This window comes from Vicugna pacos, chromosome 11 (assembly GCF_048564905.1).
Source record: "Vicugna pacos chromosome 11, VicPac4, whole genome shotgun sequence".
Lineage (NCBI taxonomy): Eukaryota > Metazoa > Chordata > Mammalia > Artiodactyla > Camelidae > Vicugna > Vicugna pacos.
The window spans coordinates 94104152-94246762 of NC_132997.1; the positions used below are offsets into that span (position 1 = coordinate 94104152).

Sequence of the window (142611 nt, forward strand, 5' to 3'; positions counted from 1 at the left end):
AAGGTAAGTCTAGTAGAAAATTCTTTAATTGCATTAAAAATATACTGTCATGAAACATAACTTGTGATTGGTAACCACCACATAAAAAGGTACAACCAATACATGAGTGACAGGCCAAATTTACAGAATGCTGACATTACAATTTTATTTTAATCTACTCTCCACTTTTTCCACAAGGTGGGGTGCACAGAAAGGGACAGAGAGGCATCATCTACCTCCCGATCCCGCGGGGCATCTAGAAACTCCCAACGGCTCCCACTTCTCCGACTCACAGGGCAAAGGACCTTCCAGTCCAGCTCAGCTTCTACTTCAGCAAAGACCCAAGGCCAAACTCATACAGCTCTTCCCGGCGCAGGAGGGCAGACCCGGCACAGCGCACTCCCCCTCGGGCCCAGGTCCCTTTCCACCTTCCAGCCAGCGCGGCGGCCCCGGGACTGCGGCCTGGGCGCCCGAGCTCGCCGGTCCCCGCCGCGCAGCCCGGCGGCAGCTGAGAGGGGACGTCACGGGCACCCACAGCTTCCCGGACACCTCCCGCCACCGCCCCATGGCCGCTCGGGGACACCGTCCGAACCCCTTCCTGGGGAAGCCTAACTGCCGGCATCCACCCGACACCCTCCGAGGAGGGAACGTGAGAGGCGAGCGGGGTGAGGAGTCAAAAGAGAAGCGGACTCCACCGCAGGCCGCCGCCGCGTCCAGAGCCCCGCGAACTCCAGAGGCAGCGAGGGTCAAAGGAGGCCCTTCAGGTCGCGTGGGTCACGACACCACACCTACATCACGACCGACTGCCCTCATTGGACCAACATTCCGGATCCGCCTGGCAACGGGCATCCACACCACCTGCTACTTCTCTGCTGCCAACCCCGAAAAAGCACCGGATTCCGCGCGCACCGACTGCTCCTGCGCACAGCCGACCGGCTGGACGAGGTGCTGTCAGTGCGCATGCTCCGGCCTTGAGCTCTTCCCCTCAGGTTTTGAACCTTTTTAACCACTCAGGCCGCACGCGCGTGCGTGTCTACAGTAGCAAGAAGAGGCAAGAAGCCGTAGGTTTGGAGCCCGGGAAGGCGGAAGTCGCTCTACTCCTTCACCTTCCCTCTGTCTGGCGGAAACTCAAACACTGGAAGAGGGGTTCCGGGCCTGGCCTGCTCTGGAGGTGGCCGAATGGAGACCGGGACCGTGGACTGGCCGCTGACCCGCCGCCCGTCGCTGGCCTCTTCCTGGGATGCCGCCTGCGGAGCCCTGGCCCAGAGGCTCCATCTCACCCGGGCTGATCTCGGCGCCCGGGACGCCCACTGGGAGGAGCTGCTGGCGCCGCCTGACACGAGGTGCGCCGGGCCCTCGGGACTGGGGTTGTGCTCTGCGACAGCCCCGCTGCTGGGGGAGCCGGGAGCGGATCGGGGGTCGGGGGGGGACACGGTCTGGGCCCGGGTCCGGGAGCCCAGCTGGCGACGGGTCCGGGCGTGCGGCGAGGGCCACTGGGCAGGGCCCGAGTGTCCGAGGGCGGGGGCGGGACCGCGGGAACCGGCGGCGACTCCAGTCAGTGTCGGATGCTGGGTTCTCGGGGCAGGTGACCAGGGAACTGGGCCTTTCACACACATCCCCTTGTGCCCGTCACGTCGGCTTCTGACGCCCTTGTCAGAAGCGGAATCGTCTATCTGGAAACACAGAAACCTCCTATCTACCAAAATAGGCTTTTAAAAAAAATTGTCGAACGTCTTCATCAGCTTAATCTTGAAAAGGACACACTTTTGGCCTTTATTCCATTCTGCACGCCCCCACCCTCCCATTCTGAACTATTTTGTTATTCACACTAGCTGCTTAGTAAATTTATTTACCTGGAGAGGCAATTACAGAGAGTTCTTAGAATGGAGAAGTCAAGGGGAAAATAGAATGGAGAGCCCTGATGTCTAAAACATCGTTTCTTTAGGAATTCTGTATTGAGCATTTGTTCAATGCGTTGCAAGGCGCTTGGACTCCGAATGCACATGTAAATGAATTGGATAAAATGGCAAGCCCTGGGGCCCAATAGGTGGGTTAGGAAGAGTGTTCAGCGAACTGTGCGGTGTAATAGTCTTCATTTTCTTTACAGCCAGGACCTGGTGGTTTTGCAAAGGAACCTGAACAGCCAAGATGAAAACCCCTGCTTCCTTTACCTGAGATGTGACCCTGGTGGAGGTGAAGAAATCGTTTCTATTGGCATTTTAAGTTCAGCAAGAAATATGGAAGTCTACTTAGGAGAGGAGTACTGTGGAACCAGTAGGGGCAAGAATGTTTGTAATGTTCTGGACGACAGGTTTGTGACCTACGCATGTGCAGGTGTTCTTGTGAAGTACTGTTTTGTTTTCTTCAGCTTTTGCATATTTATTGATTCCCTAATATTAGCGTCAGACACAAGGGGAGAGTAGATAAAAACATACCAACGGACATAGAGGTTTAGACCTTTAGGAATCTTAAAGACAGTCTGGATGAGCCTGGTTGTTTTTATAAATATAGAAATTGAGAGCTAATGGAAGAGAGAAAAGTTGGTAGACGGTCATACCTAGTTAGTGGAAGAGTTTTGCTGGTATAAAGTGCTGATAAATGTTTCTAGTCTGTTTTGTTTAACTCACAGGGATCTGTTTTCCAAAAATGAATTTGTCAGTCAGTCTGGAACTTTGAACATTTTCTTGTAGGAAACCCATACAAATACCGCATGAGCCCAGACTGCACCATACAGGCACATTTAACCCATTATTAGACTTTCTGATTTTTTTTTCTGATTTCTTGCGATGATTCTGTCTTAATCTTTTTTTAATATGAATCAAAATATGAACTGTTTCATAGCCTGTGCATGTTGAATATAACAGACAAGTTACTGAGCTTTGAAACATGCTCTGTGCTACGTGATTATACATTTGATATCTAATTTAATTCTCCTTTATAGCTAGTAAGTGGCAGATGCCATCTTTATACTGAGTGCAATTCGGAAGGAAGCCCCAACTCTTTTTGCCTCACCAGGAAGACTGAATCTAAGGAGCTGAATGTTGCCCTGGAAAGCTTTATTTTTAAATGTAACTGTTTAAAGTGATAATTATGAAATTTTTAATAAATTAACTCTTTTATTTTTAGTGAACATGAAAAGATTACTTTGTACAAAAATTACCTAAAATTGGAGTCTTCCACACATGCTTGTAAACTAAAGGTAAGTCGTTCCCACATTTTAACTGAGTTGAAAACTACAATTGCTCTTCTACTCTATGTACTTCTTTTCTGTTTGTTTGGTAATGTACTTAGTCCCGTTTAGTCCCTGGTTTTAGTTCAGAAATACTTAGGAAACATGTTAAAAAAAGCTCTATTCTAAAAACTTATCAACATTCTTCTGTTAAAATTTGACCATTTATTAGCCATGATCATGTCATGTCCTATTGTTAATAGAGCAGTATTGAACTTTTCAGCCTCGAGAAACTGAATTAAAAACTTTTTTTTCTCTTTATAGAAAAGTAAAGTGGCAAGAAAACCACAAGCAGTTTTGGTCCCCAAATATCTAAATAGATAAAGAGATAGAACACAATTAGAGACGTTTCAGACAAGGGCACCACAAAGTGAAAGGGATCTGGACTGGTGTCTTCAGCATGAAAAGTATCGTTAAGGTGAACTTCAGTGATGTCGTCAGGGTCTAGGGAAAGGGTGCTGAGCTGGAAGTCACAAGCCCTGACTACTAAATGTGCTCTCTTGCTGACGAGCAGAGGAACCCTGGGCAAGTTTCTTCACCTGTTTGGACCTACTTCATGGGTAATACTAGGGGATGGAAGAAAATAAATCCTTGGATTGATTATTTTTATGTCTACAATTCTGTGCTGATTATTGTTTACAGAAGACCACAGAACTGATTGTCTCAAGATGTTGTTTTAGGTGGATATAGTAATAGCTTCCAAAGCCACTTAAATAAAGTGACTCGTTATCCAAGAAACATTTGAGTGCCTGTTGATGCCAGATACTGTTCTGAGCACTTAGGGATTGGCATTTATGAAATAAATTGGAATGAAGGCCTCAACGTTGAGAGTATTACAGTGGTCAAGACACATGATAAGTCAATTCAGTGTGAATAATAGGTGCCACGTTCCCTAGTGAGAAAGGCTTTCAGGTTAAAAAGCAGAAGAGGGACAACGTGGAGGTTGGAATGTGGGTGTATGCATTTCATGCGCTATTTCCTTCCGTGTTGCTGAGTCACGTCTTTGGGGCCGTGCTGAGTTTTTACTTCATGGGTCTGTATTCACCTGCGTCTGTGTGATTTATGGGTTTGCTGTGTCTCTGAAGCTGAATGGTGTGTGTAACTGTGCTGTGGGAGAGCCAGGCCGGGCACAGAGTGTTTCATTTAGGGAATCCTTGGGTCTGTGAGGGCTTCAGCTGGGGCAGCAGTGTGTGAAAGTTACAAGTAATGGTTACTGCTGCATAGCTTTGAGCATTTACTCAATGATATATACTGGAAATTTTAACACATAATGCTTAAAACAACCACGTGAAATCATTTTACTCCTGACTCTGGTTGACATTTACCCAGCGGCATCCAGGCAGAGTCATCACTGAACTCAGGCCTGTCTGCTTCTCAGTCCTGCTTTCTATCCACTCTGCTCCTTTGCTCTCCCACACCACACATGAAATGTCTTGGTTTAGAAGCGTGGACAAGACGAGGCAGCATAAAGCATTGGAAAAGTTCCTGGGATAGAAGCCAGGAAAACAAGGCTCAAAGCCTGACCTTCATTTAATCTTTTGAAAAGTTAGAAAATCATGCTGAATTCATCATTTCTAAGGGTAAACTGTTGAGCTCTATTCTGTTATCTTGACTTTTCCTTATGGTTCTAAATTCTAAAATTCTGACTTATATTTAGTATTTCAGCAAACACTTTGCATGAGATTCTGGACAGCCTTACATTAAATAATGCTATAGCAAGTTTCAGTATGTTAAGGTCTCAGATTGGTATAGTTTATCTTTAATTCCTTTACACATAATACTTTATTTTATAAGGACTTTTAAAACATTACATTATTCTTTGAGTCTTTTTCTGACTGTGAATATTCTAGAGAAAACCTAAAAATGTTCTTGAAGTTAATTTTTAGATTCTTGAATGATTCACTCTTCAGGATTAACAAGAAGTGGCCTTAAATGATGATTGTTTTTAATATCATTATTAATTTTGCTGCGCTTTTGTATTATAACAGTTGCTCTCCTTTGGGGAAAGGCAGTGTGTGTTCATCAGTAAAATGGTGGTACACGTGAGGCCAGTTTCCACAAATTCCTCCGCAAGCTCTCCTGCTCTAGGATCAAGGATAGACCTGGAGAGGGTCCAAACCATCATGGAGTCCATGGGGTCAAAGTTATCACCTGGAGCTCAGCAGTTGATGAATATGGTTAGATTTCAGCAGCAGGTGAGTAGAAATGGATTTCTTTTCTGATGCCATTAACAGTTTTAAATGATGGCTTTTTGAAAGGACATGTGCTGACTTACATTTTTTTCTTTCAACTTTTATTGCTGATTTGAGTGTTACCCTTACGGACTTATGTAAAAACAGCATTTTGTGGACCTACTGTCTTTCAGAAGCGGTATGTTTGTTACAGTCTCCACAGTGTGCCATGAATTCTCTTGCTCATTCATTCAGCAAGTGTTTTTTAAGCACCTTCTGAGAGAATAAAGCACTGTTTTGGTTCCTTTAGGAGGCTCAAAGGTCAGTCTGCAGTCTGTCCCTAAGGAGCTTGATGGTGTTGTTGGGTGAGGTAGGGCATCTAAGTGGGGGATGACGAGGGGGACTGGGAAAGCTCATTACAGGAAGTAGCGTTTTATCTAGACCTTGAAAGAAGAAGGGAGGGATTGGGCAGGTAGGTTTGCAGGATACTCCTGGACAGGTAGAAAACAGCATGGATGAAATCTTCAGTGCTGGAAGGAATGGAATGTAGGTAGGAAATGAATAGAAGTTCGTTTTTCTGGAGTGAAGAAGGGACGGGGACTGGGGTGGGATCACAGAGGATTTTGAATGCTGTTTGAACGTTTGTAGGCATTTTCAACCTAGGTCTGAATAAATTCTAATCCGTTGTTATGCACAGGATGAATCAGTAGGAAAGATGAGTCAGTAGAAGTGGAGGCCACATGAAGGAAAGCAGCCCTCTGTTATTTCCCTCGTCCAGATGAGGGTTAATAAGCCTAGAGTTGGACGGAGTAACCTGATGCTGGATTGTGAGATGCGAAAACAGTGGGGCCATTGGGACTTGACAACTTAATATTGGTATTGTTGGAGAAAAACAGACTCAAACGTGAAGCTAAGGTTTTGAAAGTGGCGATGCCAGTAATATGCCAAGGAGGGACCAAGAGAGGAGGTGGCTTTGGGAGGAAAAGGAGTGTAATTTGGGGAGTACTGAGTTTTAGATGTGAATAAAAACCTTCCCTGGGATGCTGCTGGGAGCATTTGGAAACACAGGTCTGGGTGGTAGAGGTTTGGGAAGAGCACCCCTCGTGGGTGACAGGCAGGTGGTGAAGGGAGAGACTGGAGCAAAGACCCTAGAGAGTAGATACGTTTGGTAAGCATACAGGGAGAGGGAACGAACCAGAGGAGCAGAGACAGCAGTGAATAGAGATTCTCCTTGTTTCCAATCTAAATGATAATACTGCTCATATCACAGGATGAATGTGAAAGTTTAAAACAAGTAGTACAAATGAAAACCTCATGTGACTTTTGTGAGATTTGCCAATATTAATTCAGTACAAGTGTCGTTGGAGCAGTGGGCAGACATAGGAGACCCAGGAGAGGTGATGATGATTGTGGAAACCGTGGAAAGGAGAGTTTCAGAAAGGACAGGGTCCATGCTTTCCTTTCTCTGCTGCCATCATCTCACCTCCTTACCTCAGGCGGGTCCTAGCTGGTCCTCGTGCTCCACCGCGGTCCGTCTCCGCAGTGCACCCAGAATGATCTGACAGGGTAAATTGGACTCTTCCTTCCCCTGTGTAAACCCCCTGGCTGCTTCCATCACACTCAGGATTAAGCCAGATCCTTACCCTGTCATCTGAGACCTGGGCCCTCCTTGCCCCCTCAGCCTCATCTCCTGCCACGGAGACGCCTTGCTCTAGGCATTCTGATGTGTGTGTTCCGCAGACAGCCAGATGTGCTCCTTCCTGGGGGCCTGTGCACTCTTACTGTTCTCTTTGGCCAGAAACCTCTCCTCCTGCTCTTAGTGAGTCTGCCTTTTTCTTGTTACTCCAGTCTCATCTTAAATATTCCCTTTTGAATGAGACCTTCCCCAACCACCCAGTTTAAAATATTCACATTTCTGTATCATATTTTCATCTGTATCATATTTTCATCATCAATATCTGTATCATATTTTCATCATCACTTTCTTCACTATTTTTGTTGTTGTTTATATAGTATTCTGTTTATCTTACTAAAATATAAGCTTTGTGGGAGCAGGAACCTGTCTGTCTTGTGTATGGCTCCTAATAAATATACAGTATATATGCTCTTTGAATTATCAACCAAGTATTCCTTGGAGATCTTTAGGGGATCAGTTTGAATAGTGGTGAGATGGAAACCAGATCTGAGGGATTAGGTAGTAAGGGGGTAGTTGCAATATGGAGGCAGGCAGAATGACAGAGATAAGGAGGCTGCCCTTAGTAGAATCCTTTAGAATGTTTATCAAGTAGAGAATACTGGTCCTCACCAATGAGTTGAAATCCAGAGGGCAAGATCCAGGAATCAGTTATTATAAACAGGCAATGTAAGGTGAGTCTTATGCATAGTGTATTTTAAGAACAGGTGTTTGAGGGGAAGGATCCAGTGAAGACAGATTGAAAACATAAAAACAAGAAAAAAATTTATTGTGTATTACAAGATTTTGGAGACATTAAAGGGGGTTAATGAAAATAAAATCAGTGCATGGACTGATTTTTATGTTTTAAAAACTTGACTTTGGAAAAAAATGGTATGGATAGTAGTTTGCTTGTTGCTGCTCTTGTTGTTTTGGTCAGGTCTTTAAGGATTTTTTGTTTCCCAAAATAATACTCTTTCTTTGCCATGGATTTCAGTCAGTTCAGAAGTGCATTGGGTAAATCATAAGAGTGCTTTCCCAGCTCTCATTCTGTTCCCCAGCTTGGTGTGTACCTTCTGGCACTTTCTGTCATGTAGAAACACAAGCCCTCCCACCCAGCAGATGTGTTGTAACCTGTTCCCCACCCCGACCTGTGCTAAATCATTACATGTAGGGACACTTGGGGAGCACCTGAGAAACAGATGATCCAGTTAAATCTCCTTTTAAACATGCTAATAAAGGACCTCTTTCTAGTGGGGAGGCTGTATTTATAGAACGATTCTTACAGGAGATACCTGGCTCTTTAGGACTGATTATTGTTAACAAACCTGGAAGCCACGGAATGTCTTTCTGGAAAGGGTCATGTGAGCCCTGTAACCTTCCGTCGAGTATAAAGTAGGGATGTTTTGTGGTGAGAACTGGCGGGGGTGGTGAGCGCACACTCACACTGTGGAGCCTTCGTGTGTCCCTCGGGGCAGGGCCTGTCCTGAAGGGGAAGGAGAGGACCTGGGAGCAGCTTCCTGGGCCCTCCCTGCTTCTCCTGTCCCTTGTGGCTCCTTGTTCTCTGGAAAGTTTTATTTAAGTGATTTCCTTATTTACTTGTATTTGAAGTTCAAGTGTGCTAATTGATTTGTTTTTGCTTGAGCAATTGAGAGTAATTGAATAGGAATTCTGTATCAGAGGGCCTAGCAGTGTAGTTGTCATTTAATGTTACCTGAAGGAACGACGTGCCCCATTTTCTCAAAGAAAATATATTTAGTTATTCAAGATTTACACTGTTTATTTTTCACCTTTGAAATAGAAATATCTTTTTCTCCATGCTTTCTCCAGGTGATATTTGTTTGAATTCTTATTAAAAAAGCTAAACATAATCTTTTCAGAAATCTTACAAGATGATCAGAGATAAATACTTAATGTTTCAGAAATCTGAGGGTACATATTCAAGTTATTATTTGTTTTGTTCACTGTCTTATTTCCAGTGCCTGAAACAGAACCTAACACAGGGTAGATTTCTGGTAAATATTTGATAAATGAATGACTTTGTGGGTAGCTTATCCAGTAATTATTTTTTATAATATTTATAAAATATATGGAGTGAGTGTCTTTAGCTATTGAATAATATTTCGTCAGACTCTTTCACCAGGTACTGAGCAACAATGAGAATAAGATGCTGTCCCCTGGTAAGTCTCTCTAGCAGAGCTCTGTGTTCAGAATTGCTAACGGCTGTCTAGGCTGGGGGCAGATTCGCTTTTCTCCTCTCGAAATACTGGACAGCATAGCAAGAACATGCCCTGTAGAGGAGACATGTGACCTCCTCTCAGAGGTGAGCCAGGGCTTCTCAGGAAGTCACGTAGCACAGCTGGCTGGGCTGAGGCCACAACATAGTGGATTATCCTTACAAATTATTAAATCTGACACAGACAATAGGTGGCTCATTTTAGTCACTGAAAAATGTCACAAGTGTACCCATAGATCATCAGACTCTAAGTATGTAACTAGCTAGTGTAACTTCCACGAAAAATGAGTTGCAAAAGATATCCTTAGGTTGGCTTACCACATGTGAAAGTGGACAGGTGACTTTTAATTGTATGAAAGGGATCAGTTATCGTGACTCAGTTGAGAATACTGCATTTTATTACCGTAAATTAAGGAGGCCTTTGGTGGAAACATTAAAATATGCCCGTGCAACTTTACGAGGAGTGATATTTATTTCAGTATTTTCCTTAGCAAAACTTCAGTGAAACGATTAAAAGTCCTGGCTCTAGAGGTAGGCGGCCTGGGGTCCTGGTCCCGGTCCTGCCACTGACTGGTTGTGTACCTTGGCCAAGTCACCTTTAGTCTCGGTCTCCGCAACTTAACAGTGCGACGGTGACGGTGGCCGACTCCGTCTGGATATACTAGGGATCGAGTGAAGGAAGGCGCAGTGCCTGACTGTCAGCCACTCTGGAAGGAGCTGCCCTCATGATTAGTGTTAATATTTCCATATTTCTCTTGCTTAGCATTGCGTTCCCATTGGAGAGCAGCTTCAGTCGGTTTTGGGAAATTCCGGATACAAGCATATGATTGGACTACACTCCTCGTCTACCTCAGGAGCCTTCGCCAAGTTATCCTCCACACCTTTTCCTTTCAGAACTGGATTGACATCCGAAAACGTGACTGAAGACTTCAAAGCTTCCGTTGATAAAAGTGTGCAGCCAGCTGGTGGAGGAGCCATCACAAACTTCCAGGAGTGTAAAATTGTGCCACAAAACCATTCTCTTCTTGAGAATGATCTTAAGAAAGCAGTATCTTCTTTCTTACCAAAGAAGGCGAGTGACAGCTCACATGTACCCAACTCCGAGCTGCTGCCTCTCTTGCAGAATTTATGCAGCCAAGTGAGCCATCTCCGTGTGGGGCCTACCAGCAAGTGGCAGGAAGGCATCACCGCGCCCACTGAAGGCACTGTTGGTGTCACGTAAGTGCTCAGGGCAAGTGGGGCTTAGCTTTGCTGGGTGGGAGAGGCAGCTGGAGGAGAACAGGTTTTTTCAGAAACTACTGCCTACAAATGTTTCCAGAGTAATTTTAGGAGGTTTTACATTTTACCATTAAGACACTTAGAGGAAAGTTCTGCAGAGTAGAATATGGAGGAGGTGTGTAAAACTGGAGGCGTGGAGGTGTGGAGCACATCTCAGGCATTTTGTGGAAGGAGAGTGAGCATCAGGTAAGGGCTGGAGTAGAGTTACGTGTGTGGATGGAGAGGAGCTTTGTAACCATATGTCCATGTTCGCCTAATTGTATGAAGTGAGCCTTGTATCAGTGTTTGTAGATATTGTGTGACATAGGCCGATTTTGGAGGCATCTACACATTTTTGAGCTCTGAGTTATTTATAGCGTATAGGCCCTTACCCTCTGATCACGTAACTTCAGTGTTTTGCCCGCCTGCTTTGAGTGAGGTGTGCCTAAGTGTTAGCATGTTCCCCGTCCTTATGTAGATGTACTGTGTCCAAACGTTGCACTCGACTTGGAATTCAGGACTCTGTTCATAGTTCTGGATTAACTCTTTTTTTCTTACTGTTTAAATCTTTAGGCTTAGTTTTTTTCACATGTAAAATGAGGTAGTTGTATTGGTTGAAATTTTCTGAATGTCTCCAACAGCATTGAAATTTGAGGAGTTTAGTACATAATTGGAAAAAATGGTTCTTATTCAGCATGGAAATGGAAAGGCAGCAGTAGTCTTCAACTGTTCATAGTCTTTATCAGTGTTAACTAACGGCTTTAGGATATGGAAACAAACAAAGAAAAACTAAAACAGATTTTAAAACTTCTTCTGGGTCTAGCTGAAGTGGAATGTCCCTGTTCTGAAAATCCCTGGACATATTGCAGCAAACATACAGTGATTCCAAAAGGTGGAAAGAAGTCAGATTGCTTAGGGACTGTGGGGCTTAGCGTTCCTTAGTTTCTAGTTATCTGAGAGTGTCTTTTGTCATAGATGAGTACAGGATTTTGTCAAATATTTTTTCTTTGGCAATTAATATGAACATATGCATTTTATCCTATAGTCTGTTGATATAGTGAATTATATTAATTTCAAAAATTGAACCCACCTTGTATACCTAGAATAAATCCCACTTATTCATGGGCTATAATTCTTTTTTATACAATGCTGAATTTGACTTAACATTTTGCTGAATATTTTTGCATCTAATTTATTAGGGATACTCGTCAGTATTTTCCTTACATTGTCTTTGGTTTTCTATTAGGGTAATATTGGCCTCATAAAACGAGTTCTACATCTTAGAAGAGATTGTGTATATTTTATGTTAACTCTTCTTAAAATGTTTGGTAGAATTCTCCAATGAAACCAGCTGGGCCATGATATTTTTTTCCTGGGAAGTTTTTTTTTAATGGTGTTATTATTTTTTTAACTAGGGGTTTTTTTTGGTTTTTTGGGGGGGGTTGGGGGGATGGTAACTAGGTTTATTTATTCATTTGTTGATTTACTTATTTTTTAAATGGAGGTAGTGGGGATTGAAAGGAGGACCTCATGCACTCTACCAGTAAGCTATAACCTCCCACTTCTTTCCTGGGAACTTGTAAATTACAAATTCAGTTTCTAACACAGTAAAGTTGTCAGTTCTCCCCCATGGATATGCAGGCTTAAAGTAATGCATATTATATCCCAGCACAATACTTTGTAGACATAGACAAGGTTATTTTTAAAAATTATATGAAAGGCAAAAGAGGTAGAATCGCTAAAGCAACCTTTGGAAAAGAGGAATGAAATGGGAGGAATCGCTCTTCCCAATGTCAAGTCTTACACAGGGAGAGTATTCAAGACTGTGTAGTGTGGGCAGAGGGACAGACTCATAGGTCAACGGAACATAATAAAGGGCCCAGAAATAGACCCACACGAATCTACTCAACTGATTTTGACAAAGATGCAACAGCGATTCAATAAAAGAATAGTCTTTAACACATGGTGCTGGGGCAACTGGATATCCACTGGGTGAAAAGTAAAACATGACCTAAACTTCATTCCTTATACAAAAATTAACTAAAAATGGATCACGGACTAAAATGTAAAACATAAAGCTATAAAACTTTTCTAATAATAAATAGGAGACAATCTTGGAGACCTAAAGACTTCTGAGATATGACACCAAAAGCAGGATAGTTGAAAACTTGATATATTGGATGCCATGAAAATGTTAATCTTCTGCCCTGTGAAAGACTCTCTTAAGGGAATAGAATACAAGTTACAAAGTGGGACAGAATATTTGCAAATTACAAATGCAACAAATGGCTTATATCTAAAATATAAAGAGAACTGTCAAAACTCAACATTTTAAAAATCCAGTTAGGACATGGGGAAAAGACATAAAGAGACGTTTTACCCGAGAGGATGTACCGATAGCAAATCAGCACGTGAAAAGATGATCAACATTGGTCTTGTGGCTGTTAAGGAAACACGTATTAAACCCACAAGATACCACTTTACATTTATTCAAATGGCTAAAGTAAAAGTTTAAAAAATGGTAGGAATACCAGATACTGATCAGGATGCGGAGAAACTGGATCTTTCATACATCACTGGTGGGGACTAAAAATGGTACAGTCCCTCTAAAATGTATTTTGGCCGTTTCTAATAGCTAAGATACAGTTACCATGTGAGTCAGCAATTGTATTCCTGGGCATTTATCCCAGAGAAATGAAAACTTCTGTCCACACTAAAACCTAAACACAGTTGTTCAGTGGAGGTTCCAGTAATTTGATAAGGTTGTGTGAATGAAAAAAGAGAAAAACTATTTAAATTGTATGGTTGCTTGGGGAATTACTTGGAAGACAGACATGGAAACCTTAAAAAAAAAAAATCAGCATGATCATTCTTGATTTTGAGCTCAGAATCAAAAAGAACTTTTCTAAAGACTTGCTTTTCTTTGAGGCTAGAAATTCTGTCATCTTCATTTTTATATTCTCATTTCAGTTGAATGCTTAAGTAAAGAATTGAAGAAATGCGAATACTTTGGGCATTCAAGATTGTGGTCGTCTGTTGTGTATGTGTTTTAGAACCTGAAACATGTTGTAAGGAGACCAAGCACAGTGTAGAGACAAATTTCAGCAATTTACGTTGGCTGCTGCTTGTACTGTAGTTTGGTTGTTTTTGTTACAATATTAGGGATAATTTTATATTATTTTTTTTAATTTACTTATAGAGTGGAAGAGCAACCTGTTTGTTTCTACTTAGAAAAGATCCTTTCTAAAAATATGGAACTGATGGAAAAGAAGCTTACGGACTACATTGATCAGCGAATATATAAACTCCAGGAGCACATTGATAATAAGATTGCTTTGTTAATGGACTTGCTGCAACACCCCAACTCCCCACCCTCTGGGATGCCTCTAAGACATTATGACTCTGGAGAAAGACTTTCAAATGGAGAAAGATAAGCACTCAGCACGTACTATGTACTACAGATATTTATTACATATTTATTATAAAGTCAAAACCCCCCAAAAACTTTATAAAAATCAAGTATTTGATGTTCTTTGAAAAATCACCATTTTTTTTCAAAAAGTGACCTCAGTGTTCATTTTTACTGCACTCATAAATCCAGTACTGTATCATGATAGGGTAATAAGTTATTTTTGTTTGCAATATTTTTCACTTACAGAAATTTATGTATACTTCTGGGCTAAGCGTTTAAGATTTTATGAATTTCTAATGCAGTTCATTAGTTTGTGTTGTATGTGTATTTCATAGAAGTACATTTTTTATTTATACAAAGGCTTTAGTCTTATAAGTATAAAAAATAATGCTTAGAATATTTGATAATTTTTCTTTTTCTAATTGCTTGTTTTTGGAGAATTGGATATTTAAGACTTAGAGCCTTTAATTCAAATCAGTGATTTACATTTTGTATTATTTGTCCCAGATGATGAAGAAGATGCTATATTTGGCACATGTAAAATTAGTTTACACTGGGGTTTTTAATATTATTTTTCCAGTATAGTGTAGCAGTAGGTAGAGAAGTAAAAAATCAGAACCAGCCTATCCCTTGTTAGAATAATTATTTTAGATTTAGTGACAATATAAAATGAGAGAAGTCATCTTGTTTTATCTCAGTCAACCCAGAAAGTATCAGGTTCTCTCTTCCTTTCTGACTTGATACAGGTCCCTCTTTTCAGAGCCCTTTTCTGCATGTTTACATTGTAAAATGCTGTGGTTCTGCATTGAAGGGTTAAGGCATATGAATTAAGGAGATTGTAGTTCTCTCTGGCAGACTTATTTTTAGAAATTTGAGAAATTATAACTGTTGTGTGTGTGTAGAAGGGTAATGTATTTGTATTTAAAAAAATAAGTATATCCACTCTGGTAACTACTTGTCAAAGTAAATAGAAATTTTTTATTTTCAACTAATCTTTGCTTAACATGTTTTATTTTATGAGAAGAGGAGTTTCACACTCATTCACTATTTTGGTCAATTCTTTAAAATGAGGGCTAATTTATATACTTTTTGTTCATTTGTATCATACTTCAAAGGTGACACAGTAAATGGAACATACTTCACTATAGCCATTTGAGAATTTGCCTATTTTTCTAGTCTTTTCTAATTTATGGGACATTCACAACATCCATAGCTATAAGATATTATTTCCTTTGTCATTCAGGAGAAATGTGTCTCACTGCAAGCTGAACCCTTTGTTTTTACAGCTCCTAGTAGTTGTAGTATGTTGATTTACAGAATACCTCCTTACAGGATTCATCTTACAAGGCTCATCTTGATTACATCTGAAACAGAAATATGGTCACATCAAAACAATGTATAAAGGTTCAGTGTTGAAAGGAGATGACAAAATATTCTTGAACTGAATTGTCCAGTTTGTAGATGGTAAAATCTCTCTACAGAGATAAAGTCTTTAGTTCAGACTAATATGAAATAAGACTTTTTGACCTATTACAAGAGAGCAAAATTCTGTTAACCTAAATTTCTGAGTTCACATATTAATTAATTAAAAGACTGAAACCTATATATTAGAATTTAAATACTTTTCCTTATTTGCTTGCCATTATTAATGTGTCAGTATGGTAGTACAGTTAAAATCCATTGGTTTAAGAAACAATGAAACTTAGTGCTTTAAAAGAAATATTCTCCCTTCCTTTCTTTTAAGAATGCCGTATATATTTTGTAGATTACATTCTGTTTATTATCAAATAGAGCACAAATGAATTAACTTTCCAGGTTTCTGTTGAAAACAATGAAAATGTTTTTTAAAAAGTAAACCAGAAAACAAATAGTCTTCTTTATAAAAATTAATTTAAGTACACTTTAAAATCCTACTGAGTAGGGCTATAGTTATAGAAATGTTTTATCATAATGAGTGCACATGTTTCATAAAATAATAAAAGTAACATTCTATGATTATAGTACTAGAAATAATTCAGATGAACATTAATTTCTCACTTTCATCTTTTTAATCTTTCCAACTTCTGCTTCTGAAGATCTAAGTTACATTATATCTGCCTCTTTATCTACCATGTGCCTGTCAACCTGTGTGTGTGTGTGTGTTGGAAAAGACTTGATGGCAGATATACTAAACTAACATCGTTAAATAATTGTCTTAAGAGATATTCAAAGAATTAAAGGACAATGTGGACAAAGTGAAGAAAATGACGTATAAACAAAATGGAAATATCAAAAAGATAGAAAACCTAAAATTGAACCAAAAAAATTCTGGAGCTAAAAAGTACAATAACAAATGAAAAATTCACTAGAGGAATTCAAACACAGATTCAAACAGGAAGAAGAAAGAATTAATGAACTTGAAGATAGGACAAGGGAAATTATTCTGTTTGAAAAAAAGTGAATGGAGCCTAAGGGACCTGTGAGATACCATGAAACAGACCAAAAAATACATCATGGGAATCCCAGAAGAAGAGAGAGACAAAGGGCCAGAGAGAATAACTGAAGAATTAATGGCTCTAGACTTCTCACATTTGATGAAAGGCATGAATTTAGACATCCAAGAAGCTTAACAGACTGCAAATAAGCTGAAATTAAAGAGACCCACGCAAAGATGCATTATAATTACACTTTCAAAAACCAAAGATAGAATCTTCAGAGCAGAAAAAAAAAAAAAGTCATCACATATAGGGGACAATCAGTAAGATTCTTAGAATATTTCTCATCAGAAGCTTTGGAGGCCTGAAAACAAGAAATATATTCAAAATACTAAAAACAAAAGCAACTTAACAACCAAGAATCCTATTTCCAGCCAAGCTGTCCTTTAGAAGTGAGGAAGAAATTGTCACATTTCCAGATAAACAAAAGCTGAGGGAGTTTCTTACTACTACACCTGCCCTGCAATGCTCAGGAAAGTTCTGCAAAGTGAAATAAAAGGACAGTATACAGTAACTTGAAGCCATCTGGATAAATAGAGACCTCAATAAAGGTAAATACATAGACAATTATAAAAGCTGATGTTATTGTAAAATATTGTAAAAATGGTTTGTAATTGCACTGTTTGTTTTATACATGATTTAAGAGACTAATATGCTTAAAGGGAAAAAAACAATTATTCTAATAAACAGTATTATCATAAACTTGGCCTGGAACTCCAGATCTTGTTTTATACATAATTTAAGAGACTAATGCATTTAAAAGAATTATTAATTTGTGTATTGGGGCACATAATTTATAGAGATAAAATTTTGTAACATCAAAAACCAAAAGGGGTGGGGATGAAGCTGTAAAGGAGCAAAGTTTTTGTATGTTATTGAAGTTAAACTGGTGTAAACACAAAATTAGGGTGTTACAACTTTAGTATTATAAATCCCCATAGTAACCACAAAGAAAAGAGCTAGAGAATATACATAATGGAAATGAGAAAGAAATTTAAACATTTCAGTACAAAAAATTGAACACAAAAGACAATAATGCAGGAAATAAGGGATAAAAAAGTTGAAAGAATTATAGAAAATAACTATCAAAATGACAGAGGTGCTTCCTTATCAGTAGTTACTCTATGAAACCAGAAGTTGGTTCTTCAAAAAGATCAACAAAATTGGAAACCTTTAGCTAGACTAAGAAAAAAAAGAAGACTCAAGTTACTAAAATCAGAAATGAAAGTAGGGATATTGCTACTGGTGGTACAGAAATAAAAATTACAAGAGAGTGCTGTGAACGATTATAGGACAAAAATATTGGATAATCTAGAAGAAGTGGGCAAATTCCTAGAAACACAAAAATCTACCAAGACTAAATTACAGAGAAATAGAAAATCTGAATAGACATATAATTAGTGGGATGATTAAATCAGTAATTTAAACCATCCCAACAAAAAGCCTTGGACCTGATGACTTCACTGATGAATTCTACCAAACATTTAAAGAACTAATACCAATCTTCCTTGAACTTGTTGACAAACTTGAAGAGGAGAGAACATTTCCTAACTCGTTCTATGCGGCCAGGATTACCCTGATTCCAAAGCCAGACAAAGACCCAACCAGAAAATGACAGACCAACCTCCCTTACAAACATTGATGCAGACGTCCTTAACAAATAGCAGAATGAATTCAGCAGCATACTGATAGGATTAAATGCTATAGCAAGTGTCATTTATTTCTATTCAAAATAGAACTGGGAATTGTAGCCTGAGCAATTAGGCAAGAAAAAGACATAAAAGGCATCCAAACTGGATGTCAAACCACGCAACATCTATTCACCATCTATTCACTCTAGAGAAGCAGCAACAGACTCGAGGAGCTTTACTGCTCTGCCAACCACTCTATCAGATAAGCGGGGAGGATGGGCCTGGAGTCCAGGACTCTTGTCCTTCTCCTTGTTTCCATCTTTCTGTTCCCTGTGCCCATGTGGAATTTGGTAGAGAACCTGCTTCTTTAGAACTGATCGCCTTTGACATTTGAAATCCAAGGCTGCTGAAAGGTGAAGCAACTCCTCTTCCATGGCCACCTCTCCCTAGTGAAGGCAGATCTTCCTAGCTGCCCCTTCCTTTCCTTACATCACTAGGTCCTCACTCTTAAGGACAGTCTCATGCCCTGTATAGGACAGCAGCCCAAAATTTTAGTTTTCTACCATTTTGACATTTTTCTCTCCAAGTGCTGTCCGAGAATACATTACCGACTATTTCAAAAAAAAAAAAAGCACAAGGAAATAGCACAAGGAAAAAGCACAAGGACAGAAAAACCTGAATTCTCCTTCCATCCCAGTTATTCCTACTGTATAACTGGATGAGTGGCTCTTATCTTTCTTGCCTCAGTTTTCTCATCTCTACAATTGGAAATATCACAGTCTATTTCATTTTCTTACATGAAGTTTATAGTAGTTGCCTCACACAGGCCTGGTATATGGAGATGTCCAGTAAATGTTAAATTTTTCTCTCTTTCTCCTCTATCTTCTTAAATAGCAAGAGTGACATATGTGTTTCTTAACATCATTACTATTCTAGTACAGCTGAAAGTCCCTCTTCTGTATCCTTTTGTAGGTGCTATAGGGAAGTCACATGCAAAGTCAATTATATCGAGCAGTGGTTCTTTTTTTTATTGTTATTATTAAGGTATAGTCAATTTACAGTGTTGTGTTAATTTCTGGTGTGCAGCATAGTGATTCAAATATATATGTGATATACATATATATACATATATACAGATATACAGATATACTTATGTATATATGTGTGAATATATATGTATATTCTGTCATATTCTTTTGCATTATAGGCTATTACAAGGTATTGAATATAGTTCCCTGTGCTATACAGTAGGACCTTGTTGTTTATCTATTTTATATATAGTAGTTAGTATCTGCAAATCCCAAGCTCCCAATTTATCCCTCCCCATCCCCTTTCTCCTTGGTAACCATAAGTTTGGTTTCTATGTCTGTGAGTCTGTCTCTGTTTTGTAAATAAGTTCACTTGTGTCCTTTTTTAAAGATTCCACGTATCAGTGATATCATATGGCATTTTTATTTCTCTTTCTGGCTTACTTCACTTAGTATGATGATCTTCAGGTCCATCCATATTGCTGAAAATGGTATTGCTTTATTCTTTTTTAATGGCTGAGTAGTATTCCAGTGTGTGTGTGTGTGTTTGTGTGTATGTGTGTGTGTGTTTCTGTTAATGTACTTTTTAGTTGTATAATTTCTATTTGGTTCTTTTGTTATAACTTCCATTTCTTTACTGACATTTCTATATTTTCATTATTTCGAGAAGATTTCTTATTGATTGCTGAAGCCTTTTTAGGATGGTTGCTTTAAATGCTTTTTGGATAATTCCAACATTTCATTCATCTTGCTGTTAGCATCAATTCATCGTCTTTTCTCATTCAGGTATTACTTCTCTAGTTCTTGGTCTGACAGGTGATTTTCCATTGAATCCTGGATATTTTTGCTATTATGTTAGAGACTAGGTCTTTGAAAAATCTTTAATTTTATCAGATAGTCACCCTGCTTAGGTTTGAATGCAAGTCCTGGCCTACTTTTGTGGGATAAGGTTCCAATGACAATTTAATATTCAGAGGCTTTACTGTGCTATTTTGATCTGTTTAGTTTCTCTGGTGCCACTGGGGCTCCTAGGCCCCCAACCATGCTGCCTGATGGAGCAGAAGGCGATTCCCCAGGCTAGAGCCACCTGCTACATCTATGTGGGAGAAGGGAACCTCTGGCCAATGAGGACAAAGATACTTGATATGGTGGGATCCCCTTTGGGCTGCCAACTGGCCACCCCACTGCCTCTCAGTGGAGGGGAGGAGTGTCAGGACCAGCGAGGGGGAAGAGCACGCCCCCTTGCTGCTTCCTGTCAGGAGGCTCCCACACTGGCCTCCTTGCCACCAGTGCTGGGCTAGCCTGGGCTTATAAATCCAGGGGAAATGAGCCCCCTAGAGCCACCTTCGTTTGCTAGATTCAGAGTTGGAAAACACCAGGACCAGGCCCCCTGCTTCTGTCCTGATGCTGTATTGCTTATCCAGGCCTAGGGTCCCTAAACAGTCTGCTTTCCTGTCCAACTTTCAGAATTCTGCTTTGTTTGACCTTTGTTCCCTCCTCCCCCCGAAAGGTGATGAAGTTACTCTTTGCAGGAAGAGCAGGGAGGAGTGGATCTAAGCCGTTTTGTCCACATCCGGAGCTTCCTCATCTCATGTTCCTAGACTGGCTGGGTCTGAGTGCCTTAAATCATACACACCTGACTTAGAACAGGTATCCTATTCAACTTTCATGTTTGTAATCCTTTTATCTAACTATAAAGTGTGAAAATCTTCTGGTGAGCATGTGCTTGAATCCTAGTAAATGACTCCATATTATTTCACTGTGTAGCTAAGACAAAGTCTAACCAGTCTTCTATAACTGAACCATTAAATGTTAGAGTGTTTTTAACCTCCCCACGCTTCTGTCTTTTTTTCTTATTTTTTATTTGAAGTTTTAAACCTTCTTTTGATTGACAATCAAATCCTGAAACTTAATGTGAGGGAAATAAAACTTGAAAAGGTTAAGACTTAGAATTAAGTGATCCATATAGTATTTCTATTTCATGGGGCCTAAAATATACCTACACGTGGAACAGAATTCAGAACTCCATAAAAGAGCCAGTGTCCAGAGAGTTGATGTCACAATGCCTGTGGCCTGATAGTGTAGCAGTTGGAGCTGGACAGTGGCTGTGCTGCTGAAGTGAGCTCTTCAATCTTGAATCTTAACTCCTCCTAACCTCCTAACAGGGGTGATTCCATCCCTCTTTCTCAACTTACAGGTTTGATGAAATATCCTGTTCCCTAAAGTTTTGGGTTTTTAAAAAAAATTTTTTTCCAGGTGGCCTTCATCCAGATCTGGATGGTTTAACTGTAATAAGTATGCTCAGCAGTAGAATTGTTTAAGCTTCTCTCTTGGCTCACTGTTCCCCAATTTCATTGTGTTAGATTAAGCAAACGGCTGATTCCAAATGAACTGGATTTCCTGGGAAGATTTAGGAGGAAAAGGGGCAGAAAGGCCTCGGGTCTCCTAGAGAAACAGAATGAGGAACAAGGGATCCTAGAATCTCCTTAAACCAGGAGATGGCATGACAGTTGTCAGTGGGAGAATTAAAAACTTTTTTCCCTTAAAACGTAATCACTTACAAAATGGGTTTGTGTAGTCTGCGTATTACACAGCATATTTTGAAAAAAAAATCATTCCCTTAATCATTCCCACAAAATAATATTTTTAAACTTGATATACAACAAGGGGTCAATCCTGACTCTGTTAGTATAATATTTCAGGAAGACCCAGGTGTTTGGGAATAAAACCATTTGCTCAAGTGCAGGCTGGTTTGTTATTTACAGCTGCACATTACTGCATGTGAAAGGGAGGGAAAAAAATTCTTCCCACTTTCTTTCCTTCCTTCTCTCTGGATTTTGCATTTCAGTCCCATCTCATAAATAAACCCTTTTCTCTATCTCTGGGACAGCTTAGAGTGCCCCGCTCCCCGCCGAGAAAGACTCATTTGTGTTTTACACGCATGAGGATCTGTGGTTTGGGTTCATTTCTCCTCCACTGAAGGAAGCACATCAAGGTTGCTAAGTGGCTGTGTGGGGAGGGGAGCCACATTCACTGCTTGCCTGCACCTCTCTGCCCAGGTGTGTGTGCGATGTTTGACCTCAAGATTATGAATGCCATTGGTGGCGGCTTACTGACTGCCGCAATTGTGCTGATGGCTGTTGTCGTCTGTCTTTACTACAAAGTAGCCAGCGCATTAAAGTGAGTGATGTGGGTCAGAGTGGCTCACACTCTCTAAGTGGGACACTGGGGCTCTGTGTTGAGCAGGGTCAGTCCTTGCCCTGGGGGAGGTGAGGAACTGGTTTGCAAAGACAAAGGCAGTGAGGGTAGAATCCTGGCTTCTTCCCCTCCTGGTTTGGGGCTGCGAGCTCGCAAGTGGAATGTTCTCAGCCGAGTGGCTCTGTGCTGCTTTGCTGTCGCCTGACCTCACTGAGTTTACCCTCAGCTGGTGATTGCACAGCGCTGCAGAATGCAGACTGCAGACTGTATGCGTGTCTCTGCCTCTGGGCACTCAGAGGATGGGCTGAGTTGACGTTCTTAAGAGCCCCGAAGCCCCCATTGCTGTGGCCATACCCAGTAGTAATCGAGACAAGGTCACCAGGGCTACAACCTCCACCACTGTGTCTTATCCCAGCCTCCAGCGCTGTGAAGAATGTAGCCTGCCTGCCGGCTTTCATCCCCCGCCGCCGTGCTTCTGTGACATCAGCAAGGTTCGCTGACTACAGAATGAGCAGTAGGAGGTAGTTATAAACACCAGCTGCTACCATGCAGCCAGTTACAGAAACAAGGACTTTGTCATGAATATTTCCTCCTTATTTTTTACGAATAACATTGTGTGTATTTACATATACTCAGCAAATTTCTTCTCTTTTCTGTTTTCTTTCCTCTCTTATTCCCGTAAGATGTATTGACTATATATCAGCATTTAGTATTTAATTTTACATCGTAGTATTTAAGTTACAGGATATCAGGAAAATAGTAAACATCACTCAAGGACTTACCTCCTCTTCAGGAGAAGGAACTACTGTGTTTTTGGTTGTAAGCAGAATAGTTATCATGTTAGGTGTAATTATGACCTTATTACTGTCTTTATCTGGAGTTTAAGTATGGTTCAAGAAGATGCGTATGGGTGCCAAGTTGACAAAGGGTGGACTTTGATGGTTACTTTTATGGGTCAACTTTACTGAGCTAAGTAAGGGATGCCCAGATAGCTGGCAAACCATTATTTCTGGGTGTTTCTGTGAGGGTGTTTCCAGAAGAGATTAGCATTTGAATCAACAGAGTGAGTGAAGTTCTGTCCTTACCAATGTATGTGGGCATCGTCCAGTCCATTGAGGAACTGAATAGAACAAAAAGACAGAGGAAGAGCAAATTTAGTGTCTCTATTCTTGAGCTGGGACATCAATCTTCTGCCCTCAGACACCAGAGATCCTGTTTCTTGGGCTTTTGGACTCTGGGACTTACACTAGTACCCCCGCCACCTCATACCCCCTCCCCTGGTTCTTAGACCTTTGGCCTCAGACTGGGAGTTACAGTACTGGTTCCCCTGGTTCTCAGGTCTTCAGACTTGGACTAAATCATATCCTACAGGCTTTCCTGGTTCTCCAGCTTGCAGGAGGTGTATCGTGACATATCTCAGCCTCTATAATTGTGTGAGCCAATTCCCATAATAAATCTCCTCTTATATATCTGTGTATATCTTACTGGCTCTGCTTCTCTGGAGAACCCTGCCTAACAGGGCTGGATCGGATGTGAAAAGCACTTGCAAACTAAAGCATGTTTAGGACTATGAAAGTGAACCGACAAAGTCCACTTAAATCATCTCAGTGTAGATTCACCTGAGCACCTCCTGGGTCTAAAATGATGGGCTCAGCGAGGGAGGGTACAGACACAGAAGCTTTGGTTCCTAAACTCAAGTACCTGTTAAGGGAGCGAAATCATACCCCGGAAACCTATAGGTCAAACAAAGTTCAGGTTTCATTGGAAGCAGGAGCAAAGGGCATGGAGACACAGCAGAAGGAGTAATTAATGTAGGGGGGGTGGAGTGAGAGGCTCAGGGGAGGCTTCCTGAAGAGGAGGCAATAGGGCTTCATTTGAGCAGGTAGAAGAGGAGGAGGAGGGGAGGCCCAGCAGCCAAAGGCAGAGGGAGGTGAAGCCGGAAAAGTAAACTCCGCTGAGAGAGAGGCCACGCTAAGGGATGTGACCTTCACCCTGCCCTGTGGAGCTCCAGCTTAAAGCTCCTGGGGGTCCCCACTAGACTGAGGGTGGATCCGACCCTCCTACATGAACACCCCCTCGTCTGAATCTCCTGCGGCTCTGAGCCAGCAAGTCTGGATCTGACACCACCTCAGTTAACCTGGTGTGTGGCACCTAACTCCTCCAAGCCCCCGTTTCCTTGTCTGTGAAACAGGCAGTAGGACCCACTGGATAGGGTTATTTTGAAGATTCAGTGGGATGTCGAAGAGGAAAGATCTTAATTTATAGACAAATAAGGTAAAAATATGTTTCTCCTGAGAGGACGATGGGTCGCTTCCAAGCAATGCAGTGCGTACTGGTAAGACAGAAGTTGTAATAATTAAAAGAGTTCACTAGTAACAAGTGGTTACTTACTAAAAAGGGGTAAAAAAGATAAATAGGAAATGAAGGAAACGGCTACTCCCTCCGGGATGAGAAGCAGCGAACAAACACAGAACTAAGCATCTAACAAAGACATCAGTTTTCAGCTGATGAAAGAAACTGAAGACATAAATAAATGGAAGATATTCCCATGTTCACAGACTGGAAGAATTAATGATGTTAAAATGTCTGTACTATCCCCAAGCAATATACAGATTCAATTCAAGCCCTATTAAAATTCTAACAGCATTTTTCACAAAAATGGAAAACAATTCTAAAATCTGTATGGAACCCCAAAAGACCCCAAAACCCAAACTAATCTTGAGAAAGAACAAAGCTGGAGGCATCACACTTCCTGATTTCAAATTATATTACAAAGCTGTTGTAATCAAAACAGTAACGTGTTAGCATAAAAACCAAAGAAACTAATAGCCCAGACAGAAACATATGTATTTTTTTTCAATTAATTTTTGACAAAAGAGGCTAGATTAAACAATGGAGAATGTATAGTCTCTTCAAAAAATGGTTTTGGGAAAACTGGATATCTACTTGCTAAAGAATGAAACTGGACCCTTACCTTACAACATACACAGAAATCAACTCAAAATGGATTAATGAGTTGAATGTAAGACCTGGAACTATAAAGGCCTAGAAGAAAACACGGGGTAAGTTCCTTGGCATTTGTCTTGACATTTTTTGGATTTGACACCCAAAGCAAAGGTTAAAAAAAAAAAGCAAAGTAAACAATAGGACTGCATCAGACTAAAAAAATTATTCACATAAAGTAAAACAAACCAAAATTAAAAGGCAACCTATGAAATGGGAGAAAAATATTTGCAAACTACACACTCTGTAAGGGATCAATATTCAAAATATACAAGAAACTCATACAATTTAATAGCAAAAAACCCTCAGTAACCCAATCAAAAAATGGGCAAAGGACCTGAATAGACATGTTCCTAAATACTACATACAAATGGCTAACAGTTACATGAAAGGGTGCTCAACATTATTCATCATCAGAGAATTGCAAATCAAAGCCACCATGGGACATTACCTCACACCTGTTAGTGCTGCTATTATCAGAAAATCAAAAGATAACAAGCATTGGCCAAACTATGGAAAACAAGGGACTCTTGTACAATGTTGGTAGGAATGTAAATTGGTACAACCATTACGGAAAACTGTCTACATGTTCCTCAAAAAATTAAAAATAGAACTACCATATGATACACCAATCCCACTATGGGTGTATATCCAAAGAAAATAAAATCTTGAAGAAGTATCTGCATTGTCAAGTTCATTCCAGCATTATTCAAAGTAGTCAAGATATGGAAACAACCTATGTGTCTGTCAACAGATGAATGGATAAAATAATGTGATATATATTATATATATAATAGATTGTATATAAAAGAATATATAATATGGAATATATACATAATATGGAATATTATTCACCCTTAAACAGGAAGGAAATCCTGCCATTTGTGACCTGGATAAATTTGGATAACATTATACTAAATGAAATAAACCAGACACAATGACAAATACTGGATAATCTCACTTATATGTAGAAACCAAAAAAGTCAAATTTATTGTTAACAGAGAGTTAGAACAGTGACTACCAGGGAAATGGGGAGACGTCAGCCAAAGGGTACAAATGCTCAGTTACAAGGTGAAAAAGTTCTGGAGACCTGATGTATAGCATGGTGACTGCAGTTAATAGTAATGCATATTGTATACTTGAATTTTGCCAAGTGAGTAGATCTCGTGTTCTCACTACACACACACACAAACGGTAGGTATGTGAGTGGCAGATACATTAGTCAGCTTGATTTTGGTAATCATTTCACAATGCATACTTATATTAAAACATCATGTTGTATAAACTTACATATATACAATTTTTGCCAATCACATCTCAAGTGACTAAAATAACACAGGTGTTATTTCTGTTAAAAACCTATAAAATGCTATTTTTGTAGGGACATCACTCATCAGCCACAGAGAAGAAAGAAAAATAGAAGGTTTGTACCTCTACAAGTGGAGTTACTAACCATTGGATTGCATTGTGAAGTATGTTTGTTCACATTCAATTAGTTTCTTTTTTAAAACCATCGTTCTTCAGGCCCTAAGACGTTTTTACCCTTTATGAACTCTGTGTAGGGAAAACGTACATATTTTTCTCCCTAGAACTTCACACTGGGGAAATAAATTCCTGGTGGCTTACTCTGTGATGAGCTAAATACAGTTTACTTTTAGCTGCGTGGCCGTGGGGATCTCACGTGGGAAACAGAGACCCACAAAGCCCTGATCCTGACACTCAGTCCCAGTGAGGACTGCACCCGGATACTGAAAGACAAGAAGGAAAAGTATCAGGAGCCATCTTTTCTCACCTTCAGTAAGCAGAGACTTTGGTCTCCTAACAAGGGTGGTTGAAGTCCCTGGCCGACCTGAAACACCTCCGTTGGAAAGAGGTCAGCAGCTTCTGGGTGACAACAGTGAGGTGATGGCTGACAGTCACTGACTGAGGACTGTGAGCCCTGGCACACAGCGAGGCTGAGAGCTCTCTCAGGTCGTAGTTTGTAAATGGAATGGCCACAGTTAGTACCCAGCTAGTCTAGTTCCACATTCTAGGCCCTAAAACACTAAACTTCATACTCGAAGGGGAGGCAACGTGGAAATTAAAATACATAACCTGTATCTTGATTTAATGTTCTGATCACCCACACACCCCTTGCAGCCACCTCAAAATGCAGTGGTCACTTGACCCCTCTGAAGGTGCATCTGGCCACCCCCATTTCCCAGACTTGACTTCCTGGGTGTGCCACATACACGCAGATGAAAGTTACAAAACAAAAAAGATTTAATAGAGATTTTGTACATCCTCAGGTCTGCTTCTCCTGTTTGAGCAAATTCAGCCAGCATTTTCTTAAGAAATAAAAATCTTTAAAAAGCAATTATATATATATGTATAGCAATTTATAAATATAAGAGCAATACCTGTGAATCTCTAACATATAAAATATAACTTAGGTCTTTATTAATGTGGAAAAATTAAGAAATGGAAGATCAAGAATTAAAGCCTATCTGAATTATTTCTACTACTATAATCATGACTATTTACTGTAATCAATTAATAAAACATAGCTTAGGTGTTCTAGTTATAACTGTATTAAGGCAGTTTGTGAATCAAGAACAGACCACAACCATCAAAAGCTGTATATTTATTAACGAAAGTGTTCGGCTTTAAGTGAGACACATTTCTCCTGAGTGCTTAAACAAATGCTACCTCTAATGGCTATGTATATTAGCAACAGATTAGGAGAAGACTGATTAAAGTGATACACAGGTCCTCGTGTCACTGAGGTCAGAGTGATTCATAAATAAGCAAATGTTATACTAGTTCTCACTTTGAAGAACTGAATTCATCAAAATATTAAATGAGTGTAAACCATCCTTTTTCATCTTAAACAAGTATGAGATGAAAAGAAAATATTTTTATTCATTTAAGACAAGTAGTTTCCAGAGTGGATGTGAGGTCGGCTGGGACCTGGGACCCTTTACAAGACTGCTTCCAACTGGACAAACGTCTCCTGCCTCCTCGAGCAACAGAATACAAACTATGAGTGACTGAAAATAGCTGCACGCATGCCCAGTTGGGGCAAGGATGAACCATAGGATACAAAATGACTGCCACTTCTGAGGTGCCTGGAGTAAAAGCAGGGAGCTGCTCCTGATCCCAGCACACAGCACCACCAAGAGGGTGGGCAGACCACCTAAGCCACGCCTCCCACCCAACCCATGACCTGCCCCTGCTGTTACCTTTTAAGGACCCAAGCAGCTCCTCTGCAGGAGCGAACAAGGGTACCGCTTTCTTGTTTCTGTTCCCTTGTGCCGCAGCATGAGCCCCAATAAAGCCTTGCCTGAAATTCTCTTCTACCCTCTTACCAATCTCTTGATTAAAGAGTCCAAGGGCCCGGGTCAGTAACAGGTGCATTTATTTTTTAGTGCAAATGTATCACCATACAACACATATACAATAGGTATAAATTCTGAAAATTAAGTCTGCCAGGGAGACCTGCAGTCTCCTTGATTCATATGCCTTAACCCTTCAGTGCAGAACCCAGCATTTCACACTTTAAGGACAAAGAAACGGGCTCTGGAGAGAAGAACCTGTATCGGCTTAGAAAAGGAGAGAGTTCCTTGTACTTTCTGGGTTGACTGGGATAAAACAAGGTGACTTCTCTCATTTTACATCAACCACTAAATCTTAAGTAATAATCCTAAGAAAGAATAGGTCAGTTCTGATTTTCACTTTTCTATCCACAGCTACCACGTAAAAGAACATAAAATTCATGGCCACACTGTAAACCAGTTTTAAACATGCCAAACATCACGTCTGATTTCTTACCTGAAATAAACAATTAAAAATGTAATGTGACCTGACATTAAAGACTGCAAGTCAATTACAAACAATCAATTAGAAAAAGAAACAATACCAATAAAATACTCTAAACATCTTTATACCCCCAAACATGAGGTCTTTTCATTAAGAGTACTTCGGTCAAACACACATGTAATAATACAAATAAACTGCATCAGGCCCTTAAAAATCCAGAACACTTAAGCAACCCAGAAGTGTATGTGAATTTCTTATAAAAGGGAAAAAATATGCAAAGAAAAATAACTTATGACCCTATCATGTTAATTCTTAGTGTACAGTACTGGATTTACAACAAATATAGTTAATGAACGCTGAGGTCACTTTATGTAAGTAAATGTTAATCCTCAAATGATAGTAAAAAGTTGCTTCAATTTTTGGGGGAGTTTTGGCTTTGTAATAAATATGTAATAAATATCTGTAGTACATAGTATGTGTTGAGTGCTTATCTTTCTCCATTTGAAAGTCTTTCTCCAGAGTCATAATGTCTTAGAGGCATCCCAGAGGGTGGGGAGTTGGGGTGTTGCAGCAAGTCCATTAACAAAGCAATCTTATTATCTATGTGCTCCTGGAGTTTACATATGCGCTGATCAATGTAGTCTGCAAGTTTCTTTTCCATCAGTTCCATATTTTTAAAAAGAATCTTTTCCAAGTGTGGACAAATGGATTGCTCTTCCACTCTAAAAGTAAATTTAAAAAACAGCAATATAACAATTATCCCTAATATTATAACAAAAACCACCAAACTATAGTACAAGCAGCAGCCAACATAAATTGCTGAAATTGTCCCACATTGTGGGTCTTCTAACAACATGTTTGTAGGTTCTAAAACACATACACAACAGACGACCACAATCCTGAATGCCCAAAGTATTCGTATTTCTTCAATTCTTTAAGTATTTAAGCATTCAATTGAAATGAGAATATAAAATTGAAGATGAAAGAATTCCTAGCCTCAAAGACCAAGTCTTTAGAAAAGGTCTTTTTGATTCTGAGCTCAAAATCAAGAATGATCATGCTGATTTTTTTTTAAGTTCTCCATGTATGTCTTCCATGTACTTCCCAAAACACTGTGCAATTTAAAGTTTTTTTTCATTCACACAACCTTACCAAATTACTGGAACCTCCTCTGAAAAACTGTGCTCAGGTTTTAGAGTGGACAGAAGTTTTCATTTCTCTGGGATAAATGCCCAGGAATACAATTGCTGACTCACATGGTAACTGTATCTTAGCTATTAGAAACGGCCAAAATACATTTTAGAGGGACTGTACCATTTTTAGTCCCCACCAGTGATGTATGAAAGATCCAGTTTCTCCGCATCCTGATCAGTATCTGGTATTCCTACCATTTTTTAAACTGTTACTTTAGCCATTTGAATAAATGTAAAGTGGTATCTTGTGGGTTTAATACGTGTTTCCTTAACAGCCACGAGACCAATGTTGATCATCTTTTCACGTGCTGATTTGCTATCGGTACATCCTCTCGGGTAAAACGTCTCTTTATGTCTTTTCCCCATGTCCTAACTGGATTTCTAAAATGTTGAGTTTTGACAGTTCTCTTTATATTTAAGATATAAGCCATTTGTTGCATTTGTAATTTGCAAATATTCTGTCCCACTTTGTAACTTGTATTTTATTCCCTTAAGAGAGTCTTTCACAGGGCAGAAGATTAACATTTTCATGGCATCCAATATATCAAGTTTTCAACTATCCTGCTTTTGGTGTCATATCTCAGAAGTCTTTAGGTCTCCAAGATTGTCTCCTATTTATTATTAGAAAAGTTTTATAGCTTTATGTTTTACATTTAAGTCCGTGATCCATTTTTAGTTAATTTTTGTATAAGGAATGAAGTTTAGGTCATGTTTTACTTTTCACCCAGTGGATATCCAGTTGCCCCAGCACCATGTGTTAAAGACTATTCTTTTATTGAATCGCTGTTGCATCTTTGTCAAAATCAGTTGAGTAGATTCGTGTGGGTCTATTTCTGGGCCCTTTATTATGTTCCGTTGACCTATGAGTCTGTCCCTCTGCCCACACTACACAGTCTTGAATACTCTCCCTGTGTAAGACCTGACATTGGGAAGAGCGATTCCTCCCATTTCATTCCTCTTTTCCAAAGGTTGCTTTAGCGATTCTACCTCTTTTGCCTTTCATATAATTTTTAAAAATAACCTTGTCTATGTCTACAAAGTATTGTGCTGGGATATAATATGCATTACTTTAAGCCTGCATATCCATGGGGGAGAACTGACAACTTTACTGTGTTAGAAACTGAATTTGTAATTTACAAGTTCCCAGGAAAGAAGTGGGAGGTTATAGCTTACTGGTAGAGTGCATGAGGTCCTCCTTTCAATCCCCACTACCTCCATTTAAAAAATAAGTAAATCAACAAATGAATAAATAAACCTAGTTACCATCCCCCCAACCCCCCCCAAAAAACAAAAAAAACCCCTAGTTAAAAAAATAATAACACCATTAAAAAAAAACTTCCCAGGAAAAAAATATCATGGCCCAGCTGGTTTCATTGGAGAATTCTACCAAACATTTTAAGAAGAGTTAACATAAAATATACACAATCTCTTCTAAGATGTAGAACTCGTTTTATGAGGCCAGTATTACCCTAATAGAAAACCAAAGACAATGTAAGGAAAATACTGACGAGTATCCCTAATAAATTAGATGCAAAAATATTCAACAAAATGTTAAGTCAAATTCAGCATTGTATAAAAAAGAATTATAGCCCATGAATAAGTGGGATTTATTCTAGGTATACAAGGTGGGTTCAATTTTTGAAATTAATATAATTCACTATATCAACAGACTATAGGATAAAATGCATATGTTCATATTAATTGCCAAAGAAAAAATATTTGACAAAATCCTGTACTCATCTATGACAAAAGACACTCTCAGATAACTAGAAACTAAGGAACGCTAAGCCCCACAGTCCCTAAGCAATCTGACTTCTTTCCACCTTTTGGAATCACTGTATGTTTGCTGCAATATGTCCAGGGATTTTCAGAACAGGGACATTCCACTTCAGCTAGACCCAGAAGAAGTTTTAAAATCTGTTTTAGTTTTTCTTTGTTTGTTTCCATATCCTAAAGCCGTTAGTTAACACTGATAAAGACTATGAACAGTTGAAGACTACTGCTGCCTTTCCATTTCCATGCTGAATAAGAACCATTTTTTCCAATTATGTACTAAACTCCTCAAATTTCAATGCTGTTGGAGACATTCAGAAAATTTCAACCAATACAACTACCTCATTTTACATGTGAAAAAAACTAAGCCTAAAGATTTAAACAGTAAGAAAAAAGAGTTAATCCAGAACTATGAACAGAGTCCTGAATTCCAAGTCGAGTGCAACGTTTGGACACAGTACATCTACATAAGGACGGGGAACATGCTAACACTTAGGCACACCTCACTCAAAGCAGGCGGGCAAAACACTGAAGTTACGTGATCAGAGGGTAAGGGCCTATACGCTATAAATAACTCAGAGCTCAAAAATATGTAGATGCCTCCAAAATCGGCCTACGTCACACAGTATCTACAAAGAAACACTGATACAAGGCTCACTTCGTACAATTAGGCGAACATGGACATATGGTTACAAAGCTCCTCTCCATCCACACACGTTAACACTCTACTCCAGCCCTTACCTGATGCTCACTCTCCTTCCACAAAATGCCTGAGACATGCTCCACACCTACACGCCTCCAGTTTTACACACCTCCTCCATATTCTACTCTGCAGAACTTTCCTCTAAGTGTCTTAATGGTAAAATGTAAAACCTCCTAAAATTACTCTGGAAACATCTGTAGGCAGTAGTTTCTGAAAAAACCTGTTCTCCTCCAGCTGCCTCTCCCACCCAGCAAAGCTAAGCCCCAAATGCCCTGAGTACTTACGTGACACCAACAGTGCCTTCAGCGGGCGCGGTGATGCCTTCCTGCCACTTGCTGGTAGGCCCCACACGGAGATGGCTCACTTGGCCGCATAAATTCTGCAAGAGAGGCAGCAGCTCGGAGTTGGGTACATGTGAGCTGTCACTCGCCTTCTTTGGTAAGAAAGAAGATACTGCTTTCTTAAGATCATTCTCAAGAAGAGAATGGTTTTGTGGCACAATTTTACACTCCTGGAAGTTTGTGATGGCTCCTCCACCAGCTGGCTGCACACTTTTATCAACGGAAGCTTTGAAGTCTTCAGTCACGTTTTCGGATGTCAATCCAGTTCTGAAAGGAAAAGGTGTGGAGGATAACTTGGCGAAGGCTCCTGAGGTAGACGAGGAGTGTAGTCCAATCATATGCTTGTATCCGGAATTTCCCAAAACCGACTGAAGCTGCTCTCCAATGGGAACGCAATGCTAAGCAAGAGAAATATGGAAATATTAACACTAATCATGAGGGCAGCTCCTTCCAGAGTGGCTGACAGTCAGGCACTGCGCCTTCCTTCACTCGATCCCTAGTATATCCAGACGGAGTCGGCCACCGTCACCGTCGCACTGTTAAGTTGCGGAGACCGAGACTAAAGGTGACTTGGCCAAGGTACACAACCAGTCAGTGGCAGGACCGGGACCAGGACCCCAGGCCGCCTACCTCTAGAGCCAGGACTTTTAATCGTTTCACTGAAGTTTTGCTAAGGAAAATACTGAAATAAATATCACTCCTCGTAAAGTTGCACGGGCATATTTTAATGTTTCCACCAAAGGCCTCCTTAATTTACGGTAATAAAATGCAGTATTCTCAACTGAGTCACGATAACTGATCCCTTTCATACAATTAAAAGTCACCTGTCCACTTTCACATGTGGTAAGCCAACCTAAGGATATCTTTTGCAACTCATTTTTCGTGGAAGTTACACTAGCTAGTTACATACTTAGAGTCTGATGATCTATGGGTACACTTGAGACATTTTTCAGTGACTAAAATGAGCCACCTATTGTCTGTGTCAGATTTAATAATTTGTAAGGATAATCCATTATGTTCTGTGGCCTCAGCCCAGCCGGCTGTGCTACGTGACTTCCTGAGAAGCACTGGCTCACCTCTGAGAGGAGGTCACATGTCTCCTCTACAGGGCATGTTCTTGCTGTGCTGTCCAGTATTTCGAGAGGAGAAAAGCGAATCTGCCCCCAGCCTAGACAGCCGTTACCAATTCTGAACACAGAGCTCTGCTAGAGAGACTTACCAGGGGACAGCATCTCACTGTTGCTCAGTACCTGGTGAGAGAGGCTGACGAAAGTATTATTCAAAATTAGCTGAAGATGGTTCACAAGTTTTCTAGATATTCTGAAAAATTATTCTTGGATTAAACCAGCCCAAAACTCATTCATTTATCAAATATTTACCATAAATCTACTCTGTGTTAGGTACTATTTCCGATACTAAAATAAGACAGTGAACGAAACAAATGAAAATTGCTGATCGCTGATCTGTGGATACTATAATCTAGAGAGCAGGGAGAGACAGAAAACAAAGACCGACAATGCATCACACAGATGGAGACAGTGATAAACACTTCAGGGAAAATACAGCAGGAAAGGGAATAGTGAGAGCCAGGGAGGTTGGCGGGGCGGGACAGGAGAGCCACCATGCAACTTCTCCCACTGGACTGCACTTTGGAGAAACTCTCTTTATAAGGAAATCTATCGTCTATTAAATGCAATTTTTAAATAAACTTTAAATTACTCCTAAGAGAACATCACTATGTATAATTATATTTACAAAATTTGAAAGTTAGAAAACTCTCCTTTGGTGGAAAGGAGCTTTACTCAATCATTAAGGTAAAACTCAATTATTTTTGGTAGTGGTGTAATTTTAGTACTCCAAAAAAACTTTGATAGAAAATTGAAAATTCTACAAAACAATAATCATATAAATAGTGAAATTAACCTTAAAATTGTACATCACAATTGACTTGGCAGAAATTTTAATTAGAAAAATCCAATGCAATTAAGGCATTTGCTGTTTTTTTCTGATTTATCATAATATTTTGGTTATTATAAAATTGACTGATTATAAAAATTAAGCATTTTTCTGAGATGAAGGCTCTCAAGGTAGTTATTTTTCACTTTGTGTTAAATATCAATAAATTCACAGGTAAATCTATATGGCAGTGCAGTAAATCAACCAACCTGAGGTGCTGGTGGCTATTCTTCTGCTTCCTTTTGTTTGACTTTATTCAATTCTTAATTTTCTCGAGCTGTCATATGTTGCCTTGCAAGGCACATCAAACCCTTTTAAAAGTAGGCAGAGGAATATGTATAAAATAATTCATATATATTTTGTTTAGGGTCCATGTCATATGTTACATGAAAAAAAAAAACATAGAGCAGCCTAAAAAAAGGAAAGCATTTAGGTAGAATCTTGTCCATACACTTACATATGTGTACACTTGATTTCATATATGTGCATATATTCTCCCAGATTTCTGAAAAAATGTTTATCTCTGAACATCTTGTAGGAATTCTGAAAGCATTTTCTTTAGCTTTTTAATTATAAAGAATTTGAAAAAGTATCACCTTGAAAGGGCAAGGAAAAAAGGATATTTTTATTTCAAAGGTGAAAAAATAAACAGTGTAAATCCTGAATAACTGAATATATTTTCTTTGAGAAAATGGGGCACGTCGTTCCTTCAGGTAACATTAAATGACAACTACACTGCTAGGCCCTCTGATACAGAATTCCTATTCAATTACTCTCAATTGCTCAAGCAAAAACAAATCAATCAGCACACTTGAACTTCAAATACAAGTAAATAAGGAATTACTTAAATAAAACTTTCCAGAGAACAAGGAGCCACAAGGGACAGGAGAAGCAGGGAGGGCCCAGGAAGCTGCTCCCAGGTCTTCTCCTTCCCCTTCAGGACAGGCCCTGCCCCGAGGGACACACGAAGGCTCCACAGTGTGAGTGTGCACTCACCCTCCTTCCGCAGAAGGGGCAGTTTTCACCACGAAACATCCCTACTTTATACCCGACGGAAGGTTACAGGGCTCACATGACCCTTTCCAGAAAGACATTCCATGGATTCTAGGTTTGTTAACAATAATCAGTCCTAGAGAGCCAGGTATCTCCTGTAAGAATTGTTTCATAAATACAGCCTCCCCACTAGAAAGAAGTCCTTTATTAGCATGTTTAAAGGAGATTTAACTGGATCATCTGTTTCTCAGGTGCTCCCAAATGTCCTCATATGTAATGATTTAGCACAGGTGGGGGTGGGGGCAGTGAAGCAGGTTAGAATACATGTGTTGAGTGGGAGGACTGCTATGTGTTTCCACATGATAGAAAATTCTAGAAGGACTGATAAAGAAAAAAATGTTGCCTGCCATTCCGGTTCCACAAGGATCAAGTCATTCTCCAGCCAGGGCAGTCGTCCACTGACAGTGCACCCTAAGAGAATTCAGAATGGAGACAAACAGGAAGCATTCTGTGCTTTGGATATACTGGCCCCTGGGTAGTTAAGGTGCATATCTGAGAAGAAATTTTAAATGACGTCAGATTCTTGCATCTTCCTACACATAGAAAAGCACTAAAAAGCACTTGAGCTGTCTGTTCTCTGTGATTTAACAGAATTCTTTTGATGCTTGATACATGTCTTTTCCCAGCAAAAAATAAGTTCATATATATCTGGCTCCTCCCCAACCTCTTCAAAGGAATCTCTCAGAGCTCTCTGACAGGCTGTCTCCAGGGCCACAGTCCTTAGTAAGACTCCCCCAAAACACTCAACTCACAGCTTTTATATTGTGCATTTTTATTTCAGTCGACAGGTACTCATCAAACTGGGAAACAGGAAGAGACTGGGAAAGCACTTTTGCAATTTACCTAATGCACTTGTGAATTGACTGAAACTTGTGAAGAGAAAATACACCATTTTGGGAATTAAACAAAAAGAAAAAACTGAAAGACATGGCAAAAAAGAAAAAGTACTATCCATGTCATTTTTTCCCCCATGGTCAAGTTTTTAAAAAATAAAAATCAGCCCATAAACTGATTTCAATTCATTAACTCTCTAATGTTTCTTAAATCTTGCACACACACAAGTATTTCCTCTGTTTTTAAATTTTTAATCTCCTTCCATCTCCACTGGATCCTTCCCCTCAAACATTTATTCTTAAAATGTATTACGCATAAGACTCACCTGGTATTGCCTGTTTATAAGAATTGATTCTTGGATCTCATCCCCAGGGTTTCTGGTCATGGGTGAGGGCCAGAAAGTTCTCTACTTTATAAACATTCCAAGGGATTCTGATAAGGGCAAGCTCCTTATCTCTATGATCCTTGAAACCAACCCACTTCACCCAGACTGCCCGCACATTCCAACCACCCATCTACTATCTAATCCCTCAAAATCTGCTTTCTACCTCATCACTATTCAAATCAACCCCTGAAGATCTCCAAGGAATACTTGGTTGATAATACAAAGAGCATATATACTGTATATTTATTAGGAGCCATACACAAGACAGACAGGTTCCTGCTCCCACAAAGCTTATATTTTAGTAAGATAAACAGAATACTATATAAACAACAACAAAAATAGTGAAGAAAGTGATGATGAAAATATGATACAGATATTGATGATGAAAATATGATACAGATGAAAATATGATACAGAAATGTGAATATTTTAAACTGGGTGGTTGGGGAAGGTCTCATTCAAAAGGGAATATTTAAGATGAGACTGGAGTAACAAGAAAAAGGCAGACTCACTAAGAGCAGGAGGAGAGGTTTCTGGCCAAAGAGAACAGTAAGAGTGCACAGGCCCCCAGGAAGGAGCACATCTGGCTGTCTGCGGAACACACACATCAGAATGCCTAGAGCAAGGCGTCTCCGTGGCAGGAGATGAGGCTGAGGGGGCAAGGAGGGCCCAGGTCTCAGATGACAGGGTAAGGATCTGGCTTAATCCTGAGTGTGATGGAAGCAGCCAGGGGGTTTACACAGGGGAAGGAAGAGTCCAATTTACCCTGTCAGATCATTCTGGGTGCACTGCGGAGACGGACCGCGGTGGAGCACGAGGACCAGCTAGGACCCGCCTGAGGTAAGGAGGTGAGATGATGGCAGCAGAGAAAGGAAAGCATGGACCCTGTCCTTTCTGAAACTCTCCTTTCCACGGTTTCCACAATCATCATCACCTCTCCTGGGTCTCCTATGTCTGCCCACTGCTCCAACGACACTTGTACTGAATTAATATTGGCAAATCTCACAAAAGTCACATGAGGTTTTCATTTGTACTACTTGTTTTAAACTTTCACATTCATCCTGTGATATGAGCAGTATTATCATTTAGATTGGAAACAAGGAGAATCTCTATTCACTGCTGTCTCTGCTCCTCTGGTTCGTTCCCTCTCCCTGTATGCTTACCAAACGTATCTACTCTCTAGGGTCTTTGCTCCAGTCTCTCCCTTCACCACCTGCCTGTCACCCACGAGGGGTGCTCTTCCCAAACCTCTACCACCCAGACCTGTGTTTCCAAATGCTCCCAGCAGCATCCCAGGGAAGGTTTTTATTCACATCTAAAACTCAGTACTCCCCAAATTACACTCCTTTTCCTCCCAAAGCCACCTCCTCTCTTGGTCCCTCCTTGGCATATTACTGGCATCGCCACTTTCAAAACCTTAGCTTCACGTTTGAGTCTGTTTTTCTCCAACAATACCAATATTAAGTTGTCAAGTCCCAATGGCCCCACTGTTTTCGCATCTCACAATCCAGCATCAGGTTACTCCGTCCAACTCTAGGCTTATTAACCCTCATCTGGACGAGGGAAATAACAGAGGGCTGCTTTCCTTCATGTGGCCTCCACTTCTACTGACTCATCTTTCCTACTGATTCATCCTGTGCATAACAACGGATTAGAATTTATTCAGACCTAGGTTGAAAATGCCTACAAACGTTCAAACAGCATTCAAAATCCTCTGTGATCCCACCCCAGTCCCCGTCCCTTCTTCACTCCAGAAAAACGAACTTCTATTCATTTCCTACCTACATTCCATTCCTTCCAGCACTGAAGATTTCATCCATGCTGTTTTCTACCTGTCCAGGAGTATCCTGCAAACCTACCTGCCCAATCCCTCCCTTCTTCTTTCAAGGTCTAGATAAAACGCTACTTCCTGTAATGAGCTTTCCCAGTCCCCCTCGTCATCCCCCACTTAGATGCCCTACCTCACCCAACAACACCATCAAGCTCCTTAGGGACAGACTGCAGACTGACCTTTGAGCCTCCTAAAGGAACCAAAACAGTGCTTTATTCTCTCAGAAGGTGCTTAAAAAACACTTGCTGAATGAATGAGCAAGAGAATTCATGGCACACTGTGGAGACTGTAACAAACATACCGCTTCTGAAAGACAGTAGGTCCACAAAATGCTGTTTTTACATAAGTCCGTAAGGGTAACACTCAAATCAGCAATAAAAGTTGAAAGAAAAAAATGTAAGTCAGCACATGTCCTTTCAAAAAGCCATCATTTAAAACTGTTAATGGCATCAGAAAAGAAATCCATTTCTACTCACCTGCTGCTGAAATCTAACCATATTCATCAACTGCTGAGCTCCAGGTGATAACTTTGACCCCATGGACTCCATGATGGTTTGGACCCTCTCCAGGTCTATCCTTGATCCTAGAGCAGGAGAGCTTGCGGAGGAATTTGTGGAAACTGGCCTCACGTGTACCACCATTTTACTGATGAACACACACTGCCTTTCCCCAAAGGAGAGCAACTGTTATAATACAAAAGCGCAGCAAAATTAATAATGATATTAAAAACAATCATCATTTAAGGCCACTTCTTGTTAATCCTGAAGAGTGAATCATTCAAGAATCTAAAAATTAACTTCAAGAACATTTTTAGGTTTTCTCTAGAATATTCACAGTCAGAAAAAGACTCAAAGAATAATGTAATGTTTTAAAAGTCCTTATAAAATAAAGTATTATGTGTAAAGGAATTAAAGATAAACTATACCAATCTGAGACCTTAACATACTGAAACTTGCTATAGCATTATTTAATGTAAGGCTGTCCAGAATCTCATGCAAAGTGTTTGCTGAAATACTAAATATAAGTCAGAATTTTAGAATTTAGAACCATAAGGAAAAGTCAAGATAACAGAATAGAGCTCAACAGTTTACCCTTAGAAATGATGAATTCAGCATGATTTTCTAACTTTTCAAAAGATTAAATGAAGGTCAGGCTTTGAGCCTTGTTTTCCTGGCTTCTATCCCAGGAACTTTTCCAATGCTTTATGCTGCCTCGTCTTGTCCACGCTTCTAAACCAAGACATTTCATGTGTGGTGTGGGAGAGCAAAGGAGCAGAGTGGATAGAAAGCAGGACTGAGAAGCAGACAGGCCTGAGTTCAGTGATGGCTCTGCCTGGATGCCGCTGGGTAAATGTCAACCAGAGTCAGGAGTAAAATGATTTCACGTGGTTGTTTTAAGCATTATGTGTTAAAATTTCCAGTATATATCATTGAGTAAATGCTCAAAGCTATGCAGCAGTAACCATTACTTTTAACTTTCACACACGGCTGCCCCAGGTGAAGCCCTCACACAGACCCAAGGATTCCCTAAATGAAACACTCTGTGCCTGGCCTGGCTCTCCCACAGCACAGTTACACACACCATTCAGCTTCAGAGACACAGCAAACCCATAAATCACACAGACGCAGGTGAATACAGACCCATGAAGTAAAAACTCAGCACGGCCCCAAAGACGTGACTCAGCAACACGGAAGGAAATAGCGCATGAAATGCATACACCCACATTCCAACCTCCACGTTGTCCCTCTTCTGCTTTTTAACCTGAAAGCCTTTCTCACTAGGGAACGTGGCACCGATTATTCACACTGAATTGACTTATCATGTGTCTTGACCACTGTAATACTCTCAACGTTGAGGCCTTCATTCCAATTTATTTCATAAATGCCAATCCCTAAGTGCTCAGAACAGTATCTGGCATCAACAGGCACTCAAATGTTTCTTGGATAACGAGTCACTTTATTTAAATAGCTTTGGAAGCTATTACTATATCCACCTAAAGCAGCATCTTGAGACAATCAGTTCTGTGGTCTTCTGTAAACAATAATCAGCACAGAATTGTAGACATAAAAATAATCAATCCAAGGATTTATTTTCTTCCATCCCCTAGTATTACCCATGAAGTAGGTCCAAACAGGTGAAGAAACTTGCCCAGGGTTCCTCTGCTCGTCAGCAAGAGAGCACATTTAGTAGTCAGGGCTTGTGACTTCCAGCTCAGCACCCTTTCCCTAGACCCTGACGACATCACTGAAGTTCACCTTAACGATACTTTTCATGCTGAAGACACCAGTCCAGATCCCTTTCACTTTGTGGTGCCCTTGTCTGAAACGTCTCTAATTGTGTTCTATCTCTTTATCTATTTAGATATTTGGGGACCAAAACTGCTTGTGGTTTTCTTGCCACTTGACTTTTGTATAAAGAGAAAAAAAGTTTTTTAATTCAGTTTCGCAAGGCTGAAAAGTACAATACTGCTCTATTAACAACAGGACATGACATGATCATGGCTAATAAATGGTCAAATTTTAACAGAAGAATGTTGATAAGTTTTTAGAATAGAGTTTTTTTTAACATGTTTCCTAAGTATTTCTGAACTAAAACCAGGGACTAAACGGGACTAAGTACATTACCAAACAAACAGAAAAGCAGTACATACAGTAGAAGAGCAACTATAGTTTTCAACTCAGTTAAAATGTGGGAACGACTTACCTTTAGTTTACAAGCATGTGTGGAAGACTCCAATTTTAGGTAATTTTTGTACAAAATAATCTTTTCATGTTCACTAAAAATAAAAGAATTAGTTTATTAAAAATATCATACATTATCACTTTTAACAGTTACATTTAAAAATAAAGGTTTCCAGAACAACATTCAGCTCCTTAGATTCAGTCTTCCTGGTGAGGCAGAAAGAGTTGGGGCTTCCTTCCGAATTGCACTCAGTATAAAGATGGCATCTGCCACTTACTAGCTATAAAGGAGAATTAAATTAGATATCAAATGTATAATCACGTAGCACAGAGCATGTTTCAAAGCTCAGTAACATGTCTGTTATATTCAACATGCACAGGCTATGAAACAGTTCATGTTTTGATTCATATTCAAAAAAGATTAAGACAGAATCATCACAAAAAATCAGAAATCAGAAAGTCTAATAATGGGTTAAATGTGCCTGTATGGTGCAGTCTGGGCTCATGCGGTATTTGTATGGGTTTCCTACAAGAAAATGTTCAAAGTTCCAGACTGACTGACAAATTCATTTTTGGAAAACAGATGCCTGTGAGTTAAAGAAAACAGACTAGAAACATTTATCAGCACTTTATACCAGCAAAACTCTTCCACTAACTAGGTATGACCGTCTACCAACTTTTCTCTCTTCCATTAGCTCTCAATTTCTATATTTATAAAAACAACCAGGCTCATCCAGACTGTCTTTAAGATTCCTAAAGGTCTAAACCTCTATGTCCGTTGGTATGTTTTTATCTACTCTCCCCTTGTGTCTGACGCTAATATTAGGGAATCAATAAATATGCAAAAGCTGAAGAAAACAAAACAGTACTTCACAAGAACACCTGCACATGCGTAGGTCACAAACCTGTCGTCCAGAACATTACAAACATTCTTGCCCCTACTGGTTCCACAGTACTCCTCTCCTAAGTAGACTTCCATATTTCTTGCTGAACTTAAAATGCCAATAGAAACGATTTCTTCACCTCCACCAGGGTCACATCTCAGGTAAAGGAAGCAGGGGTTTTCATCTTGGCTGTTCAGGTTCCTTTGCAAAACCACCAGGTCCTGGCTGTAAAGAAAATGAAGACTATTACACCGCACAGTTCGCTGAACACTCTTCCTAACCCACCTATTGGGCCCCAGGGCTTGCCATTTTATCCAATTCATTTACATGTGCATTCGGAGTCCAAGCGCCTTGCACCGCACTGAACAAATGCTCAATACAGAATTCCTAAAGAAACGATGTTTTAGACATCAGGGCTCTCCATTCTATTTTCCCCTTGACTTCTCCATTCTAAGAACTCTCTGTAATTGCCTCTCCAGTTAAATAAATTTACTAAGCAGCTAGTGTGAATAACAAAATAGTTCAGAATGGGAGGGTGGGGGCGTGCAGAATGGAATAAAGGCCAAAAGTGTGTCCTTTTCAAGATTAAGCTGATGAAGACGTTCGACAATTTTTTTTAAAAGCCTATTTTGGTAGATAGGAGGTTTCTGTGTTTCCAGATAGACGATTCCGCTTCTGACAAGGGCGTCAGAAGCCGACGTGACGGGCACAAGGGGATGTGTGTGAAAGGCCCAGTTCCCTGGTCACCTGCCCCGAGAACCCAGCATCCGACACTGACTGGAGTCGCCGCCGGTTCCCGCGGTCCCGCCCCCGCCCTCGGACACTCGGGCCCTGCCCAGTGGCCCTCGCCGCACGCCCGGACCCGTCACCAGCTGGGCTCCCGGACCCGGGCCCAGACCGTGTCCCCCCCCGACCCCCGATCCGCTCCCGGCTCCCCCAGCAGCGGGGCTGTCGCAGAGCACAACCCCAGTCCCGAGGGCCCGGCGCACCTCGTGTCAGGCGGCGCCAGCAGCTCCTCCCAGTGGGCGTCCCGGGCGCCGAGATCAGCCCGGGTGAGATGGAGCCTCTGGGCCAGGGCTCCGCAGTCGGCATCCCAGGAAGAGGCCAGCGACGGGCGGCGGGTCAGCGGCCCGTCCACGGTCCCGGTCTCCATTCGGCCACCTCCAGGGCAGGCCAGGCCCGGAACCCCTCTTCCAGTGCTTGAGTTTCCGCCAGAGGGAAGATGAAGAACTTTGAGCCTTCTCGGGCTCCAGGCCCAAACTTAAGAGCTGCTGCTTCTCGCCGTTGTTTGGAGAGACCAGGTGCCGCAGACACGCATGCGCATACCGGCCCGATTTGGCAAAAGGGTTCAAAACGTGAGGGGAAGAGCCAAAGGCCGGAGCATGCGCACTGACAGCACGTCGTCCAGCGCTCGGGCTGTGCGCAGGCGCGGTGGGTGCTCGCGGGAACCCGGTGGATTTTCGAGATTGGCAGCAGAGAAATAGCAGGTGGTGTGGATGCCCGTTGCGGCTACGACCGGGCGAGTTGGTCCAGTGAGCGGAGTCGGTCGTGAGGTGGGTGTGGTGTCGTGGCCCACGCGACCTTAAGGGCCTCTTCCCGACCCTCGCTGTCTCTGGAGTGCGCGAGTCTCGGGACGCGGCGGCGGCCTGCAGTTAAGTCGCTTTCTCTTTTGACTCCTCCACTCGCTCCCCTCTCACGTTCCCTCCTCGGAGGGTGTCGGGTGGATGCCGGCAGTTCGGCTTCTCCAGGAAGGGGTTCGGACGGTGTCCCCGAGCGGCCATGGGGCGGTGGCGGGAGGTGTCCGGGAAGCTGTGGGTGCCCGTGACGTCCCCTCTCAGCTGCCGCCGGGCTGCGCGGCGGGGACCGGCGAGCTCGGGCGCCCAGGCCGCCGTCCTGGGGCCGCCGCGCCGTCTGCCCTCCTGCCCCGGGAAGAGCGGGGTGAGCGCAGCCTCCGGTCTGTGCTGAAGTAGAAGCTGAGCTGGCCTGGAAGGACCTTTACCCTGTGAGTCGAAGAAGTGGGAGCCGTTGGAACTTCTAGATGCCCCGCGGGATCGGGAGGTAGATCCCCGACCCCACCACCCATCCTACTTTGAAAAGGCTTGTGCCGATGATTTTTCCATCTTTTGTAAGAAAAAAGGTAGTTAGAAAAGTGGAATGTCAGAGTTCGGGATTTGCAGAGACATACTACTGTATATAAAATAGATAAACAGCAAGGTACTTGTCTATTCAATACCTTGAAATAGCATCCTATGAAAAAGAATATGAAAAAGAATATATATACATACATATATATGAATGAATCATTATGCTGTACACCAGAAATTAACACAACATTGTAAACCGACTATACTTCAATTTTAAAAAAGTGCAATATCAAAAGTTTCGAAAGGCTTGATTGTAAAGGTTCTAATTTGCAAAGATTTTTTTGAATACTCTAGACTCATTCTCAGTTCTCTCCATTATTGGTATTGCTTTCCTATAGGTCCTGCTTCCTATGGTCATAAATTAACTTTTATTCACGTTAACGTCTTTAGACAGCCCAAGGAAAATATGCTCTTCTTCAGAAACACCCATCTGCACTTTAAGGAGTGAGCTCAATATTATCAGCGGGATTTTGACTTTCTTGAATAGGGCTGAATGACCAGCAGCCAGAAAACTAGACTTCTGTGGTCTCCCCCTTTCTTTCACACAGCCAGTAAATCACCAGGGCCTGGCTTTCTTAAAGGAAACCTTTCTTCGTTTCTGCTGCTTCTGTTCTCAAGCAGTAGCTTTCATCTGAACAGTTCCAGGAGCTTCTTTACAGTCGTTAGCCTTCATTCTCAGTGACTTACATTCCATCCTCCCCACTGCCCTGTGCTCTCTCTGGTGCTTGTTTCTTGACTGAGCACAGCCTTTTGTACTTTGGCTCCTGCTTACCTCCCTGCCCTCCCACCTCCCCCATCTTTGCATCTGCTTTTCCCGCCAGCTAGAATGCCTGTTCTTTTGGAACAGGGAAAATCCTGTTCATCATTCAAAGCCAAGCAGATCTCCACTCTGCTATAGCATCAAACCCATTCCTCTGGACTACACTTACACTTCTTAGGTATGTCAAAGAAAAACTAGAACTGGACAGGGAAAACAGATTTTGTTCAGAAGTATACAATAGAGGAAAAGACCTTAGTATACACCCAGGCTCCATTCTGCATACAGCATGGCCGAGTGGGAATTTGTAGCCAAGGAGCAGGGTCGGGGGTCAGTGGACAGAAAATTGCTAATGAGAAACATCAATTGTCAAGAGCATTGTGGCTAAACCAACCTAAAAGAATTCTTGCTGATGACAGGCCAGGGTTATCAGACATCACCTAGGGGATGATGGAGGGTGAGGAAGCTGATTAGATATCAAGGGTGATAAGATTTGAAGGAGAGGCATCTTGCTAAACTGACTTAGCAGTTTTCTTGTTAAAACTAGATTTTTTACAAGGAAGTACACAAATGAGCCTGGGAGAAGGTTCAGGAGCCTGAATAACGTTTGACCAAGCAGGAATCTTTGTCAGGTATTAATGATTCTCTTACGATTTCAGACTTTATCAGTATACATATTTGTGTTCCCTATTATCTGTAGGCTTGCTAAGATTAGTAATTATTTTATTCCTGGTAAAATTATTGAGTATAGCTTTGTTGCATGGAATTGATAGATTGGTGAGAGTTGGTGGCATCTTTATCACAAAATAAGAGACAAATAAAATAGATAACAAGGACCTAATGTAACACAGGGAACTACATTCAATATCTTGTAATAACTTATAATGAAAAAGAATATGAAAAAGAATATATGTATAAATGAATCACTATGCTGTACACCATAAACTAACACAACATTGTAAATCAACTATACACTTCAATTGAAAAAAAAACTTACAAGAGATACAGAAAAAGGTAAAACTAAAAACTAGTAAGTTCAAGCTAATGCTTTTTTTCTTCAAAGCTAGGGTGGTGGTTGTTCAGAGCTGACCTCAATTTTAATATGATAAATTACTCTTGTGAATTGTAATTGATTTTTTTTGCTCCATTTTCCCCCTTGATACAAATCATAAAATATATGTTGGAAACTTCCCAACAATATTGTGAGGGTGAACTATGCAATTTTTTTAGTCACTTAAAGTTTATTACAACTTAATATGCAAGAGCTCCATATGCTCTTTAGGAGCATATTTCAAATCTGTTTTCAGAATATGAGCCAGTAATATTTGAAAGGTATGTTTTATAAAGAAGTGACTTGTGGCATTAATTTTCTTGGGCCTATTCATTTAGCAATATAACAGTTTCGATGCTGACAATCTTAATTTTAAGTAGAATGAGTTCTTACCCTATTTGCCCTGCCTTTTACCCAGGAGTATACTTCCTAGTAAGGTGGTTATGGAACTTAACTTTTCTCCCAGCTAGCAGCACTTGAGTTGTACCTCCTCCCCTCGCTTCCCTTTCTTTCTGGTCCTGGCAAGCCCCATGGTTGCCTGGAATTCCTTCTCACCCTGCCTCAGTGCTGGGCCTGCAATTAAGGAAGAAGTGGGAGAGAAGGTAACATTCCATCCCCGTTTTCCTCAGCTTCATTCATAGCTGCTCTCCAGCCCCACCTCATTTATAACCTCTGTCCTGGTTAGCAGCATTGTTGGACAGGAAACAGTTTTCAATACAGCCTGGCTTCAACCTTTCTGAAGAAATGACGAAATGATGGGAAAGCTCTTTGATCTATAGCTGAATCTGTGCCCACATCCCTGATTATCATCTAGGTGACAACTTCTTATCCTAAAGCTATTTTGCAGTAAAGGTTAACTTGGTAAGTATAGGAGGTTCAAAACTTGCTCACGTTCCAAAGACCTGGCTCCTGACCAGCTCCTAGTCATATCCTCTAAGCTGCTGGAATATCCTGCTTGATAAAATTTTCTTTATAACAAGGGGCCTTGGGTTGCGGTAACAATGTGATATATGATGAGGGCCACACTGTTATTTTGGTCTCTTAAGAGGCTAAAGATTAAGTAACTCATGTCAGCACATGGGTGCTCCATGCCTACATGACAGACCCCCAATAAAAACCCTGGACACCAAGACTCAGATGAGCTTCCTTGGTTGGCAGTTCTCTGTACGTGTTGTCACGCATCCTTGCTGGGAGAATTAAATGTTGTCCATGCAACTCCACTAGGAGAGGACAACTGGAAGCTTGCACCTGGTCTCTCTTGGATTCTGCCCCATGGGCCTTTGCTTTGCTAATGGTAATCAGTATCCTTGCCTGTGTAAGAATCTGTTATAAGACACACACAGGTAGCAACAAGACACGTGAAGAATTGGATGGCCATTCTTCCATTAGTAACAGCAGTTAATTCTAAGTGGCGAGAGTAGTTGAGTTTTATTAGGGGAGGGTGTGTGCAGCTTTTAAAAAAAAAAGCCCTACCCTACTGCTACGTGTGTTTCTTCCCTGTCTCTGCCCACCGTCACTACCCTAGAGTCTTAGTAAAGAGGATAATTAAAATCAGGGAATAAGATTTCTTTAAAAATACAAATACAGGTATTAGGGGTAAGGGAGGTAGGAGTCACATGACCATGTCTTATTGCTAACTGCATGCCTTAGATTCTTCAAAACACTGGTTTCAGAACCTCTTTACATCCTTAAACTATTCAGAATTGCAAAGAGCTTTTGTTTATATAGGTTTTATCTTCCAAGTTAAAAAAAAAATTAACAGCCTTATTCTGCTTGGATCTACAGTAATGTACACTAATGTGAATGAATCCAGTAAAAAGAATGGACTGAAAAGGTAACCAGCATGAGTAACATGATATCTATAGAAAAATCCACTCCAGCTGCAGAATGCCTGGTTTAAAAGAACTTTCATAATGGACCCATTTTGTGGGATTGTTTTCTCCTGCATTCTTGGGGACTTAGATTGTTTACCTAGAGTTTTAAAGTCTAGGTGAACCAATTCTTGGTAAGTTGACAATGAAACAGGGTAGCAGCCAAGCTAAATCAACTATAGGATGTGTTTTGTTACTTTTTGCTGTTTTTGTGACACTTGTACATTCTGAAGAACTGAGCAAAAATTTTACAGAATAGTTCACAACTCATTTTGAATATTGTGGGTTTTTTTTTAATAAAAATTACCCATCTTTGTGTAAAATTGTGGTATTTTGAGGTATGTTTATTAAAGTCCCTCCAGGAATATGCTGTACTGTTAGACTGCAGGTTAAGGGGAAGCTGTAGAATCTTTTCTACCAGTTTTACCTTTGATAGTCGTGCTTTTATATACAACATAATGTGAACAGGCAATGTAAATTTTTTTAATTTATAGTTATATTAATCTCTGTGCTGTGTACATTTTATTTTTCTCACTTTCTCTCAAGTAAATTATGAGTTTTTAAACAGATGTCTTTATTTATGTGTGAATCCCCGGCATTTAACACAATATTTGGTACATAAATATCAAGTGAACATTATTAAATGGATAACTCACAGTGTTAAATACAAGGCTCGTTTATTAGACTGTTGAAGGGTTTGATTGTTTTAAACATCTTTATAATGATTTTAAACATATAACACAATGATGGAAGTAAGGAAACAGAAATTCATTGGAAATCTCTAGGAATTGCTTTCTCCTGAGAAAATTGTTCTGGAAGCTTAAGAAATCAAGCAATTGGTGGGAGGTAGTAGAGTGCATGCTGAGTATGCACAAGGTCCTGGGTTCAATCCCCAGTGTGTGTGTATGTATGTATGTGTAAATAAATAAGCATGATCCAACAATAAAAAGAAAACAAATAAAGGAAACCAAGCAGTTGACATCTATTTCATCATTGTTGCTATTGGCCAGAGGTTGGTAACATTCAGATCCTCTCTATCTTAGCAGAACTTCTTGCACCTTTGATCTTTCCTCAGACACTTCGGTCGTTCTTAGGGTGAGCAAGGTGGATGATTGTTCTGGGTCTAAGCACTCACTTTCAGCACATTAGGTCATTTACTTTGCTTTCTGCCTCACAACCAGGAGCAAAATCGTCTTTGGGAATCAGAAAAACACTAGATAGTGTAAAATTTGTTCAAGACTTGGTAACATTTGATTATCTAGCTCATGCTTTAGGCTATCTTTGTTAGGTTTTTTTAAAGAAGATTAGAAGAAAAAACTGGTGACTTGATTCAACTGGAAATGACATTGATGGTGAGTATAGAAAAGGAGCCGATAAATTTATAATTTTACACTGGCCTGAATTTTAGAAGAGGAGTAACTGAAATGGGTAAGAACAAGACCTCATTGGAGAGTAAAGTAAGGAAGTTCATTTTCACAGGCCTGTGAGTGGGTGGCAGCCAAGGAGACAAGCGTTTATAAATATAAATGTCTGCTAGGCTACTTGCTTAATATTCTCAGCAAATAGAAGTGAGATTTTGGAGAGGCTGTGAGCAATGTCATGCTGGCAAAACTGTGTCTGGGTTAAGGTAAAGCAGTTCAGGTTCCTTTTAAAAGTGAAAATCTATCTGCTCTCTTAGCGCAGCAGGCAGCATGTCAGTCTCATAAAATTGAAAATCTGTTTGTGATTAGAAAGGGGTTCCAGAAGGCTTGGCTCTGGAATTAGTGAAGAGAAGATGGATAAAGTGGTGAGGAATGAGGTTTTATGGCCATTGTTGTGATTAAGAAAATCTGGGCTTTGGCAGCTAGACTGTTAGCCATTTCTGCTAGTGATTAAAGACCTTAAGTGCTGAGTGAAAGTTACCAGAGGAGAAGGGCTACTTCTGAAGATACTGGGGACATCAGATGGTTGAATCTCAGATTTTCTAAGTCCCCTTTTGAGGACTTCATTCATTATACAGATCAGGAAACTTAAAGCCAGAGTTGTCGCACATTGCTCTTTCTACTCACTTGCTTCCAGGTGAATCCAGTTCCCCGTAAGGAGAACAGGTCTGGAACAAGCAGCTGGATCAAAGTAAACTGAAAGCTCTCATGAGAACAGAATAAGTAGCCTCCAACATGGGAAGATTTAGCCAAGGCTAAATTGGAACTGGGTGCTGGGTCCCTTCTGCAGCCCGTGTGGTAGGCAGGAGACCTAGGCGAGGCCAGCGTCACACACAATGTCTGCGGCCCTGAGTAGTGGCAGAGCTGATAGGAGAGGACCAGTAAGCTGAGGTTAGTCAAGCAGTCTCACCCCAGGTTCAAAGCAGAGTGACTGCTCTAGCATGATTACTGCCCAACCTCCTCTTCTGAGGACCAAAAGGGTCAGAATGATGACAACTGAGACTGTACTTAGTGTGACACTGCCCACGTGACTGAACCAATCTAATGTAATAGTGATTTAAATCGAGTTTAACACTAAATCCTAAACAGGAGTGACCTGAGTGCCTTCAGGTTATGTGTTTATATGTGAGGGAAAATGAGTCATGAATGTCTCGAGATTGGTTCACTTGACTACAAAAATTCTGGAGAAAAGGCAGCAACTCCGAATTAGGTATATGTGAGTTGTCACTTGCTTTCTTTGGTAAGAAAGAAGTTACTGCATTCTAAGATCATTCTCAAGAAGAGAATAATTTTGCAGCACAGTTTTAAACTCTAGGAGGTTTGTAATATTTCCACCACTGAACTACAGCCAAGCGTAGCTCCCTTCCCTATGGTGCAGTGGATAGTCCTGGGGCTGAGGGAAGAAGGGAGTGTGTGGAGCAGGACATAGTTCCCATACCCAAGTGGTCTGGGCCCCATTATTAGACCCAAATCCACCACCTGGACTCTGTCAAATACTCTTATCTCTGGGACTAAATGCAATGGTGCCATGCTGACACCCTGCTAATTTAAGAGAACCACATATTTAGTAAATATCTCATATTATTGTCCTTTTCTGGGCCTCAGGTGAGACTGAGGTCTGTGAAGAAAGCTTTACAAATTCAAGGTTATACCCTAATTATGGCTGGATGCCAACATCACTTGCTTATTTTTGAACCTATTCTTTAAAAAGCATATCTTTTTAGATAGTGGACACCTAAACTTGAAGTTACAGTAATTCATTTTGAAATTTTGAAATATAAAACAACATGAAATTTTTTAAAATCATTTTTTTCCAAAATATGTTGTTTAAAAAAGATAACTGGTTCCAGATAACTGGTGAATTCTACCAAACATCCAGAGAGGAAATTATAGCAATTATTTTCAGTCTCTGAGAACATAGAAACAGAGGGAATATTCCCTAACTCATTCTATGAGACCAGCATTACCCTAATACCAAAATCAGACAGATATTATGAGAAAAGAACAAAAAAAGACCAATATTTCTCATGAAAACTTATGCAAAAATCCAGGTTCCTTTTAACAACAAAATATTAGCAAAATGAATCCAACAATGTATAAAAAGAGTTAGACACCATGACCAAGTGGGATTTATTCCAGGCATGTAAAGCTGGTTCAATATTTGAAAATTGAGTAATGTAATTCATCATACTAACAGGTTAAAAAAGAAAAATCACATAATTGTACTGTAGTTACAGAAAAAGCATTTGATAAAATCCAATACCCATTCATGATAAAAAAAAAACAACCACCTCTTAGCAAACTAGGAATAGGGGGGAACTTCAACTTGATAAAGAACATCTACCAAAAACCTACAGCTACCATCATACTTAATGGTGAGAACCTAGAAGCCTTCCCACAAAGATCAGGAACAAAGCAAGGATGTCTCCTCTCACCACTCCTTTGCAGCATCTTACTGGAAGCTCTAGCTAATGCAGTAAGACAAAGGATATGAAAGGTACACAGATTGAGGAGGAAGAAATTAAACTGGTTTTGTTTTTGATGACATGACTGCCTATGTAGAAAATACGAAAGAATCAATCAAAACTAACTGGAACTAATAACTGATTACGGCAAGGTTGCAGGATGCAAGGTTAACATACAAAGTCAACCGCTTTCCTAATATTAGCAATGAACAAGTGAAATTTTAAATTTAAAACACAATATGCTTTACACCCTAAAAATGAAATACTTGGTATAAACCTAACAAAAATTGTCAAGATCTATTTGAGGAAAACTACAAAACTGATGAATGAAGTCAAAGAAGAAATAAATGAAAAGAGATACTCTATGTTAATGGGTAGACAGCCTTGATCTTGTCAAGATGTCACTTCTTCCCAACTTGAACTACAGGTTCAACACAATCTCAATCAAAAGCCCAGAAAGTGCTTTTGTAAATATCAACAATATTATTTTTAAGTTTATATGGAGAGGTAAAAGACCCAAAATGGCCAACACAATATTGAAGAGAAAGAGCAGTCAGAAGACTGACACTACCCAACTTAACTGTAATGCTACAGCAATCAAGGCAGTGTGGTGCTGGGAAAAGAACAGACGAGTAGATCAATGGACAAAATGGCCGAGAAATAGACCCACACAAATATAGTCAACTGATCTTTGATAAAGAAGCAAAGGCAATGCAATGGAGGGAAAAAGTCTTCAACAAATGGAGGTGGAACAAACTGGATAACCATATGTTTAAAAAATATATATATAGATACAGGATTTTTATCTTTCACAAAAATTCAAATTTAATCACAGACAAATGCTAAATGTAGAACTATAAAACTTACAGAAGATAACATTTAAAAAATCTAGATACTTTAGGCTTGGTGATGACATTTAAGATAGAACTTTAAAGACATGATCCATGAAAGAAGTAACCGGTAAGCTGGACTTCATTAAAAGGAAAAATTTCCACTCTGCCAAAGGTACTTCCAAGAGAACAAGAAGAAAAGCCACAGACTGGGAGAAAATATTTACAAAAGATATATAAAGGACTTTTATCCAAAAATACAAACACTCTTACAACTCAACTGTAAGAAAATGAACCCAGTTTAAAAGTGGGCCAAAGATCTGAACAAAAACATCACCAAAGAAGAGTCAGCCCTCACTATCTGTGGGGGAATTGATTCCAGGACCCCTGTGCATACCAAAATCTGCAGATGCACAAGTCCTTTATCTAAAATGACATACTATTTGCATATAACTTATGAACAACTTCTGTATACTTTAAATCATCTCTAGATTACTTATAATACTTCATACAGTTAAATGCTATGTAAATAGTTGTAAATACAATGTGAATGCTATAGAAATAATTGCCGGCAGGAGCAAATTCAAGTTTTGCTTTTTGAAACTTTTCTGCAATTTTTTTCCAAATATTTTAAATCTGCAGTTGGTTGAATCTGCAAGTGTGGAACCCACAGATACAGCAGGCTGACTGTGTGTACAGATGACAAGTAAACATAGGAAAAGATGCTCAACATCATGTATTATTAGGGAAGTGAAAACCAAAGTAACATGAGATACCACTATCCACCTATCAGAATATTTAAAATCTAAAACTGACAACACCAAGTGCTGACAAGAATATGAAACAACAGATATTCTCATTCCCTGCTGGTGGCAATGCAAAATGGTACAGCCACTTTGGAAGGCAGTCTGGCAGAGTCTTACAAAACTAAACACACTCCTACCATAAGATCCAGTAATCACGCTCCTTGGTATTTACCCAAATAAGTCAAGAACTTATGTCCATGCAAGAATCTGCATTCATGTTTATAGTAACTATTCACAATCGCCAAAACTTTAAAGCAATCAAGTCATCTTTCAGTAGGTGAATGGATAAACTGTGATTCATCAAGGCAATGGAATATCCTTCAGTGCTAAAAAGAAACAAGCTATCAAGCTATGAAAAGACATAAGTGAAAGAAGCAAATCTGAAAAGGCTGTATGATTTCAACGATATGACATTCTGGAAAAGGCGAAACAATGGAGGCAGCAAAAACATCAGCAGTCGCCAGGTAGGGAGAGCACAGATTTTTTTTTTTGGGCAATGAAACTATTCTGTATGACACTATAATGGTGGATACATGTCATCATACATTTGCCAAAACTCATGGAATGTTAACACCAAGAGTAAACCCAGTATAAACTATGGCCTTTGGGAGATAACGATGTGTAGTTCATTGGTTGTAACAAATATACCACACTGGATGTTGCCAGTGCAAGACGGTGGGGTTGGGGGACAGAGGTATATGTGAACTCTCTGTACTTTCTACTCCATTTTGCTGTGAACTTGAAACTGCTCTTAAAAAAATAGCCTAAAAGTAAATAAACAAAATAATCATGTTTAAACAAGAAAAAAAAAAGGTTGCCTAGGAAAGGGGGAAGAAATCAGTGTGAGTGTACATGAGTGATGAAAAAGAATAATAAATTAAGGAGAGCCATCTCGCACTGGGCCTATGATAATAAAATGTCATGAAATGAAAAGTATGTTTAACTCAATACTCACTTTCAATCCAAGAGAAGGAAAATAGATAATGTACTGTGTACCTGCTGCGTAACCACATCCCCACAAAAGGAATTCGTTTTATACTTCTCCACAACTTACTATTTCTTTTTAACACTAAAACACCTAGTGTGCGCTGCATGAATGCGCTGGAATTGAAGTCTAGGGTCCTTTCCTGCCTTTACTCCTCCCTCAGGCTTGCTGCCGACTGGCGGCGTTAGGGCGCAGTAACATACTCTCCCGTTCCATTCATCACATCTGGGTGGGGCAGAGGAGCGGAGTTGTCGGACTGTCAGCTTCGCCTCCTCTGATTACCCTAACTGACCTTCCAAAGACCGCTGGAGGAAGAGGCTCAAAGTCTCTCTTGCGATTTTCCTGGGCAGGGGACTTCATCATTATAAAACAAAAAACAAAAAACAAAACCCAACCCAACCCAAACAAAACCGAGACGCAGATTCTAATGGTTTGCAAGTATCGGCAGGAAACCTGATTCTAACTGAAGATTTAAGTCCAAGTCTCTGACCCTCTAGGAAACGTCCAGGTTTTAGGAAACGCATCGCCGTGGACTCCCCAGCCTAGAGGACTCGTCTCATAGGAAGCTCAGCATCAGCCGTTCTGGTGACCAAGGGGACGACCTCAGAAACCGCGACCACGCCAGGTTTTTGGATTTGAAGACTCTCCCCATTCCTCCATTGCGGCACCAGGCGGCGCAACAGAGCGGTGGGAGATTCTGCGCGTGCGCCAAAGGCGGACAGTTCCGGAGACAGCGTTCCCAGCCGCCGCGGGTCTCCCTCAGCAGCATGAAGGCCCGCGAGGACGCCAGAGGAGCTCGCAGCGAGGGGCCGCGGAAGCTGGGCCTCTGCGTCCTCTGTGGCCTGCCCGCAGCAGGAAAATCTACCTTGGCGCGTGCCCTCAGCCACCGGTTACGGCAGGAGCGGGGCTGGGCCGTGGGCGTCGTCGCCTATGATGACGTCATGCCGGACGCGTTCTTCGAGGAGGCGAACCCATTGGTCGGTGCGGAGGGGGCGGGGCCTAGATTGTAGGCGCAGAGGGAAACGGGCCAGCTCCGCTGTAGAAACGCTGAGTAACACCCAATGTGGGAGGTGGGCCCTGATCGAGGAGAGACAGGTGTTCGAGGAGAGTGGAGCTGGTTTAACGCAGAATGAGTCGATTAGAAATATAAAACAAGTACAACCACCAGTATAGGGTTCCGTTCTGAAGTCAGCGTGCAAAGTGGAACCTCCCCCCGCCCCCAGTCAAATATCCTCTTGAAAGTCCTTTGGGAAGATTGTTCTGAAAAGAGGGACAGAATCTTCAAAAATTCCTAAACAGTCAGTTAAACATCCAGCCAGACGAATCTAGGTTTTGTGGAGCTTTAAGTCATGCGGTTTAGGGGACCCTTTTTAAGAAAAAGAATATAGGGCGCAGGGAGATACAGCTCAGCGGTAGAGCGTATGTTTACCAAGTACGAGGTCCTGGGTTCAGTTTCCAGTATCTCCATTTTGAAAAAATAAGTAAATAAACCTACTTACCTACCCCCCCCCAAAAAAAGGATACCAAACTGTAAGTAGCAGAGTGCTTCCTAGGGTCCCTCCCATGACAGTAGATCCTGTATAAATGAAGGGCTTGGCCTCTGAAGCTTATGTTCATTCATCTCAGGGTAAACCTGCCTCTGCCAGCAAAGGAAAAGATGGCTGTTTCTCAGTTGACCACCAGATAAGGTAAATAGGCTTTGATTTAGGGATCCACTTGGTGTTCCAAGTACATACTTCTCTTTAAGCCCCCAGATCACCCTCAGTGGAGTGAGATGCATCCCCTTGGAGAAGCTAGTGAAAACAGACTTCTGGGGAAAGAATAGATTCACGTTGCCCATCTCATGCTCACTCTAGAGAAAATACTCTTTGATGTATTCTGAAAGTTTTAGTTAGTTTTGTAATTTAGTGCCAAATATAGATGAATTCACATAAATAAAATACAAATATGATGTGATTCCATTCTATAAGTACATATGCAAAAATACAGTACATTTGGTGTGTGGAAAAATTTTGAACTTCACCAGCAAAGTTATGTATTTCCCCATTCTTAGTAAATGGTGAGGGTCCTGGTGGCACCGGCTTTACTTGGGTGATAGTATTTTCACCACCCTGGAGAAAGCTGGAAGTGGTTGATAGGGATTGTTGTATTTGCTGGCTTTTCTTCTCACTTTTCTTACTATATTTTTTCCACTCTCCCCCTACAGACCAAGGCCATGGGATCCATCTGATCACTCTTAGTATGATATCTCACCTTTTAGGAAGTGATCTGTGTTTCCTTTTGAGGGGGTTTTGTTATTGTATTTGTTGTATGTGCTGTAATCTCAGTTATGTATTGAGGCATGGACAGGAAGGACAGGGATCCTGATCGCCTGTCCTTGTGTTTTCTCTCCAACCTTGACCTCATAACTGTGTTAGTGTTCTCCACAGCCCTTGAGCAACGCGAGATTACTTGTAATTTCAAGCTATTTATTCTCTTCCCCTCCACCTGCTTCCTCTATCTTTCCCTATCCCGTTCCAATCCTGTTGTTGACCCAGGGCCCTGTCCGCTGATCCTCTTTCTGTCCACTTATACTCTTTCTGTCCACAACTTTTCTCATTTCAAGGGCAAATGAGCATTGCTGTATCTTAGCCAGACTATTTTGTTTTGGCAGGATACTGACTTGGTTTCTCCTTTCTCCTGGATGGTAACAGCTTTTCACTCTTTCATTTATTCACTTACTCAGTCATTTCATAAACGTTCCTAGAGTAACTATTAGGTGCCAGACCCCCTGCTGCAGACTGGGTATATGAGAGACTATTGATCTAGTGGGAACATAGAGATGCCTAAACAATATAAACCCTGGTAGAGTGGAGGCCCAATATACACAGAACAGGGTGTCATGATAGACAAGGGAGGATCTGAGCTGCTTTCTGCATGGTTGAGTCTGAGAAGAGTTGACAGAGGACTGACATCACCGAGCAGCTTTCCAGGCAGAGGGAATGGTGTATACAAAGACATGGAGGAGGAAGAAACAAGTTGTATCTAGAGAACTCCAAATGGTTCTGAAACTATCATATGGGGCAGGGTGGCAGTTAACCATGACCACCCTACTGGCCAAAGCGAAATATAAAGTGCAATTCTGTGATCTTTTGCAGCCATCCCAGTGGAAATTGCTTCGACAGGAACTGTTAAAGTACCTGGAGAACTTCTTGCTGGCTGTCATTAATGGGTGTCAGATGTCTGCCCCACCCAACAGGGCTGAAGCCATGTGGGAAGATTTTATAACCTCCTTGAAGGATCAAGATCTCGTATCTTCTGCAGCGCCTGAGGCCCCGTCACACTACCTCTTAACGAAGACTGCTGTTTCCAGACCTTTGTTTCTGATTTTAGATGACAACTTTTATTATCAAAGTATGAGATATGAAGTCTATCAGCTGGCTCGGAAATGTAATCAAAACATTTTTTTTCTTACACACGGAGACATTTGTTCACATACCAAAATCACTACTGTCTTTAGTGAGAATTTAATTGGAGTAGGAGGTTTATGTGGATTTACTTAATGTTCAGAGCTACATGTTCAGTATTACGAATGGTCTTTCCTGCTCCAGGCAGGATAATTTGTCTAATATGTTTATTTCACATTTTGGGAAAAACAGTTCGTTACTCATTTTGTGGTTTTGAATTGCTTTCAGATTCATTAGGTTTTTGCCAGGTCTTTTTAGACTGTTCTCTGGAGACCTGTTTACAGAGGAATGGCCGGAGACCCCAGCCACTGCCTGCCGAGACCATCCACCTGATGGGAAGTAAGATAGAAAGGCCCAACCCTGAGAAAAACGCTTGGGAACACAACAGCCTCACACTTCAGAGTCCAGCCTGTTCTTCAGAGGCCAGGTATCCTACTCAGTGTGTCTTTCACTGGGTTCCTGGCTGCGCCAGGTGCTGTGCCGAATGCTTTACCTGTGTCCCCTTGGTTGATCTTCACACCAGCCCTGGAGAGAGATTGCTATTTCCCCTTGTATAGAAGAGGAAACTGAGCGAGGAAGTTTGCCCAGAGTCAATGGGACTATAAGTGACAGATGAGATGTGAACTTAGGTTTGTTTGCAAATGTGTACTGTCGTTAAAATTCTTCTGTTTCCCAGAGGTCGGAGCAGAGAGTTCAGAGTAGGACACATCTCTGGTACTCTTGCTAAAGGAGCGTTGTCCAAATAGGTTGCCCAGTAGCTTTCTTGTAGAAGGAAAAGCTGTGGAGTTGGGACCAAGTCATAACTTTGCCTTAAACCTCACTCTGGTGTTACCCTGCTTGTAGCCATGGGCTTGTGGCTATGGGGTCTAATGCATTTCATTCATGAAATAGGTCTTGAGAGTTCTGGAGTTCTGGAAAGTTCTAGTTCAGCACATTTATTTATTTATTTATTTTGGTCTTTTTTGTGAGGAGAGGGAGTAATTAGGCTTATTTACTATTTGATGGAGGTACTGGGGATTGAACCCAGGACCTTGTGCGTGCTAGACACGCATTCTACCACGGAGCTATACCCTCCCCCTGCCTCAGCACATTTCTAATAGAAATCTCATTGATGATGGATGTGTTCTGTGTTTGCACCACCCAGTATGGTAGCTGTTAGCCACATGTGACTGATCCTCGAGCACTTGAAATACAGCCAGCACAACTTACGACCGACCTGAATTTTAAATCTTATTTGTGGGGAGGGTATAGGTCAAGTGATAGAGCACTTGCTTAGCATGCATGAGGTCCTGGGTTCAATCCCCAGTACCTCCTCTAAAAATAAAGAAACCTAGTTACCTCCCCCCACCAAAATAAACTAATTAAATAATATAATAATAAATTTAAAAATAAATCAATCTTATTTAAATTACTTAAGTAGCCGCATGTGGCTAGTGGATGCTGTAGAGGACAGTGCCATTCTAGAGCAGTTGCTCCACAGCTCCTTTGTTCCTGCCTAACTGTTGTTCAGAAAGGATCAGCAGCTTTTAAAAGGCTAATTTTTTAATTTCATTCCTCAAAATGTTTAGTTCCCAGGATACAGGTTCTATGCATCTTATAATAGGTACTTTAACATACTAAAGAAAAAAAAAGAAACAAATTGAAATAACTATTGTTTATAGGGTGTAGGAAGGAAGCTACTGCTGAGGTTTCTAATTGTAACTTCTCATAATATTTGAAACTTTGAGCAGGCAGGCACACAGCCAACTGATTGCTGCCCTTTCTGAAATACTTAACATGTTTGGCTGTGGAAGTGAATGGCTGGTTGAGGCATTGAGATCCTCCACGGGAGCCACATAAGGTTCTCATCAAAGCCTTCAGACCAGTGAGGGCCAGCGCTTGCAGGGAGCCTGGGGCGTGAGCTTTGCCAGTGCCGACCCTGAGCATAATCTGCAGTTTTGTCTTGGGTCTTAAGGACTTGGTCACCTGTCCTCACATATCCAAATAGTCACAGTATAACAGTGAAGGGGTAGTCTGAAGTCTGGTGGCCCCGTGTTGGAAGTTGAAAGATGATGTGACAGATATACCCTTCCCAGCTTCTGTGAAGTAATGCTGCTAACACCACCGGCACCATGGCTGCTGCCGCTACCGCTGTGACCGCTGTGACCGCTGCGGCTACCACTGGCAGCAGCTGCTGAGCAGATAATATGTCCTGGGCACGTTCTGAACACTTTATAACCTCATTCAGTCCTCGCAACAATCCTCTGAGGGGAGATAGAATTACCCCCCTTTTATGATAGGATACCGGAGGCCCAGGTAAGTCAAGTAACAAATCCAGGTAGTAAGTGGCAGAGCCAGGATTTGGGCCCAGGGCAGCCTCAGTCACTCCAGAACCTGGGCTCTTTTCTGTGTGAGAAAAATCATCTTGAGGTTAAGAGTCAACATAGTGAGTTCACTGGCTTTAATTTTTTTCAGGGCTACCGCCTGTATTCTGTGTGAAATTCTAACTCCTTAACACAGCTTACACAGTCTACCCTGATGAACCCCCCAGCCTCACATCCCAGCACTCTATCCTTGCTCCTTTTCAACCAGACTGGCCTCCTCTGTTTCCTGAACGCAAGAAGCTGCTTCTTGTCTCAGGGCCCTTGTGTTTACTGCCCGCTCTACCTTCCCACATATTCAAGCCTGACTGGCTTCCTGACTGTCCTGACTCAAGTGAGGAATGTTAAATAGACTGCCCTGTCACTCTCCTATGTCATCATTTTGTTTACTGTCTTCACTCACCAATCTACTTGTCGCTGTCTGAAATTATTCTTTGCTTATTTGATTAATTCTCTGTCTCTCTCCATTACATGATCAGGCTTAGAGAGGATAGGGATCTTGCTACACCCCCAGCTTAGCACACAGTTTCACGTACATAGTTGTGCATTATTTTTCACATATGAAGATATGCAGTAAATACTTGTTAAATGAATGAATGAATTCCACCTCAGCCCTCGATGACCCCTTGTCCAGTGGGGAATGTTCTAAATTCACATCCAGTAAATGAGCAGAAGCCAGAAGATAAAGACTGAGCATCCTCCTTTAGGGAACATAGAGTTCTAGGAGGCTGAAGTTCAGCACTTACTGAGGGAAGAGAGAGGATGTCTTTTCAAAGCTTACTGATACGAGTCTGAGGAAATGAATCCCCTTCCATGAGGGGATTTTTGAGGGGCTTATTATTTGTTTTGAGCTTTTACACTTGAATTTTGCAAGTAGAAGGTGGCTTCCAAGTCACTTTGTTTTTCCCCTTTTGTTTAGGATTCTGGATATACCACATTTATTCCTCTAGAATTATATTCATAAACACAAATTCTTTAAAAACAAATGTGTAATATTAGGATTTATTTTATCCTACCTTCTCTTGTAGCCTGAAGTTGACTGATTTATTGCTTACTGCTTTGGAAAATCCACTAAAATTTGTGGAGGACAATGTGGAACAAAAGGTAAGTCATCCAGTTTAGACGTAGCACAAATGAGAAGGAACTCTCTGTAGAAGATCTTTTTGAGCTGAGTGTAAAATATGATAACATATGAGAGATGCTTTGTCACTGCCTCGGCGTCTCACCAGCATTCAGCCTCTACCCTGGATGCAGTGGTGCTCGGTGGCAGCTTGCACTGGCTGGTTAAAGCCGATTGCTGAATTTTAGGAAGTGTTGGAGAGCCTGTTGACGTTATGTTGGCAGCTTGTAGTGGGCAAGGATGGGAATATTTACACTGTAGAAATTGGTAAGCACTATAGATAGGTATCGAGTTTTGTTTTTCTCTGAGAGCCCATTCTTAGACATTTGCCAGCATACTGCCTATGTGGAACCCAGGTTACAACAGGATGTATTTTATTTGGACCATCTCCCAGAGAAGAATAACTGAAACAGAAAAGCCACTTTTACTTTTCTTTTAGTCTCTTCACATATGCATCACCTACAGTTTAGCCATTTCTTTTATAAAATAGGTAACTGTTCCAATAACCATGTCTATTACCTAGGAAACAGACAGAATTATTTGTTCAACTAATATTCTTCATCAAGTCGATCAGACACTCCGAAGAGCTGTCTCTCAGACAATGAAGGAAGCAAAAGGTATGGTGGGTAGTTAAGATTCTGTTCACTGCTACTCTTGTTCCTGGGACGCGGGTAGTTTATTTGCTTTCACTCATAAAATTTACATTAGATTTTCAGTTAAAATATTGCAACTTGGTTATATAGCACTAGAACTTCTACCTCTGGAACCAGGTATTCATCCATCCAGTAGGTTTTTATTGAGTGGCTACTCTGTACTAGTCTTTATTCTAGATATTGGGGAGCGGGGAGGGAGTAGAACATCATAGTGAGGAAACAGACAAATAAATAAACATATGAACATATGCTGTTGCTCTGAAGAAGAATGAAGCAGGGGAGGGCAGTGTAGAGTGATGGGAGGGCTTATTTGTTAAAGGGCAATCAGGAAGACTTCTCAGAGGAAATGCCATTTAAGCAGAGATGTTAAATGAAGTGAAACAGCAAGCCATGCTGCTGTCTGGAGGGTCACTCCAGGCCATGGACACATCAAGTGCAAAAGCCCACAGGTAAAGTTGTTTGGTATGTTCTAGAACAGAAAAGAAGCCAGTGAGTCTTGGGGGTCAAGTAAGGAGTGGTGAGAGGCAGTCAGAGGCCAGATGTAAATGCAGCAGGGAGTCTGAACAAGCACAGCGCACTGCCAGTCTGAACTGAGATGTTGTAACTAGAGTTTTATAAAATAATTTAAGTTTTAAACATTGAACTCCTTGCTATATTTAAAAGTTGATTCAAAAAATAACAGCTTAACATTTCTTGAACCCCTTTTATATGGTCAGTGCCTTATAAATATTGTTTATATTCTTTAGAATCCTACAAGGTAAGTGTAATTTTACAGATGGGAAAATGGAGGGAATCAAGTAAGTTGCCCCAGGCTGAACAGCTGCTAAATACTTGGGGCTCAGACTTAAGTCTAATTCTAGTCTGTGCTTTCTGTTGTACTCCCCAGCATCACCAATATTTATTATTACTACCTTTTCAAAAACTTAGAATATCGGGAAAAGAAACAATACACTAACCATATTGTGCTTTTCAACCTTTACCATGATCTGTAAATAGATTTTGTTTTGTAACCTAACGTGTAGCCCAGTACATGAACATACTCGTGCACAGAAACAAGTCATGCAAAACTCTCATGTGTTTAATGAACTCTACTATGTTCTCTTTGATCCCATCTTAGAAAAACACTGGTTGCAACTTGCGATTCACTTATGAGTTACAATCTATAGCCTGAAGAATAGGATTGGAACAAAAATGGTTTCATAATCAGAATTTTAAAAATAGGTGTAGGAGTTCTTTCTACCATTTGCCTTTCATAACGTGAAAGGAAAAGGGAAGAGAGCCCTGCTCAAATCGCTCTTGACTCTTCCTACCCATTAAAAAAATGTTCTTGAGTGGAGGTGATACTAGATTCTAGAACTGTACTTTAATTAAAAATTCTGTTCTCCTTCCATTAAGGAAGTGCAACAACATCCTGCAGAATGGAAGATACTCGCAAGCCATGTATCTCATAAGGGACCCGTATCCAAAATATATAAAGGACTCTCACCATCAATAATAAAGACAAATAACCCAATTTTAAAAGTGGGCAAAGAATCTGGAATATCTCCAGGGTGGATATACAAATGGCCAATCACCACATGAAAACATGGTTGGCATCATTAGTCATCCAGGGAACGCAAATGAAAACTACAGTGAAATACCCTTGCACACCCACTAGGACAGCTAGAACCCAAAAAGTCCAAGTGTTAGTGAGGATGTGCAGAAATCAGAACCCACACGCACCGCTGACGGGGATCCGTAAGATGGCGCAGTTGCCTTGCAAAACAGCCTTAGTACTTCCTCAGATGATTAACTACAGTTACTTTGAGACCTAGAAATAAAAATACATATTCACATAAAAGTTTGTACAAAAATGCTTATAGCAATTATTCCTAGTGGCCAAAAAGTAGAAGCAACCCAAATGTCCATCAGCTGACAAATGGATAAAAACAAAATGTGGTCTATCCATACAATGGATTATTCAGCCATAGAAACAAAGTACTATGTGGATGAACCTTGAAAACACATGCAAAGTGAAAGAAGCTAGGCATGAAAGGCCATATGTCATGAGTCCAGTCATGTGAAATGTCCACAACAGGGGAATCTAGGAGACACAAAATAGATCAGTGGTTGTGTAGGGACTGGGGCAGGGAGAGGGGGAATGGAGCAGGTGATAGCTAAAGGGTACAGGTTTTTGAGATGATAAAAATGTTCTAAAATTGACTGTGGTAATCATTGAGAATATCTGTGAATATACTGAAACCACTGAATTGTTGAAACAGATAAATTGTATATAATGTGAATTCTCTCTCTATAAAACTGTTCAACAAAAAAAACTTGGTTCTCAGTCACACAACCCACATGGCTAGTGACTGCTGGATTAAATGGGGCAGATATAGAACATTTCCATCATTGTAGAAAGTAATGCTGGACAACTGTTCTAACTTCACAGCTTCAAATCCAAACTGTCATTTTCTAGCACTGCTTTTTTGCCTGACAGCCTGTTAATTCAATAAGATTGTAAGTCAACTATTTTATGTCAACAAAAAAATCCCTTTCCAGTTTGTCTTTTCTGCTCACTTATTACACCAACTCAATTGTGATTATTTATGATTTGTCTGAAGTAATCAGATTAATTTTCTGGTGTTACCAGAGAGTCCAGCTTGATTTAATTTACACAAATAATTGGGGAATATCTTTATTTTAGATGAACAACTGCTTCCTTACAAGTTGAAGCTTCTAGCAGAAGAACTTAACAAGCTCAAAGCGAAGTTTTTGGAAGACCTAAGACAAGGAAACAAAAAGTACCTGTGCTTTCGTGAAACCATTGACTTATCAGATGTTATTTCTTTTTTCCATTATGAAAAAGATAACATTGTACAGAAATATTTTTCAAAGCAGCATTAAAACTTCTGAATTTCCAATCGAATACATATTTTGGTTAAGATTTTGCAAACTAATGAGAACAATGCTGTAGCACTGGATGTTTGCTAGGCCAATGAAGTGAATTGCCAAGACCTATTTAAAAAAATAATTATTCCAAAAGATCCATTTGTCATAACAAATTACTTCAGTCACTTGTCAGATGTGACATGCATAATTAAGCATCAGAAGCAGCCTTCCTCATTTATGTGCCAGAACACCTGGAGGGTGGGTGCGGGGCAGGGGTCACATCTTAAATAAAGAGAAGCAGCTAGGAAGGAGACAAGATGCTGATAATGGAACTGTTTTTGTTTTTAACTATGCAACAGATCTCATGAGTGAGGCATTCCACAAATCCAAACCAATGTAGCCATAAGACCTTTTTAAAAAAAATTAACATTTTACAAACTGGAAAATTACTAAAAAACTCATAGACTTACCATATGATCCAGCAATCCCATTCCTGGGTATATATCCAGAGGGAACCTTAATTCAAAAAGACACATGCACCCCAACGTTCATAGCAGCACTGCGTACAATAGCCACGACATGGAAACAACCTAAATGTCCATCGACACATGAATGGATAAAGGAGCTGTAGTATATTTATACAATGGGATACTACTCGGCCATAAAAAATAATAAAGTAATGCCATTTGCAGCAACATGGATGAACCTGGACAATGTCATTCTAAGTGAAGTGGGCCAGAAAGAGAAAGAAATTACTTACATGTGGAATCTTTAAAAAAAAAAAAAGACAAACTTATTTACAAAATAGAAAGAGACTCACAGACATAGAAAACAAACTTATGGTTACAGGGGGGAGGGGAGGAAGTGGGTGGGAATTCAAGATTTGCAGATACTAGTATATATAAAATGGATAAACAACAAGTTTATACTGTACAGCACAGGGACCCATATTCAATATCTTGTAGTAACTTATGGTGAAAAAGAATATGAAAACAAACATATGCATGTTTCTATATGACTGAAGTATTGTGTTGTACCCCAGAAATTGACACAACATTGTAAACTGATTATACTTCAATTAAAAATATATATATATATATGAAACTAATTGGATCCTAGTTTTAAAAAAAAAATCGAGATCATTAGAAAGTTATTTTTTATTCACATATTACAAAAGCAAAGCTTCATTCACAATATGATCTACATACTAGTTATTTCAGCATTAAACTGCTTTCTGGAATCCCTAAACAATATAGTGTGTTTTGCAACCATACTCAAGTTTTATATTTTACATACAAAATATGTTCTTTACATCAAAGTACATATTAACAAAAACAAGTTCTAGAAATCATATACCCTCTAAGACTATTTAATGAAAAGTCCTTAGCAGGGAATTTTTTAAAAAATAGTACATCCATTTGATAAATATTTTTGTAGAACTTAAATGAGGTTTATCTCTGAACATTTCTTTTAAAGTAATACTCCGTTTGTCAGACAATTCTGCAGATGAATGGCAAACACTTATTTCTAAAATGAAATAGCACTGGAATATATCCAGTGAAATTTTTTTCAAAGTAAAAGTCTAGCCTTTACTTAAACTTCAAGAAGTTGTAGCTCCATACTATATTAGTAAAATCTGAAATAAAATTATTCCCTGTTAATCTCTTCACAGTTTCTTAAAAAAATATTAGTGGAGATAAATTATCTACCAACTTTAAAAATCTAAACTTATGTTCACTGAACAAAAATAAATTTAGTTTCAGAACATTGCCTGTTAACAGCAAAGTAGTATAAATAGTACATGTTAAACTTTTATCAACTCATTTCTATAAAATATTTGATTAAAAATAAAATGGGAAAAACATACTCAATACTTAATGGAAGATAACATCTTTCCAATACAGAATTTAACTCAGAAAATTTAAATAAAATCCTAAATATTTTTAAAAATAGAACACTAAAAAAGTTTTTAAGGTAGATTTGCTTCAAAAACTTTAGTGCATTTAAAATTAACTGTAGCTTTCAAGCACTGATACCTTTGGAATACCAACTGTGCTCTTTTAAGTCATAGGAATTTTAAAATTATACATTCTAGTCTGTAATTACAAAACAAAATTGTTTAAACTAAAATGCACTTTCAAAATACCTATCTTTAGTTGTTGGGAAAAAATGTCTTTGTCACTATTTGGCCCAGAATATACAGCTAATAAACTGATTTTAACATCAGAGTTCTTCCTTTTTGTTTAATGAAAACTTTCATTTTCTATTTTGTGGTATTGCTTTTATTTGAATAAAAGAAAAGAAAAAAAATAACTGCAAAAGCTTCCAAATGACAGCAGGCTGTTTCTGTCTGGCAATAAATATACACTTGGACCAAATTACACATTTGGGAATGGCTGCAGTAAAACTAACCCGAGCAGCAAGCACTCTAGGCGACAGAACAGAACAGACTGCAGGCTTTACATTCACAACCTCAGACCCACCAGGAGAGGGTTGTAGTTGTTTGGAGAAACTCCTTGATGCTGCTCTTTGAACAATGCAGTGGAGGCCAGTTTAGACTGGATATTAAACCACAAGAATTCATTTTAATGGCTTTCTAGCATTTGGAAGGGAGGGCAGAAGTTCCACTAACTTGGCACTTGGGGGTTTTTGTGGACATTTACCATCAGTATTTCCCTTTCATTTACTGTAAGTGCAGAGGTCCTTCTTAGTTAATGCTTAATGGCTAGACTATTCTCTTTTAAAAAGCCAATTAGTAACACTTTCAAGATTTGAACCAAATTAAAAAAACAAAATTTTTGCAAAGTACACAGAAACCAACAGTTAGTAACAATATATTTTATTGTTTGACCAAGCTGTCCTCAGAGTAAGCTAGTTATTACACAATATAAAAACAGCCTCCTAGTCAAAATTATTTATCTAGATTTATATAGCAAGATTTTTTTTAAACAAATTATATATCATGTTTAACTGCATTTTTATATCTGTTTTCACGCTTTTTATCCTCTTCTACTAAGGCGATGATCCAATCAGTTTCCATACAGTTTCCTTGTTATACATGAAAGGCTGGTAAAACTGCAAACAGGCATTACAACTTGAATTCACAGAAAATATTTTAAATAGCCAGTTTTCAAGAGGAGACCAGAATTCGTTTGGACATATGTTCTCATTTTTGTAAATGCTACTTCACCATCACCTTTTCCCATGTATTTCTATACCTATCTTTTCTAGAAAGTTACGGGCAATAAATGGGATAGAAGGCAGGAAAAGGAAGCCTCAGATTTTTTTGGAAAGACATTTGCTAGGATGGATGACTTCCACTGTACCTCTTTGGTCATCAAAGGAATAGAAGAAATAAGATTCTCCATAGTTATCAACCTCATGTGTTACACAGAATGAAGATTCAGATGAAAGATTCAAAGTAAAAGAAAAAAGGCATCTTCATAGATAATCCTAATATTTCTAGAGTTCTCACATATTTACCTGTGGTTTTTAAAATAAATTACAAGTATAATAAAAAGAATCTAAAAGAAAACTGATGTGTCTTTAAACTAGAAATTGAATAAGCAGGTATTTTAAATTCCACTTTCAATTTAAAGTCTTAAGTTTCTTTTCAGAACTTCTACCTCATATTTTTATAACTTTAATTTTAAAAGAATTAAATGTTCTCCATTTCCCCTTGTGGAAAAAAGAAAGATTTACTATACTGAAATTGCTCTACTGTTATCGGTTGAAATTAAACTACTGATTCAGCTAAGCTATGTTAACTAAATAGTTTTCCATTAAGGGCAATTTTAAAAGCAATTCTACTAAACACTGAAATAAGCTGTAACAGATTTCTTTGTAAGAGAAAGTAATTTATTCTACCATTTTGAAATTATGGCAAAAATAACATCTAGCTGCAATGTAGATACTGAAATATGAAATACCAAGAGTATCTATCGGTCTGGAAGTTTTTATGGATCATAAATGCAAAATTATGACTGCACTCCAATTCTCAAACGTCTAAATGAAAGGAAAAAAAGGCACCAATGGGTCCAACTGTTCTAATACATAAATGACCTTGACCAGGTTTTTATGGGGAAAAAGAAATTTTGTTTCCACTGTCAAATTTATACTCTACAATGTATAAACTTTAAATTAGCAGACACCTTATTAAAGATGAGTCCCCCACCCCTCTCCCCCAGAAAAACAACGGTAAACTACAAAACACAAAAAGGCAAAACCAAGTAAAGCTAAATGTGATTGTTTTCAATCAGTGTTGGTTATGCTGCCCTCTTGCAAAATGACAGGCAAAATCATACTTGTTTTTACATTTGCATCCACATATGTTACACTGAAAAGGATTTTCATACCCATGACATCCCATATGAATAGTGTAAAGGATATTGTCGGCAAAGTACATGTCACAGTGCTGGCAGTGGTGCAGAAGCTGCGGGTCCTGGACCGGCAGGGTTGGAGCTGGAGTGCTTGGCTGGCTGTTTCCTATGCTAGGAGTACTCGTGTGGGCACTGGGCTCACTGCTCGGACCTGCCACCGGACTATAGTTCCTCTGACTGTGTGATGGCCGAGGTTCAGGGCTTGTGGGAGAGGAGCTCTGAGGAATACTCGTAGACACGGCGGAAACGACTGCCTGGGCAGAGGGCTGCTGCATCATGAAGGGCTTCTCATCAGGGCAGGGAACTACATCAGGCGACGCGGGGTTTTGGTTTTCAGGTGGCAAACTGGACAGCTGTCCTGCTAGAGTTGAGAGCTGGTTTAGAGGGTTTTCAACCATGAGTTCCTGGGGGTCCCTTGGCAGGCCACCCGCTGGTGTGGTTTTTGCCATGCTTTCATAGGAGTCCGTCTGGATGTTCGGGATTTCATGGGTAAAATCATTCAGGTAGTCTGGCTTCTGAACCACCATGGAAGGCGGGCTGAGGTTGATCAGCGCTCTTCTGCTGTAGCCCAGATTGCTGGTTTTTTTCTGCAAAACCCCCCACATTTTCTTGCTGCTTAAGGAAGACCTAGTACCTTTAATTGGTACCATTTTATGCTTGCGCCTTCGATGGTGGGACAGGTTACTTCGGTCACTGCAGCGGAAGGAACACAGTTCACATTTGTATGGTTTTTCTCCTGTATGGGAACGCATATGGGCTTCCAGATGACGCTCATAAGCAGATGCAAATGGACATAAGTGACATCTGTGAGGTTTCTCACCTGTTTCAAAAGGAAAATGGGGGAGAAACTTAAAGAGTCGCTCATTTACGAAAGGTTTCATGTTTTCTCCATTCATTAGAGTTAGAAGTTGATTAAAATAAACTGCTTTTCCGAAATGCATGTTTGCACAAACGATTATTAAACTTTGTTAAGAAACTTGCAAACTTAAAGCTTAAGAACTCATCAGGAACATTCTGAGATGTACAGATATATTCCATTAGTCAATACAGTATAAAAACTGTTATGGCTTCAACTGGAATTTGGAGAAAGAAGAAACAGCACAACTGACAATAATAGTCCCTACATAATAATGGTATTATCAAAGTTATACCCCAGAGTTATATGGTCACGTACACGTCTACACATGAACACTTATTCACACGCACACAAGTATTTCTCAGGAAAAAAAATACAAAAAACCTTTTTTTTTTTTAAAAAGTCTTTATATTAGACAGAAAGCTCAAAGTTGAAACAGGCTTCCTAGTTCAAGTATAAGTTATGCAAAATGTCCTCTCACAATGGCCAGTACTTCACTTCTGCCTTCCTCCTCTCCTCTTCAGTTGCCAGAGGGACAATTTTAGTGCTCTCAGTTGGAGATGGCCCAAATATGTAAAATAAACATTGGGAATATGAGATTTGGAATCATTCATTCATTCATTCAACAAATAAGTACTGAGTACCTACTATGTGTCAGATGCTCTGCTAGGCTCTGGGGGCACAGATGGCCCTGACACAATCCCTGTCCTCAAGTTTTCAGGTCACCAAAACACAGCACGGGAAGCATTGTGATGAGGGAGCACTGGAAGCTGTGCGGCACGCAGGAGGGACACCTGACCTGGCCTTGGGCCAGGGCAGGGCGTAGTTAGGAAGGTTGCAGAGGGATGGCTAAGGTGAGATCTGAGGGTTAGCAGCGTAGTCTGCAACTGTATAGAAAAATTCCCTGGTCTGCAACTAAAACATACTCAGTAAGGATAAAGATAAAAACATTTTATCGCTTCATACTGTCTTCAGCATTGACTTACCCAACCCGAGAAGCAGACAGATGTCGAGATTATTTAGATCAAGAAAGTAGATGGCTAAGGAAGGGGAAGCTCTACAAGGGGCCCCAATTCCTTGTATGCTGTTGTGCTACTGCTTTGTAAAAGTGGAGTCACTTGTCCATTTAGTCAAACCTTAACACCAATCTTCACTTTTAAATTATCACAACTATTTATATTACTTGCCCTCCTTGGCCCCTTTCCTGCCCACAAAGAAATGCCTTCTCCAGCCGCCTCTCTGTTACCTGTGTGGATTCTAATGTGTTCAATGAGCCGGGCGGTTCCTTTGCTGGCATAGTTGCAGTATCGACACTTGAGCTTCCCATCAAAGGTCCTTTCAAACCCGTCTACTAACATTCCTGAGTTTTCATCCAGGGAAACTTCAACAGATGGGTGATCAAGTCCATTTTGATCACCATCTGTTCCAGCTATAAACAAAGTATAGCAAAAGAAATTATGCATCTCAGAGTCAACTCAATTTAGCAATTTAGTCTTGAATGGTAGAAAATCTTTCATAAATTGACAGTTCACTTAGCACAAAAGTTAAATTCATAAAATTACAGACTTTCCGAACTGAGCTTAATTTTATAAAAACAGCATTATATTCTGTTTTTCAAAGCCTTTTATAGGGGGATCTCAAATTGCTAGCATATAAATTATATCATTCCTTAACATGCTTTTGAGGAAGAAAACAGGATCTTATCTTTATTTGATAGGTAAGGAGACAAAGGGGAAAAAATAGTGATGGCAGACACACTTATTTAAGATTCCAGCCACTTCTACAAATATAATGGGCAATCATGATAATCTTCCCAAATCCTAACTCTATTTAATCTAAAGCAATTATTGTTGAGTTTTGTACTATTCCACTCAGCTTACACGTGTTCTGGATTCTGGGTTGCATTTAGGATCTTAAAGTTCTAATTAAGCACATAAAGGAGAATATTGTATCTGATACCTCTGAATGCTAGAACTGTAAGGATTTCAGAGCACAAAAATGTTTGGCTGTTTGCTTTTAATCTAATCCACTCTGTCTTTGTATAGATAAAGAAACTGAAGAGGCAAGTACTCATGACCTGGAAAACCAACAGATGGTGGGGACTACAACCCTGGCCTCTTGAATCTCAGTCCAGGAATCTGCAATACCAGAGTATCTGGAGGGAAATTTTTATTCCTACAGTTTGATGGGAAAAGCACTTCTACTCCATCCTCAGGAGGTAGCAGTGCAGGCTTACAAGAAGTATAAGGTCTTAGATCAGCTAGGTCAAGAGTTAGCAAACTTTTCCTTTAAGGGTCTGAGAGGCTTTGTGGGCCACGTGGTCTGTATCACAGCTACTCAACTCTGCTGCTGTCATTCAGAAACAGCTATGGGAAAAAGGGAAATACACATGGCTGTTTTAATAAAACTTTATTTATGGATGCGGAAATCTGAATTTCATATAATTTCCATGTGTCAATGACATCCTTCTTTTGGTGTTTTCCCAACCATTTTTAAATGTAGAAACAACTCTTTGTTTGCAGGTCATATAAAAACAGCAGTCTAGATGGGACCTGTGGGCTGCAGTTTGCTTCCTAAGTTCAGAAACAGATTCCAGTCTGCATGTGGTAAGCAAACCAGACAGTCTGTCTGCAGCAGGCTCAAGTAGGTCACTGCTTTTCTCTATTCTAGTTTCTCTCCCTAGGTGAGTAAACATGGTGGGCCCTCTGCATTTTAAAAGAAGAAAGGAAACAAAAAGCCCTGTATTGTCTCAGGTCCAATTCAGATCCTAATGGCCAAATCCCTGGTGTGATAAAGCTGGACCCACTTTGGGATCCTTGTGTCTACCATTAGCTAACAGAAGCTGGAGGACAGGAAGGGTGTTTAGAACCCCAAACCTTCCCACAAGACCACAATGCCTCTCTGGACCACGTGAGGCCCTTAAGGAGCTTTACTCTCCCTCAGCAAAAGCCTGGCATGTTTTAAAGAGAAAAAAGACTGCCTGTATCTTTCTAGGAAAAATGGTACGATTCACATTAGTGAATAGTGAGCTTCACACTACGGATAATTAAACACAAACATTAATGCATTTATAAAAAGTTAATTGTTTAACAGTATTAAGTTGAGTCTACCTCCCTGAAGAGCCTCTGCTTCTTTGTCCCCACTAACTGATCCGGAAATCATGTTCACGTGATGCGTCTGCTGAGTCAGGTACTCCTGGAAATCCTTCACAAAGTCCAAAGGTTCTGGTTTCTTTTCACCCATCCTTGTTTTTTATTTTTTTATTTTTTTTTTTTTCAGAGTTTACAGTTCGTTATGCCTACAGGGGAAAAAATGAAATTATTTTACACTATTTAGGAAAATACAGTACGTATTAAAACAACATGACAAAGATTATTATGTGCCAGGCACTACAAGGGGACACGGTCCCTGCCTTTAAATATCTTATAATCTTCCTGGTGAATTAAAGACGACATACATAAACTGGTGAACAATAATATTTAAATAAACTGGGATTCAAATTTCATTAAACAGAAGGCTACCAGCATCCCAGGACTAGTGCCTCTGTGTACTCGTGAGGGCTTCACAACCCTGACTTGTGAAACTGCTGGGCCACAGGGTATGTACACAGTCAGCTTTAGATAATGCCAAAGAGTTTTTCAAAGTGACTATACCAATTTACACTCCCACCAGTTAGTGAACAAGAGTTCTGTTGCTCCACATCCCCACCAACACTCAGGTATTTTTTTGCCTTTTCCATTTTAGCCATCCTGGTGGGTGATGGTGGTATCACACTGGTTTTAGTTTGTATTTCTTAATAACTAATTAAGTTGTGTACTTTTAATGTTAATTAGCCACTTAAGATACCCTCCATTTCATACCCAGTGATGTATCTTTTCAAGTCTTCTGCTCATTTTTCTATTACGTTGTCCATCATTTTCTAATTAATATAAAAGTTCTTTATAAATATTCTGGATATAAGTTCTTTATCAGCTATGTGTATTTTAAGTATCTTCTCCCACTCTTTAGCTGCCTTTTCACTTTCGTAATGGTAAATTCTGATGAACAGAATTTCTTAATAAAAATTTACCCATTTTCCCCCTCACATTTAGAGTTGTCCGTGTCCTTGCCTATCTTACTAGAAGATGTTCTCCTGTATTTTCTTCTAAAAGCTTTATAATTTTTTTAATCTTCCATATTTTTATCTGAAATTGAGCTTTGTGTATGGTGAGTTAAGAGTCAAAATACACTTTTTTCCAAGGAGATAGCTAACTGTCCAAGCAATATGCATTTGATAAACCAGACCTTTTCCACCAGACTTTCTATCACCTTTCTAAATCAGGTGATTATATATGTGATTCTATTTCTGGATTGTCTGTTCTGTTCCAACGGTCTACTTTGTCCATCCTCACACTAACATCACCAGTGTCAATAATAAAAATCTTAGTATCTCAGTAATCTAATCCTGCCAGTTATGTTTTTCTTCTTCAAGAATGTTTAGACTACTTTGGGTCCTTTTCAACCTAAATTTTTCAGTGGCAAGAACTGTGGGGTTATGGAAATGAGAGGAAAGCACATTTTCCAATTAACGTAAGCTTGATCAATGTTTTAAGAACCCAAACTTCTACTTTAATTGACTTTACTAGAAATCTAATGTAAATAGACCAACCCTTGACCGTGTAGCTACTATAAATTGTTGCAGCGAGAGACTGAGGAGCTCAGAAGGAGCGCAGGGCTGGTGCTGGTTTCCCTAGTTTTCTGGTCTCAGACTGATAGAGATATATATGGCTTACGATATGTTCTCAGATAAGGGTAGCTATTTCTGCAGCTAAAAGTGGTTATACCTGGGATTGTGAAACTCCTCAGTGTCCCAGATTCTAAGGTTTTTCCTTTTTTCTATCACTTACTGAACACATTATGTCATTTTATGTAACTGTTCCTTAGTTGCAACGAAAGGAACATGATCCACCTTAGTCTCATTCATGTATCCAAATCTGCAATTTCCCAAATCAATTTGTGATTTCCCAAATTCAACTCTTATTTTACTCTTTTAGGATTCCTCTTTAAATCACTTGGTCTAGCCTGGCTCAGCTTTCTCAATCTTAAAAATTATTGCTGGTTTCTAAACAAGTTTGTTTCAGTTGTTTTTTCCCATTTTACCATATTTACTTGAAGTGCTTCTCTGTTTCCTAATCATTGTATTAATATTTGTTTTGTGACTTGTGTAGTTGATTCGGCTGTTTGTCCTTTAAAATATGCCCTTTGGTTAGAAAAAAAGTGAGCCAATCAGCAATTATCAAGAATAAAATAAAAAAATCAAGAACAATCTATAACATTATATTTTAAACCAAAAAAAAAAAAAATCCCCCAAAACCCTCAAAACATACAGGGATGGGGAGCAACATATAAGAATACATAAAAAGGTAAGAAATATAGCCGATAAAGGTGCAGAATGTACTCCAGGAAGACAGAGGAAAACAAAGAAGAGAAATGCTTTTTAAAAAAAGTGATCAAGAAATTTCTAGAATTAAAGATCCCTTTCAATCTAGTCTGTAAGGGATCACAGAGTGCAAAATAGAATATATAATAATAAAAATAAACTTAGACGTATTACTGTAAAATTTAACAATCTCAAAGACAGAGGATAATATAAAACTTTCTAGAGAGAAAAGCCAACCCACTCATTAGAAAAACAATCAAGTAACGAGTATCAATGGCAACACTGGCTGCAAGAAAACAAGAGAGTAATTATTTATTCAAACTTAGAATGTTTGGTAAAGGATAGCTTCCAAAAATCTACATCACAATGGAGAAAATTTAGATGCATTCCCTTTAGAATCAAGAAAAATGCTATTCAACACAGTACTGCAGGTAGAGGTCCCCCCTATAACATAAAAAGGAAAAAAGTAATAAAAGGTAAAAGGATTGGGAGATATAGAAAAAGAAAAGTAGGATCTGGGAAACTGTTTTTTAAACTATAAAAGCTGTAAGGCCCTGCAGACTGTCTTTGTTCTAAAAGCTGTAATTTAGCAAGAAGTCCTGGTATTTCATTGCAACTGAGCATAACTTAATCAGTTCAAATGAAAACTGACATTGCCACTGTAAAATATCTGAATATACTTCGATAGGCTTCAATAAGCAAGATAAATCTTACCAAATCCTGATTAGAAAGCAAAACACTGCTACAGTACATGTGACTAAGCAGAAAAAAATTCACGAGATTACCATTAAGCAAGCAGAAGAAACTGGTATTTTTATACATGCATCTCAAGTTTTAAGAACACAGATGAACCTAATCACAGAGGACGACTGGCATATTTTGACAGTCTTGGCTGTTAACACACTGTCACATTATAAATTTCACTGTGTTCTCTGCCATAAATTTTGTGTTGATTTTCAATCATAACGCGTGATGGACTTGAAAAAAAACAAACGATGCCAATGAAAAAAGAAAAGATAACACTGTAAACATGAGAGAAATTCTATTCTTAGAGTTTTAAATATACTGGTATGGTTTATAGCTGCAAACATTCTGCAATGATTTAAAAATTGTCATTCTATCCCTAAGCTTTTTTATGCCCACTTGACCTACATCACCTCTGTCCTACCCCCATTCTCCCACTTCCACACACAGCGTTACAGGCTCTTGCAGAGCTCTAGTCTATGGAACAGATGAGCATGAATGAAAGATGCCTAAATCTGAATGGAGTCTCTGGTTCAAAACCCAGCTTTCTCCATCTCAAGTCAGTATTTCTAAGGACAATAAACAGAGAAATAATTAACTCGAAACCACAGAAGACTTCTCGATATGAAAAAATTAAGATTCTGTATCCAAACCATCTTCCTGTCTTTAATAAAGCAATCAGCCTCAGGACTGAATGTTCAATCTAAGAACTTCACAAATTAACTGACTTCTGGAGATGCCACTGAGACACTGATATATTCTGCAAAAGTTTTTAAATTTAACATAAAAATCTACTTTAGGAAGCAGCCAACTATAATGCTCTCATTTCCATACTTTATGATTATCACTTTTTATGATACAGCAGAATTTCTGAGCCCTCCCTGTGATTACTCTGATTAAAGTTGAGCTTGGTTTAGTATGGTATTCCACGCGGTATTATACATGTCTATACAGAAACTGGCTAGAATGCACCTGAATTATTTTTATGCCAACAGCTCTCCCAAATTACCCATTACAAAGCTCACAAATTGGTTCTTTCAAAACAATCAGAGGCTACCCATGCAAATGAAGGAAAGCATCACTTGAGAAATAAGCTCTGATATCCCAAAAGGATACAAAAACCTCTTTATCTTCAGCCTTCCTTGGTTTCTGATATTCAAGTCCTCAGATCTTCTGTAGTCTCATAAATGGGAAGTGGCTGATGAATACATACACCCCCTCTCTTAACCAGGAGCTAACAACTTAAAATAGAGGCATCACGATGCAAATTAGAAAACAACCACATCTATGAAACAGAGGTACTATAAGAACCAGAAGAGGCTCTTTAAGCTACCTTCCTCCCTAAGTTTATCTTTTTTATAAGGTATGGGAGATTTTGAGACCAACATGATTAGGGAATAGTAGGATCTACTTTATTCACCTACCATTTCTGAGAAGGGTTATTAAACATAAAGTAGTTGACTTAGCAACTAACTGCATTATACAGTTAGTTAGCTTGGGGTTTCGGCAGTCCTACACACATAAAGTGATTGCAGTTCAATAGATGTGTTTACTTTTATAGCATAATTATGGTCACTAAAAGATTTATTTAGCCACAGAATACATATCAATGGAGAAGTCTGATAAATACAGCTTGGTTTGTACAGAGAATAACAAGCACCTTCAAAAAGAATTAGAATACATTTCCTCTGATTACAGAACTGTCAAAAACCAAATTCTTTGAAGGCAAAAAGCAACATTATGAGGCTTTGAGAAGTCAGAAAACATAATATAAAAGTAAAACAACATAAATAAATACAAGTTAGAAGAAATAAATGAGGAGTTACACAATCTAACCTTTTCACCCCAAATCAGTTCCTCCTTTCTCTTGCCACTCCAACATTGATGAAATGTAGAGTAATAGAAATTTACTCTGGAGACACACCAAGGGGCTCCAAAAGGCCATGGAGGGAATTTCAACTAAAATTGAAAAGCCATACAGCAGTCTGCAAAGAAAAACACACCAGGAATCAAAACCTTTGTGACAAAAAATTAGCATCTACAAGTTTAACAAGCTAATAAACCAACTTGCGCCAATCTTACCATTACCAGGAAAGAAAATTATGCTAACAGATAATCAGTGAACAAAGCAGCAGGTTCACTTCAGCAAAAGCTCCTAAAATAATCACCAAAGAGTAACACACACTGGTGTGACTATCTTCCCCCCACCCAGGTGGATTTCTTAAGATTTCATTTTTGACAAAAATTTTAATGTCTTTCTAAATTCAAGTTATTAATTTCAAGTACTATGGTACACTTCTAAATGGCTCAGGCTTAGTATTGCTGAACAGCTAGAGTTGCATAAAAACAATGTCGAGCCTATCCCCAAAGGGAAACATTTGTGGGAAAGGGTTTAAAAAAGAAAACCCACCACGCACGCCCGGTACGGGCACATCTGATCCCTATCTTTATTATGCTCTCTATCGCAACCCAAAACACTTAGGGTTTTCTGGGAAACACGCTGGGCCCCTAGAGACCAAAACCACCAAACATCTCAATTCGCTGTAACGAGTTCCCAAGATTATATTACCCTGTAGCTAGGATGAATGCACGACATAAGGTAAAATTAAAGGGAATTTTAAAAATTGTTAGTCCAGACGTTTAAAAAGTTGCTCTAGAGAAGTTGTTTCTTCTAAACTGAAGTTCTTTAGATCTCACAATGTAAAGCGCTTTTATTTCTTCCCCCACTTATCACTCTTCTTTTGGGTCTGAACGGCACACTAAGCGGACACTAAACGGGCCACGTGGTTAGTGGCAGCTGGAACTGGTTTCACTTCAATTCAGATTCACAGTTAACGAGCACTTACTGGGTACGTCGCTTGGCTACTCACACTCCGGACAGTTTATTAAAAGTCTTAAATCCTTCACGAATCTGAACAGTTCTTGGCTGCAAAGTACCCCCCCCCGAAACCTCACATCTCCCCCAAATTAAGACTGCACAAGCAGTACAAACGGATCCAGGAAGGATCGTTAGATAAAAGCCAGAGGTTTTAAAAATCCTCCCAATGAGCAGTCCGGAACTGGCGTCGGGGCGGCATTCTCATCAGGATTTGGAGACATTCCTCACTAAGATTCGGAACACCTAGGAGACTCTCGCCTCGCCTGATCCCCTGGCTCCGGGCCCAGATGAAGACGCAAAGCTCGGGGAGCTCCTCTCACAACCACCTGTCAGAGCGAAAGGCAACTCCCTACCAGGGAGCCTCCTAGGACCTCCCCGACGGCGACGCCCCAGCAGGCACCGCTCCCTCGGGGTTCCCGTGGCCGGACACCGTACTCTCCGCGCTCTGGCCAGGAAGGTCCTGGGTCATGACCCTGCCGACCGACCGACCACGCCCGACCCTCCGCTAGGGCTGAGTCCCGGGCGGAGTCAGCCGGCCCGTCGTGAACACCCGGCTCTCGCCTCCCGCCGCTCCTTCTTAAACCCTCTGTTCAGCAGTGTCACCGCCATCCGAGCGGGTTACTTGCGACTTACCACCTGACAACCGCACCGAGTAACCCCCACCGCCTTGTTCAACGCCGCTGCTGTAGCCGTCGCCGTGGCCGCCTTCGTCACCGCCGCCGCCGCCATGTTTGTTGTGTCTCCTGCTCCCTTCCCGCCCCACTGCCTTTCCCAACTCTCGCGTGAGCAGGGCGTAAGGCGAAAGCGGGGAGCGGGCTGTATGTCTCTCTTGGGGTTCCGTAGGTACGAGGGGGCGGGACAAGGGGGTGTTTTGTGGGAGGGGAGGGAGCGGGCGGGGCTAAGGTCCATCCCGCCCCACCCCGCCCCATCGCTTCTCAGGCGTTGGCCTGCGGCCCAGAGGCTTCCAGTGACTAGAGCGCGGTGTCTGTGGCGACACCTGTCCTGGGGCGGTAATGGAGGGACCTGCGGTTCGGCTGCTGCGCTGCAGCGCGCTGGTGAGTGCGTTCGCGGAGGGCGTCCTGGGCGTGCCGGACGACCTTGGCCCCGGCGGAGGAGTCTTTTCTTAACGAGACCCGGCCGTCCGCTCCACATCCCGGCCGGCGCTTACTTCCCTCCGTCGGACCGCTCTTAGACCCTTCACCGTGGGCAGGCCACGACCCCGACCTGTCTACAGGTCTCTGGCCTAACCGGCCTTAGTTTCTGTATGGAGGCCTGGGAGTGGCGTGGCAGCTGGTGAGCAGGGAGCTGGGGGCTGGTCTAGAAGCTTTTTTGGTGGAGCAGTCAGTCACCTTCCGTGCAGAGCCACAGCTGCAAAATACCCTTTACAGGCCATTGGGCTCTAGGAGCCACCGAGTCTCGAATCTGGAGGCATTTTGTAGCGAGAGATGTCACCTCTCCCATACTGTCTTTCCCCAATGATTACATTTCACCGCCCAGCCGCCCCCCAAAAGATTGTTAAAACAGTCTTACTCTGCGCAGTGTTTCCCTGGCCTCCCTTTTGCGACCCTTCTCCGAAGTTAGGAAGGGACCTCGGAGTTGGTAGGACTTAGCCGCGGGAAAGAGGGTTTCCTCTGCGCCTGATCTCATGGCTGGGATTTGAGCATCTTGCGTGGACAGGCTCACCACGGCACAGGGGAACCCATTCCTATTCCACTTCCTAGAACTTGAACTGAAACCTGCCTGTCAGAAATGTCCAGAAGTTGTACTTAGTTTTGCTCTACTTGCCTACGCAACCTGTTGATTCTTGGCCAGCTCTTGAGTCAGGTTTTCATTACATCGAACATTCAGAATCCCGTGCCCTTTCTAGAACTCCACAGACTTGGATACACTCCCATTTGTTGATACACTTTGTTGAGAACTTTCCCACTGCCGGCTGTTTGCTTTTTGTATTTCCTGACATTTGCCTTTAATGAGTTAAAGGTTTGCAGCTGCTTCAGTCTGATGTCCAGAGACAGGGCTCTTTTTGTTTTATTAGAGATAATTAATGTTATTTGGTTGTTGTACAAGCTTGGGGTATTAAGGGAACTTGTAAAATCATAATAGTGTATTAGCCCAAAGAAATAGATTTTTATGATTACTGCTTAACACTATTTCATAATGGCTGTGTAAGGATTTAGCAAAGTTCACCGCATTTCACAATTTGAGTCTTTGCTTTTAGAGCCAGCATTTATTCACCACACACTGTGTGGCAGGTGTGATCCTTTTGCTCTACTGTACCATCTCCTTTAAGTCTCACAGCCATCGTAAAAAGTAGTTTAATCTTTCAGATGCAGAGGCTGATGCTGAAAAAGATGAAGTGACTTACTCCAAGTCACTTGCCTAGAAAGTGATAGAGCTGGTGTTCTAACTCTGGTCTGAGTCTAAAACGTAACGTTTATGCACTACTGCCTCCCCTTCCTCAGAGATCTCGGAGACCTATTTTGTTTGGATTTGTTGGTTTTATTATGGCTTTCCATCCTGCAAGTAATTTTTAGAGCTCTTTTACATAAGTTAACAAATGAGATCCACAGAATGTTGCCTGTAGCATGGTGATTTAGAACGTGGGTTCTGTAGACGATTGCTCGGGTTTGATCCCAGGCTCTGACTCTTCCTAGTCTTACACTCTTAGGCTGGTTACTTAACCACTTTGGGTCTCAGTTTCTTGATCTGTAAAATGGGGAGAATAAGAATATCTATACCACAGGGTTGTTGTGAGGATTAAATTAATTCATATATACGTGTGAGGCACTTAAAAATAGTGCCCAGCATAGACTCAGCTGTCATGAAGTATTAGCTTATTATTGCTGTGCCTGAGGTATTGCCAACGCTAAATAAATAGCTTGGACAGATGCTCTTATATAGGAGGTGGGGTTTGAACTGAGTGTCAAAAGAAGGAATGGCTTAGGTTGAGGTAAAGCAGCAGAGGGGTGTAGATTCCAGGTCGAAGAGATGTGTGAGCAAAGGTATAGAGTTAGGAATATACGCTGCTTGTTTTAGGAATATTTATGCCGGGATAGCTGATGAGGTGAGTTTGCAGAGGCATGGAAGGAATACAATTGGCAAGACCTTAGGTCTTTGCTTTTTCCTGTAGCAGTGAGTGTAGCCCAAACAGAGTTGCCCACAGTCACGGATAAGAGCCCTTTTTGTTTACTAAAACACAAGCATTTATAACACTTTTGTTACCAAGCCCCTTGCAGATTCTTGAACAGGAGTACTGTAGAAAGTGTCCACAAGACACTTGAGCAAGCAAAGCTTTTTATTAAAAGAGATACCTTGTGCACAAGGAAGAAGGCGGGGTGGGGTGGGGAGTGCCAGCTCTCCAAGAAGAAGGGGTGAGTTGCTTTTATAACAAAAGGACCAAAGGGTTTGTCTCAGCATCACTGATCATTTCTAGATATCATCAAACTTTGATCAGCAGGTGGCTCCATGGAGGCTCCTGGGAATAGGGAGTGTTTCTGTGAGGGAAAAGAAAGGTAGGAGAAGTTTCTGCAAGAAAGCACAGGAGCAGACAGGGTTAAAATTTATAGTAGAGCTTCTAGTCTTGTGCAAATAAGTGGACTCGTTAGTGTAACAGAGGTAAAATGAATTATTCCTGTGAACCTGTTTTTATCCTCCTGGACTCAGGCCCCAGCGCCTTACCATTCCCAGTCCTTTTCCGAAAAGGCTGTGCTCTTATCTTCCTGTCTCATTATCACTCATCAGTACAGAAATGACAGCATTTCTTTGCAAATGCAAATTTATCTTTGTTTACCGTCCTTCTTTCCCTCTGGTACCTGGAAGACCAGCTGTGAAGATCTTCTCTGGCAGCCCAAAAATTTTTGTTCTTTCAGGATCCTTAAATACTAGCCCTATTTTGGGCTCACACTGTCTTGATTCCTTTTTTCCTAAGTGCTAGACCAGGGTTTCTCAATTTTGGCACTACTAACATTGGAGGCCAAATAATTCACAGCTGTGGGAGACTGTCTTGTGCATTGTAGGATGTTTGGCACCCCGAGTTGTGACAACCAAGAGTTTCCCAGACATTGTCGAATGTCCCCTTGAGGCAAAATTGGCCCAGTTGAGTACCGCTGGTGTAGACCTGTACTGGTGTGTGCTCCAGGAGGCTGGGAAAAGTTGCCCGTTCTCCTTACAACCTGGTAGAAAATGCTCTCTCAACCTATTTGCCACATCCAATTTGTTGACTGTAGAAACTGATCTTCAGGATTCCCCCAGGAGTCATTGAGATTCTGAGGTGCTGTTTGCCAAAGGGCTTTACGAGATAAATAGTCAGTAGCTTGCAGAAAGAACTCAAAAGCACAGATCCCACTTAGACCATTTCAGAAATTCACCTGTGGGGTGACAAGGCCCTCAGCTAGGGTGATACCGCTGATGGTTAGAGAGGATGATGCACTAATAAAGGAAGATTTGAGAAGAGTTGGTAATTACCTTGAGGTGGAGGAATTAGATGGACTCCACATTTTCTAAATGGACTGGCTCAGTGATGGGCAAAGATGGGAATGTCTGGAGGAAAAGCAGTTTAGGGGGGACAGAAGGAAAATTATTAATTTTGTTTTAGACTTTAGACTTTAAAAAGTGTCAGTAAAACTTACTACTGGAGAGTTTTGGAAGCCAGGCAGGAAGATGATCTGGAAACCAGCAGAAGAATAAGAACTAGAGATACAGGTGATCACCAAAGCCACAAATGAGAATGGGACACCTGAGGGAATGAAGGTACAAGAGAGTGCAAGTCTGAGCCTTTAGAGCGCATTAGAGAACATTCTGGGTGAATGCTGAGTGAAGGCAAAGCAACAGGAGAATAAGTGGAGGATATCACAGGAGACTTCATGACAAACATGTTTTATTCAGAATTGGGGCAAAAGAAGGGAAGGGATGTTTAAGTCCAGTCAGAAAAAAAGTACAAGCAGAGTTTGTGCCATGTAGAGTAAAGGGAACAACCCAAGGAAAGCAGAGGCACGTGTTTTTGAGAAGTGCAAGATACAGCCCAGTAAGCCTGGGCCAGTTTATGGAGATACTGGATTGTAAACTGATGGAGGGTGTAGACTCAGTCTACGGTCCATTTAACAGTAGGGAACTGCGTTATGTTCCAGTGCTCCCTTCACCTGGCCCCTGCAGGCATTGGAATATGCAAATCCTAGTCTGGAACTAGGTGTCCTGACTTATATTTTAACTGTTCTTTCTGCTACCAATCTGATTTCCCTGAAAAGGAGGGTGAGTCAGAGAAATTCCCAGTACCTGGTGATGTGTTGGACCCAGGTAAATAGCACAATTGAAAAAGTAGTAAGTTCATTAATAATCTCATCTTTTAAGATTTCTCTGGAAACAGAGGGAATTTAGTCTCTGGTTTAATTTTTTGTTTACTGATAGTTTGGGAAAGAACTTGCTGAGTTGGCCAATGTCATACAGAAGGCAAACAGGTCTTCTTTATTTGGTCCCCACCAAAGGGTGAGAAAACCTGTGACCCCACCAAGGGGTACAGAAAACCTGCGACCTGTGAACAGAGCACTCACTGGTAACTCTCGTTCAGGGGTACAAAACCCGTGATCCGAAGAGGGAGTGCTGCCCGCGACTCCCTCCTATGGATGCAATGAGGCCATGTGCCCTGAGGGCAATCAGGGAGGGCCAGGCTGCAAATTTTTAAAGGGGAACTCCCGGAGTCCCCTAATTTGGGCTCCCTTTTGCAGTTCCAGCATCCTGGAACCAGACCAACACCATGTAGAGAGGTGGAATTGGGCTCAAAGAGCCATGGAGGGGAAGCTCACCCAATCAGATTGCCGGTTACTTGCCACATGGTCTTAATTTGGATGTCTGAGTGGTCGCCTTGGTGGATCTTCTCGAGTCCGAAGAGATAGAAGAGATAGAGCGAAAGAGGAGAGATTGAGAAAAGATCAAGGGGAGAAAAACCTTAGGCTCGGTGGGCTCTTTCATGGCTAGGGAGCTGGTCTCTGCCAGATCCTACAGGCAGCGTCAGCCACAACCTAAGGGCTACTGGAATCTGCACGGCACAGGAGAAGCCCCCCGCCACCCTCCGAAGAGAGGGGAGCCGCAGCCCAATAGGCGGATCGAGATGATGCCCTTTGAGCACCATTTCTTTATGTAAACGCTTCACGTTGGGCGCCAGAGATGACTCAGGAAGACGGATGTGGGGTGTGAGGAGGGCCAAGTCCCAGGTCTTGGTTGAGCCCCTGAGACTTGCCCTGCAAAGTGTGGGTCCTTGGCTTCACACAGGAAAGAATTCAAGTGCGAGCTACCATTGAGTTAAGATAGATTTATTCAGAGAGGTACATACTGCATAGACTGTAAGGCAAGAGAAAGGCAAGGAAAGAAGTGTGGGAATTGGGTGCTCAGGTTAAAGCAAAAGTAGGTACACACTCCATAGACAGAATGCGGGCTGTCTCCAAAGGGGAAAGAGAGCGCCAAGGGCCCCTAGGCGTGGTGGTGTCACTTTTTATGGTCTCAGTAGCTTCACATGCCTGCAGGTGGAGTCAGTCCAACTGCCCTGGGGAAGGGGCTTGGATTACCAGGTATTGGGCCACTGCCCATTCTTTGGCCTTTTGTGGTTAGCCTTGGGGTTGTCATGGCATCTGTGGGCATGTTATTTGATCACAGTGTTACAATGAGCATATAATGAAGCTCAAGGTCTACTAAAAATTAAACCTCTTAATCCTCAAGGCCAACTGGTAGGTGAATCTTCCACCATTTTGGTTGCTGTCATTCCTTGAGTGGCGGTGCCCTGCCCCCTTCCCTCTTGTCTCAAATTGGCCCCACAAAGTTCTAATGTTGTGATACATAATAATGTTAAAAAACACAAAATTCAGCTGAGTAAATTTGAAGATCTAACTGGCTTTATTATCCACTGGGCGGAATTCCGTCCAGTAAACAGAAGGTCATTCCTAGGAGTTGGACAAAATGGAAAGTTTTTACAAGCAAGAGGGTTGGGCAAGGAAGTGATTAGGAGAAGAAAGGGCCGTTTGAGGCCAGGAGGTCTGGGAGGAGGAAGTCGCCACCAGTTTTTTTATCTGGCACTTTGCATCTTTGTTGGGTTGGGGTGGAGAGGGCCCACATGTCAGATTATCCCTTTAGTGCTGACCAGAAAATGCCGAAACTGGTTGACTAAGATTCCAGCAACAAGCCGGGAGGATCAGAACTGCAGTTAGGTCAGTATTTGTTCTAGATTTGGTATCATGCACTTTAGCATAAGTGATGCCATTTTGGACCTGTGGTTTTTCTCTTCAGCAATAAATACATATTTTGGTCTTTCTCCACAGTTCCTGACTCACAGTTCCTAAAACTTTGGAATTTCCTAAGCAATAAGAGCAATGGGAGCATCTTCTGTTGTAATATTTGGTCTCTGGTCCTCAGTTTCTGAAATCACTTCAGAGCCATAAAGATTAAGTGGGTGTTTTGTCATTCACAACAAACCCCTTTCAACCACCCTGAGTTTCTGTTAATGTGGGGACTTTTGGAAGCACCTGAGAATGGGGCCTGGTTGCCAGGGGAATGAACCATGTGATTGGAGAGCTAGAACTTTGAGTCCCACCCCCTCCCCCCAACCTCCTGGAGGGGAGGGGAGCTGGAGGTTGAATCTGGTCACTGACCAGCAATTTAATCAATCCATGCCTATGTAATGAAGCCTCCAGAAAAATCTAAAAGGACAGAGTTCAGAGCTCCCCAGTTGGTGAACACATTGAGGTGCTGTGAGAATGGTTTTCTTGGAAAGAACAAGGAAGCTTTGAACCCTGTCCCCATATCTTGCCCTATACATCTCTTCACCTTGTTACCCAAAAAACTGAGTGTGCCTCTTGTTGAGTGTCAAGACAAAAGATGCAACCTGGATCTGGAGAAGAAAAGATTTATTATTTGCTGTAAGTAAGGAGAACTCCGGGGATCTTTCCCAAAGTGATGTCTGCCCAGAAGCAAAATTGGGGAAGTTTTAAACTAAGGGTACATGTAAATTCAGGAAGGGACTTGAGCAGAGGAGAATTCAGCATAGAATCAGGGCAGAAGTCCAAGCTTTAGTTGACTGGAGTCACAGGGGTCAGAAAAGGTCAGCAGCATCCTCCACCTGGGTCAGGGCCTTAGTTCCTGCAGAACAGCTCAAAGATGTGCGTCAGATTTTTAGGTACATCCCTTGAGGAGGATGTAGGACTGTGTTATCACTGAGCTGTGGTTTCTTGACTCCTTTTCCTTTGCTCCTGCACTCCCTCACTTCCGTTAAGATCATTAATTACTGAGACCTGTTCTAGGGCAAGCACTGTAGCCAGCCTTAGATCACAGAATGGCTTAGGTCAAAATGGCTTTTCTTATGTCAAGAAAGCCATGCCTGGTTCTTTCCAGGGCCCCCCATCCTGTCTGCTGACAGTCTGGCTGTTCCTGAGTAGTATCTGTCGACTGAAATAAAATCGCACAATGTGAGAGTTGAGTTAAGTTTTATTTGGGGCAAAATGTGGACTATAGCCCAGGAGACAGCATTTCAGGTAGCTCTGCATGACTGCTCCGAAGAGGTGGGGGCGGGGGAAATGTCAGTATTATATATGATTTTAGTCGAGGGGGCATGTGCAGTCAAGCACACATTTAGGCAGACACTTGCTGCTAGTCACGGGAGCAGATGTCATCGTTAATAATTTCAGTGCTTTTCAAGTGAAGAGTTGCAAAAATCTGGGCTCATAAAAAATCTCCTGAAAATATCTATTTGAAGACCTATCCTACCAGGTTTTCCAGAACACGGAATGCCTAGTTCCTGATCTCTACCCTGAACTCCTTCAGTGCGTGTTGAAATTCGGCAGCCGCAGCAGCTCATGACCTCATCCTTGTAGAAGCAGATGGCAAGTGCCAATTTTTAGTTGGCATATCCTTTTGTAACAAACCAATAATCCCCAAAGTAAAATGTCCTAAGTTCTGTGAGCTACTCTAGCAAATTAAATGAACCCAAGGAGAAGGTTCTGGAAACTTTTGATCTATAGCCAGTGGGTCTGAAGCACAGGTGACAACGTGGGCTTGCCGTTGGTATGAGGGGGTGTGGTGTGTGGGCAGTCTTGTGAAGCTGAGTCCTTAACCAGTCGGGTCTGGAGCTGTCTCCAGGTAGATAGTGTCAGAATCGAGTCGGACTGTAGGACGCCCAGGTGGTGCTGGAAAGTTGCTTGTTGGTGTGGGGAAGATCCTCCGTTGTTGGACTTGGCCACAGAATCATTACCAGTGAATCACACAGCCACACTGAGAAGCGGTGTGGGGAAGGAAGAACTTTCAGAAACAGTGTTTTGACTGAGTGCCGTAAGGCTAAAGGCAGGATTGGACACAAGCACTGTGCTCTGATGGATCTGAGTCTCACAGAGGTATGTATATGTGTACTAGGTTTCAAAAAGTAAGTTCACCCTAGACAGTGAGTCATAGCCAGGCTTCTCATTGTCAGAAGTTACCAATAAGAAAAGTCAGCTAGAATGAGCCCTGTGAACTCTGGTGCTGGAATGGAGTCAAACCATGCAAAAACAAACCACATTCACACACCCACGCAATGGGAGGAGCCAGCAGGGCACACGTGGTGGGAACCAATGCAAATCAGGATGTGGGGTGAAGCCCTCCTGTTCTGTCAGAACTGTCCTCTAGAAAAGCCAGGGTGGGTTTTTGCAGTTTAGTACAACCTCTCTCCTGTGTCTTCCTTTTTACCTTTCATACATAGGGGTTTTTTTTTCCTTTTTTTTGTTTTCTTTTTTTGTTGTTGTTTTGGTTTTTCCCCCCTTTCTGTTTATTTATTTTTTCATTCATTCATACATATGAAAGCTTCTCGATTTGAAGCACTTTAAGAATGTTTGGAGCAACATTAGCTGGAACAGAACAGAGAAGGGTTATGATGAGTATAACGGCTAGGCGTGATGAGTTTGGCAGAAGATTCACCAGAACGCTCAGTAGTCAGGCATGCTGAACCTTTTTTTGTGTCGTGGGTGAAAAGTAGACAGTAATCTAGACAAGTTTATAGACCTTTTCTCAAGTTTTAAAATGTGTAAGGTAAAATGTATAGGATTACAAAGGAAATCAGTTAGAATAAAAGTTATAAAAATATTTTAAATTATGCTATAGGAATATGTGCTTCTGAAGTAAGACTTGGCAGGAGCTGGAATAGTGGCTGTAATTTGGAAGTAGCGATGAGCACCAGCACTATTTCAGCTGTCGTTTGATGATTGCTGTGATTTCTTTCAACACCGATGTCACTTGTTCCCTACATGCATAACTGGAGGGAATGCCATGTTTCAGTCAGAGGCCAGTGAAATAAAAATATAATTTCCCCCCCATCCAGATTCATGAACTTTTGCTGTTTTATCCACAAGGGTCTGCAGACCCCAGGTTTGATCATCAGTACTTCTAAGTGCAACAGAACTCTGGGCAGTTGAGTAAGAAACAGATCAGACTCAAACTTCGAAAAGTATTTGGCAAGGCATAAATAACCATTATTCCATTCAAGTAGCAATTGCTGCTCTATACAAAAAAATGTGATGATGTGGTGCAATGGGTTATAACTGTGGAAAATCATTTTGATGGAATGGGCACCAAAGCTGCAGAGGCTGAGGTCAACACTGAAGGGCAGGGGACAGTTGAAAATCATTGAAACCTTGGTCTGTGTGGTTAAAGGCAAGGCAAGGAAACATTTTCTTTATTAAAAACTGTCATGTTAAAGGGAAATTATTTTTCTGCCAAAAAAAATAGGTGCTGTCTTTCATTGCTTTGGTTAAAAGTGGATTCCATTCACTTAGCATAGATAGCCACTGTGTTTTACGATGAGCATCTTCCCTAGGCTCACCCTACGCTTGTGTACCACGTCGTACTGTGTAAAGGACATCTGCCTGTTATCTTGTGTCTAAAGTAACTGCTGTGTGTTGAACAGTCATACATTTTGTCAGTAGTGATACTAAGACTAAGGAGGTCACAGTTGTGTCAGCAGGGGAAAATGGGTATTGTAAGACCCACTGGCTTCTTAAGTTTCTCAGTGGTGGGCATTCTGCTAAAGATAAACTTCGGTACAAAGGTGTTACATCGACTAAGAGACAAAAAGCATTCTGCAGTGGGTTTAGTGAAGTAAATCTCCCCTAGAAGTAAGAAATGTGGGCAGTGTATTGCAGCTTTTGAAATGTAATAGACAAGTTTTGTGAGCTTTTGTGGAGATTGGTTAACCCGCTCTTTCATTCATTCAAATTATCTACCTACCTACCTACCTACCTGTTTATCTATCTACCTATAAAAGGGCCTCATCCAAGACTCCATCACCAGCCATGGAGGAAAATCACACCCATACTTCTCTTCCTTCTCCAGAACTCCGTTCCTCTTCCCATTCTTTCTTTCTTCTTGCTGCTCCGGACCACTCTCTCCCCTTTTGTTTCTTAGCTACACCCGCCGCCCCCAGCCCCTTCACACTTGGGTTTCTTACCCCTCTGCTCTTTGCCCTTCTTTCTAATTCTTGCTGTCTGTCTCAGGAAGAAGACGGTACTTCGTGTCTCCCCTTCCTCCTTTCCAGTCTAAAGTTTTCATGTCCCAGCTGTCTTTTAATGAGAAAAAAGGGTTCCATGCAAATTTGCGCTGAACTGTCTCCTAATTCTCAAAACAAAATCAACTAGAAAAAATGAGATAATACACGTTTTCTTCTGACTGGCCAGTGTTTCTTTTTCTCAGGTGAATCTGGAGCAGAATACATCTACTCTTAGGCACAAAACTGCAAAGATTGACTGATACATAGGAGAGATTAATGGTGGTTTCAAACGTGGTGACCCTTGTTTCTTTTTTCCTCTTTTTATCCATAAACTTTTCTGTGTACTCTCAGAACTATTGAGAAAATGTACTGCAGTGTATTACTCCATTTGCTTTTTAATCCTGCAAAACTTGGCTTTGTTTCTTGCCAATTGCATGACTTAGGCCTTGTATATATACCATCAGCTTCTCAGGAGCTGAACTTTGTCCCTGCACATGCTCTCAGGCATTTGGCAGATGCTCAGTATATTCTGTTAATTTTTTTGGGGTAAAAGGAAAGCACTCATTTCTTGAACAAGTTTATTGAGGTATAATTTACATACCAATACAGTTCATTCTTTTTGAGACTTATAATACAGTGGTTTTCAGTAAATTTGCAGAGAGGTGCAACCACCACCACCGTCATTTTGGAACATTTGCGTCACCCCAGAAAGATCCTGGTACCCTTTTGCAGTCACTCCTCACTCTCACTCAGCGTCTGCAGCCACTGCTGTGCTTTCTGTCTCTGTGGACTGGTCTGCACTGGAAATTTCGAATAAACAGTTTCATACAATATATGGTCTTTTGTGGCCAACTTCTTTCACTTAGCAGGTTTTTTTTTTTTTGGTTTTGGTTTATGTTCAGGAAAAGACTGAATTCTTCATTTGTTTCCCTTGCACTAGAATTCTACAAAATAAAATTGGTAACAAGCTTTTGAAATGGGGTGATTTCTCTTTTCAACAAAATTGTAGCAAATCCATTGCTGATTTGAATTGTCAAGTTGAGGATTTGGGACACTCCAATAGGGAGACACACTAACGGCAAGAATAGTTAGCTTTGCAATTTAACTACATTACAACTGCGACTGCTTCTGTTGCGATCACTACTACCATATTCTTAGGGGTCAGAGTAGTGATAGTCATTACCCTTTATTGAGCTCTTACTGTGTGGTGGGCACTGGCTGAACCCTTTATGTGAATTGCTTGATTAAGCCTTAGAAAACTCCAAAAGGTTATTATTCACATTTTACAGGGAAGGAAACTTAAGTCTGAGAGATTTTACCTGAGAGGTTAAAAACCACTTGCCCAAGATCACATAGTCAGTGGATACCAGATGCTAGGGTTTGAAACTAACTAGTTCTTTCGGACTCCAGAGACCATTTTCTTAACCCGTGTGCTGCCCTGTCTCTTACTAATGAGAAGCTGAAAAAAACAAAAGCAGAGCTGCTTGCAGCCACTCCGGGCAGGCAGGGCGCTCTGCAACCTGCCCCACGGCAGAACGCCCCTCATGGTGGTCAGTCAGCCCTGTTGTCAGGTTCCCCTATCCAAGAAAGCGGAGAAATGGGACATTTTAAGAACGAGTTCCACCTAGAAAGTTGTACTTCCTTGAAGGTAAAAGTAAATTATCTGAGAAATTTGTTTATTTAGAACAGCTCATTGCCGGATACAGGAGATAGATATTAACAAGCCAGCTTGTTTTGGTTTTTGCTTTTAATGCAGGTATTGGGGGTTGAACCCAGTGCGTCCTAAGCATTGCTCTACCACTGAGCTATACCCTCCCCGCAACAAGTCAATTTGTATTTTTGATCACAAGATAGTGAATTTTAAAATATGCCGCTTTAATCTCTCGTTTTGGTGAAAGAAGTTGTAAGAATGGGTTATAGTTATTCCCAAGGAGTCTGATGTTTCAGTACTTTACTTACCTAATGTGTATGTGTTCCCTATTCACTGGGGACTGTTCACAGCTAAGAAGAAACTTCCCAACTTCCCTGTCTTCTTGGAAAAATCCTCCTCATGTCCTAAAATCTTCCCAGTCAGAAGCTCTACTCAGAATGACAAACGATAAACTGTCCTACACTCCTCTGCAAACATTTACAGATGAAGAGATAATGATCAAGGACACAGGTGAGTAATCTTCTCAGTTTCTCCTCATCAGTCCTCTGGTCATGACAGGTCACACGAAATCCCATACCCTGTGACATGAGTGGTGGCTGTGTTCATCGAAGTTTGTGAATGGAATTTTTGACATTAATTTTAAAACATTTTTTTGAAAAACTAATACATGTTGTATTAATAAAAGAAAGACTTATTCGTATTTTTTCCCCCACAGTTAAAAAATTTGCCCAGGAACAAATTGCTCCTTTGGTTTCAAAAATGGATGAAAAAGGAAAAATGGAAAAATCGATAATACAAGGATTATTTCAACAAGGGGTATGTAATTAATGCTTCTTCCAATTTCAAACTTTTATAAATACTTTCCAGTGTTAAAATGTATGAATACTTTTAAATTTAGAAATTTATATTTAGGCCTATAATTAACTCTTCATTTCCTAGTCAAAATAATCTATATTCTCTTTTAGATTGAGATCCTTGTTAAAGATTTTTTAAATTGAATTAGTATGTTAAATTAGAAATACTGTGCTTTTTAAGTAAAAGGTTAGAAGCAAGAGTGATTTCCTGAGAGCAGTGGTATCAAACCAGGGGCTGTTTTGTCTCCCACAGGACATTTGGTAATGTCTGGAAACGTCGGTTGTCTAAACTGGACGTTGTCGGAGCCAGCCGACAATCGATCAGGTCCAGAAACCTGTGCTGCAGGACTGAGAAAAGAAAGACAAGACTAAAAGATGGGGTTGAGAGGGTCTCACTCTAAGCCCGCAAGACGCTAAGCCAAGAATGGACATTGAGTTTATTTTCAGCAGTTAATTTATACAATTTCAACTAGCTATCTTGTGCATTCCTGCACTGTAGGCATAGGTATTGTTTTAGGGCTCATTATCTCGTATATTGTTCTACAGATTAACATTGTTTATAGTACTCCTACACTAAAGTCAGTGTTCCCACATATCAAGATCACTAACTAAGATAATTATTCAAGTAAACTGAGATAACTAACTTGTATGCTGATTGTATCTCTCTGTTCTAAGGTCATCAGTGACTTAATAGCTCTGGATGTTCCTAGAGCTTTAGAACACCTGGTGCATTCTTCTTCAAAGGGGTGGCGGGACAGAGATTGTCTTTGCTAGATCAATCTCAGAGCCTGACGCCAGCACTTTGGGATTTTCCATCCCGTTCTGTGCTCGGCAGTCCTCAGGTCATGAGTGGCTCCCCGCAACTCCCCCTTTTTTATTTTAAAATTGCCAGGCTTGTCCAAGCTCAGGACATCCTACTAATTTTGCCGATGAATGCGGCTAAAAGCAAGCATACGTTGCGTCAGAAATTCTGATAAACAAGAGAGTATACAAGGAGCCATACAAATCAGGATCAAAATAATTATCACAATCACTAAAGCATGTTTCCACCAATCACTTTTAAACCAATCAAACCATTGTGCTGGTAAGAATGGAGTAGGGGAATCCATATTTCTTATCTGTTCTTGCATATCTTCTACTGCTTGGGACACATTGCCAGATACATCTGGTATAAACACACAACATTCTACCTTAATAATAGCACAGGTTCCTCCTTGTGCTGCAGTAATTATATCGAGAGCCATTCTATTTTGTAAAACTGCTTTTCTCATAAGCTTTTGTTCGGCATTTAACTCTTCCACCGCATGTTTTACATCGGTCAATGCCTTTTGTGTAAAATTTGTCAATGCATTTACTTTAGTCATAACATCAACATTTCCTAATGAAGGAAGAAAAATAGCAGCAAGATAATCATACCATTTAAAAGCAGCTCTGCTCCAACGAGCGTGCAAATTAGGCATATTGGCAGGGACACCTTGTACTGATTTTACAATCCTTCCTGGTGCTATAACAAAACCCAAAGTACATCATCCCATATTTGATAATATTGTCCAATAAGACGTCCAGAAACATCTGCATCTCGTTATTTAGCCTGTTGTGGGGCTTTTTCATAAATGTCCATGGCTTCCTCAAATGTAGCATTAAGGTCAAAGAAAAATTCAGAATGCATAATTTTTACAGAACGCCAGGCAAGTGCAGACACATTTTGAGAATACAAATATCGTTGTTTTTGTTGTAACAGTAACTCACATATAGTATGAAATTCATGTTTAGTAACAGGCATAACCCACCAAGGCAAGCTGCCAACAGACAACGGCATAGCACTGCAAACCCAACAATCAGATGTATTATGGAATTCAGCATAAGATTGAGCCCATGACAAAAATACATTTGCTTGGGCACCAGGAAAGGGCATAAGAGCAACGGTACATGCCAAACTAATGACCAGAAACATTAATGACATTTGTGGATTTTCAGTTGTTCTCGCTTATCTGATTCGCTTGTTGAATCAGTTGTTCCGTTTGCTGAATCGTCGGCAGGGGTGTTTTCTTTTGGATCTGCAGTTGTTGAAGGTGTTTTATCACCACTCTCCTCCACCTGGCGTACCAGCCTTTCCGGGAGCCAGCGCGGCGTGTCGGCATCTTTTACTTTAAAATCGAGCACTCCTCGTTTCTTCCGCGGTGGTCGCTGCAGCAATCTCCTCCAGATTTCAGGTCCCTGTTCGGGCGCCGCTTGTCGGAGCCAGCCGACAATCGATCAGGTCCAGAAACCTGTGCTGCAGGACTGAGAAAAGAAAGACAAGACTAAAAGATGGGGTTGAGAGGGTCTCACTCTAAGCCCGCAAGACGCTAAGCCAAGAATGGACATTGAGTTTATTTTCAGCAGTTAATTTATACAATTTCAACTAGCTATCTTGTGCATTCCTGCACTGTAGGCATAGGTATTGTTTTAGGGCTCATTATCTCGTATATTGTTCTACAGATTAACATTGTTTATAGTACTCCTACACTAAAGTCAGTGTTCCCACATATCAAGATCACTAACTAAGATAATTATTCAAGTAAACTGAGATAACTAACTTGTATGCTGATTGTATCTCTCTGTTCTAAGGTCATCAGTGACTTAATAGCTCTGGATGTTCCTAGAGCTTTAGAACACCTGGTGCATTCTTCTTCAAAGGGGTGGCGGGACAGAGATTGTCTTTGCTAGATCAATCTCAGAGCCTGACGCCAGCACTTTGGGATTTTCCATCCCGTTCTGTGCTCGGCAGTCCTCAGGTCATGAGTGGCTCCCTGCAGACGTGCTATTGGCATCTGGTGGGGTAGAGGTGGGGAATGTTGCTGAACACCCTGCAGTGCCCAGGACAGCCTACCAAGACAGAATTACCCACCTTAGTAACACCAAGGTTAAGAAACCCCACCTTAGTAAGACTTCGCACTAGAGCATCTAATCTGATACCTATGTATGTGGACATCTTAGAAGCAAAAGGCGGTATCTGAATTCCACGTTAACCAGGGCAACCGATTTCCAACTTTTTAAAAGCCCTTTAATGGAAGCACAATATATATAAAGTGGATAAAAGTAGAAATGTTCTGGCTGTGGGTAGAGGGAGAGGTCATCAGCATAGGAGCTCTAAGGAGAGCATTTCAAAATCACTGTGCTCTCCATCTCCCCCGTCTCTGTACGCGTGAAGTGATGCTTAATTTTTATTTGGAATCCTAGGGATATCCCGGAACTAATAGCTCCTGTTCACAGCCATTGGCTTAAATCTTGTCCTTGTTTGAAAAGTAGCTTTTTGGATTTAAATGTTTCATTTCTTCCTGTTTTAAAGAGCCCAGCTTTTAAACATACCACGTACAGTCGTGATTTTTCCAACCTTCTCAACAAGAAAACTCTTGGGGAAATGGAATCTTACGAGGACCCACAGTGGGTCACACAGCATTTCTGAGTCCACTTCTCAGCCAGGTTTCATCTTCTCTGTGTCCAGAACCCCCCGGCTTCCCTGAGAGGTCTTGGGGTACCCCATTTTGAATACCGGTCTCCTGAGGGGGTAGTGCTCGCAGTGGGGGTCATCCGCAGCAGCGAGTTGCCAGCCAGCTCCACCCCCTGCTCCTGCTGGGATGGAGTGTCCCCGAGAGAATCTGCTTTGTTGCACATCCTGCACATCCTGCATCAACCACGTGTGACTCCTGACCTCTGTTGTCCCACTTCTGTGGAGGTCGCCTTCCGTAATAGCTGACAAAGACAGTGTATCCAATGTGGGAGAAATTAATGCCTTTTTTTGGGAAGCAGTGTCTTTGGATGACTACTAAAGATGTTACAGTCAGATGTCATCAGGGCTTTCTGAGTCTTCAGGCACACCCCCACCCTTGAATTCTTCCTCGTAGAACATCATTCATTTCTGGTTCTCTCAGCATTTCAGTCCTCCTCCTTTGTGGTTCCACCTTCACAGCAGCTCAGCTTCCCATCAGCTTTTAAAACAGAGCTGCCACACCCAGGCTGCAGCACAGTGTGATTCCATAGTGTCTGGAGAGAATAGAAATAGTATGCTTTTATCCGGTAACAGTTTTGGGTCTTGAATTACATGTACACATGTGCTTTTTTATGAAACGAGGATACTTAAAAATGGAGTATTGTGGACGTTTCATGTTCCAGACTTAGGGCTAATTACTGAGCAGTCAGACAGTTACTGGAAAGGCTTGCCAGCATTTGGCCGTGTTCACCAGACACTTGGGCCTTGCCTAGTGTGATTCTAGGAAACACCACAAAATGTGGTCTACTAATCATCTGGACTTGCTAAAATGGCCCCAAAGGAGAGGTCATTCAACTATTATCTGCGCTGAAAGAGTCAAGGTAGGGGAGCCTGAGATTGTGCCAAATGAAACTAGACATCCCACTGCTTTCTTCAGTTTCCTTATTATATATTTTCTCATTATTCCATTCTGTCATCCTTCAAAACATTTTACCTCTCATTTTTTTTTTAGATCCCGAAAGGAAACGAATGATAGTTCTAGCATGTACTTTTATCCTTTCCAAATTTAGTTTCTGTTATAGATTTTGTTGTTACCTATAAAAGAGGAAAAGAGCTGTACCAAATTAAAATAAGATATACAAACAATTTAAAAATTAAGAATGTATGTGGTTACAGATTGTTTTTTAACTTCTTGCAGGAAATTTTCCTGCATAAAAATAGCTTTCTTCACCTACGTTTCCTTGTTTTTCCTGTAGCTGATGGGTATTGGAGTTGACACAAAATATGGAGGAACAGGAGCTTCCTTTTTCTCCTGTATGCTGGTGATCGAGGAGTTAGCCAAAGTTGACGCATCTGTGGCTCTGATGTGTGACATTCAGAACTCGTTGATTAACACGATGATTGGAAAACTTGGAACTGAAGAACAGAAGGCTACCTATTTGCCCAAGCTAGTTACAGAACAAGTGAGTAGAGATGAGTTGTTGAAATGGATCTGATCTTTTCTAAATTTAGGGTGTTTTCAGGAGAAAAGCAGCTGCATTGTTGTCTGTTCTATACAGGACCACAGCACAGCAGCATTAATTACTCAAGCCATGCTCAATAAATTAATGCTGCTAGAATTAATGTTCTGCCTCTCATTTGCGACTCGAGAATTTAGAGAATAATCATCAGACAATAAAATTGTTTCTTTTTTGTGCCAATTATATATTCTAATACCTTCGTTGGTAGTTTCATTTACATTGAGATGTCTTTCTACTGCCTAGGTCTTTAAATCTGCCTTAGACGAATAGTAGGGTATATTTTGGAGAATAAGACTGTCAGAATACCATCACTATTGTGATAAGTACAGACTTTTGGAAGTAGCTAAAGGCTTGATTTGCAAATGTTTGTTTTGCTGTGAGTATTTGTTATGCAGAGTATAAATATAGTTATTAATTTGGAATTTTTTCCCTGCACATGCAGGTAGGAAGTTTCTGCCTGTCAGAGGCTGGAGCGGGTAGTGATTCATTTGCTTTGAAGACAAGAGCTGATAAAAAGGGAAATTATTATGTCATCAACGGGTCAAAGATGTGGATTAGCAATGCCGAGGATGCCGGACTCTTCCTGGTGATGGCAAATGTGGACCCTTCCCTTGTGAGTTTGGAAAAAAAAGCTACTTCCCATTTCCCTCATCTTTTCTCTTCATTTCTTTTTCCTACTTTCATTTCCTTTTTAGGACTTAGTCTTAAATTCTTCATTGTCCTCAGCACTACAAAGATTAGACCACTGACATCTTTCTATGTTCTTATTTACTAATCGCCTAAAACAAATATTGCTGACATAATTATTCGCTACATGGAAGACCATTAATTAATCTCCTAATCTGTTATATAGGAAGCTAGCCTTGAATTTTATAGAATTTCAGATTTTCTGTTTAATAATGAAGAACATAAGTGCCTATTTAATACATTTTTAAGAATATTTAGTTGTATAACAAAATGGTAAAGACACCTTTTGTCTTTTCACTAGTGTAACATTTAATGAATTAAAATTTGAAGCTTTAAAATACGTGATAAAATAAAATTAAAAACATGAAATTCTTATGACCAGGTATACTTTAGTGTCACTTAATAATGTTAATAGCCACAATGGTTTCTGAAAAAATCAAATAAATCATTAGTTTCTGGATTTTGAATTTAAGCCCCTCCCATCATTCTTATTTCATAGTACACATGTTGCAATTCTGAGTTCATTAATATTTACTGCTAAAGTCCATTTTTAGTTTTCTATTTACTTTGACGTCTTTGGAAACAGGGAACTTGTCAGTCCAAGGGTGATAGAATTTAAAATCTTCATTTCAGGGGTATAGAGGAATTACCTGCTTCTTGGTAGATCGTGATACCGAGGGCTTTCATATCGGGAAATCGGAGAACAAAATGGGAATCAGAGCATCTTCTACCTGTCCTTTAACGTTTGAAAATGTCAAGGTGAGTATCTTAGAATTTCCAGGAAAAGACTGATGTCAAATAGGCTTTGCCTGGAACTACAGGTGTGTGAGAAAGTATTAGGCATGCCTAGGAGAGTACTTTGTAAAACTCTTGAACAGTGTTCTTAGGTTGGGTCATGACCAAAGTTTGGCCACAAGAGTTTAGGCAAAGTCTGGAAACCTTTCTGCCCAGCAGCTGGCCTCAAGAGCCACTCTGAGAATTAATCTCATAATTTATAAACTTGATGCTTGTGCACCAGACTCTGCTTCTGAGGAGGAAGTGTGAGGTTGGCACACCAAGGCCACAAGGTGGCGACGTTGCTCAGTGAGAGTGGAAGATGACCAGCCGCATCCAGTTTAGGGCTGAGAATGTTAAAAAAACAAACAAACAAAAAAAAACGAGGTTATGTTAAAACCAGAAGGCTTATACTTTAGGCCTTTACACTTTACATAGACAGGCCAGGATGTGATGGATTTTCTGTCACCCAGTGGAACGTGATCTTTTCGCTTATTGGTGATTGTGTGTGTGCTCATGGGATGTCCTTATGGACATCATGTGAGCCCCACTACTTCACCCCCACTGACTGTCTCTCTTCCCGTTTTCCTTTTTCTTTCTCCATTCTACCCGCTCTCCCTCCCAACTGCCCACATTATAAAGCTAAGTATTTTTTTTATTATTCCTAGTCTAGATTTTTTTTAAAGTATGAATGAACATTTTAACATACTTCTTCTCTCCTCCTCTCTCCTCCCTTGTGCACACATGCATATGTCCCCCCACACACCTCAGCTGATTTCTGTGTGGGTAATAGTCTCAACAGAAGGAAGGTTTACTACCCTTGCTTTAGCAAGTACTTACATATTTTCTGTAATTCCTAGTATCTTATAAGTGTTGGGCGGGGGGTGTTATTTGTTTATGTGACTAACTGTATGAGAGTCCCTTTTTCTAGAATCATTCATTCATTCGGCACATGTCTATGCTGGGCTCTGGAGGATGCCGTGGTGAACCTGTCCCTCGGAGAGCATGTGGGAAACAGTTTAGAGGGAGACAGAGAGAAATAGCAGACAGTTTCCTCAGAATTTAATAAATACTATGCTGGAGTAATGTCACACAAATTGGGGCTATATGTGCATTTAAAAATATACAATCAAAGTGAATTGTATCGAATTAAATTGAGAAATAACCGCACATTTTCCTTTTCAGGTTCCAGAAGCCAATATCCTGGGACAAGTTGGCCAAGGCTATAAGTACGCCATAGGGAGTCTTAATGAGGGCAGGATAGGAATTGCTGCACAGGTTAGTCACATTGAGCCCTTTAACTTGATTCTTCCACAGCGTGAGTCAATTAAAATGTAGAAAGGAAAAAGAATGCAGTGAAACCAGCGGGTGTTTGGAAGCTTGCAAACACAAGATGGCGTCCTTCCCTTCCAGGAGGTAAAAGAATAGCTCCTGGCTGTGATTTTTTTAAAATTCCACTTTGGTTGGTTATATGCTGTCCCGAGAACCAAACAATGGCTTAGTGGTAACAGTTTTTTGCTTTGAGACCATTAAAGTATTATCTAATGCCTGGATCAAAAACTTCTAAAATATATTATAAATTAAATGTTGTGTTTTTTAAATCAACTTTTCAAAGCATATAGTTCATTCTGAAATTTTTAAAATTAAGAATGAATAATATTCTACTATGTAGTAAGTCTATAGATAATGAAAGATTTGCTGCTTAGTGTTTGGCGTGTGAAAATCAGAAAATTGTGACACTTGAAATAGTAATAGTTACATAAGGTGAGAACTATTTAGTTTTATACCAAATTTGCCCTTTATATAGTATATTAAAATTTTCTATTAGGTATTAACTGTTATTTTCTACATTAAAAAAATGAGTAAGTTCTTTGGGTTTTTTTATGAACTATGTCATTTTTGTAGACATATATGTCTGCGTATACGGGTAGATGTATGTTTGTTTTTAATCAGTGAGTATCCAAAATTCAAAGACTTAAATAGATTTTTGAGAATGTTGCATATATTAGCTATTGGAATAGTTAAATTATAGTTTTACTCTAGATGTTTTTTTACTCCTGTTAATTTGCTAACAAAATATTCTTCGATCAAAACTGAACCCGTGTTTTCCACAAAGCTAGAAATAAAGCAAAACAAAAAGGTTTTCCACAATGCTAGGTGAAGAGAATTGGCTTATCTCTTCTTTTTAAAGTTTTCCTATGATTCAATTAGGTCAGGTGCAGCATTAAAAATTACAGTGCAAAACCTCCTTGTTCCTAGACATACAAATACTATAGATGTTCCAGCAGTAAATACACATTCTGGACTTCAGTTACTCCAGGTTGTCTGATAACCCAATGAAAAGTTAAGGTCAGAAAAAAAAGTTTTAAAAAGTGAAGGTTTGATAGTTATTATTGCTTGATTAATACTGTGGATACCTTTTAGAAAAAGAGGCACATATAAAAACTATGAAACTACAGTCGAAAAGAAGTTAGTTTTTCAGTATTTATACTGAAAACATTTTACAGGGATGGAGAAGCCTGTTTTTGGTTGACAAATGATAATTTCAATTTTCATGTCAATACTCCATATTATTAACTGTAGTTATAAGGGTATAGTGACATCACCTTCCCTCATAGCCAAAAGTTCAGGGAGTCCCTGCCTCACTTGTATTTGCTTTTTGGGTTTTGTTTTGTTTTAGTTTGAGTTTTTGTCCTTTAATTTTTAGCATAATATTCTCTTCTCCAGAAAGTTCAAAATAGAAGGCTAAAGAAGAAATTAAACACTAAAGAAATACTGATAAGTTTGTGGGTATTACCCCCCCAAAGCTTTAACTACTGATTTTGTTTTTCTTTTCCTAAAATCTACATGGTTTGACATGATTAGATAGTGATTTAAGAGCTACCTAATGTTGAAATTTAGAAACAATTTCTGAGCTTGACTAATCCAATAGATACGGAGATTGGTTAACAATGTGACAGTCCAGCTAAACTTGTCACCACATCCTGATTTGTTCTTCAAATGTATAAAGTGTTGGTTTTACCAGATGCTCTTTATCAGTTGTTTTCAACTCTAGCTGTGCGTTAAATCATTAAGGAGCTGTTAGAATGCTGATTCTTAGGACACACTCACCCCCCAACACACATACATACCCAACCCCCCGTGCCAAAGGTTTGGATTCAATTCTTAGACCTCCACATTGGCGTTTTTTTTATTGAGTTCCCCAGATAATTCTAATGTGCTGCCAAGGTTGAGAAACACTGTTCTTTTATGTTCTGATGCCCTGTCCACCAAAGCTCTTATTAATCCTGATCATATGCAAATGGGCAGGAAGATAGAAGGTTAAGAAGTGACCTTCCACACTTGACTTCTAGAAGGACAGTCTTTGAGGCCAGTTCTGAGCAAAATTTCCAAGGCTCGCTTTGTGCCTGGAGAATCAAGCTTAAAGGAGAAGAGTTCTAAAAAGTGGGCGTGTAAGCACAGCCATGCCAGGAGAGGTACCTCCAAGCTGCAATCAAGTATCCTCATCTTCGTAGGAAATTACTTATTTTCTCCCAATTACTAGAAGTTAGGTTCTATAAATGCATTGAGTGAAGGTCATTAACATACACCTCACTTTGTTGGTATCTCTGTTCTCTCTACCTCAACTTTTCGGTTTGCCTGTAAAAAGAATGTATGACTTGAATAATTAAAAAGTATAAACTTATAACAAATAAGAAATTCTAATTTTTTCTAACAGATGCTGGGACTGGCTCAAGGATGTTTTGACTACACTATTCCATATATTAAAGAAAGGGTACAATTTGGCCAAAGAATATTTGATTTTCAGGTATGGAATTATTAGCATCTTTCTACTGTGCTGTATTCTCCCACCTTCCTGTTAATGAAGAGTTTTGTTATAAAGCTGTGGAAAGAATCCCCTTGGGGATTTTAATGGGCGAGGAAGGAATAGGCCTCAGGGTGTGTACCTGTGACTTCCTTGACTTTCTCCAAGGGCAGAACAGTTGTCCTTGAGGCCGGGCTATGTTATGATTCAGAATATCATGCTGAGCACTTGGGAGCTGCCTCCTCACTGCTTCCAAGTTCCAGGGCATGGGGTCTGCAGTCAGACTGCCTGAGTTCAAATCCTGCTTCTTTGTCTTACCAGCTTTAGGCCTTGAGGTTTTGAGGGAGGCTTCTGATCTCCTTTGTACAAGGGAACCAGTGTTTCCCTGTATGTACGGGGTGGGGGGTTGGGAGTGAGGGAAGAGGGATCAGGTGCATGAATAGGTATGATTATGACACTTATCAGGATGCCTAGGGTGGGTAATTAAAAGAAAACTATTACTTTTATGTATCTATGTGAAGCTTTGATGAAAGTTAGTAGAATTTTTCCCAACTACTTCATTGCATTAGAGTGATTTGGTTTTTGCTTTGTGTTTGATTGTTCGTTTTTTATTCGCATAGCTGTATCAAGTGTGTTCTTGTGTCAGGCCTTGTGTTTATAACCTAGTTAGGAAATCTTTATTCAGAAATGGTGAGTCCTTGTAGGCCCAGACATGCCAGAGTCACTTTTCTCCCTCTCCTGGTGCCTAGTACGGTAAGTAGACTAAATGACATAGATGGTAACTGTCAGTTTAATTCAAAAGAACGTACTTTTTGAAAATAATTAGAATTTCTGCATTCCACATAAGAAGTCATAAACAATTTCTAGAATGGTGATACTGTGTTTTAGAACAGTGATTGTTCTTGAAATAGACAAATTAACTGATGGGGCATATTCTGTTCTAGAACAGTGATTGTCTATTCTTGAAATAGACAAATTGACAGAAAGACCAGGATTAGACTCATATGTAGATGGCAGTTTGATGTGTAATGTATAACAATGATGGTGTTGCAGATCACAGAGTGGAAATTTTCTCTCCTTGTGGAAAAACTGAAATTGGATCCCTACCTCATGCCATACACAGAAAATAGATTTCATAAGTTTTAAAGGTATAATGTAAAAAGCAAAATTTTAAGTTTTAGGAGAAAATATAGGAGAATGTCTTTATGACCTCATGTTTAGGCAAGGATTTTGAAAACAATAGCCAGAAAGGACTAATATAAAAGATAGTAATATTGGTGAATTTGGTTACCAACTTTCTTTTCCTCAAATGATGCCATAAACTAAACAGACAAATCATAAGGAGGACGGATTTTGCTCTACATATGGGTTAGTGGGTATTTAGTTTATTATTTTGCTTCATAACCTGTATACATGTAGCATCACCTTTTTTGTGTGTATCGAATACTGCAAAAAGGGAAGAATCCTATTAGGATATTTGTGAGCGATACTGTTTTCCTCCAGCTTATCCCTCTTTTTGTTTAGAGAAGGCCATCTCTGAGATTACTGAGTAATTGCCTTAATTGAGGTATCCTGACTTAGCATTCGTCACACAACATCATAATTATTTAAGTCTGTTCTCCCTGCTGGACTAGATAAGCCATGAGAACGAGGAACTCTGACTGTGAGTTTCAATGTGGTGTCTCCATTACTCAACCCAGCACCTGGCGTATAGTAGGAACTCAGTAAATATCCAGGGAGATGGATATGTAGACACATTTTAGGTTATAATACACTTATTTATGCCTGTATTTCCAGGAAAGTGTTTATAACTATAAACTGTTAATATTCATATTCTCACTAATTCACTCATTTTTTTCTAACATTTAATGTGTGCCTAATCACCATCTAAAATTTCAAAATGGCAACTGTTTCTTGAGTTTTTTCTTTTAAACAGTTATTCTTGTGTCTTCTACAACCCTAAAGAAACTGCTACCTGTTCATAGAAATTGCAGTGGAGTCACTTTATAAAGCTAAAGAAAACTGAAACGTCCAATATCCCTTCATTACTTTGCAGCTTACAATTTTAATGCCTTGAGGCTGTGTGCAGAATTAAGATTTTCTTAATTAAAGCAAATAAGAAATATCTTTGAATTTTTGCTTTGCTGGGATTTAGTTTAAGCTTAATTTTGATCGTTAAACAGGCTGATAATTATTAAGTATAGCAGTTAATTTCTAAACCTGATTTTGTGATCATTTTTGTGATCATTTATTTTTTAAATCTTGACAGTTATAAACATGAATTTGAAAATTTTCTAAGAAAGAATACATGTACTATCATTTTATTTTAGATTGCAGATTTTAAACCATTTTTACAAAATGAATGTGAATTTGGTGCGGTGGATATATTTCGAATCTGTCAGTAGTGTTCCATATCCAGGCAGGACTTTGATGATGAGCTGTGTTTTGGGAAACCATAATTCTCTAACTTGGGCCTGAATATTACAGGGGCTCCAACACCAAGTGGCTCATATGGCCACCCAGCTGGAAGCAGCAAGATTGCTAACGTACAACGCTGCTAGGCTTTTGGAAGCTGGAAGGCCATTCATTAAAGAAGCATCTATGGCCAAATACTATGCATCAGAGGTAAAAAAAAAAAAAAAAGTAATTCAGTCTTTTTTTAAAGATATTTATTAACCTTTTGATTTAGGAGTGTTGGTTGAGCATTTGTTTTTCAAGTAAAATAACATGGAACTTCCAGTTCCTACACCAGAAATGCAAAAAAGTAAGGCTGCCGTAGGAAGATGCTTTAATTCTGTGAGATCTGTGTTTTCATGTGATCTTAAGTGGAAACCAAGTCTCCAGCTCAGGTCAAACAGCCACCCTAAATCCCCGCATGAGACTCATCTGAACGACACTGTTGCAGCCATGATTTCAAGTTGGGGCAGTGAGTGCTGTGGAGATAATGTGAAATAAAACACACCAGGATGAGGCTGTCTGTGTGTTTAGTGCTTCCTGCTCATACTTGTACAGTCTGTATGTGATACTTTGGACTTTGGCTGAAACTTGGCCTCATCCTGGGGCTGCTATTTCCCAGCCTCGGCAGTGTATCTTGCTCATTCCGTGGCTTCAGATACTCTTTTAACCTCTTCAGCGCCCAGATTTCATCCTCTGCCTCAGCCTCCCTCCTGAGTTCCAGGCCAAGAGGTCTGGTTTCTGCTGTGCTCCCCACCCCACTGCGCCAGTCACAGACCAGAGTCCTCCCAGTGCCCTCTGTTCCCTCGGGCCCCACGATCCTACCCCTAAATGTTTCCTGAATTTAAGTTTTCCTCTCCCTTGGTACTACCGCCTGTCTAGTCCAAGCTGCATCGTCTCTTTACCAAACCACTGCAGCCACCTTCTAATCTCTCGTTGGTCCCTGTCTCTTCTTCCAATCCAATGTCCCTTTTCAGGGTGTCCATGAGGCGATGCCACTCTCCAGCCTTAAACCCTTCAGTGGCTTCTCATAGCACATGGGACCTTTTTATTAGTTTCTTATTGCTGCTTTTAACAAATTGCCAAAATCTGAGTGGCCGGAAACAACACAATTCTGTATCTCACAGTGCTGGAGGTCAGAGGTCTGGAGTCACACTAGGATAACATTAAAGTGTCAGCGGAGCTGCCTTTCTGGAGGCTTTAGGAGAGAATCCATTTCCTTTTCTTTACCAGCTTCTAGAGCCTACTTACTTTCTCTGACTTACAGCCCCTCCTCCATCTTCACAGCCAACGGTGCAGTGTGTTCAGATCTGACTGCTTCCTGTTTCCGTGGTCACATCCCTTCTCTGCCTCCCTCTTTCCCTTATGAGGACCTTGTGATTACAGGGGACCTGCCCACATAGTCCAGGCGCATCTCCCCATCTCAAGGTCCATAACTCAGTCACATCTGCAAATCCCTGTGCCGTGAGGTAACAAAGATTTTTACTTTCTAGGGATTATCCTGGGGTCACCTTTGGGCACCAGTACATTATTCAAACTGCTCACAGTCACATGCAGCCCACCTGTCCCTACGTTCCACTTTCACAACTCACCCTGATCCCTGCCCATCGGCCCTCAGGCCCTTGAGGTTGATGAACCCAGAATCCCCTTGAAGCCTTTCCACATGGCAATTCTCAGCTTAAAATGTCCCCTAACTCACCCTTTAGTTCTCAGCTAAGCTGAAATTTCCTCCCTTAGCCCCCGTGTAAATCATGCCAGCTTTCCTAGCAAGCTCTTTTTGCCCCGTGGAGGTTTTCAGTTTCTGTGACTGTGGTTCAATGTCTGTCCCTTCTGAATAACCACCAGGACCCAAAGGGCGGTGACTGGCCATCCCCCGCCATTGTGTGCCCGGTGGCTGGCAGAGTGGGCGGTGTAAGAAGGCCCTTGGTTAATATTTGCTGAATAAATGATACCTGTCAACAAATTTATGAGTCTAAACAAATATCCTAATTTTCTTAAGAAAATAAGAATTTTGTGAGTTAATGGCATATTTGACATAAATGATGTAGAGAATGGGACTGAAGATGCTAATTTATAGAATAACTTCAATCCTTCCAATTGCCAATAATAGTGAATCCATGTAACTAAGAATATTCCACAGGAGTGTTTGTAATACATGAGCTACGTGGTTTCAGCGCGTGACTTGCTGCTTGTTTTTGGTAGATTGCAGGCCTGGTAACTAGTAAATGCATCGAGTGGATGGGAGGAGTGGGCTACATCAAAACTTACCCCGTGGAAAAATACTTCCGAGATGCAAAGATTGGTAAATAGATTTTCTTTACATTTGTTTTCTTTTATTTGACTCTGTGGATGTTTTAGGCTGTTGTATTTGTTTGATTTTTTTTTTTATTACTGGTGCCCAAGCAAAGGCAGCTTTAATCTCTTCAGTTACTATGCTTATTGGCTCTCCTCTTCTTGTGGTTGGATTTTTCCCCAACTTCTTCCTTCAAAAAAATAGATTTTTATTTTAAAAAAGTTAAATTGCCTTCTTAAATGCTTAAAGGCCTTTTAAAGTCTTATCAGTAAGACCACAGCAAAATCTGTCTTAAATTTTCTTTAACTAAAAATGTTCATTTCTTTCAAAGATTTTTTAAAATTGAAGTATAGTTGATTTACACAATGTTAATATTTTGATCAGTTTAATGCTGTTCTGTGAATGTCAGCTCTAATTTTAGAAGCTGAGAGCCTAATCAAGTCCCGCTGCTCCACCACCAGGTGGGAGGAGGGAAACACAGCAGTGGTGAGAGGGCCCTGTCCTGCGGAGCCATCTGGGCTTGTGCATTGATAGTTTAGGAACAAAAATACTTCAGCTGTTTAATACTGACCCTGGAAATCTGTAAACCAAATAGAAAATTGTTATTTCTCAGGCAAAATTACTCTGTCAAATAGCGCCATATTCGGGGGACACTGGACAATGGTCCTACTAACAGTTACAGTAAAGGCAGAGGTCATGTTTGTGGAGCTGTTCCTTATATAGATCCTTAGCTATGGCTCCACTCCTAATTGTTTCTTTCCTCCCTTTTGTTTAAGGTACAATATATGAAGGGGCTTCAAATATCCAGCTGAACACCATTGCAAAGTGTATCGACAGAGAATACTGACAGCCACGCGAGCAGGGACCCCCCCCCCCGATGTCTCTGGTGTAAAGTGGTAAACTACTGTGCCTTGCTGGGGGGTGGACGCCTCCGTGACAATGAACAATTTTATTTAGGCCCCTCCATCTTGGATCTTGAGGTTGACCTTTTCTGTTTTTTCTTTCTAATCTGCTTAACTTAGGCACAGGCAGTCATTTTTAAAATTTGGGAAGAAACACATCCGTGTTTTCTCTAAAACTTTTTAAAATTCTATATGCATTGTCATTCTAGCTTCAGGGTGCACAGAAGCTTCGCTCTGTGTCAGTGTTGCAGACATGGCCGTGTTATATTCCCACCATCGTGCATCAGTCAGAGATGTTTGTGGTGGTTGGCGGTTCTATAGGACAGAGTCGATTCTAAGTTGTTATACTAGGTAGAAACTGATAAAAATTTATTTAGAAAAATCTAAAAGTTTTAGTTCTAAATTTTGGAGAATGAGCAGAAAATGAGGGTATAACTCTGTGGTTCATATAATTGAAGAAAACATTATTTTACAAAAGGAAAGCGATATAATTTGTTACTATAATTGACCTGTATGAAAGATGTGTTTCATGGTTTCAACAGATCATTTTAAAAACAAGTTTCTCTATATTAGTTTTCAAGTATAAAGTTTAAATAATTTGGTTTAATAATCAAAATATATTCAATATTGTAATATTCATTTTATTAACAATACAGTTTCTATATTTAAATGGAATACTGTTTTCTCAAACTTAGTTATTGGGCTCTATCATGAATAGTAATTCAGAAATTATATTTTGGTTCATTGATTCTCAAGAGGAAGTGTCTTGCCCCCATAAAGAAGTATATGGAAATCTTGTAAGGAATGGGGGCTAGAGGGGGTTGTGCAGTTTGAAAAGGATATTTGGTAATATAGAAATGACAAAAATAAATCTGTGGTTTTTCAGTCAAATTATAGAAGGGCAAAGCTCAGCAAAATATATAGCTGGTGATGCCATTTCTTCAGTATGGGGGATTCTCAATCAGAAGAAAAGAACCCACAGGGTACTGGCCCTGAGTCCCCTCTGGAGGGAGGTGGACAATAAATTTTCTGAAAAGGGGGCACAGGTTAGAGACATTGAATAATGTGTTTAGGCTCATACAGTTGCTTAAAGTCATCACTACTGTTGAATAGGAAGCATGTTAGTACTTTAATGAAAGGGCAATGTTTATTAAAAAACTTGACATTTTCAAAGTAATTTTGCTTTGCACATTCATGTTTATTGAATTGGGTTAATTTCTATAATGCAAATCATAGTTAGATATTCAGAATTGTGTAAATGCAGTTGAAAAAGGAATTACTTTAAAATATTAAGAAGAAATATGGACAAATTTAGACCTTGCATTCAGAAAAGATAAAGTCTGCTTGACTCTCAGGTAGGGAGCTGATGGAAACCACTCATTCAGTCTTTCAGAACAAAAAGACAGTAATCCAATAAGGAAAGTAGGGGATAGATGAAATGCCCTAAAGCAGGGCTTGGACATCTTTAATTTCTGTGATTATGTGAGAATTAGGTGAACTTTTCAGATAATGGAGTGGAAGCCAACTTTAGTAAAAAGAACCCCAGCTTCCTCCCCTGCAGTTGCAAACATGTGAGACCACAGCAAACCTCGTGTTCAGATGAGCAGTGTGAAGGAGGCTCCCATGCACTTCTGGACCTTGAATTTATATTCACATTGATACAGTTCTAATTGTGTTTATATTTTTTACTCATGTTCATAATAACAGTTGGAAATTAATAAAAATTCTCCTGTTAATGAGTAGTGTTACTGTACCATTTACCAAAGAGGATGCGAGTTTTCCCTGTAGTTCTTCCATCATAGCTTCTCTTAATAACCGTGACTCTGGGAGTCTGTAAAAACTCTCTGGAGTTCGTGTCTAGTGGAGGACAAGCTTGTTTACCCCTGGAAGCCTGTCATTATTGTCTGTCAGTCTGAGGACAGGGCTGCCACAAGCTCAGAAGGAAGAGACTTGAACACAAGCACCAAGTCGTGTTTGTGTCAGAGCTGGACTCTGCCCACTTAGTATTGTTAGAAATTTCATTTTACAACACAAAAATGAGTCAGTGCCAAAGGTTTTAGAATAATGGAAAGTTAAATCTAGAAAGACTGCAGAGAACCACCCAGCCAGCTCTCTCATTTTAGAAGTGAAGGATTTATGTAGACACACTACTTGCCCAAGGTCATCCATCTAGGGACAAGGAGAAGACAAGGATCCAAGTGTGCTGGCTCCCGATTCAGTGCGCTTCCTACTATTTAATGTCTCTGTTCAACAAATTTTGGATTTCATCCTTGTTATATTTCAGTACTCCTACCGATTTATTTTAGGTTTAGCTGAGAAAGAATTAACATTTCAGAAGTGTTAAGGTTGATCGGTGTCATTACTTACATATATTAATCACCTGCCAAATGCACTAGCTCTCCTAGGATGAAGCTGGTGTGTCAGATGTAAAGATTGTTTGATCATTTGGCTTTATGGTTATGATGTGTTTTAATAAATATACTGGTTATGTCCTTGCTGACCTATTTTTGCTGAACTTTCATAAAGTGAATCTTTTGTTGTGATGGCACATATCAGACTAATCAGTGTTACAGAGTCAGTATTCTGTGAAGAATAAAAAAAATAAAGCAGTAACTGGAGACTTTTGCTACTCTGACAAAGCAGAAGTATTTGTTATACGTACAGAAGAAGTAGAAAAGTCATGGGCTCCTCCTGCAAGGTAGATACAGCAGCTTTGTTTACCAGGCTGGTGGCTTGCCTCTCAGGTAAGCCAATTTTCTTCGTTTTCAGGGAAGCGGTGTTATAATGTAGACCAAGTTTAAATTCTTGATGCTAAATAAAGTTTTACCAGAGGACCCTCTTTTTTTTTCTTTTAAGCAAAATAAGCATCTCTTCACTAGAGAGGTCCCCTCTTTTGAGCACATCTTCACGGTGTAGCTGTTACCTAGCTGATTGTTACGCCTGTGCCTCATGGTAGGACTTTGGGAAATTTTATATTATTGCACCTTTTGCTCAGTGATAATGCTATCATCTGACGTCATAAGAGATTGCAGCCCATCTGTTCCCCCTTATTTCCTACATTCTTTTAGAAAACTAGGTATCAGTCCCTGTTTCTGTTTGTCATTCAGTGACATGTGCTGAGCAGTCACTGTGACCAGCGGTCCAAGATGCTGTGGGCTCCAGGCTGCTGTGCGAAGATGAGTAAGACCAGATGCTTATCAAAATGTATTTTGTCAGGTGTCTTTATTCAGTTCTCATTGGTGCATCCTCACCCAAAGATTGAGTAGAAAACTACCACGGCCAGGCCTATGCAAAAGTATTTCTTTTGGTCCATCAGAGTGATGACCATAGCACTAACACCTCTTCAGCTCCTGTCATCAGCCAGCCATTATTTTGTGCTCTTGTGAGCCCATTTTAAAGGCAAGGAGACTGAGGCATGGAGAGGTAGATAAGTTGCTTATTGGTACATGACGGAAATGATTCGAGCTCGGGCAGTCTGGCCGATGAAAGTTCTCCCACATTCATTCCTTTGGGTCTTTAAGGTTTGTTAATCTTCAAGAGTCTTCAGTAAAATGCCGTGGCCAACTAGCCCGTTACTAGCTAATAATTCTTCAGGGGTTTGTTTCAAATCTTTTCAAGCAGAGAAGCTAGCTGAGAACATGGCCCGCAAGACAAATAAATGGATGTGGTGGGGGCCTGTGTGCTTGGGAGGAAGACTGAGGGAGTAGGTGAACAGGACAGGAGAAAGATGCAGTTGGAGGGCTGAGAAAAGTACCGAAAAGGGAACTAAGGAAACACCAGGAAACGTCACCTCCAGTAGAGCTGTGAGAAAGCTCCCCTGCAGTATGAAGGAAGACAAAGCAGGATTCAGATCTAGGAGTGTGGCTTGCGGTCCCTTGTACAGGCAGCTCACCGTATAAAGGAAAAAACCTAACTGCATGGGAGTCTGTCTTTTTTTTTCTTTAAAGAAATGGTAAATCAAATACAATAAGGTAGGAATATAGCCTAACACTGTAGTACTTAGAGATATAAATGGGTTAAACTCATCTATCAAAAATAAAAACGATATTAAGATGGAAACAAAAGGAAAATTTAAATTCCAGCTACATATTAGAAACACCTAAAAAAGCAACACAGGAAAGAGAAGGAAAAACCCACACAAATGCTACTAAAAGGAAAGCAGGAGTAGCGATGTTGACATCAAACTAATTAAAGGCAGAAAGAATTTTAAGGGTATCGCATAATGAAACAGGAAGACTTCACCAAGAAGGTCCAATATTCATGAAGTTTATGTCCCTAACAGCTGGGAACTATATACAGCAAAACAAATAATAGAAATACAGTGAGGAACAGTGACAAAGCCGTAATCACAGCCTCTGACCTAGAAACCAGCAAGTCCCGGAGGAAATGGTAAGAACAGACAGGATTTGGGTAATTAACACATTTGATACATACAGAGAGAAAACGCTTGCTTTTCAAATGCAAATGAGTTGTCTGATTTAGAATTTTGCCACAAAGGAGACTTCTACAATTCCAAAAAGACAGACTTGCAGGTGGTATTCACCTTACACAATGATAAGTAAATAACAAAAAGATAGGATGCGAAAAGCTAACCGTAACTTTACATAACCTTAGTTAATTAGAAAAATATAAATTACAAATTGTCGGCGAAAGTGTGGGAAACTCGGCTGTCTGGCCAGCGCCTCTGGGAGGATGGACAGGAAGGCGTGTCAGGGGCTCTCAGGGCAGCTTAGTTTGTAGAAATGAAAAATTAGAAATGGCCAGGTAGGAGGATAAATAAGTCAGGGGCATACACGTTACACTATCCTGCACGGCAGTTTAAAAGAAGAAGAACCATGCTCTGAGATTAAATCATCACCAAGTTATATTGTTTAAGAAAATAACAAATCACATAATATCTGTGCAGAGCAGCACAGATCTATATATTTCTGTAAGTCTAAGCATGTGTATAAATTCTTAGAATAAACTTGGAAAGGATGGTCATGCTGATGAGTGCCCTGGAGGCCTGGGACTGGGGGTCAGAAGGCAGCCACGGAGATGAGGCCATTGGCATCATCCACACCGTTTGAATTTTTATAATTTTACAATATTATGTAATTGTCATAAAATAAAAGCTACATGTAGGGTTACTGAAAAATTTCCCTTTTATGCATCATTTTCCCTTTAACTGATTTTTTTTTTTTTTTTGCTTTTCTCAAATAGCCACAGCCATGTAGGCAGCTCCGTTCAGTGACACGAGAGACTAGACTCCCGCACAGAGAGGACCAGAAAGGGATCTGACGCCTAATCCCTTGAAGGTTTGACCTCTGTGGATAAATAGCACTGACCACGTTGAAATACCTGCCCACACAATGCAGCGTAATGTCTTGTGTTGCTGAGTGTGTGCTTTCACACTTGGGTACAGGCTGGACCATCTGCATGGCCTTGAGATTCGCATCTTGTCTTTAGTTGTAATTTGATTTTACGGGATTTGGCATGAGTTATTCAAACATAGTATTTTCTTGGACAGGAAAGAAGAAAGTTCAAAACCTCTACTCAGGTCCAAGGACCCAGGTTTAAATTGGGTGGGCAAAACTGGGGCCTGTGGGCCAGATCCGACCCACTGCCTGTTTCTGTTACGATCTGCAAAGTAAGGATTTTTTTTACACTTTAAATGGTACATAAATACGTACATAATTGTGCCTCTTGCCCACAAAGCCTAAAGTATTTATGATCTGGCCTTTTGGGAAGTTTGCCTGCCCTTGATTAAATTACTGCTTCTTAAATCAGATTTCACTGAAGTTGGTAAGTCAGTCTGTTTGGGTATCACACCAAAAAAACAAGAGAGGATCTCTCTAGGAACTTGGTCATCATTCTCTCTTAGTTTTGTGTGTCGCCTGTCTACCCGATTGGCTTCCTCCTTCAATCTACAGAAGTGTTCATCTCCCCATCCTTAAAGAGTGAGCCTCTGCTCCGCAGCGCTGCCTCCCCAGCAACCCCTCGTCCTCAGGCTGCTGCTTTAACCTCTCTACTTGGCATTCACTTTTGTCAGTGGATGTAAACAGTGTTCTTAAAAGTTATTGTTTCACCCTTAATTGGTGACTGATTCTATCCATTCCAGGCATCCTGGAATTTCAGATACCCTTCTTCTAAGGCCCTCTTGCTTCCTTTGCTTTTTGGTCAAATACCTCCTACCTTTGGCTGACCCGTCAGGTTTCTTTTCCCTTAAGCGGAAATTCTACCATTTATCAAGATTCCACCATTGCCCCCTTCTGTCCTCTATACTAGTGTCCTCACTGTGCTTTAAAATAACTTTGAGAGCTGTAACTAAGTGCAGACACTGGAATACCATCCCCAGAATGCCTAGTCATTTATTTTTAGATCTGCCCAGCAGGATGCCCAGCAGGCTCTTGGAAATTTTTGTCTAAAATGCAGGAGGATTAAGGTGAGAGGTGGAGACCTGGGAGTCTCACGTAGTTACTGGGGACTTAAAGACAGGTGGAGGTCTCGGGAAGACCTGAACAGCCTACTCCTGGGCCTGCTGCCCCCAGTTACCTGAGGTCCTTGCAGATTTCCTGATTTACCAGCCGGATGACTGGGCCTGGAGCCTGGACTCTGTGTCAAAATCCCCCAGAGCATTTTCATCACACATGGAGACTTGAGTGTTCAGATGCTTCCAGCCCCAAAGTCCATGTTTCTTTTCAATGTCCCCAGCGCCCCAGTATAGCAGGACCAACTTACCAACCCTGAACTCCCCAAACACCCACCTAATACAGGGGGGAGCCAAAAGAGAGGGGTGGGCACCTTCCTCTACCTCCTACCAAGTCCAGAGGTGCCTCGCTCATCACAGGTGACCCAGTCACTCTGCTGAGGTGCTGTTGAGGGGCTGGCTCTGCACCAGCTTAGTGCACCTGGTTCTGCAGAACCAAAAGCTATTCAGGGCAAAGGGTTCGTTGCAGTCCTCCCCAAAATAGGAGGCCCGGTGGGTCTCATGTGAATGAAATTTTACCTTTATTAGTGAGAGACTTAATGAAGAAACTGCTGAGAAGATAGAAGATTTTAAAACACCTTTAGATCCGGTGTTTTAAAATCTAAAAATTTCTGAGTAGCCCTAACACCCTGAAGCCTTAAACACAATAAAGTAGTACCAGAGTTGTAAGGAAGGTTGGGGAGTGCGAAGGGAGCACGTCTGGTTGAGTGGTTGGTGTCTGAGTCTTGCTTTATTTGCAAGGGTCATACGGCAGACACCTATCGTTGTACAATGTACGTACAGTTCCTTTGCACATTAATAATCCGTCTTTTCAGCCCAATTGATTTTTTCAAGTAGACAAAGGATATGCTTATTGATGGCTGCAGAGCTTATTTTAAGTGTATTTTGTAATAAAGGGCATATTGAGACTGAAACAACCCTTGTCCAATGGGCAAGAAGTCTTGGGATTGCTCAGATGGATAAGTCCCAACGTTAAAACAGGGGCCAGACATAGAAAGGCCTGGATATTTTTTTTTTAACACTGCGTTAAAAATGTAGGCTCTGTTCCTCTACTGACAGGTTCTCACAAGACAAGACGCCATGTGGTGTGGGCATCCATGCTGTCTCGGATAGCACGTCTCACCTCAGCTGACCCTCAGTTTATGCAAATGTGGGCCTCATTCCAGCAGACTTCCAGGTCTGAAGTTTCTCCCGGGCCTCCACAATCCAGGGCAGCTTTCAGAAGAAGAAAAGTTCCAAAACCAGTTTACTTCATCATCTCTGACTGCTAATACAGATGATGGAGAAGCTGAGTCCAGATCAAATACCACAGCGCTCAGCACCGGCCCCTCAGAGGAAAGAGTTACACGCGATTGTGCAGAAGTCAGAATATTCCACAGGCACCTGAAAGGAGTATCTCTTCAAAGAAAATCCTCGTGCCTCCTTGTTAACGTCCAGAAGAAAGTGCTCTCAGGGTGGGTGGGTGGGTTAGTTGGTTGGCCGGTTTGGTTTTCAGGCTTTTATTTCTCTCAAGACTCATTTCCCTTGTCTTGAAAATGTCCTGTGCCCTTAATGTGTAACATTCCTTGGTCCCTAGTTCCTCCACCATCTCCACTTCCGAGTTGGTGGCTTTTTTATGGTAGTTTCAGCGGGTCCTGTGTAGGAGGGAACACCAGCCCCACCAGCAACTCTGCAAACATCCCCTGAAGGCGAGCCAGCCGGGCCCCGAAGTCCCTGGGCCTGGGCTCGGCCTTGGCCTGCCACTGGAGGCCCAGCTGCGTCCTATTGTTTTAACCAGTAACTGCTTGTTTGATTCATAAAAAGGGTGAAATTGCAGGGATTTAAACTTTCTCATGCTATGGATTTGATGAGAATGGTTTTCGTACACATTTTCATTGTTTTGATCTGTAATTAAATCTTCATTAAATAAAGAATGTGTAATGTCTTGTCTTTTTTTTCTTTTTAATGGAGGTACTGGAGATTGAACCCAGGACCTCGTGCATGCTAAGCATGTGCTCTGCTGCTGAGCTACACCCTTCGCCCTGTATAGTGTCTTTTTTGTGCTCATTTGATACCATGGAGTTTTAAAAATTTAAGCAGACCACCTCTCTGAAGATTTTCTATTTCTTGTTTCTAGCTTTTCTGTTTGCTAATCTCTACTTCTGTACCTTCTACATGAGCTCATGTGTAATCACTATAATCCACAAAATTTTAAAAAAAAATTTTATCTGAAATGTACAAAAGAATGCATTTTCATAAAAAAGTTAATTGAAGTCAATACAAAAACTTAAGATTTAATTCTTCTGTTTTTAAAAGTTGTTTTTCTTTTAAAGTATGCAAAATTAATGTTAAAAGGCAAAATAAAATTCTAACTATAAATTTTGAACATTAAAGTTATTTAAACTCAATTTTTAACTCTTGAGATTTGGAATAGTTATTAAGTACTTCTTAATAAAAGAGACTGCTCACAAGTCTAGCATTCCGTGTCCATTAGCTGACATAATGAATTGGTGTCACATGCCATGCATGTTACATCCAGACCTACAGACATAATCAAAGTTAAGAGACATGTGAATTATTAATAGGACAAAATGTCAGCCATCATGTAAAACTGTTGGAAAGCTCTGCCAATTCATGGAAACTTCTGGAACTGCCGACTGGAACTGCCCATTGGAATGCAAAGAAGAGCCAGCAAAGGGAAGCTCGGTGCTTTGGGAGATGATCATTGCATTTGATTAATTGCAAATTGACTTAGTCATTGCAAATGATCAATGCAAATCTGCTGCATTCTTGTTACCCAAGAGGAAGGATTGGACGAGTTAGGGAATTTATCTTTTCCCTAAGCAATCCTCCTCACCTCTAAAGCAGCATCTTGCTCGGATGCTGTCTTTCTCTGATGCTGTCCATGTCAGGATGCAGGCTCCTTTAAAAGGGTTTCAGGTATTAGGGCAGAGGAGATGGAGATGCCTTCCTTGGCTTAAAAAGTGTTAGCCATGAGAGTGCACAGTCAGGGCTCAGATCACACTGGGCCAGCATGAGTGCCGAATCCTAGTGAACACAGGTACTAATGTGTGTTTATGAAATGCAGGCCCCCAGGCAGCAGTCCCTCTTGCCCAGGTCTGAGTGTGGTACAAGCATCAGGAATAGTCCTGCCATACTTGCAGAATCCATCGTTCTGAAATGCTTGTGCCACCTCGCCCAAATCTTGGAGCTGTAATGAAATAAGTTAAGCTCTAATCTTTTATCTAGTTTTAAAACTGCTGCTGTTGCCACATCTTCATATAGGTTATCAGTTCTGATTTAAGATTTGGTTCCTGACACAAGGAAAACAGCTGGATATTGGCCTGGCCCTTCCCAGTGTGTGAAGCAGGCATGTGGGGTCTGCAGCAGAGAGGCATGCGTCTGCTTCTCAGCCTTGACTGAGGTCAGGTTCAAGACCAAAGAGGAGGTGGAGGCTCCACCCCCTTTTCGCATCCAACTTTACCCTAAAAGCAGCTGATATCCTTTGGGTAGTAGGGGTGAAGTTACGCTGAGGAAAGGAGTCCAATTTGTTTTACTCTTGATGAGGGAAGGATAAGAGAAGGCCAGGAGCCAAGGACTGTTAGGTTTTGGCTTTCAGATGTGGGATAAAAGGGAGCCAAAATCTTAAGAACAATTAAGGAGGCAACCTCAGGAAGCAAGCAAGAGTCTGGAAATGCCCAGTGATGCCACCTGTGGGGACTGGAGAGAGGGAAGAGAGAAGAACATTCAGAGGGAAGCCCTCCCGCGGTCCTGGCCCTGGAGAAGCGCACTGGGCCCGGAGCAAGGGCTGTGAGAGACTCCAGGTGGTGATCTGAAGGTTTGCCTGCAGCTGAGCCTGAGTTCATCAGCACTGAGTACATTTAGACCCAAGGAGGACAGAGTATTAGGAAAAAGGGACAAGAAATATATGGAAATAAGTTTGGGGAATTAAAAGCCAGGGTGGAGAGAGGTTATAGCTCAGTGGCAGAGCACATGCTTAGCATGCACAAGGTCCTAGGTTCAATCCCCAGTACTTCCATTAAAAAAAATAAATAAACCTAATTACCCACCCCCCAAAAAAAGTTAATAAAAAGGTCGGTTGTGAGGACTTCTGAAATTAGGAGATGCACTTTTTTTTTTCTGGATGAGAGAAACTTTTGAGATAGTCAAGGACAAAAGGGAGAACCCGGAACCCAAAAAAGCTTTTGGTAGAATCACCAAATTTGGGGTGAGAGAAAGAATCTTTCCCATATGCTGTGGACTGAATGTCTGTGTTTCTCTAAATTCGTATGTTGAAATCGTAATTCCCTAAGTGGGTTACAGTATTAGGCGGTGGGGCCTCTAGGAGGTGAGGGTGAGTAGGATTAGTGCCCTTATCAAAAGGGAGAGAGCCTTGCCCCTGCCACCACGTGAGCTCGCAGGGAGAACACGGCTGCCAGTGAGGGAGCAGGTGCTCACCAGACACCTGCTCCGATGCACCATAATCTTGGACTTTCCAGCCCAAGAGAAGTGTTGGTTGTTTGCTGTTTCTAAGCCACCCAGTTTAGCCTGAGCAGACTAAGACACCCACCGTGTTCCAGCCTCCAGAAGAGCTGAGACCAAGTGCTGAGAAAACACGTCTGTAGGATGGATGGCCAGATAGGAAGCATTACTTACTGCTTTTTTCTTAAGAGAGTAGCAGCTTAGCAAACGTGTTTTCTTTCTTTTACTACTGTCTTCATTCGAGTGGGGGCCAGCTGGGAGTTGCTGGGAGCACTAACATATCATTTGGAAAATCAACCAGATAAGGGACAGTGGCATTTGCCAACACTCCTCTCCCTGGGTATGAAGTTTGATAAACCACCTGGATGGAGAAGATAGGACCCTTGCCTCTGTTACCTCGTGTAGCTTGAAACCCCAGAGGCCTCAGGCTGTTTGATTCAGCAGCTCAGCAAGGTCATTGGGCCCCGGTTCTTCCATCCTTCCGTGGACACCACCCTCATCATCAACCTGCATAGCCAGGAGGCTGCCGCAGCTGCAGACATCACCACAGACACAACAGTGTCCAAGGGCAGAAGAGCTTCTCAGGAATGATGGAAGCAGAGCCCTCCACAGACTTCTCTTCTTCTCCTCCTGGTCAATTTAGGGGTCACATACCCATTCCAAAAGCATCCCTGGCAAGAAGGTAGGATTACTTCTAGGTCAACAGCACCCACTCAGGAAAGGTCAGCTTCCTCAGGTACACGGCTTTACAGGAGGAGGGGTATTTACCAGGACCAAGTCTAGTGACTAGGAAGGAATCAGGGATGCTGGCTCTGTGGATCTGTTTCCCAGAGCTGTTGTAAAAAAAATACCCTAAACTGAGTGGCTTAAAACAACAGAAATGTATTCTCTCACAGTTCTAGGGACTGGAAGTCTGAAGTCAAGGTGTCGGCAGATCCAGCCTCCCTCCGGAGGTGCTAGGGAAGAATCCTGCTTGCCTCTTCCAGCTTCTGGAGGTCACCGGCAATCCTTGGGTTTCCTTGGCTTCCGGCAGCACAACTCCAATCTCTGCCTTCATCGTTGCATGGCCTGCCTTCCTCTATGTGAATGGCTGTTTCCAAAATTTCCTCTTCTTCTAAGGACCCCAGTCATAATAGATTTAGGGCCCACCTTATTCCAGTGCGACCTCGCCTGAATTTGATTACACCTGCAAAGATCTTATTTCCAAGTAAGGTCACATTCATAGGTTGCGGGTGGACATGAATTTTAGGAGACACTGTTTAACCCAGTACATACTGTAACCAGTGGCATCCACCTCTGAAAGAAGACGTGTCCGCTGTCAAGGGGCTCCAGGACGACTAATGAATGGCTCAGCGATGAGTTCCATCAAGAGTGGGTCCTTTTAACTACAAATGTGGTCTTCAGAGGGGTGCGGAAGCCCAGCAACCAGTGGGCCTCCTTCACCGGTACGACCTCCAAAATAATTCTTAATGTGTGTACATCTTTCCGTCTCTACCAGCATCTTAGTCCAATCTAAAGCATGATCTGTCTCCAGGAACAGTGCGGTCACCTCCTAATTGGCTTCTAACATCCACTCTCTCCCGTATCCAAGCCATTTTCCATCCAGCAACCTGAGACAATCTTACATTAAAAGTTGGGTTATTTTCCCTCCCCTTTAGTGATTTCTCTAGAACCGTGCTGTCCAATAGGATAGCCACTAGCCACACGTGGCTATTTAAATTATTTAAAATTAAATCGAAACTTCAATTCCTCAGTTGTTTCGAGTGCTCATTAGCCACGTTTGGCTAGTGGCTGCCATACTGGGCCGGGCGGATAGAGGGCATTTCAGTTACGGCAGAAAGTTCCATAGATCCGTGCTGCTCCAGAAGCCTAGCAGCTGCTCCCTCAAAAGAGCAGGATGAGCCCAGAGCATCTCGCCAAGCAAACGTCACTGGTCTCCAAGAACTTCCGGCTTTGACGCAGCGTGGAAAGATCAGTTTCAGGAGGGTTGTGTTTTTTCGGGGGCAGGGTGGTCTTTTTGGTAGTTTCCCCTCTTCCCCCCGCTCACACAGTCTCTGCACTCCGTGCCTCCCACAAGGCTGGGAGCAGCACTTCCTGACTGATGTCCGTGTTTTCAGCAGAAAACAGGATTTGAAGGAAAGGAGAAACCTCAGTCCAATGTGGAGAAAAAGGCTTGAAGAGAGTTGTCCCAAATGAATTTGCCCCAAATTGAAAAGGGATGTCCCCAGGTTGGGAGAACAGAGAGAGTCCTGCGTGTCCCACACGTGGATGGCTAGACCAGCACCCTGGGAATGTGTGTCAGAGGAGAAGACACGGAGGCCACCAGGAGGCTGGATGCTGGGCAGAGCCCCCTGGCCTCACAAAGGATGCTGAACCACAAGCGGGTCGCAGACGAGGCAGAGGAGCTGACCTGAAGGAAGTGCCTGGGGCTAGGAGAACAGACCTCCCTGGTGGAGACTGGCGGTGTGGTACAAGACGGAGGCGCTTTGGCCCTGCGTAAGCCCCAAACCCTAACAGAACTCCCAGGGCGAAGAGCCCTGAACAAAGTTGCGTATCCTGTCACCTTGCTTGGATAGGGCTCAGGGCTGATGTCGCACTGATTGATGGAATGGGGGGTGTGGGGTGTGATTTTTCCCTTTTCCAGAACAGGAGCTTGCCCAAAGGTGCTCGAGGATCAGGCACCTCGTGTTTCGGTTTCCCTGGACGGTCCCAGTTTATGCCTGTTGTCTCAGAAAGATTACTAACAGTGCCATCTTTCACTTTCAAAAGGCCTTCTAATTTGGGCAATAAATTATAAGGTCACCATACATAAGCACCTCATATACTGAGTTCAGCAAACCCCCAGGAGTGGGACCAGCCACCTCCCAGGTCTCAGAGAGGCACCAGTTCAGTAAACCATCTTCAGCGTGATGGGTGGACAGGCTGAGAGAGGAAGTTCACCACCGCCCACTAGAGTGGAGGGGAGGGGGCTTTACCTCCCCAGGGCCAAGGTTGAGGACCCTACAAGGACGGCACCCAGAGATGGGGCCAGGACCACCCCATCTTGAGCTCCTGGTTCTGAGAAGTTAAGGCAGATGGATCCTGCTTGTGCCCCCAGGCCTGAGAGTTGGCACAGGGGGTTAGGTAAGATGGTGTTGTACAATCATTCTATAGAATTTTTACCTTGAGGACAAAGAGGTATGCCTGGAGGGTGAATGCAAAAGAGCCCCTGCTAAAATGCAGCCCCTCTTGCAAGAGACAACCCCCCACAGCAAGGCCCAGGAAGCAAGTCCCCTGACAGCTGACCCTCGTGCATAACATGCACATAGAGAAGGAGCTAGAAAACAAAGTCAAGGAGGTGACAGCACCTGCCCAGCCACCGAAGGAGGCAGAGGTCTCCCCCTCCTCTATCCCCAACCCACAGCTAACCCCAACAGCAGAGGGAAACAGGAAGAAGCCAAGGGAGAGCCGGCACTGCTGGGAGTCAGGACCCAGGAGCTTCAAAACGGACATGGAGCTGCAGCGCTGAAGCGCACAGGGCCAAGTCTTAAGAACCGAAGCTGTTCTGTGAACCAAAAGCAACTCTGAAGCTGTCATACTGAGCTGAGATCTGCTGCCAGAGGAGTGACCCCCTCGCAGGAGAGAGGGCTGGGGTAGAGGGGAATTGGGGGTGACTGTTAGGAAACACCCCCAAACGTTGTGACTCAGTGTGCTGTTTGCTTCTTGCTCACCCGAGCTGGGGGACCAAGATCCGCAGCCACCACTTGTCCTTGCACCACCTCCTGGGATCTGCAGCTGCCTGGGATCCTTGGGCACCTGGCTCTGTCCCCTCTCTGCTCTCTCTGCTCTGGGGGCTACCTATGGCTTTTCAAAGGAGGCTCCCCCACCAAGCAACTAGCTGTTCTGACAAGATAACTTGGAAGTTCTTCTGAAAAATCTTGGCGAGCTGCTTGGGTCTCTAGGGCTTTGTCGGCTACCCACTCATTTATGTCCAGGGAACCTGAGTCCAGAGGCAGCAGCTTCTGCTCCCACGATCACCCCATCGATGACCAAGGGTTGGTCTTTGATCCCCGACTGCAGGATGTCCACACCCCCACTTCTTAGCTGGACAGCCCAAGGTGGCTCACTGGCCCTCTCTAACGTTTTGTTTTCTTGACTATGAAATGGAAATAATACTAACGCTCCCCTCGAAGTCTCACTGGGAGGTATCCAATGCGTGTGAGCCCCCAGCAGAGGACCTGGCAGACACTAAGCCACTCAACATACATCAGCTCTTCTTACCAGCTGGGACCACAAGAGGGTCTCCCGGCTCCTCATTCAATCCCCTTGTCTCATAAGGTCAAATCAACTGCTAATGAGAGGGTCAGAAAGTAAAGTTGAAAAACTTCTAAAGTCTCTCTTTTTCTCAAACCATAGCAACTCCCTTAGCCAAGGGTACAACACCCTGACCCGTCTGGTTAGAGGTTGGCCATCAAGGCCGCTGCCGCATCTGGCTGTGCAGCCAGCAGAAAATGCGGAGGCCGTTCAAGCTCTCTGGCTTCCCACTCCAAGATGATCTGCATGACATTTGGGTCAATCAATTCAGAGATAATGATTCTTGCCGCAGAGCCGTGCATGTCCAATCACAAGAAATAGGGGTCCCCAATTGATTTTTGTGGACTGGTTTCATTTTCTCAGAAAGCTTTTCAGGTCAAACATCGGCTGGAGCGAGGGTGCTGATAGGAGGTGGCATGTTTCCATCTGCTTTTGCCCAGAAATGCCTGCCTATCATTGTGCTCTGTTGAATAAAATTGAAATCATCAAGCCCTTTGAGGCATTGCAAGGACATTTTTCAAGCAGGACTTTTAATCCAGGGTGGTGTTGCGAGGGAAGGGGGGACACAGAGCATCTGCCTGGAGGAAATACACACACACACACACACACACACACATATGTGTGGGATTTTTTGTTTTCTTTTCCAGAATAAATTTCTCACAGCATCACAGTGAAATTCAAGAAACTGGGGGGCTCTTTTCCTGTCCTGTGTTTCTACCCCCATGTGTGGACTTCATGTACAGGATCTTTAAAATTAAAGTATAAGGAAGCCAAAATGAGTAGTTAAAGGGATAATTAAAAATAGACAAATGGCTTTATTTCTCTCCTAAACTGGTTGATTTATACCTTGTTGTGGTTTTTTTTTTTTTTTGAGAACACAAAACTATTAATTTATGTGTGCGAAGAACAGTGAATTAATCCTAAAGAGCCCTGCAGCCTTTAAAGACCTGAATCATATGTTGAGCTCGTTTAAAACTTGCATAGGAAATTAAGGGAGAATAAAGCCCTTTAATTTGAAAAGTGCATCTATAGCTGCCGTCCCTAGGATATCTGCAGGGTCATTATTCAGAAAGGTTAAGGAGGACTTTATTTTTTTATATGCACTGTGTATTTCCCAGTTCCAGCTCACCATGGTGCATTGCAACTTATAAAGAGAAGGAGATAACATGGGGGGGGGGGGTGAGGGGCTTTTTATTCACTTTCCACTTAATTTCCTTGCCGCCACGCCAGTCCCAGCTTAATGAATGTAATTGCTACCTTTGATGAAAATACTATTATCAAGATCACACATTACATTGGAAAACAGTTTTTCTTTAAACACAGCTACTGCAGTCTCTAATTATGCATGTAACAAGTGTTTCCCGAACAAAAGAGCATGTTGTCTACAATTGCTAGGAATTGGAGCAAGGCAAATTCGAACAAAGGACAGATTAGATTTGCTCCCCGCTCCACAAAGCCCATCCCTCTGATTAATTTCCTGCAAAAACTAAAACAATTCTCTTAAAAGGCGCTCACCCCCTTCTCCAGAATGATCCATATGCCATTCAGGTCTTTCTATAGGGTGATAATGGCCCCTGATTTGAACTCATGTTAGAAAATAAGAAAGGGCTTTTATGAACTTCCTCTTTCATATGCAAATGAGCAGCACGGGATCTTGAGGGATAATGAGCCCCCCAAAAAGTGACTTTTCAGTGGCTATAAAAGAGCTCACTGGTGGGGGAAAGTCTGCATTGAACATGTTCAACCCAATTATTTTATTAGTTTCAAGAAATGAGGCGTCTTTGAGAAAATACTTCCCTTGCTGAGAGACAACAGCTTTTCCGGGGATGACTTTCCTAAAAGCCAGGCAGCTTCTTGAATTTCACATAGAATTTTCAAAATGGATTCATGACTAAACATAAAGGATGCTTGATAGTTTTGGAAACCCTGGATTCATAGTGCACTTTGTTGTTGATTTTAGGGGCTGCACTTGGCAAGTTTTCTTCCCTTATCAAACGTGGGATGGGACCGCATGATCCTGTAACACCTCAATTCTGCCCCCACTCTCCCCAGTGTTATTCAGACCCAGAAGAAAAACCCAGGTTAGTTTCCAACACAATATTAGTTACAAGTATGAGGTTTAGGGTCAGACTGCCTGGGTTCAAATCTCGACTTGCAATTTATCATTTGTATAGCCTGGGGGTGGGGGAAAATCAGCTTTCTATATCTTTATTTCCTCAGGTGTAAAATGGGGGGAACACTGAAAGGGTGTTGAGAATTAAATACGATAATACCTGTGAAGTGTTCACAGCAACACCTGGCACACAGTAAGCACTCGATACATTTTACTTGTTACTATTATGATTTAAGATCTGGAAGACCGCTGGTGTTTAATGAGAGGGATGTCCCAAAGTACCTCTCACCACTTCCCTGGGTCTTGCAGCCTGTTGCCCCCAGGGAAAATGGCAGGGAAGTGTCATCTTAGGTTGAATCCTACACCCTGTCCAGGAATGAGAAGGCTGCCGGAACCCAAATTAAGGAGGTTACAGTTAAATCTGGAGCTCTTTTTGATAGATCTCTGCTGTGTTAAGAGTTGGCCGGTCCTTTTCAGAAGCTCATGTCCCCTACCAGGATGAGTCTCAGATGTGGTCCCGGAAGAACCAGCGGAGACCAGACAGATGAAGCATGTGTCCCCCACGACTCCTTGTCAGGAGAAGGATCTGGAACCACAGAAGGAGAAGCGTCACACATGGGTCCTCGTTACTCTACGATTCAGTACCTGAGTCCCCCAGTCACGTAGCTTCCTTAGGGAAGTGAGTCATCATAACATCGTTCGCCAAAGATCTGACCACCTATATAAATGTGACGCCCACCCAGCGCCCCCTTCCCCTAAACTCCAGCATCCATCTTTTCTCATCTATGCAAAACCCGTGTAAATTGATTGCAAAGTATAAATTGATTGTGACGTGAACATGCAAATTGTGCCTAAAGTTACAGGATTTCTTGAAGTGAAAACGATGCTGAAGCAGCATTCGAGTTCTATGCAAAGCCATTGACAAATGAGGATTCTTGATTTGAAGGGGAAAAAAGTGCAAGGGTGATGACATGGCAGGCTCTCTAAAGGGAATGATTTGAGTGCCATGGATTAAGATGTGCCTCTGTGAAAATGCACGACGCCTTTGGATAACTTTGCAAAAACGACACTTGGTAAGACCATGCAAATCAACCACAAAGAATGAGCCATCTCATGATTTGTGTGCTGAAAAATTTATACCCCCAAATCAACATTCAATTCATTCTTTGCTCAAAAGATTACAGATGCAGAAATGGCCTTAGCTTAAAAAAAAAACAAAGTAAGTTAACTTTAATACATTGTAATACAAATTATAAGTTTTAAGACAAATTTAAGTTTAATAAATTCTACATCAAGCCTCTTTAGTTTTCACCACTTACTAAAAGGAGATCCTTGTCTAACACAGATCCATTTAAAGTGGACCTTTGCTAGCATCTCTTCTCCTGGGATGAATGAACCTTGTATACCCCAGGTGAGATCTCAGGATCACCAGGTCAAAGACGTACATTTTTATATTATGGGCTCAGAGCTGCAAAGCTCCGTTGCTTACATACCTTTGCCCAGTGAGAGTGAAACACAGACACACACAGATGAATCAGTTCCCCAGAGCTTTCACCCCACGGTCCAGGGGGGCCCAGCCTCTCCAGGTCTGTGTTATCTTGGCAGGGACGGCTTTCCCAGTTTGGGTGACTTCCCCACAGCAAAGGACCACTGGTGGTTGGAAGGAATGGGGCCCAGGAGGACCGGATCAAGCCTGAAGTACTGGGGCTTAGGGCTTGGACACCCGAGGGATTGAATGGCAGCCAAGAAGACAGCCCCCGGATTGGCCTCAGGCATGTCACAGAATCTGAATACAGCTCTGCACACACCAGGCAGTGTTCTGGCCCTACCCTCATCCACTACTGCAGGAGCAAGGAGAGGGACCACCTGGGGGCTGAGAACTGGCAGAGAGTTCAGAAATGCCCATTGGCCACCATAGCAATTCTGTTCTTTTACAGGAGCCTTATGACCCTCGAAGCAGCCGGCCTGCCTCTTGGTCCTGGCCGCAGTCCTGAGATGGATGCCTTGTGGGCACAGAAACAGGGGTGGAGGTGCTGGAACTGGCCCAAGGGCACCCAGTCGCTGCTGGGACCCAGGGCTCTCTGAGTGCTGGTGGAGGGCTTCATCCAAGGCCCGCAATCCATCACTGGTCCCATCTTCCTGCTGCCTGAATCTCTGGAAATTAGCTGGAGCGATCGCTCTGAGGATCCTCAACAGGGGGACAGCATTAAAGACAAGTGAGATTTGAGGCAGCATCTCTGACTCTTGATGGCGGCGCAAATGACTGGCCATTTCCTGGTCCACTGGTTAGCGGAATTAGCATACTGTGAGTGGCGCAGCCTCCATCTGTCTTCCGTGCTCTTCATTACTGGTGGCAAGGTGGAATTGGCAGCTAACCTTTGAGTCGATGAAGGGTAATGCCCCGCACTCCTGAGAAGACACTCTCACCTAGGACGGCCACATCACGGGACCCTGAAGCATCCTCAGTGGGCCACCCGGGCCACATCTGCATCTGGAGGAGCTGGCATCTATTGAGGGTTTAGGGTGAAGGTGGACCCCAAGGGGACCTCTGGGTTTGGCGTCCTGGCCTCTCGCTGTCCCTGAGCACTGTCTGTGGAGTTGCCTTCTCTGGCCTCATCAGTAACTCAAGGATTAACCTGGCAGATCTTAAAGATCCTCTAAGACCCAGTCCAGGGCTACCCTCCCTGGAAGGCATTTCCAGCCCTGCGCTCACTTTCCCTCAAAGTCCAGGGGAACCAGCCACTCCCCCACCCCAGGCTCCTCCAGGCTCTGTCATGGTTCCCAAAGCACATAACTGGATACGCTGGCCCTACCAGGCTGCAATCCCAAATCTGCTCAGTCCAGGCAGCCTCCCCATTTTCCTCAGCAGGAGTAATTGGCCATGGCTTCCTCCCTACGTTTGCTTGTGGCCGCAGCACTGCAGGCTGGATTGGAGGTCAGAGTCCCCGGAGGGAGGAAAGGAACCCGAGGCTGGAAGAGGGATCCTCCCTGTGCCCCTGTAACAGGGTCCCCAGCATGCCCCGGCCATCTCCAGGAGGCCGGATGGCTGCTGGAGCGGCGGCCCGTATCCCATAAGGTGGCTGGTGTTTGGAGGGGCCGCCAAGCTCTGCTGCCGGGGGCTTACAGCCTGAGAGTGCTGCGGTCTGTGTGTAAGGGGATCACACCACTGCTGGGGGGGCCCCGAACAATTGGTCACAAGGTAGTATTCATGACTTTTACTGGGGTGATAAATATGTATACAATGAACTATGACTCAGCCATTAAGAAATAATAAAATAATGCCATTTGTGGCAAAATGGACGGACCTGGAGATTATCATACTAAGTGAAATAAGCCAGAGAGAGAAAGAAAAATACCATATGATAATCCACTTATATGTGGAACCTAAAAAAATGACACAAATGAACTTATTTAAAAAACAGAGGCAGACTCATAGACATAGAAAGCCAACTTACGGTTACCGAAGGGGAAGAGGGGGAGGGATAAACTGGGAGTTTGGGATTTGCAGATACTAACAACGGTATTTATAATAGATAAACAACAAGGTCCTGCTGTACAGCACAGGGAACTGTATTCAATGCCTTATAAAGCCTATAATGAAAAAGAATATGAAAAGGAATATATATATATATTTATATAACTGAATCACCATGCTGTACACCAGAAATTAGTACAACATTGTAAACCAACTATACTTCAGTAAGAAAAAGTAACTTTTGCTGGGTATAATTTCTGTTGTTGATTCACAGGAAGACCCTGTGTAGGACTGGATGGCCAGGGAATGGGGGTCCAGCAGAGCTGGGCCCGACTAGGCTATGGAATGTGACCTTGGGCAAATTCTTTCCCTTCTCTGGGACTGAGTTTATTCATCAGTTAAGTGGGTGGTTGGACCGGATAGAGGCTAAGAAGTCTTCCAGCCTTGATCTAGAGGGCACCAGAAATGCTGGAGGGGACTGGAGAAAGTGCCAACCCAGGGACCTTCCAGCCTCATTGTGCAGAGTGTTAAGTTTTGGGCAGAGAAAGCTGTGGCCCAAATGCTCTGACTCCAGCTTCTTACCCCAGGACACGCTCAGGGTATGACTGCATAGCCAGAGGCAGGGGAATGCTATCTGGCTCCCAAGAAGTGCTCTGTCCACCCTGCAGGGACCCTGAAGGCTCCCTGGATCTGGCTTGTTCTTCTCAGAGGAGATAGGAGAGGCAGGGGCCAGTCATGACATGGGATGGCCTCATCTGTATGGTCAGCTTCATTCACTCATCCATCCATTCACTGATGCGTTCACACCTCATGTGCTTAGTGAGCTCCTACAAATCCCTCAAGAGCCCAGTCTGTTGTTGGCCTGCCCTTCCCCTTCCTCCTCACCTCTTGTGCCTGCACCACCATCATCACACAGTTCTACCTCTATGGGGCACATGGAAGACTTCATCGGTGAGTCTGTAAGCCCCTGGAGAGCGGGGCCTTTTGTCCCCCAGTACCTGGCAGAGCAGATGCTTAACTAGAGTTTGCTGAATGAATGAATGAATGAACAAATGAGTGGAAGAAGTGAAATGAGCAGAAGTGCTAGATGAAGGCATTCCAGGATGAGAGACAATGAGGGAAAGGCCAGTGGTGGGAAACAGCCCAGTGTTCAGGGACCTGGGAAAAATCAGTACAGACAAGTGTAGGGGAGGGAAGAACCATGCCCCCTTTTTATTACTCATCTCACTGGTACTTGGGTATTTGCCTTAAGAGTCATATTATGCACTAGACTGTGAATCCCATGTGCCCGTCTGACTGTGTTCATAGGGCCTTGCCCAAGAATAAGCACAGCATAGGTGCCTAAATATTTGCTCATTAAATGAATTAATTAGATAGAATGGGTGGGCTAGAAGATAGACAGTCCTCCAGTGCTTGTCTGGCAGTTCCATAACACCAGAGACCCAGGCCCATTATAGGATTGCCATACAGAATGCAGGATGCCCAGTTAAATGTGAATTTCAGATGAACTGCAAATAATTTTTTTAATGTAAATATGTCCCAGATATTGCATGAGACATATGAAACCAATCATTCATTGTTTATCTGAAATTCAAAGTAAACTGGGGATTTTTTTTCCTTTGTTTCTTTCCTTTTTCCTTCTTTCCTTCCTTTCTTTCCTTCCTTCCTTTCTTCCTTTCTTCCTTTCTTTCTCTTTCTCTCTTTCTTTCTTTCTCTTTCTCTCTTTCTCTCCTCTTTCCTTCTTTCTTTCATATCTTATTTTGTTAAGTTTGTTTTTTTCCTCCCTAATCCAGCAACCTACCCTTCCCTCTTTCCACTCTACCATACTTATCCCTGGCTTCTATCCTCTTGGTGGCTTCAGAGTCATAAGATGGCTGCTGGGGCTCCAGCCTTCATGTTTGTGATTTAGGAAAGCAGAAGAAAAAGGGAGGAGGGATAAAGGACACCTGTCTCCCATTTGAGTCAGTTCCTTTTAAAGAGATTTCCTAACTTCAAACACGGGCTGGTTAATGTACAGGGGGATGGGGGGAGAAGCAAACGTGGTATGTTAACAACTATTAAACCTGAGTATAGGTATATATATGGGTGTCCATTACCCTTGTCTCTCTACCCTTTTTTTGTGCCTGAAAACTTTCTTAATAAAAAGTTTGTTTCTTCTAAAGGAGAGATTTCCCACAATCCTTGCCCAACAACTTTTACTTTCTTTCCATTGGCCAGCCCTTGTAGAGAGGGAGTCTGGGGAATGTAGTCCTTGAACTGGGCATACGGATGCCTGGAGGTAACCCAGGTTATGCCAATAAGGAAGAAGGGGGAGAACGATGTCAGGCGGGAAATTGGAGCTTCTGCCCAGGGCGTGATTCCTCCACTTTCTCTGCACGGAACACAGAGAAGCAGAGGCTGCCATGCCTGAATCTCTGCTTTGGCTTCCGGGTGAAACCAGCCCTCCTGGACTCACACCCACCTCCTGATGGGATTTCTACCCTGGGAATGGTGCTAAGTCACAGCCAAGCCCTCACCCAAGGGCAGGTACTGAGAGGAGCCCTGCTGAAGCCCAGACCTCTGCATTCTGCAGCTTGTCCCCACCCCCACCATGTGGTCTTCATGAGGCTGCTGAACCCTGGGGATCCCGAGGCGACGTCTCTAAAGAATGCACAGCTCAGCAACTTCCCTCCCTCGCTGAGAGGGGCTTTTCCCAGGGTTACGACCCCGTAAAGGGTGTATCCATCTGTGTGGAAGGAAGATCCTTGAGCAGAAAGCCACATTCTGAGCTGCTGTCCCAGGTAAGACAGTTGGGCCATCAGCTAACCAGAAACTAACAGCCCCGGGTACAGTGCTCAGGGTGTATCACAAGACCTCAGAGATGTGGATAAATACACGCTGTGCTGCGCTCTACACGCTTGGAGGCACTCTGGTCCATCAACCAATGAATGAAATCTGTTCTATCCATGCACTGGTATATTCCGCAGCCATAAGCAGGAATGACGTACTGAACCATGCTACCACATGGATGAACCTTGGAAATGTCATGCGTAGTGAAAGAGACCAGTTACAAAGGACCACATACTGTTTGATTCCACTTACATAAATATCCAGAACAGGCAAATCTACAGAGACAAAAAGTAGACTCGTGGTTGCCAAGGCCTGGGGGGATGAAGGAAAATGGGAAGTGACTGCTAATGAGTCTGGGGCCTCTTTTCGGGGTGATAAAAATGTTCTAAAACTGACTGTGCTGATGGTTGCACAGATCTACAGATCTATTAATCCCCATCGAACTGGACACTTTAAATGGGTGAATCATGTGATAAGTGAGTAATTTCTGGATAAAGCTGTTTTAAAACTTTTTTTTAAAAAATGACCTTCTGAAAACGGGAGATATTTTTATCCACAGCAACAATATTACAAGAAGATGACGCTGGCTAGGACTCAGTGCATGGTGGACGCCCAGACAGCCAACCTAGAAGATTCGCAGCATGGACTGGAATTCCAGAAGGCAAGTCCAGCTGGAACAGGGCGGGAAGGAGTCCTGCCCGGTTTCCCCGAGCCGTGAAAGGCTGGAGTTAATGCGCCTCCACTTACATATATTGATCGTTTACCTCCCTCTGTTCACGGCGCTAGATCTATGAGCCAGAAGAAAGGAAAAAGGAGGAAGGGTTTAAACTCTTATCACTAAAGTGAGTCTCCCTCTACATTAAAAAACTATCCAGACCCTGTGGCAGGAATGGGCTCTGTTCTTGGGGCATAAATTTGTGTGGGTGGAAAAAAGACTTATTGGTGAATTTAGCAGTATTTTTCGTTGAACTGGCAGTTGCTAACCATTACACCAGTATTTATTTGATTCTTAAAGAGTACAAAACCATGGACCACAAATAAAGAAGATGGAGTAATAGTTTGTGGCTGGGCCACTAGCTTTAAACTTGAAATGAAGTGTCCAGTTTTGAGTTACTGTGTCCAACCACCATTTGTACAGTTTGAAAAGTGGGGGCATTTTTCCAGGCTGTCAGTGAGACTGTAGTTCATTCCCATGAATGATATTGCTGAAGGAGCAGTTGTTCTGCTGTGAGCACTTCACTCATGACCAGAATATATTAAATGTATTAATCTGGGCCTCCCGGCGTAATTTAGGAAGGGCCTCTATTTGACACATCCCTGTACATCCTTGTTTTATGGCTTGCTCCCGCAGGTAACAATGTCTCAAAGGTCTCTCTCCTGAATGAAGTTAAAATTGCATGTCACCCAATAGCATATGCAGTTTTGTGGCTTATTTTGCTGTCAAAATTACCACTCTGCAACAACAGGAGACGTTAATGGGGACGTGGCATGATTTACCTCGCCGGCTCTGGGCCCCGTGGCCGGGGAGGACTCCCCACATCCGCGTGGCCACGTGCTTGGGGAAGCCATGGTGTCCCAGCCCTTCAGCTCCGCCTTCAATACCCAAAGCACATCACCAAACACGACAGGCCTCTCCCGAGACGAAAATAAGTGGGGTGTGAGAGATGTGGCCAAATAATGGTTAAGCCTGTTTTAAGTCACTAGGAAAAAAAACGTCTATTTCCAGCAGGTTAGTCCTCCAGCGACAAAGAGGACTCAGCCTGTTTCCCAGTCAGGCTGGTAACTGTGGTCTGTTAAGGGCATGTCCAATGTCTAAGTCTTCACGTAGAAGTGTCTAATTTTATGGCAACTGGGAGCAGCCTTGATTTACAATTTGACCCAATGTTTTTCTACCCTGTAAAGCCAGCATCTTTGGAATGTTTGTTATCTTGGGGAACAAGAGAGGGCAACACTGGGGCATACCTGTCAATGAAATTATGGGAAGAATGTCTGTTCCAATTTAAAACCACCTGGGAGCCTGGACCAGTGGCTGGACTGCATTCGAACTTTCATGGGTCCCAGATGCTTTTGCCTTTGTGGGTCCCTTCTGCCATTAATAAAATAATAATTTAAAAAACATGTAACTTAAAAATTTTAAAAATATATTAACATGTATAGAAAGATATGCCATATATTTATACATTTAAAATTATATTTTATGACAGCATTGGTATTAAGACAAATAACAGCTGAGCTGGATTCATTATTATATAGTCTTTCCTGTTATATTAATTTTTTTTGCTTCTGATTTAAGAAAAAATGAAAATTAAAACATTTCTTTGAGCCCTAGGCACTGTGCATGATGGGTACATCGGCCCTGACCTGGGTTGCGGGATCCAAGCTTCAAATCTTTCTCCAGGAGCGGCTTTCTTTTAAGGACAAGGCAGCCTGGCCATGGCCACTCATTGGAGGAGCTTAGGGGACCAGCATCCTGCTTCCCCCAGCCTCGCCCATGTTGCTCCCCACGCTTCCCAGTGGCTCCCTTCCCCTGGGCAATGTCAGACACACTCTCCTTCACCGGCTGCCTCCATCTCCCATTTATCTGTCTTAATTTTAAGCAAATAGGCCAGGGTCACTGCTGGGGATTTTCCGGTGCATTTGAGAGCTGGGACTGCTCACAAGTGCAGGAGCAGACCGCTCCACCTGCGGGCGTGGTCGCTGTGATGATGGGAAAGGGCGTTAATGACGGGACCCCCACCTCATCGACCGCGGCCCCTCTCCCCGGCCAGGTTTCTGCAGGCTGGTCAGCTGCAAGGGGTTTAAAGGGCAGCCACTGTTGCTGGTCAAACAGCCTGCCATTAATAATGTTTTCATCCATGACAGTGACAAACCTGCAATACTTCAGGAGAGTTTATTAAGGTCAGTCTATAAATAAGAATTAAAATCTTTTAGAAATGGGTTGACAGAGATAAACAGACAGATGAATAAAGTGATTGGGGGAAACAATAAATACAAGCGTGGACAAGGGGCTGGAAGAGCCTGCCTGAAAAGGAGGCCCTTCCCACTCTCTCAAGTTGACATTTCGTGAAGCTGCCTCAGAACTTGTCAGTTTTGTGAATCTAGGCCCCAGCTAATATTTTGTCATTTAATGCCTGTCCTCTCAGCTGATAAAAAGAATTGCAGCCATTTCTCTATGTCAAGCACATAACTGAGAGCTGGTAAAATTTCAATGTCTTATCTGTCCTCGGCTTGCATGCAGATGGCCTGACCCAAGAGCCGGGCTCCAGGCCTGCGGGCAAGTGGCAGTTGGTCCCAGCTCGCTGGCCCAGCACTTGTCTGGGGACTGACTGAGCACAGTGGCCAGGGAGGCTTTGACCAGAAGTGTCTTCCTGCAGCCTGGTCCCCCGCTCAGAGGGCAGGATTCACTCCCACAGCCTGCGGGTCTTTGGGATGTCGGCACGGACCAGTCTCCTTTTCTCAGCCACGTGGCTCACCCTATGTGGGGCTTTTTAACAGTCATGATGATTTTTTTTAACATTTTTTATTGATTTATAATCATTTTACAATGTTGTGTCAAATTCCAGTGTTCAGCACAATTTTTCAGTCATTCATGGACATATACACACTCATTGTCACATTTTTTTCTCTGTGATTTATCATAACATTTTGTGTATATTTCCCTGTGCTATACAGTGTAATCTTGTTTATCTATTCTACAATTTTGAAATCCCAGTCTATCCCTTCCCACCCTCTACCCCCCTGGTAACCACAAGTCTGTGTTCTCTGTCCATGAGTCTTTAGATTCCACATATGAGCGATCTCATATGGTATTTTTTTTTCCCTTTCTGGCTTACTTCACTTAGAATGACATTCTCTAGGAGCATCCATGTTGCTGCAAATGGCGTTATGTTGGCGGATTTTATGGCTGAGCAGTATTCCATTGTATAAATATACCACATCTTCTTTATCCAGTCACCTATTGATGGACATTTAGGCTGTTTCCATGTTTTGGCTATTGTAAATAGTGCTGCTATGAACACTGGAGTGCAGGTGTCTCATGATGATTTTTAATGACAAACTTAAACAACAGTTTTCAACACTCTTTTGCATGTGTTGGCTCATTGGACCCTCTGGAGAAGCCCAGGAAAGGCTCGGGGCAAGTTTAATGATCTTCCTTGGGAAGCTGTTCTGAGCAGAGAGGCTAGGCTGGCCTGAGGTCACTTGGGACACAGTAGCAGAGCCAGATCACTGTCCCCACTAACTGCGGGGAGAAGAAACAGAAGGAGGGGGTGGATAGGAAGTCCAACCCTGCAGGGAAATGAGACTTGCCCGGCATCCTACCTGCCAGTCATGCCTGTTAGCATCGACGCTAACTAATCTTGGCCTCAGTGAAGTCCAGGGAGCATCACGGTGGCCCTGAAGGCATCAGACATCTAATCCCTGGAGCCCTGAAGAACTTTCTGAATCATCATGTTACTGGGCTTTGGGTCTGGCTGGTGCTTTATTCCACTTAAGGAAATGTTACTGTTTCCCCTCTTTCAGACAATTAGACTGAAGCACCCGTGGCAATTAACTCTCAGTGCAGGAGGGTTATTAGTAAATCAGAATCCCAGATACAGAAGCAGGTGATAGACAAGAGGATGGGTTCTCAGAAATGTTCTGCTCCTTTTTGCCTCTTAGATCCCCCATGACCCAGGCTCACGCTGGGGGTCTCAGAGCCACACCAGAGACTGGAAGCTGTCAGACTCCCACCTGGAACCACAGGCAAGAAGCAGAAAGTCTTCAGAGCCCAGAGTTTAGAGAAGAGGGTTCTGCCACTTAATTTCTTTTGGCAAATGTAGATGTCTAGTGAGCATGCCCTCTGGGCCAAACCCTGGGCCAGAGGCACTGAGGCAAGGCCAAGGTGAAGCGGCCCTAGTCCCTGAGCTTAAGAGGGAGAACACACAGGTATGTGAGCAGTTGTGAGACGCCCTGCCAGGACTGTGTGAGCAATGTGGACACCGTTCTGCAGGGAAGACCTCTAATGAGGGGAAAGGAATGCCAGGAAGGCTTCACCGAGGAGGTGCCCCAGTGTAGTTGAGACTTGAAGGACAAGTGGGAAAGTGCCACATGGGAAAGAGAAGGGCCCACGATGGGCTGAACTGTGTCCCCTCAAACCCATGTGTTTATGTCCCGACCCTCAGTACCTCCAAATGTAACTGTATTTGGAAATAGGGTCTCTAGAGATAATTAACTTAAAATGAGGTCATTGAGGTAGACCCTAATCCAATGTGATTGGATAGCTGCTGAAGAAATCGATCTAAACTCAAAGTTGAACTCAAGCTGGAAGACGTTTTGGAAGCCCTTCGCTGACGTTGCAGCCTCCGTGGTTTGGAGAGTGTGCTAGACTGAATAGTGGCCCCAGAGACATCACATTCTAATCCCTGGAACCTGTAAAATGACCTTATAAGGAAAAAGAATCTTAGAAGATATGACCTTGAGAGGGAGAGATTATCCTGGATTATCCTAGCTGGCCCTAAATGCAATTACGTGTAATCCTACAAGAGGGAGGCCAAGGGAGATTTTATACACCCAGAGGAGAAGGCAGCATAAAGATGGAAGACGGCTAGCCTTGAAGGTGGGAGCCACGTGGCCACAGCCAAGGGGGGCCAGCAGCCTCCAGAAGCTGGAAGGAAAAGGAACAGATTCTCCACTAGAGCCTGGAGCACGGCCCTGACAACACCTTGACTTTGGCCCAGGAATACTGATTTCAAACTTACGGCCTCCAGAAATATGAGAGAACAAATTCTGTTGTTTTAAACCACCAAGTCTGCAGTAATGTGTTACGGCAGCCCCAGGACTCAGAGAGGCAGGCAGGGGCTCCAGGCCCAGCCCTGACACCTGCTAGGCATCTGCCAGCACCTTTGTGCTCTTGGGGAGCCTCAGTTTCCACTCTGTGCTGTGGGATGATAACTAACCCCATCTCTGAGGCTTAGACAGCTCTAAAATGGTCTCATAAATCAGAGTCAAGGGGTGCAGTGCAGCCAGGCCTGGGAGCTGTGGCCCAAACTTAAGCTGGCTCTGTTTCCTGAGAGGCTGGGTGGCCCAGAGCACCAGTATTCACCTGGACTTTCTCATTTTTTGCACTTGGTTTGATAATAAACATGGAGGCCCCAGGAACACTGGCCCAGAAAGGACTGAGGCAGGAGGAAAGAAAGGTAATGGTGCTTCCCCTCCACTCCTTGACCGAGCTGTCGGCTGGAGGACCCTGCCCCTTCGTCCCATCCACAGTGACAAGAGACACTGCTGTCAGGAGGAACTGGTCTCTCCAGCCTAGGGCACCCACGTGTGAGGGCCTGGGGCACTGGGAGGGAAAGGCAAGTGGAATGCATTTGGGGGACTTGCCAGGAGGTGGGAGGCCTCATCCTTGAGAGGATCCCTCCAGGCAGCTCCCACACAAGCGAGCAGGTTGCTGGGGACCCTGCTCACCACAAGCCCTGGGAGCGATTCTTGACTCAGGAAAGGGCAGGTTCTGTAAGCCGGTGAAGGAAACTCGGACACACCTGCTCGCGGGCTGCAAACCCTCCTGGGGTCCTCTCCTGCCTCCTGGCTCCCGCCTCCAGCCGCTGTAACCTGGCTCCCACCTTCACCCACATCATCCTTGCTCACTTTCTTGGCATCCTCAAGATTTTTTTTTTTATGTATTACCCCCTTATTTGCTGTCTGCCTCTCCTGGTAAGGGCACACAGCAGGCAGAGTGCCCACCCCCTCCATCACGCTGCATGAAGGAGTGAGTGGACCAGTGAGTGGGGCGCTCAGGACTCAGAATAATCTTCCACAGAAGGCAAGGCGGGGGCCCCCGAATCAGGGTGCAACCTCAGCCAGAAGGGGCAGCCCCTCCCTGAGCAAGCAGACATGCCCCATTCCTCCTGATTCAGCTCATTGGGCTGGTTTCCAGGAACCTCTAGAGAGCTTTCTGGAAGCTTCCAGAGGAGGAGTGAGGAAGATTTCTGACCTCTCTCTGACCCCAGGCTTGAAGTCTAGGGGCACAGAGACCAAGCAGATACCTCTGTAAACAAGGTGGGTTAGGATGGTGACTGTGCCTCGGGGTCAGACAGGGCCACAGGGATGGTGGTGGGAGAGATGGACCCAGACTGGGCATCTTGGGCGGACTTAATTGATTTTCCCCAGTGTTTAAATCAAAGCTCAAAAGGCATACAGTTGGGCTTATTTCAAAAAACAGCAGCCATATTTCAACCCACAATCACACCGTAACTGGCCCCACAGCCACTAAGCCTCCAAGACTCCATCTGTGCAGCTCATCATGTCTGCCCCTTCTTGGAGCTGGAACTCACCACGGTCTCCCCAGCATCATAGGGATGAAGGTGCCCCTTTCATTTCTTCCCAGCACCCGATTCCCTTGGTGATGTTTTAATCAGTTCGAACTGGAGAAAATCGCCCTTAATCAACCTCTGAAAATCTTTAATTGTTAAAATTCGTTTTTTTTCTGCTTAAAGTTTCATTATTTTTAAACAATCCAATTTTACGGGCATTGCATCCTTAATGCGACCTAATTATGGGGGATGTTTTGGTAAAGAAGCAGTGGGCTGCAGGAAGCCTCGCGTTCCCACGGAAGGGGCTGCCGTGAGGATCTTCAGGGATACTTACATCATTACACGTCGTAATTACATGTATTTTTACTAGGGCTGTGAAAATGCTTCATTACAAATAATTAAATTAAGCACAAACAGAACTGCAACAGAAGATGCAAACCTTGCATAAAAGCAACAAAACGGGCAGCTTCAGAGTCCATCTTCAGAGCTACCTTCATTCGGTCCCAGCCAACGCCCTCTTTTCACTGTCCCCCAGGAGGCAGCAGGAAATCCACCTACTTGACTCCACATGGGTGGGTTGGGGTCAGGAAGCCTGCATTTGAGTCCTGACTCTGCTTCTTAACCAGCAGTGTGACCTTGGATGAGTCATTTTTCTAGAGCTTTGGTTTCCTTATCTGTAAAATATGATCATAATAACAACACAAACCTCCCCGGATAGCTGTGGGCATCCAGTGAGATGATGCAAATAAACCTGCTTTACAAACTAGAAGGGCTGGATATGCTACTCAAAGCCCCAGCCTCCCTGGAGGATGGATTGGAGGAACTGAAGGCCCGGTGCCCACCAGCTGAGCCAGGGGTCCTCCACCACTGGCCCTCTGTCCTGCCCTCTGCCTGACACCCCAACACACCTCCTACCATCTCAGGAGCCCCACTGTTCTGGGGCCCCAAGATCAAACGTCCTGATGTCTCTATTTTCACTCCTTGTTTTCACCGTCCTTGCTGGTGACTGGAGACCTGTGAAATGGGTATTTCAGAAAAGCCCAGTGCGCGGGGCCTGGAGCCACCACCTGCACAGTCAACCTTCTTTGTTTTCACTTAAAGGTAAAATTTGGTCACATGACGGATGATTCCTGGAAATCAACCTCAAATGATTTTGGTGAAATCTTTTATAAAATAATCACAGAATCAGCCTTCAGTACACAGTTTGGAAGTATAAATAGAGATTTGGTTGGGGAACATCTTTAAACGGCTAATTCTATGAGTGTCTCCTTATTCCTTAAATCTGAGCCTGGCCCCTATTTGAGCAAGAAGGCAGAAGCTCAGTTTCCACACTGCAAGTAATCTAATACCCAAGTGGGGACATGGGCAGGAGGCTTGTTCCTAACGCGCCATGGAATTCTCAGCCCACGTGGATTTATTGGTGGTCTCGGAAGTCATAGACTCATTTGAGGCTTAAATATACATGTGTGTATTGACAGGGCTGTAGTCCCTAAAGGAAAGGGTCACTGCAGACGGGCCAGGGCCACCGTCACCGTCAGTGGGTGCCCCTTACCCGCCACTTGGACCTCGCTGTCACGAGCAGATTCTACACATCTTTCCCTTCCCCCTGCTGCACGTGCCACTGGTTATTCTTTGATGTGAAGAATGATAAGTCTTGTTTGGAGAATGGCACAACTTACCAGAGACCACTTTGGATGCCACTCCACGGGCCTGGGGACCACCAGAGACAGCAAGGGAATGTAGACCATCGTCCTGCTGGACACTATGGGGGGCCAGGCAGTTTACAGCAACACCGTTGTCGAAATATGACCGGAGCCTAACAAGAGAGACCTAGACGCTGCAGGCAAGAAGTGATTTCTCCCAGCAGAAGGGGAGACAGACCAGCCGGGAAGGACTCGGGTGGGGATTTCGCTGTGTCGCTGCCCTGCCCCGGCTTCTTCACGGGGCCAGTGATATCGTGATCAGGCCTCTTCGCTCCAGAAGCTGCAGCATTCCCC

At 41.9% G+C, this 142611-nt stretch overlaps 5 protein-coding genes and 1 long non-coding RNA gene across 15 annotated transcripts; 4 read left to right on the forward strand and 2 right to left on the reverse strand.

Moving 5' to 3' along the window:
• Positions 1–916: 916 nt before the first annotated feature.
• On the forward strand, positions 917–15676 carry C11H10orf88 (chromosome 11 C10orf88 homolog). Of its 2 annotated transcripts, XM_031674048.2 has the most exons (6): positions 920–1322; positions 2087–2290; positions 3106–3178; positions 5197–5403; positions 10051–10505; positions 13744–15676. In XM_031674048.2, exons 1-6 carry the CDS (start codon positions 1159–1161, stop codon positions 13976–13978), a joined length of 1338 nt encoding a protein of 445 aa, XP_031529908.2. In that variant the 5' UTR covers positions 920–1158; the 3' UTR covers positions 13979–15676. The 2 variants fall into 2 exon arrangements, with proteins under 2 accessions (XP_031529907.2, XP_031529908.2); XM_031674047.2 differs by lacking the exon at positions 13744–15676 and having other exon boundaries at positions 917–1322; positions 10182–10313.
• Positions 15677–21190: 5514 nt separating this feature from the next.
• LOC140699454 (uncharacterized) lies at positions 21191–37120 on the forward strand. 2 transcript variants are annotated; one of them, XR_012077637.1, is made up of 3 exons: positions 21191–21286; positions 22703–22808; positions 36890–37120. It is a non-coding gene; the product is annotated as an uncharacterized lncRNA (long non-coding RNA). The 2 variants fall into 2 exon arrangements; XR_012077638.1 differs by lacking the exon at positions 22703–22808.
• Positions 28672–44717, reverse strand: LOC140699453 (ATPase PAAT-like). Of its 2 annotated transcripts, XM_072972063.1 has the most exons (6): positions 43713–44708; positions 42745–42948; positions 41862–41934; positions 39635–39841; positions 33043–33497; positions 28672–29811 (listed from the first exon to the last, which is right to left on the reverse strand). In XM_072972063.1, the coding sequence occupies exons 1-6, from the start codon at positions 43874–43876 to the stop codon at positions 29577–29579; spliced, it is 1338 nt and encodes a 445-aa protein (XP_072828164.1). In that variant the 5' UTR covers positions 43877–44708; the 3' UTR covers positions 28672–29576. The 2 variants fall into 2 exon arrangements, with proteins under 2 accessions (XP_072828164.1, XP_072828165.1); XM_072972064.1 differs by lacking the exon at positions 28672–29811 and having other exon boundaries at positions 33235–33366; positions 43713–44717.
• PSTK (phosphoseryl-tRNA kinase) lies at positions 44164–65540 on the forward strand. 2 transcript variants are annotated; one of them, XM_072972071.1, is made up of 6 exons: positions 44164–44276; positions 58191–58482; positions 58728–58926; positions 61888–61963; positions 62503–62596; positions 65319–65540. In XM_072972071.1, the coding sequence occupies exons 1-6, from the start codon at positions 44220–44222 to the stop codon at positions 65516–65518; spliced, it is 918 nt and encodes a 305-aa protein (XP_072828172.1). In that variant the 5' UTR covers positions 44164–44219; the 3' UTR covers positions 65519–65540. The 2 variants fall into 2 exon arrangements, with proteins under 2 accessions (XP_072828172.1, XP_015097382.2); XM_015241896.3 differs by lacking the exon at positions 44164–44276 and adding an exon at positions 55477–56030.
• A 1102-nt stretch (positions 65541–66642) lies between these two features.
• Positions 66643–81589, reverse strand: IKZF5 (IKAROS family zinc finger 5). Of its 3 annotated transcripts, none has more exons than XM_072972068.1 (5): positions 80413–80558; positions 78738–78886; positions 73849–74036; positions 71985–72167; positions 66643–70702 (listed from the first exon to the last, which is right to left on the reverse strand). In XM_072972068.1, exons 3-5 carry the CDS (start codon positions 73979–73981, stop codon positions 69759–69761), a joined length of 1260 nt encoding a protein of 419 aa, XP_072828169.1. In that variant the 5' UTR covers positions 73982–74036; positions 78738–78886; positions 80413–80558; the 3' UTR covers positions 66643–69758. The 3 variants fall into 3 exon arrangements, with proteins under 3 accessions (XP_072828169.1, XP_072828170.1, XP_072828171.1); XM_072972069.1 differs by lacking the exon at positions 80413–80558 and adding an exon at positions 79748–79989; XM_072972070.1 differs by lacking the exons at positions 78738–78886; positions 80413–80558 and adding an exon at positions 81310–81589.
• Positions 80487–112307, forward strand: ACADSB (acyl-CoA dehydrogenase short/branched chain). 4 transcript variants are annotated; one of them, XM_072972065.1, is made up of 12 exons: positions 80487–80622; positions 80719–80834; positions 93272–93431; positions 93637–93737; positions 98504–98710; positions 99210–99380; positions 100088–100213; positions 101414–101506; positions 103947–104036; positions 106521–106658; positions 108690–108789; positions 109557–112307. In XM_072972065.1, the coding sequence occupies exons 2-12, from the start codon at positions 80793–80795 to the stop codon at positions 109625–109627; spliced, it is 1299 nt and encodes a 432-aa protein (XP_072828166.1). In that variant the 5' UTR covers positions 80487–80622; positions 80719–80792; the 3' UTR covers positions 109628–112307. The 4 variants fall into 4 exon arrangements, with proteins under 4 accessions (XP_072828166.1, XP_006207484.1, XP_072828168.1 ...); XM_006207422.4 differs by lacking the exon at positions 80487–80622 and having other exon boundaries at positions 80681–80834; XM_072972067.1 differs by lacking the exons at positions 80487–80622; positions 80719–80834 and adding an exon at positions 81010–81072.
• The last annotated feature ends 30304 nt before the right edge of the window (positions 112308–142611 follow it).

Bases quoted from the DNA above. Each gene is read 5' to 3' on its own strand.
- C11H10orf88 (XM_031674048.2), top strand. From the start codon at position 1,159: ATGGAGACCGGGACCGTGGACTGGCCGCTGACCCGCCGCCCGTCGCTG. The intron at 1,323-2,086 runs GTGCGCCGGGCC...TTTTCTTTACAG, and splicing joins CTGGCGCCGCCTGACACGAG to CCAGGACCTGGTGGTTTTGC. The intron at 5,404-10,050 runs GTGAGTAGAAAT...TCTCTTGCTTAG, and splicing joins TGGTTAGATTTCAGCAGCAG to CATTGCGTTCCCATTGGAGA.
- PSTK (XM_015241896.3), top strand. From the start codon at position 55,821: ATGAAGGCCCGCGAGGACGCCAGAGGAGCTCGCAGCGAGGGGCCGCGG. The intron at 58,483-58,727 runs GTAATCAAAACA...AATTGCTTTCAG, and splicing joins CTATCAGCTGGCTCGGAAAT to ATTCATTAGGTTTTTGCCAG. The intron at 58,927-61,887 runs GTATCCTACTCA...CTTCTCTTGTAG, and splicing joins GCCTGTTCTTCAGAGGCCAG to CCTGAAGTTGACTGATTTAT.
- ACADSB (XM_072972065.1), top strand. From the start codon at position 80,793: ATGGAGGGACCTGCGGTTCGGCTGCTGCGCTGCAGCGCGCTG. The intron at 101,507-103,946 runs GTTAGTCACATT...TTTTTCTAACAG, and splicing joins GGATAGGAATTGCTGCACAG to ATGCTGGGACTGGCTCAAGG. The intron at 104,037-106,520 runs GTATGGAATTAT...TGAATATTACAG, and splicing joins AAAGAATATTTGATTTTCAG to GGGCTCCAACACCAAGTGGC.
- IKZF5 (XM_072972070.1), bottom strand. From the start codon at position 73,981: ATGGGTGAAAAGAAACCAGAACCTTTGGACTTTGTGAAGGATTTCCAG. The intron at 72,168-73,848 runs GTAGACTCAACT...CTTTGTTTATAG, and splicing joins AGCAGAGGCTCTTCAGGGAG to CTGGAACAGATGGTGATCAA. The intron at 70,703-71,984 runs GTAACAGAGAGG...CTTTTGAAACAG, and splicing joins ACACATTAGAATCCACACAG to GTGAGAAACCTCACAGATGT.
- LOC140699453 (XM_072972063.1), bottom strand. From the start codon at position 43,876: ATGGAGACCGGGACCGTGGACGGGCCGCTGACCCGCCGCCCGTCGCTG. The intron at 33,498-39,634 runs GTGAGTAGAAAT...TCTCTTGCTTAG, and splicing joins TGGTTAGATTTCAGCAGCAG to CATTGCGTTCCCATTGGAGA. The intron at 29,812-33,042 runs GTAAGTACTCAG...ATTTACTTTTAG, and splicing joins GAAGGCACTGTTGGTGTCAC to AGTGGAAGAGCAATCCATTT.